Source organism: Cricetulus griseus, chromosome 3 (genome assembly GCF_003668045.3).
Source record: "Cricetulus griseus strain 17A/GY chromosome 3, alternate assembly CriGri-PICRH-1.0, whole genome shotgun sequence".
Classification (NCBI taxonomy): Eukaryota; Metazoa; Chordata; class Mammalia; order Rodentia; family Cricetidae; genus Cricetulus; species Cricetulus griseus.
The window spans coordinates 210,692,768-210,823,644 of NC_048596.1; the positions used below are offsets into that span (position 1 = coordinate 210,692,768).

General features: G+C 40.9%; 1 protein-coding gene and 1 long non-coding RNA gene across 36 annotated transcripts; one reads left to right on the forward strand and one right to left on the reverse strand.

Moving 5' to 3' along the window:
- Positions 1-22,454: 22,454 nt before the first annotated feature.
- LOC113839358 lies at positions 22,455-24,217 on the reverse strand. The gene is made up of 2 exons (XR_004769317.1): positions 23,855-24,217; positions 22,455-23,577 (listed from the first exon to the last, which is right to left on the reverse strand). It is a non-coding gene; the product is annotated as an uncharacterized LOC113839358 (long non-coding RNA).
- Positions 24,218-24,560: 343 nt separating this feature from the next.
- On the forward strand, positions 24,561-104,890 carry Crem (cAMP responsive element modulator). 35 transcript variants are annotated; one of them, XM_027405377.2, is made up of 11 exons: positions 24,563-24,695; positions 34,499-34,601; positions 34,979-35,079; positions 46,868-46,985; positions 72,772-72,918; positions 76,500-76,594; positions 76,738-76,880; positions 85,275-85,463; positions 96,757-96,792; positions 99,705-99,861; positions 103,763-104,302. In XM_027405377.2, exons 3-11 carry the CDS (start codon positions 35,036-35,038, stop codon positions 103,905-103,907), a joined length of 1,074 nt encoding a protein of 357 aa, XP_027261178.1. In that variant the 5' UTR covers positions 24,563-24,695; positions 34,499-34,601; positions 34,979-35,035; the 3' UTR covers positions 103,908-104,302. The 35 variants fall into 35 exon arrangements, with proteins under 35 accessions (XP_035298678.1, XP_027261179.1, XP_027261176.1 ...); XM_027405376.2 differs by lacking the exon at positions 34,499-34,601 and adding an exon at positions 34,424-34,451 and having other exon boundaries at positions 24,574-24,695; XM_027405378.2 differs by lacking the exon at positions 34,499-34,601 and having other exon boundaries at positions 24,562-24,695; positions 104,160-104,890.
- Positions 104,891-130,877: the final 25,987 nt, after the last annotated feature.

Here is a 130,877-nt window from a genome sequence, read left to right on the forward strand (position 1 = left end):
TCGTTCATTCCAAACTGCTTCCTTCTGGTTGGGGGCAATGTCCATATCATGGGGATCATGATAAAACATAGAAATCTGGTCAGGTCCTTGTTTTTGTAGTCTGCAAGGCTGCATCATCTCAGCCGTTTTAGTTGTAGGATCAGTTGGGCCACTGCTTCAGGGGGGCTTGGTTGAAAAAACCATATTAGTCTGCAAGGAATCCACAGCTTTTCATTTTCTGTGAAAACACAAGCAAGAAATCTTTCTTCAAGTATCCTGTCCTTAGACTGAAATTTTGAAGTCAACAAATTTTTAAAATGTATAAGTTGGACTAATTTAGCAGCATTGATAATCAAATGTATTGTAGCAGCTGTAGCTCTTTTCTCAGCAATCAAACAATTTAAAGACAACAACATAGCATATAGTATCCAGACTCTCTGTGTATTTTCCATCTTTATGTGGCTTTTTCATTACTCTATTTCTTTGACTTTTATGTTTTCCTTTTATGAGACAGGATTTCTCTGGGTAACGTTGGCTGCCCTTGAATTCACTCTGTAGACCAAGCTGGCCTTGAAGTCACAGAGATCTGCTTGCCTCTGTCTCCCAAGTGCTGGGATTAAAGGCTTGCACCACCACACCCAGCTACTCGATTTCCTGTTTCTTTTTCTTGCTGTTTCAATAACTGAGTGAGTTGGTCCTGAAAAATAATGAGGAACTTGAAATCCCCATTCTGACTATCATTTACCGATGGTAGCGCTACTTACTTTTGATTCCGCACTGTCAACCCCAATGCGCTCCTCCTTGTCTTGTGGCCACAATCTTTAGGAGCTGTCCTCCAGGATGCCTCTGCTTTCCCAGATCTCGGTAGGACCTCCAATTGTCACCGGCACCAGCGCCAGGGCCAGCACCAGTGACCAAAGAACCGGACCAGGTGAGAGTCTGCGGATTAAGAAGGCCACAACTCAAGCGGCTTTGGTGGCGCACGCCTTTAATCGAAGCACTTGGGAGGCAGAGGCAGGTGGATCTCTGTGAGTTCGAGGCCAGCCTGGTCTCCAGAGCTAGTGCCAGGGTGTAGCTAACACTATTTGGAGCCAGGATAGGCTCCAAAGCTACACAGAGAAACCCTGTCTCAAAAAACAACAACAACAACAAAAAAGAAGGACACAACTCGGGTCATTCGGTAGAAGCAAATGCCATCAGTTTATTGCAGCCAGCAGTTTATATACAAGAGGAGATGGGAAAACATCACCTGCTAGAAGAGCACACTCCACGCCCCATCATAAACAATGAAACCATAACCCCGGCACATGGCCAACGAAGCAAGAAGGGGATGGGGGCAAGGCAAAATGTTTCAATAACAAGAAAGGTTCAGCCAGGCGATGGTAACACACACCTTTAATCCCAGCACTCGGGAGGCAGAGGCAGGTGAATCTCTGTGAATTGGAGGCTAGCCTGGTCTCCAGAGCGAGTGCCAGGATAGGCTCCAAATCCACACAAAGAAACCCTGTCTCAAAAAAAAAAAAAAAAAAAAAAGGGTTCATAACAGGATGTTAGTGGGCGAGGCTTAGAAAAACAGGAGGTACCTGTGGTTATGCTGGAAAACAACTCACAGAGACCCCATGGGGATTGGGTCCCAACAGTGGACCTCTGTAAGCTCCAGACCAGCCAAGGCTGCAGAGTCAGACCTTCAAGGCAAGAAAATCAGGCATTCAAGGTCATCCTTGACTACTTAAGATGTTTTGAGTCAGTCTGAGATATTATGGGTTCTGTCTCATTTGAGAGAGAGAGAGAGAGAGAGAGAGAGAGAGAGAGAGAGAGAGAGAAGCTAACCCAGGAAACAGAGGTAGACAGATCTTCATGAATTCAAACCCAGCCAGAGCTAAACCCAGTCAGAGCTACACAGTGATTTAAAAAAATAAACAAAAAATAAGAATTTACAGGTATGAGCCTCAAAACAAGTCAGCTGTTAGGATTTATGATTGGCCAGGCATTGGTGGTGGCATGCCTTTAATCCCAGCGCTTGAGAGGCAGAAGCAGGTGGATCTCTGTGAGTTCGAGACCAGTGTGGTCTACAAGAGCTAGTTCCAGGACAGCTTCCAAAGCCACAGAGAAACCCTGTCTCGAAAGAAAACAAAACAACAACAACAAAAAGATTTATGATTGTAACCCCAGCATTTATGGGGTACAGAACAGAGGATACATGTAGCACGAATTCTAATTTACATTAATAATAAAAACCCAGAGACAGATATTGGGGTTAAAGCTGAAGATCAGGGAAGCAAAACAGCCAGCCATCATTTCTACCAATGCTCAGTCCGAATGGGCAATCCTGTCTTCAGACTGCATCTCCAAACTGTATCTATCTTCACCAAGCCTCAGACTACACTGAGCTCCTGTCTCCTCCTACCTTGTATTACTCTCTAGTGTTGGGATTAAAGTTGGCTGTATGGCTAACTAGTGTAGCCAGCTTTGTACTCTTGCAAGCGGAGGTTTTTGTCCCACCGGGTCCCACAGCCATTTAGTCCCAAATAAACATACAGAGGCTTATATTAATTGTAAACTGTTTGGCCTATAGTTCAGGCTTCTTACTGGCTAGCTCTCTCTCAATAATTAATCCATAACTACTAATCTGGGTATCTCTATGTAGTCTTAACTTACTGGAGAATGCCCTAGTGTTCTAACTTCTGGTAGCTACATGGTGTCTGTCTAACTCCACTTACTACCTTTCTCTATCCCTATTTGGACTTTTCACCCAGCTAAATCCTGCCTGTCCATTGGCTGATACAGCTTTAATCATCAACCAATAAGAGAAACATATTTCACAACATACAGAAGGACATCCCTCATCACTCCCTGATCTTCAAGCAAGCTTTATTTGTTAGATCATAAACAAAAATCACCACAGATACAAGTTTGCTTTCCTCTCCTCCCAAGTGCCGGGATTCAAGAAGTATACCACCACATGTTTTTCAGTTTTTAATTTTTTTTCTGTTTTGCATTTGTTTTGTTTTGTAGACAGGGTTTCTCTGTATTGCTTTGGAGGTTGTCCTGGCACTTGCTGGCCTTGAACTCACAGAGATCTGACTGTCTCTGCCTCCCTAGTGCTGGAATTAAAGGCGTGTGCCACCAGCACTTGTTTTGCATTCTTAAAGATATATTTTTGTTTTATGTGCATGAGTGTTTTGCCTGCATGTACGTTAGTGTACTGTGTACAAGCCAATGCTCACAGTCATCCATCTAGCCCTCTACTCTATTGCTGCTGTCCTTCAGTATCTCCTTTCTTCCATTAACTCTGAGCATTTCTGAGCTCCAGCCAGTGCATGGTTAGTTCCAAGACTAAGTTCTTTGTCTCACCCCACCTCCTTTTTCTGGAGATGGAGCCTAAGGTGTCTCTGATGGGAGGTATTAGAAAAGAATATTCTTGGCCAGGTGGTGGTGGCGCATGCCTTTAATACCAGCACATGGGAGGCAGAGGCAGGAGGGTCTCTGTGACTTCAAGACCAGCCTGGTCTACAAGAGCTAGTTCCAGGACAACCTCCAAAGGCACCAAGAAACCCTGCCTTGAACTCCCCCCACCAAAAAAAAAGAAATAAAAGAAAGAAAGAAAGAAAAGAAAAGAATATTCTAGGTATTGCACAAGGAAACCCTAGAACAAGGTGACAATAATCTGGCAAAGCTATTTCTCTTAGTGAAAATGGCTTGATGCAACCCAAACCAGACTAGCAAACAAACACACCAAGGCAGGGAGTTCACTGTTTTTATTCTGACATAGGTGGTAACTGTGTTTTATCCCATTAATGGGAACTTTATCTCACAATCTAATGTGATTGGCTAATTTATAATTGGAGAACAGGAAATGAAGGAAAGAGGTAAGAGGTCAACTGCTCAGGGTCCTCAATCTGGGAATGTAAAAAAAAAGCCTTTATGTAAACACACATTTCACCAAGTGGAAGAAATCAAAAAGGTTTTGCAAGGTTATCGAGATTTATGGACTATTGGCCCCTGGCAGGCTAGCCTCCTTTGATAGAAAACAAAACCCTGTTTTCTGAAAAAGGTAAGGCTCTTTCACGAGCTATATCCAAAATTTAATTTTTTCCATGATTTTTATTTTGTTGTATTAAATAAATACAACAAATAAAATTAAAATAAATCTTAATAGTCCAGAAGGTGTATATCTGAACCTGTCTTTCTAGAAACTTCTTTTGAGGGCAGGGGAACTCTGGATGTTATAACTCTGAAGTATGCTTGCCTTGCATGCACAAAGCCCCAAGTTCAATCCTCACAAACTAGTGTGATGGCCACAGTTGGCAACGGTAGTGCCAGTCAGCCATAATAGCTCTTGGAAGATGTAGGCAGGAATGTTAAAAGTTAAAGGCCCTCTTCAGCTATGTAGGGAGGTGGAGGCCAGCCGGGGCTACATGAGACCCTGTCTCTAAACACACAAATAGAAACTTTAAAATTCTATTGCAGTATGCAAAACACAGCACAAACATTCTCTCCTTATCATATTACCAAGTCACAATGAAAGGCATGCAACGAAATATATTTGTTCTATTAAAAAAAAAGTAACGGGGCAGGAGAAATGGCTCAGTGGTTAAGAGCACTTGACTGTTCTGCCAGAGGACCCGGTTCAATTCCCAGCACCCACATGGCAGCTCACAGCTGTCTGTAACGCCAGTTCCTGGGAATCTGATACCAATACACATAAAATAAAGTTAAATAAATTATTTTTTAAAAGTAACAATAATATCCATAACATTAGAAACAACACTTTCAAGGAAATGTAACTTCAAAAACCTGACAGGTGGCTTTTGGTGTGTGAATAAAATAGACTCAATAGGCCTAAAGACCCTAAATCAACAGTCCAAAAATATACTTTTCCAAGGCTTCCATTTTCTAGAACATTCCCACACCCTGTTGTGTGATAAGACTTGTCCTTGGGAGACACAACATAAATGTTTACTAACCCCAAATAAGGTACCCAAGACAGAACAAAGTAAGGATACCACTGAAGTCCAGCTTGGTGAACCAGTGAGTTTTGCTTAGTTTCTTATGTATGAGGGGTCACTTCCAGGAGCAGAAAGGACTCAAAGACAGCTGCATCAGCAAAGCCCACCCCAGCATGGATGGCAGTTCACAAAGCTGAGAAACCTGGAGCACACTGCACAGCTTGCATTCAATTCAGCAAGTTGCAGAGTGCCCTTTGCAACTGGTCTACACCTCTTCCAGACGCCTCGGAGGCTTTCCCAGGCAGCTGGTCTGGTCTCAGAGTCTTTGCAGTGTTTCTCTTTTGAGAGACTTTTGGTAGCTCTCTTCAGTCTGAGGGGGACTCTCACAGCTGCCTCTATCTCCAGCTCCAGGAGATTCAACAGCCTCTTTGGCGTCTGAGGGTACTCTGCACATACAACGAAAAGGAGGGCGAGGTGAGGCGAGGCCAGCCCTGGTGACACACAGCTTTAATCCCAGCAGTCAGGAAGCAGAAATAGGTATGTCTCTGTGAATTCCAGGATAGCCTGGTCAACAGAGTAATCTGTTGGCTTGACAGGGCTATATAATGAGACTCTGTCTCAAAAGAAAAAAAAAGCTGTCATAATGGCTCATACCTATAATTCCAGCACTCAGAAGCTTGAGACAGAAGGATTGGATGGGTTTGAGGCTAGCCTGGGCTACAGAGTGAGACTCTGTCTCAAAACAAGACAAACTAGAAGACCTTGCTCCTACTTCTATACTTTTACCATTACTAAAGCCATTGCTTCTTTTATTTTTAAATTCTGATTATTATAATTATAATCATTATAACTACTACTACTACTACTAGTAGTAGTAGGTGTGTGTGTGTGTGTGTGTGTGTGTGTGTGTGTGTGTGTGTGTGTATGTGTGTGTGTTAACAGTAGTAGAAGGGACAGCTTTGGAGAGTTGGTTCTCTCCTTCCACCTTGCTGTGTAAATATTTCCTCCAAGACAAACCTTGTAGCAATACATTACTATACAAATGACTCTTACATTCTAAGAAGTTGGAACTTCGACTGGACCTTACAGCCAAAGTTAACAATACATGGTGAGGCCACTTAAGACTGCCATCACACTGTGTACTCAGCCTGTTTATTTAACCTGCTTTTAAGAGAACAATGTAACAACCAACTTCGCTTACCTTGGATTGCTCATGTAATTAGCTTTTACAACCTAAGGTAATGAATAGCTGTAATCTTAAATTCCATATTCTTTCATGCCCCTGGACCCAGAGTAGTGTGTGTGTGTGTGTGTGTGTGTGTGTGTGTGTGTGTGTGTGTGTGTGTATGTATGTTATGATAATAAATGCTGGAAACAGCAACTATATGCTGAAATCATTCTTATAAAATGAACATTTGCCATAAATGTTGGTGATGACATACAGCTATTGCTTCACTGTTATCTGGGTCAGTTAGTGTCAATTGGAGTCTGTGACTTAATCCCTTGTAAAACTCTGTTAAAGATTTCTGTAAAGTATCCCATCCCAACACAGGGACAGAGTCACAAGACAGCATTCAGGCAGGCATATTCAGACTCAAAACAATAGACAGACAGGGAACAACAGGAAAAGACACAGGGAGACAGAAGTAGAGAATTTCAAATCCAGGCTTGTTCTTGGTTAAATTACAACAAGGGGAAATGCTTTCAAATTTGTTTTTCTTAATGAATGACTGGTGACCCTGAGTTTATCATTAAGTCATTCACAGTGATGCACTCACTAGAGAAAATCCTATTTCTGACACTTCCCTAAACCAATATAATACCTAGCTGGATTTTAAATACTTACCCCTATGTCCACAGATAAGTATAGCTCTCAGAAGGTTTTTTTTTTTTTTTTTTTTTTTTTTTTTTTTTTTTTTTTTGCAGTTGATGGAGACTATTACAGAGATCTGCAACTGGTCAAAATGCAGAGAACAGCAGCAGATTGTGGAGTTTCCCACTCTAACTAACATATCTACAATGAAACCTCTACAGCTAAGGCTTGGGAAATCATTGCAGAAGAAAAGATAAAAAAAAAGTGCATGAATTCAAGGACCAGGACATCATCTGGGAGCCAGTATCTTCTATATAAAACAGGGAAGCTGCACCCATGAAATCTCAGCAGTATGGCTGCCTCAACAAGACCTGCATAATGATCCCAGTTGACTATCATCATGGATGGAAGAAGTCTCACAAGGTCCCACCTCTAGATGAAGAGCTACAGGCCTTCAATAGCTGCTAAGGGAAGGAGAATCAGTCTTCTCCAAGCATGAGGCTACTGACAGGCTATATAATCCCAAATGTTCAGCCCTAAATACATACACATGTGAACAACACTAAATGGGCCCAGTAGGTTGCTCTGTGTGTGTCTGTGTATGAATATGCTTGTGCGTGTATGTGCACATGTAGCAATTATAAATAAAGAAAAATAAGTCGCCAGCATTGGTGGTGAACGCCTTTAATCCCAGCACTCGGGAGGCAGAGGCAGCTGGATCTCTGTGAGTTGGAGGCCAGCCTGGTCTCCAGAGCGAGTGCCAGAATAGGCTCCAAAGAAACCCTGTCTCAAAAAACCAAAAAAGAAAAAAAGAAAACTAAGTCATTAATTTAAGAGGGCAAAGAGGATACATACATAGGAAAAGTTGGAGGGGACAGAAGGGTAGAAATGATAGAGTACTTGTGTATTAAATTCTCAGATAAATTAATAAGACACAGGATATTCTACAAGGAGGTGAAACATTCCATCTTTCTGGGAAGCTTGTTAATCTCAAGAAGTAAAAAACCCAAAGGTCTCAGGAAGTCCCTGAAACTGACCAGATACATTAGACTCCTCCCTCCCTGTATTAGTCAAGGTTCTTTTAAGGGCCAGATTAGAATGTGTGTGTGTGTGTGTGTGTGTGTGTGTGTGTGTGTGTGTGTGTGTGATACACACACATATATACCATATTCATATGTATGTGGTATATATAGTTATATGTCTTATATATATAGTTTTATATATACCATATATATATATATATACACATACACACACACAGACACACACAGACACACACACACACACACACACACACACACACACACATATATATCCTAGCATTTCCATTGTGAGATAGTTACTGTTGGACTACCTAGATCACATCTGTAAGCCAATCTAACAAGATTTATAACTATATATATGCAAATATAAAACTATACATATGCATAGTGGTTTATAATTATATTTATATCATTCCTTTTATATACAGTGGTTTATAGTGGTTATAAGATAATATATATATATATATATATATATATATATATATTATATTAGAGAGGCTGGGAATCCAGTAGTTGTTCAGTCCAAAAGCCTAGATGTTTCTGTAGTCCCAATGTGGCACTGAAGGTCTAGAGAATTCCTGTACAGCTGCGGGTCTTCAGTCTTTGTGGGAAACACTAACAAGTTGGTTCTAATTATGGTTAAGGATGCCACAACAATGGGATAGATTGACATGCCAGTCAGAGTGAGGACAAAGAGATAAAAGCAAAAAGTTTCTTTCTCTCATCTCCCAAGTCCTTTTATCTGAGTTACCAGAAGATGTCAGCCAGATTTAGGGTGGATTTTCTGCTGCAAATAATCTGATCAAGAAGAGACCTCATGCCAGGGGGTGGTGGCGCACGCCTTTAATCCCAGCATTGGGTGGGAGTCATGGGGGTGGGGGCAGGGAGGCAGGCTGATCTCTGTGAGTTCGAGACCAGCCTAGTCTACAAGAGCTAGTTCCAGGACAGCCTCCAAAGCCACAGGGAAACCCTGTCTCGAAAAAACAAAAAACAAAAAACAAAAAACAAAAAAAAAGAGAGAGAGACCTCACAGGAATGCCTGGCAGCTTGTGTCTTAATTTCAGACGCAGTGAAGTTGACAACTAAGATTAACCATCATAGGCCCTTGACACATAATTACATCTCTTATGCCATGTTTTATTTTCAAATGGAAACAATAGACAGGTGGTGGTGCCTCACGCCTTTAATCCCAGCACTTGGGAGGCAGAGGCAGGTGGATCTCTTTGAGTTCAAATCCATCCTGGTCCACAGAGAGAGTTCTAGGACAGCCAGAGCTATACAGAGAGACCCTGTCTTGAAAAACAAACAACCAAACAACAAACAAACAAAGACCCAAAGGAAACAATAACCGGATCCCTCCTCAAGTATACATAAGCAGAAGAGCTTCTGGGAGACACTCTCGGACAGTCAAGGCACCTGAAAGTTGCCTAGAAGACTCATACAAGTCAAGCTTCTTGGACTGAGCCTCTTCCTGGAAGAGACTCTGACTAACTGAGCGCTTGCAGAGACACTTTCCAACCTGTTGAGTTGCCTGCAAATTGTGCATTGAGCTCCGTGTTTTTAGATTTCATGAGGAGTCCCTTGAATAGCAGTGTGAGTCATTTCTGCTCTTCTAAGTAATCCTTCGCCCATAATCTTGTAAGCAACTGCAAAAACCTAATTGGGTCACCAAGTTGGACTTTGGTTGTAACAGTACTATGTTTTGTCTTGTTTCCGTATCTGGAGTAACTAGAAATCTCTTACCATCTTCCCAAGAACAGTAGACATGGCTTGTCTGAGTTTCTGGTGTGTTTTCAGTCAAGGTACAGGACTGTCGTCATCTTGTGTGGACGAGGATCTCCATGCAGATTCATTTGCCTCATTGTTGGCAGGAGGCCTCCATTCCTCAGCAAATGTGGGCAGAAGACCTCAGCTCCATGTTGATTATGAGGACTTCCCTACTGGGCTTCTGGGGTGTCCCATGACTTGTTAGCTGTCACATAAGTATGCATCATTTAGAGAGTAACTATTTCTAATCAAGTAGAATATTTTTGATCAGGTAGAATTTTATATTTGCTCATCCACTGAACTTGCTTTTTTGGTTTTTCAGTACTTGGGGTTGAACCCAGGGCTTTGAGTTTGCTAGGCAGATGCTTCACTATTGAGCTACATTCTCAGACTACTAACGTGCCCAAGTAGGCCTTGAACTTGTGATATTTCTGTTTCAACCTCTGAGTGGCTGGAATTACAGGAGTGGGCCACCATGCCTCACCTCTATCTTTTATTCACTAATTTACTACACCATTACTATACATCTACAATATGTTATAGCACTACCCCATGCAATGTTCTAGCTCTAACAGGCCATGCTATGTGGATACTAGGCACAGCAGGGTTCTGTGTTCAATGAACTTACATTCCAGTAAAAAGAGACAGATGAAAATCAGGTAACTGGAAAATACCATCTAATCTAGTGATGAATATTGTAATGAAACGTAACCATAGTAACAGATGAAAGTGACTCTTTTGCAGCAGAGAGGGTCATTGGAAATGCTTCTCTGGGGACACGATGTGGAGACCACGTGACAAGAAACCAGACATAGTATGATCTTCATAACAGCATATTTATGCATGGGCACAGCAGGTGCCAAACACCTGGAAAAGAGATGAGGTTGGTGCAGACTGGGGAGTGGAATTAAATTGAGTATGACCACAGAATACTGGGCAAAAGCAAAAGGACATTGTAGAATAGAACTGGAAAGGAAGACAAAGACCTTTACTTTGTTTTTTCCTAGCCTATGTCTTGCTATGGTCTCCAGACAGTTTTTAAGCCCCAGTGAACATGTGTGATGGTTAATTTTAATTGCCAACCTGCCACAATCATGGATCACTAGAATGAAAGTTTTTGGAGCACAGTGGAAGACAGCAGTGACAATCATTCTGTAGGAGGATAGGCGGCTGACCCCATCTCAGAGGGCATCAGTACTGAAAGCAGAGGACAAGGTAAGAGCTGCCTTCTGTGATCCCAGAGTCCTTAGGGAAATACTTCTAGGGGTTGCCAGACTCTGCCAGAGTGTGGGTACAATGGGCACAATCTAACAAGCAAGGTAGGAGGAACCCAGGAAGAGGAGATTGCTAGCCCCAGTCTCAACCAAGTGACCCTGGTCACCAAGTGCCAGCAGAACACTGGCCAGCAAGATGTTGGATGTATTGGTGCCTGGGAGGACTTGTTCAGAAGCAGGGTTTCTAAGGATCTGGTCATATTGTTTCACAGGGGCTTGCTCATCAGCAAAACTCAGTCCCAGTATCCCTCAGATCCCTTTTGTGTTGAGTACACAGAATAGAAGGAGGATGGTAGATAGTGGATCAGTAAGATTCTGTAGGGTGCTGAGTCTAAGACAGTTGCTTCCTCGTGAAGCCCATTGACCACTGGCTTCACCAGGCTGTCTTAAGTGACGTCAGAATTAGAGACAGGCACTTACTCAAGGGTCCTAAATGGCTCAGGCACAGGGACCTAGTCCACCATGATTGCTTGGTTGAGGCACAGCTCTGAACTTTAGAAGATGCTGCTTGCCGGGTAGTGGTAGCTCATGCCTTTAGTCCCAGCACTCGGGAGGCAGAGGCAGGAGGATCTCTGTGACTTGGAGACCAGCCTGGTCTACAAGAGTTAGTTCCAGGACAGCCTCAAAAGCCACAGAGAAACACTGCCTTGAACACCCCCCAAAAAAAAACCAGGACAGCCTCAAAAGCCACAGAGAAACACTGCCTTGAACACCCCCCCCCCAAAAAAAGATGTTTCTCAGCAGTGTGTGCCCTGCCCCCCTCACAGGCACCTGGCCAGGAGAATGTAGGACTGGCTGTCAATGTCATAATAGGATGGGTCTGTCACCAAGTGGATAACTCTTTGGTGAGTTGTGTTCTCTTGACAGCAGAACAGAGAGACACCTTCTTGCTCTAACAAGGTGTCCACATTGACCATTTTTGCTGTGAAGATCTTGTTGCTGAACTGCGGATCTTCTGGATCCCCTCCCCTGGCACACCTGCCCACAACCATTGCTTTGATGATTCTATAGTTGCCTGGTGGGAAAATCTCCTTGGAATGTCCCTGAGGACACATGTGACTGAAGGTGAATGGAGGGTGATTTACTCTCCTTTACAGACCTTATTCTGCCTTTTTGTTTGTTTGTTGTTGTTTGTTTTGTTTTTCTAGCTTTGGAGCCTATCCTGGCACTCGCTCTGGAGACCAGGCTGGCCTCAAACTCACAGAGATCCACCTGCCTCTGCCTCCCGAGTGCTGGGATTAAAGGCGTGCTCCACCAACACCCGGCTCTGCCTTTCTTTTTTAACTGCAGCAATAATTCTAGAATTCAGATCCAGTTGATCCAAATCCATTTCCTCAGTAGGTTTCATTACCAAATTCTATAACTTCCCAGACAAAGCCACAGTCACAGATTGTCTCTCAGGACCTGAGTCCATAATAGAAACTGTCACTAGAATTCTCCACTGTAATTTCCCATGTATTTCCACTCGAGAGTCTTTCTTTTCTGAGACAGGGTTTCTCTGTGGCTTAGGAGGTTGTCCTGGAATTATCTCTGGTAGACTAGGCTGGTCTTGAACTCACAGAGATCTGCCTGCCTCTGCCTCTCGAGTGGTGGGATTAAAGGCAAGCACCATCACCGCCTGACAAAGTCTTTCATTTTTAATTGCATTAAAAACTGTAAATAGGTCAGATGTAGTGGTACACACCTTTAATCCTAGAACTCAGGAGGCAGAAGCAGGAAGATTTCTATGAGTTTGAGGCCAGCCTGTTCTACATAGTGAGTTCCAGGACAGCCAGAGCTACATAGTGAGACCTTGGCTCAAAAATATTGTATTATTATGCATTTTACAAAAGATTATTTCTATGTTGGCATGTGCATGCTTATGCGGATACTTGAGGAGGCCAGAAGAGGGTGCTAGGAGTTCTGAGCTGAGTTACAGGTGGTGGTGAAATGCATGAAGGGGGTTCGATGAACTGAACTTGGGTCCTTCTCAAGAGCAGCAAATGCTGTTTCTTAATTGCTGAGCAATCTTTCCAGCCCCAGTGTGTGTGTGTGTGTGTGTGTGTGTGTGTGTGTGTGTGTGTGTGTGTGTGTGTGTGTGTAAAAAGAAGAGATGTCCACTGTACACTAACTTGGAGGATAGAAGCTTTGTAAAAGAATTTGTTTTCTCCTTCCACATTTATGTGGGTTCTGGGGACCTAATTCTGTACAGCAAGAGCCCTTACCTACTGAGCCATCCCATAGCCCTATTACATATTTTAATTAATTTGTAAAACTCAGGCTTGGTGGCAGGAGCTCTCTCACTGGTCCAGGATTCATACTGTCTTCCCTCCCCACCCAACTCACATTTAATTTGTGAGATAGGTTCTCACTATACAGCCCTGGTTGATCTAAGCCTGGAACTCAGAGACCCGCCTGTTGTCCACCTCCCAAGTGCTGGTATTAAAGGCATGCACCTGATTCAAGGTTCCCTTTGAATACAAGGTCTTGTAGTGCAGGCTGGCCTAGATCTCACTGTGCATTTAGGACGATCTCACATTTGTGGAAATCATCCTGCCTCAGTCTCCTGAGTTCTGTGTCTGCAGGTATGAGCCACCATGCCAGGCTCCATGGCCAATCTTATTCTCAGCAGCTTGCATATGGAATTTCTGACTCCCAACTCGGCTTGGACTATCTCTTTAGGTTCCCAACAACTGCATGGTCTAATTCCTGAAGGTATTTCACTGCCAAGGACACCCTGACCTCCTCTGAGCTCCTTCTCATTTCAGCCCTAGGCCTAGAGGTCTGACTCAGCCTCCTGGCAGGTTGTCGTGTGAAACTGTCTACCTGTACTTACTGCTTTGGGTCACAGACACCCCACCCTGATCTGTTGTTCTGTGACATCTCTCTCCCTCTCCCTCCCCACTCTGAGACAGGGTTTTTATTTTTTTGTTTTTTTGTATAGCCTTGGCTGTCCTGGAACTTGCTAAGTAGATCGGGCTGGCCTCAAGCTCACAGAGATCTGCTTTCCTCTGACTCCTGAGTGCTTAGATTAAAGGTGTGTGCCGCCACATCCTGGCAATAGGTGTGACTCTCATATGCCATATCTGGGCTCCAGGTCTGATGGGCAGTCCAGTGAAGAATTGTGCCCAGACTGCTCCATCATGTGTAGCCTCAGCTAGCTGTCCCATTGCTCTCCTTGAGTTATTTCATTATTTTAATTTTTTCCCATTTATTTTATTTTATTTTATTTTGAGACAGGGTTTCTCTGTGTAGCCCTGGTTGTCCTGGAATACACTGTGTAGACCAGGCTTGCCTTGAATTCAGAGATCCACCTGCCTCTGCCTCCTGAGTGCTGGGATTAAAGACGTGTACCACCACTGCCAGGTGAGTTACTTCATTAAATGAGGTATTATCTTTCATATTCCACATCCAGTTCATAAATGCTGTTTCTGTTTGAATTTTCCAAAACTCTGCGTTTTTTCCCTGAAGCTTTTTGTTAACCTTATTTTATATTCATACTAACTCTAATCTATGAGTTTGACTTTCTTTGATTAGAGTAGTTCTATGTCTTGTTTTAACCATTATCTAACTTCTCAAATGTTGGTAAACTTTCTCCCATGCACATGCTTATTCCTTGGAACCGTCCTCTGACTTGGCCATACTATCTACAGAAGTGTTGGGCTGTGCTTTCCTGGTGCAGTACAGAGATGTGGAAAAAGTACAGTTTATTTTAAGTGCTTCTAGAATGGTGATCTGTATCAAGCATCTCCCTGTTCCCCCCCTCAGTCATCATTTGACCAATAGGATGTCCCAATACTATACTCCAGACCCTGCTACTGATGGATCCAGAGAGAAGCAAGGGGTCTAAGCCTGCCAGTCTGTACTCAACGTGGTCTGAATGTTTCCAAGAATATTTGCAGCATCCATATTTACTGCAGAATGCTCCAGAATAGCCTAAACATGAAACCAGCTCAGACACCCATTAGCAGATGAATGGATAAGAAAATGTGGTAAATGTATACACAGTGGAGTTTTATTTAGCTGTAAAGAAGGACAAAATGGTGTTATTTATAGTGTGCTTGCTAGTTTTATGTCAGCCTGACACAAGCTAAAGTCATCTGAAAGGAAACCTTAACTGAGAAAATGCTTCCATAAGAGTGAAAAGTCTAGGGCCTAGAGAGATGGCTCAGAGGTTAAGAGCACTGACTGCTCTTCCTGAGGACCCGAGTTCAATTCCCAGCACCCACATGGCAGCTCACATCTGTCCAGGGGATCTGATACCTTCACACCAACGCACATAAAATAAAGTTAAATAAATTATATATAAAAAAGTGAAAAGTCTAAAGGGCAGTTTCATAATTAGTGATTGATGTGGGAGGACTCAGCACATCATAGGTGGTGACAACCCAGAGCTGGTGGTTCTGGGTACCATAACTGGTCATTATAGCGATAGTAACCCTAACCAATACATGTGGGAAAATGAATGGAACTGGAGATCATTTTGTTAAATAAAACTAGCCAGACTCAAAATGACAAACAATGCATGTTTTTTCCTGTTGTTAGACTTTTCCTGAACAAAAGTCTAATCACCTTAGACAGGGCATGGGCATCAGATCAAATGAATGACTCTACCCCTATCTAGCTCAGTGAGCTAATGAGTTTATGGATTACTTAAAGGCAGCTGCATAACTCACCATACCAGCATGGTGATAATTCACTAAAATTTGTTTCCCCGGAGCTTCCTGTCCAACTCAAAGGCAAGTTGGGAAAAATTCTCTTTCCCAACAATTGTTTACTGTTTATATGACCCTGGGAAAAGGACTTGTGAGCCTTGTAACTTCCTGACAAAAGCTCCCCAAAATGAGATAATGCTGGGCCCTGAGCCTTGGAGAGAGTAACTCAAATATCTGATTCTTTTCTTCCATACATGGCTAAGCATTGAGCAGTACGCCAGAGCAACAGTCACTCATTTTTGACAGCTTGAGCAGTAGTGAGCCCCTGTATATCTACCACTCACTGCAAAATCCTTCGTTCCATGACTGAGGTTGATAGCAGCAATATTCAATGATATTAATACAAATAGTTAAAAGCAAGTTGACAGGCACATCACATTCATTTAGCAAAATAACAACAGTTGCTTTGCTACTGGTACCAATGAACTCCCAGCCTTTTTCTTGGCTTCAGTACCAGACAAGAATTCCCACCTGTAGGATCGGCTTTAAATACAATTGGAAAGCAGTGTGTGTACCCATAACAGTTGTACCAACATTGATTGCATCAATAGCTACATTTTGCCTAGTATGTATGTAGTGTCACATAAAAGGTCCTTAACAGAGCAGGACCGTTTCTCCTCCAGCAGCTTACATAGCACCTTCAGGCACTACAAAAGCAGGAAGTAAGGGAGGATCTTCAGCTTAGTCCCAGTCTGAATGTTCCCTGGCCTGTAGCCAGAGCACATATCTTCAATGACAGGGTCTTACCATCTAGTTAAGTCATGTAACCAACAGGAATGGCAGTAATTCAATGGTTTTTCAGCCTTAATGGTGTCCTGTCCAGTAACTTATGGAGAGAGTATTTGGATCTGGTATTTGGATTTTTCTTCAAACAACTTCATGGATCCTGGGTGTGCTTTTTTTCTTTTACTGTTCTTCTGTATAATTTTTTAAAATCTGTAACATACTCAAGGGCTACCACTATATAATATACTTTAAAAATTATGTTTATTGGGGCTGTAGAGATGGCTCAGTGTAAAGAGCACTGACCGCTCTTCCAGGGGACCTGGGTTCAATTCCCAGCACCCACATGGCAGCTCACAACTGTCTGTAACTCTAGTTACTGGGGATCCGACACATTCACACCAATGCACATAAAATAAAGTTAAATAAACTATTTTAAAAATTATGTTTATTTGTGTGTGTGTGTGTGTGTGTGTGTGTGTGTGTGTGTTAGTGTGCACGTATGCATATGCCACAGCACATGTATGGAGAGCGGAAGACCACTTGAAGAAGTACGTTCTCTCGTGTGAACCTGGGGATTGAACTCATGTCTTCAGGCTTTGCAGCAAGTATTTTTACCTGAGCCATCTACTCTTTCCTCCAGGTTTGTTTTGTTTTATTTCGTGAGAAAGCAACTAGTACATCCCAGGCAGGCCTCAAAATCATTATGTAGGTTTCACTGGCTTTGAACTCCTAATTCTCCTTCCTCCACCTCCCAGGTGCTGGAATTACTGGTGTATATCAAAGATGACTTGAGTTTCTGATCTCCCTGCCTTTACTCATTTAGTCAGTGTTCTATTGCTGTGATGAGACACTTATGACCAGGGCAACTCTTAGAAAACATTTAATTGGGGTTTACTTACAGTTTCAGAGCTTACTCCATTATCATCATGGTGGGGAGCATGTTAGCACACAGACAGGCAGACGTGGTGCTGGAGAAGTAGCCGAGAGTTCTACATCATGATCCACAGTCAGCAGGAAGAGAGGAAGACTGAACAAGACATGGGCATTTGAAACCTCAAAGCCCATCCTCACTGAAACACTTCCTCCAACAAGGACACATCTCTGAATCCTCCTAAACCTACCAAAGAGTTCCTTCCACTCCCTGGTGACTAAGAATTCAAATATATGAACCTATGGGGCCAGTCTTAATCAAACCACCACACCCACTGAACGCTGAAATTACAGTGGCACCATGGCCAATTTATATAGTGCTGGGGATTGAACTCAGGTTTTCCCATGTGCCAAGCAAGCATCCTACCAGCTGAGCTATATCCTCAGCCCTATGCCATAGAACAACATTGACCTATGATCAATGATGTCAAATTGGTGCTAGTTGGTCCTGAGCTAAGGGGATACCAAAAAAGAAGCACCAGCAGCAAGGTTCAATACAATGAAAAGATCCAACCCTTTGTATCAGTTGTCTCTTCAAAGGGGAAATAATTTGTATAGAAAACATTGGCCCATCTAATCCTCCATAATGTACAATCATTGTGGGGTGTTTTTGCCTCCACAGCACAGTCATACACATCGCCATTCCTGATAGTCTCCATCTGGGCCTCCACAAGGTCAGCTTGTGCTGCACTGCCCTATTTAGGCACTATGGAGGAGCAAGGCCACACTCCAGCTTGCTACACCTTCTGATACAGGCAGTTGTTCCAATGGGCTCTGGGCTTATACATGGCCTTTGCCTTTCTACTGTTCTCTGGTGGCTTAAAAGATTGTGGGCAGAATGAACAATGTCTATTCAGTATCCATACTTTATTTTTGTTAATTTATTTGTGTATGTGGGTGAGTGTGCCCATGAAGAGGTACATGTGTGGAGGTCAGAGGACAACTAGCAGGTGTTGATTCTGTCCTTCATCATGTGGGTCCCGGAATCAAACTCAGGTCATCAGATTTGACAGCAAGAGTTTTTACCTGCTGAGCCATCTTACTGAACTGCTCTATATCCCCTGCTTCTAGCCCTAAATGTTTTCTTGCAAGAGATAAATACGTAAGTATACTCTGCCTGGGGTGTTGGAGTGGGGAAGACAACTGCACACAAAAACAAGTTTAGTTGGGCAGTGGTGGAGCACAACTTTAATCCCAATACTCAAGAGGCAAGGCCAGGGATATCTGAATTCAATACCAGCCTGGTCTACAGAGAGTTCCAGGATATCCAAGGCTACACAGAGAAACAAACAAACACTTTCCCCAAACCAAGTTTAATCTTTTTATGTAAACTGTTTTATCATTTGTGTTTTTGATCAGGATTAAACAAAAAGCAAACCACCACCAAAAAAAAACCAAAAACCAAAAACAACAACAACAACAAAAAAAACCAAAAAACCCTTTTAGAAGCACATTTGGCTTTCTGTTATGTTTCTCCCTAGGAATTTCACCTCAACACAAGTCTTGTCATATTTGCATCCCAATGATCCAGACAGAATCCTGTGTCTGCTTTGCCCTGCTCACACTCCTCTTAATTGCTTAAGCATTGTATGAGCACAATTTACATGCTAGTAAAACCATTCAGATCTGCCAGAGACTTTTCTGTCTCCTGAAGACCATGCCCTAACGTGGAACATGAAACTCAGCAAGCTACTCAAGTCCCACACAAGTCCCTGGTCAAATCCATCTTTCTTTTTAAATTAAATTTCTGCCTATTTTTCATGTGTAGGCACGCTCATGACATGGCATGTATGTGGAAGTCAGAAGACAACGTAACAGAGTTGGTTCTCTCCTTCCACTATGTAAGTTTGAGAGATGGAACTCGTCATGAGGCCTGGCAGCAAGTGTCTTAACATACTGTGCAATCTTGCTGACCCCAACCTCTTTCTTTTTCTTTTCTTTTTTGGTTTTCAAGACAGGGTTTCTAATGTAACAGCCCTGGAACTCTCTTTGTAAACCAGGATGACCTAAAATTCACAAGATCCACTTACCTCTGCCTCCGAAGTGCTGGGATTAAAGGTGTGCCCCACCATGCCTGGCCCCAACTTCTTTCTTAAGTCTCCTGTGAACAGAGTCCACTGTGAATGGCCTCATACACTGGCTCTTGGAGCACTCATTTTCCTCAGTAATGCCTGTTCTATTGCCCTCCAGTGCCTCATATTCATGGTACCTCAGCCTGCAATAACCAAGTGTGCCTAATGACTCATAAGAAAGTCTATCAGTGACAATTTCTCTCATATTGCCTGAGATTATGTACTTTTTGTCTTAAGAAGGAATGAGTAGCTAATATATTACTCAGTTTCTCTGCTTTCACAGAACTCAAGCTGATCCCATTTACACCCACGTCCGATAGCATCACAAGGCAGGATGCAAGAGATGCTTCCTTAAAACCATCCCGGAATTCACACAGCTTTTGATGCAGAGTAACCCTAATTATCACACTTTCCTAAGTTATGTTCAGTGCTGAAGGTCTGACCTGAGGAGTACACTTTTACCTCACTTTATTCTTCCAGGGGTTCCAAGTTTTTGGACCCCAGGAAGGGCTCACAGATCAAATTTATACTCTTGATTCTTGCATCCTCCCTTCTGTAAAAACCGCATGCCAACATCTCCATCTCATTCTGTTTTTTAAATTTTTTTCCTGCCAAATCCGAACTTAGTGCAGAGGATAGCATTTGCATGTCCCACTTTTCATTGTAATTTTTTTCCTTACAGGGGAAAGTTGTCTCTGGGAAGACAGATAAACCTCAGCTGCTTATCTTACCACTCACAGCAAAAGCAACATGACTCACACCACAACCTCCTTACAGTTATGTCCTAGATGTACTATCAGGGATCACAGTATACTCCCTACTCTCTTAGATGACTTGGGGGCATAAATGTTCATTGAGGAGGCATGCCAAAGGATGCTCTATACTCAGACAGGTTGGCCTAGGGTGCATGCTTTGTCGGGGCCCATTGTTACTGACTCAGTTCCATCTTGACTTAAGGTCAGAGAGTTCAACCCTATTCTTAAACAGCAGGATGTTTGGTCTCAGGTGTGGCTGCTGGATGTCTTGACCCTCAAGACCAAATTACAGGATGTTTGATTTAGGATGTGGTGACCAGATGTTTCAAGTATTAAGGAGGTAAGTACGTTTATTTGCTCCTTGTATCATGGTAAAGAAGCCTTTTGCTCCCCCCTTTTGATTGGGGTATAGGGCTATGAGTAATAAACTTGGGGTGTCTGCAGTTCAATGAGTGCCCTTCTGACTCTATCTACTGTCTCTTCTCTCTTCTTTTTCAATCCTCATGTCTCCTTTCAGGTACGTTTGAACTTATCTGCTGGACTGGCAATGCGTTACCAACCACCATGGCTATAGGAAAGAGAAGACAAACCATCTCCTGTGACATGGAAAAAAGTAGTCATATTGTGATTGCCTCACGAATGCTCTACCCTCAAACAGATCAGCTTCTGTTGTATGTCTTATCATTTACTGTATGGGCCATGAAAGTGCATCTCCCCAGCTTATCTTTGCTTCTGTCAGTCTTGGTTTGGGTATCAATTATGTTGCATGACTTTTCCTGGAGATGAGCAAACATCTCTTCACCCCAGATAGGGCACTGATGGCAGACCAAAGAAATCATTTCACTCAGTTCTAGCTTGGTGAACCAATGAGTTTATTTGGGTTTTTACAAGACTACATGTGAGGGGTTACTTACAGGAGCATGGATGACTCAAAGGCAGTTGCATCATTGAGAATCCTACCCCAGCATCCTGAAATTGTTTACTATTTATATAACCTTGAGGAGGGGTTCCACGAGTCTCATAATTTGGTGAGCTTCATGAATCTTATAATATTTATGAGTATCTCAAGAGCCTCCATTCTCTCTCTTCTCTCAGGAAGAAATGTTTCAGCCACAAGAAGATAGCCATCCAACAATTTCATTTGAAACATATTATATATATGTGTGTGTGTGTGTGTGTGTGTGTGTGTGTGTGTGTGTGTGTGTTCTCTAGAGTAACAGAACCTCTCTCTCTATATATATATGTGTGTGTGTGTGTGTGTGTGTGTGTGTGTGTGAGTGATTTATCGTAATAGCTTACAGGCTATGGCCCAGCTAATCCAACAATGGCTATCTATAAATGGAACACCCAAACATCCAAGGATCCATGAGGTTGGATGTCTCAGCTGGTCTTTAGTATTCTACTGCCAGAGAAGGAATGAATGTGATAGCAAGGTTGAGAGCATGCCTCCCAGTGCTGGGATTAAAGGCGTGTGCCATCACCGCCCAGCAAATTTACAGTTTTTAATGCAATTAAAAAAGAAAGACACTGTCAGGCGTTGGTGGTGCATGCCTTTAATCCCAGCACTCATGAGGTAGAGGCAGGTGGATCTCTGTGAGTTTGAGACCAGCCTGGTCTACAAGAGCTAGTTCAAGGACCTGGAACTATGTGAGTTCAAGGCCAGCCTGGTCTACAAAGCTACACAGAGAAACCCTGTGGGGGGTGGTGGGGGTGGTAATTTAATTGACATCATTCTTCCAATTTTTTTTTTCAGAGAACCAAATCAAATTTCTATTCTAATCCTACCTAGTGCTGCACCTGCCAGCAGAAGTCAGCTTGAGTTCATTGTTGTGGAATGTTACTTTAGATGTGTACATTTGTTAACCCTGTATTTGTTTAACTAGACAAAGGTGCTACACTTGTTTATGTTGCATTTGTTTAATTATGCAAAGATGTGTTGCATTTGTTTTACCTTGCCTGCCTAAGGCAACTGATGGTTTAAAAAGCTGAATGGCCAAGAGCTAGGCAGTAGAGGGATAGGCGGGGCTGGCAGACAGAGAGAAGTAGGAGAAATCTAGGCTAGAGAAAATGAAAGAAAAGAGAAAATGAAGGAGAAAGAAAGGGAGACACCTGGGGCCAGTCAGCCAGGCAGCTAGCTGAATGTCAAGAAAAGCAGGAAAGAAGGACACACAGAAGGAAAGAAAGGTAAAAGTCCAGAGGCAAAACAAAGATGAGAAACAGATTAAGTTATAAGAGCTAGTGGGACAAGCATAAGGCCAAGCATTCATAACTAATAATAAGTCTCCATGTGATGATTTAGGAGCTGGTTGACAGCCCAAAAGAAAGCTTGCTACACTTAATCAGCTTTGTCCTCTTGATAGCAGCTACAAAGCAATTCTGTGTGAGAAACTCAAAACTCATCAGGCAGCTGAATTTGTTGTCAAGTAAAAACACACAGAAAGAGATCTGAACGTCAATTTTCATTATATATTTATGACTTAAAATTGAAGCTTGGTAATGTAGTGTAGGGGTTGAGTAAACAGCTAGCTAACAAGCACAAGGCCCACACCTTTTACCTCCAACCATGGCACTGCTAAAAAAAAAAAATAGATTAATGACTGCAAAACAACTTTAGTGCTCTGTTTTTGTCTGCAAACAAACTTTTTTTTTTTTTTTTTTTCAGGACAGGGTATCTCTTCTGTGGCTTTGGAGGCTGTCCTGGAACTAGCTCTTGTAGACCAGGCTGGTCTCGAACTCACAGAGATCCACCTGCCTCTGCCTCCCAAGTGCTGGGATGGACTAAAGGCATGCGCCACCAACGCCCGGCTGTCTGCAAACAATCTTACAAGTGTTTTGTAGGTTGTCTGTGAGCATATGATCCTCCTGCTTCAGTTCCTTGCTGGGATGGTAGAGGGGAGCCACACATCTAGCTTGACATGAGAGAATTTCCAAAGAGCAAAAGAAGTAAAACTAAAGTAAAAGAAGTGATGTTTTGCTGCCTTAAAGATAATTTCAATAAGGAGACATATCCAATTAGTGTAAAAATTGAGAGAATGAAGGCTATAAGAGTTGGAAAATGTAAGGCATTTCTGAGAGTCAACAAGTGGTTAAGGTTTAGCTACAGTGCTTTAGAGGAATTATCTTACAGTGTTTTAAACTGATCTGCACATCTTAAAAGAGATGTAACTGTGTCCACCTACAGTCCTAGGACTTAGAATGCTGGAGCAGGAGGATCAGTGGTTCAACATCAGCCTTGGCTACAGAGTGAATTTAAGGTCAGCCTGGGTACGTAAGACCTCGCTTCAGAAAAAAACAAAAACAGAGTAGATTTGTGTGTCCTTGCTTGGGAATTCTGACACACGGGTCAAGTGCCCCAGGTCTGGAAACTAGTCTTTGCAATAAATTCTTCATTAATTCTGATGTGCAGGCAGTGTTTTTGGTTGATACAGAGAAATGAAGAGGAGGTACTAGGGAGGTGGTACTTGATCTTCTCAAAGAGGACCCAGGTTGGGCTCCCACCACCAACATGGCAGCTCACAGCTGTACATAACTCCAGTTGCAGGAGATCGGATGCCTCTTCTGATCTCTGAGGGCTCCTGCAAGCACACGGAGTACATACATACATGTAGGCACACACACTTACATCTGAAAATAAATAAATATATGTATGGTCAAGGTAAAATCCACTGCCCTCAAGTTAAAGGGACTAAGCGATAGTTTGTTTATTTTTGAGTGCCTATGGCACTATGGTGCTAATTACAAGAGGAGTCTGCTTTATAGACCTTATGCAAAATCTCAGTTTCCAAACCGAAACTCTCCGTCATAACACGCTCTAAAAAAAAAAAAATCCTGCCTTTAACCAAAACTCCTTACTTTCTTCTGCCACACCTCTGCCTAAGGTCTGTAGCTACTTCCTTGAGACACCGTGCAAACAAGTTCTCCCGGGAGATGGCAGCTGGTGAGAAACGGGGACCGCGTCCGACTACACCCCAGGCCCAGCGGCATTTTCCAGAACCATGGACACCGCCAAGGGGGTGCTCTTGAGGCCGGGGTACCCGGGAGGCCTCTCATGCGCCTCTGGCAGGGACCGAACCACCGCACTTGGGACGGAGGTCAGGGATTGGAATAGTCCTAGAGGACATTTAGGAGGCAAAGGATGAAGCGTCGCTCGCCGTCGTGGAAGTAGTTGGAGATTAAGGCACTTTAGGGCGCACGCGCAGAGGATGCAGCTTCCGGTTTCCTGCCCCCCACCGCCTTGACCTCCTCCTGATCTTCCGCCCCTCCAGACAAGCTCTTCCAGTACGCCCCGCCCCCAAGTGCTAACCCCGCCCACCTCAGGCCCCGCCCCGCCCTTCCCCGCCTCGTTCTATTTAATTGTTGGATTGTCAGCTCTGCAATCCCGCTGTCGGCCAGCAGGGGGCAGAGTTCGAGCCTGCAACTTTTTTTTTCCCTCCTTGGCCCGCGTCCCTGAGGGAGGCGGTCGGCGTGGGGAGGGGAGGGCGGGGCTCGAGGCTCCAGTTCGCTCGGCTGCTAGCGCCGCTTTCTGTTCGCGTCGGCGGAGAGGCCGCGACAACCGCATCAGAGCTGACGTGGGCGCGACGTGGGGCCGCCGCCGCCGCCGGGTTGCCTGGGCGGCGGCCGTCGGGCTCTGCGTCCCCACCTCCTCCCGTCCGTAATCAGTGACGAGGTCCGCTACGTAAACCCTTCGCGGCCGGTAAGTGGCGCGCCAGCCTCGCATCACAGCCCGCGGCGGGCAGCGGCTGCTCGGGACGCGGCCTTCCGCCCGGCCTGCTCTGCCCTGCCCGCACGGCCGCCCGCTCGCGGCTCGCCACCGAGAGCCCGCCAAAGTCCCGAGCGTGCAGCGGGCCGTCCGCGCTCGCCCTCTTCCGCGCTTCACCTGGGTACCGGCGGGAAAGCCTTCCCTCAGAGAGCCGGGCGGCCGCTCGGGCTCCTCAGTCTGACGGGAAAAAGGCGCCCAGAGGGCGTCGGGCCTGCTCGCCACAGCCCTGGGGCCGCCGCAGCGCTTTCACCCCAGCTTGGCGTACGCGCTGTAGATAGGAAATAACGTACCCCGTGTCTTCAGAAAGCGAGGCGCAGGCACTCCACGATCGAGCCATCGGGGCCCCACACACTGCAGAGCCGGTGTGTGGAGGGGAGCAGCACAGCGAGTCTCAGTTGGGGGTCCCAGGGGTCTCTCGTGACTTGTTCAGGGGCGTCAACTACTGAGTTCCCAGACCCGCGGAGCAGGGAGACGAATCCAGCACAGTTCTTCCCCCTGTCGCCTGTTACATGTGTCTCCAACCGCCAGCTTTCCCTGGCAGGCGTTTACGGTGCCCGCACCCTACCCGGGGAAGCTGCTGTCTGCTCGCCATCGCCCCAAAGTCAAGCTAGAGCCCCCTTCTAGCTTGTGGCTTCCTGCTTTTCTGCGCTGTGTGACTCGGGGCCCATTCGACTGCCCTCATCCAGCACCACATTAATAATTGATGTTCGTGTTTTTGAAAGACCCCCACGGGGTGGGACCCCCCAGTCACCAGGCGGAGGAGAGGACTTGATGCAAACCGCAAGAGGCTTTGTTAGTAACCGGCTCCTCCCGGCACAACTCGTTATTCTCGCAGGAGCAGAGGAACTGGACTCCCGAGCTGGGGGCTAGGGGCTTCTTAAAGGAAAAAAAAACTGCAAACAGATGGGGTCTGGGGGTGAACGAGGGTAACAGTTCTGATTGGCTTGTTTCAGGTGACCGACTGCAATCTGTAAAGAAAACATCTTAGGCTGGGGTTCTTTAGTTGAAGGCCACAAATTACAGAGTTTCTATGGTTACTTAAGGTCATTCAAAGTACAGAGTTAGTAACTATACATTTTAAGGGAGATACATTTGACTGAGATAAGACAGGGCATGGGGTTGGTGGGGAGGTGTTACAGAGTCTGTCAATTATTCCCTGGGCTGGGGAATCTTTACAACCAGCAATTAGCAAAGGAATGTTAACAGGAGTGGTGGGCAGTCACCTCTGCTTCTCTGAGAGCAGGGGATCATAGCACTCCTGATTTAAGGAGTTAAATTTTCCTTTATAAATTTATATTAATTTGAATTTTTAGTCCTTCATTTAGTAACTCCGGCCACATCATCATTCTTCCAGTTTTTGACAACAAGCTTGTTTCCCTTCATCAGATACCAGTTCTCTGAATCTCTAAATTTCAGACTTCTCAAAGGAACACCGTGTTCAGACAATGTGTTTTGGACAATAAATGTGATTATTTATTCGAAACTTTTTTTTGAGAGAGACAGAGAGAGAGAGAGAGAGAGAGAGAGAGAGAGAGAGAGAGAGAGAGAGAGAGAATCTCAAGTAGCCCAGTTCCTTGAACTGGTTATGTAATGGCTGACTTTGAACTTCTGAACCTCCTACTGTCACCTCCTGAGTGCTGGGATTTTAGACATGCACCATAGTGTGTCATTTTAACCAAACGAAACTTTAGAAAGGAGGTTTAATCCTTCACAAGTGAACTGTAACTGCTATATTAAATACTGAAATGACATGAGCTATTTTGGTGAAGCTGTAAATAGATCAGTGTAACTAGTGTTTTCCCAAGTGACAGTGCTTCATGTGGAATCATATTGGGAAGTGTGAAATTGTAGTTACAGTGATGTTATATGTATGTTTGTAAGATATGAATAAATTTTAAATGTGTAAACAGAGGAACTTTTAGTCATTTTGCTTTTACACTGTGCCCAAAAGTTAATGAAATTTTCCTCTACTGAAAAAATTAACACTCCCAACACCATAGAGGATAGACTGTATTCTGGTTTCCCCCAGAGGTTAATAACTTCGTGTTTAGACAGTCTTGCTTAGAATATAGCATATTATCAAGAAGTATTGACATACATAGGAATCCTGACCAAATCTTTACTAATATAAACATTACTCATTTTCTTTCCCATCACATTATCATCCAAGTAAATATTGGGTCATAAAATTGAGCTAGGTTATTGCTGAAGGTAGGTAGTCTACTAAAATGCTCTCAAATGTCATGTCCTATTTATATAGACTTTAAGTAACTTTAAAAAAATTTAATTTTGAAGGTGTATATGAGAGAGAGAGAGAGAGAGAGAGAGAGAGAGAGAGAGAGAGAGAGAGAGAGAGAGAGAGAGAGAGAGAAAGAGAATGTGCTATATAAAATGTATGTTTGGATGCTCTCTGAGGCCAGAAAAGTATGTTATCCCTTAGAGCTGGAATTAACAGTGATTGTGAGCTGCCTGGTGGGGGTGCTGGGAACTGAACTCAGGTCCTCTGGAAGAACAAGAAGTGTTCTTAATAGCTAAGCCAGCTCTCCAGTTCCATTTAGTTAGACTTGTAAGATTGAAACTGAACAATGTGATCTCTTGCCATTGAGAGGCCTTAACTTTTAGAACAGTGTTAGAACCATTGGTTGATTGGCAAATAAACCTGACATATCTGAAATTTCAAAGCGTACTTTTACTTTATTGAACTGATAAATTTCATATATGAAAACAATTTTTGTTGTTTGTTTTGAGACAGATCTCACTCTGTGTCCCAGGATGTCCTTGAACTTGTCAAACTGCCTCAGCCTCCCCAAGTGCTGAGATTATGGGTGTGTGCCACCAGACCTGACTAAAAGACAACTTTGAGAAGAGATATGAACATTGGATGTGATTTCAATATTATCAGTGCAGGAGCTTAAACATAGACTTGTTAGAAAAAAATGTCTCACCTGCAACACAATGGGCATAAATGAACACTTTAGGTACTTACAATAATAATTTAGTGGTATAATACCGCCTAACTTTGGAAAATCCCTTGATAGTTTCAATCACCTGTACCACCCCCCACAAAGGAAAAGAAAAGCATGAAACTTTTGGTTTGTGTGGTTTTTTTTTTTTTTGCGAAAGGGTTTCTCTATGTAGTCCTTGCTTACTCTGTAGATCAGGTTGGCCTTGAACTCAGAGATCTGTTTACCTCTGCCTACTGAGTGCTGGGATTAAAGGTGTGTGGCCACCATTACCTGGCTACATGAAGTTTTTAAAATATGTTTTTCTACCATGATAACTGCATAGTAAGGAGTGCTATGTGTAAGACTGAACGCTTCCTTTGTTTTTGTTTTCTAATGCTGTAAAAGAACAAAGAAGAAAATCTCAGGTAATTTTAGTGGGATTTGCCTTTGTTTTGTTGAGACAGTGTCATAGCATGTAGATCCGGCTGTTCTTCACCTTGAGATCCTCTTGCAGCTCAGAATAGAATATTGTCTCAATTTATTTCTCTTTGATAATGCAGTTTTATTTTGCTTAGAAATGTTGTCTTTTATTGCCATAACAAAACACCATGACCAAGGCATGTTTATAAAAGAAAACATTTAATTAGGCTCATGATTCCAGAGGGTTAGAGAGCCCATGACCATCATGGTGGAAACCATGGCAGCAGGCAGCAGGCAGACAGACATGGTATTGCAGTGGTAGATGAAGACCTGGATTTGATCCACAAGCATTAGGCAGAGAGAAAGAGACACAGAGACACAGAGACACAGAGACACAGACACACACACACACACACACACACACACACACACACACACACAGACAGACAGACAGACAGGCTAACTGGGAATGATGTGGGCTTTTGAAACCTCAAAGCTCATCCCCTGTGATACACCTGGTCCAACAAAGCCACACCTCCTAATTTAGTAGTTTTCAACCTGTGGGTCGTGACCGTTTCACAGGGGTTGCATATCAGATATTTATGATTTACAACACTAGCAAACTTATATTTATGAAATAGTAACAAAAATAATTTTATGATTGAGGGTTACCACAGCATGAGGAACTGCATTAAAGTGTTGAGAACCACTGTTCTAATCCTTCTCAAATAGTTCCACCACTGACAGACAAAGCAGTCAAATATTAGAGCCTGTGAAAGCAATTCTCATTCAGACCACCACAAATGTTTTTAGAGAATCCTTTGTCTTCAACAGTGAGTAATAAATATCTAACCCTTGGCCTTGCATGTACTAGGCAAATACCCTACCACTAAGCTACCACTAAGTTTAGTTTGATAGGATGCAAGCCTCCAGCTTTGGAATTAGGACATCACATATGAAGAAAGACACATGCTGCTACTTACAGATGCTCTAGATACTTTATTTATTTGTATGATTTGTGTGTGTGTGCACATGCATGCTGTTCACATGAGTGTGCATGCTGTTCACATGAGTGTGCAGTGTACTGGTGTCTGTGTGTGCGCGCACGTGCACGATGCATAGGCCAGAGCGTTTTGCTGTATTGCCTTGAGACAGGATCTCTCCTTGAGCTGGAAGCTTTCCATCTGAGCCAGGCTAGGTAGCCAGAGAGTTCTTGGAATACCTATCTCTGCTCCCAAATGTTGGGGTTAATAGCATGCTCTTTAGATGGGTGCTAGGAGTTTGAACTCTGGTCCCTCCTCACGTCTTCATTCTTACAGAGCAAGCATTCTTACTCTCTGAGCTCTCTCTCTAGCCTAGGATGTTTTTATTTATTTATTTTGAGGCAAAGTCTCATGTTGCCCAGGCTAGAGTCAAACTTCCTGTATAGCTGAAGATAGCCTTGAACTATTATTAGTCCTCCTGCTTCTACCTCTCAAGTGCTGGGTATATTCTTGAAATCGCTAAAGAGATTACATTTGATTAGTCATATTTCTTCAGTTAGGTATCACTTAAAGAAATTAACACAAGATTTTTATTTTATGTATGGGTGTTGTGCTTGCATGTATGTCTGTGTACCACATGCACGCCTGTTACACACAGAGGCCAGAAGTTGTCTGATCCTCTGAAATAAAAAGTTACAGATGATTGTGAGCCACTATGTGAGTGCTGGGATTGGAACCCAGGTGCCTTGCAAGTGCATTGAGTGTGTTTAACCACTGAGTCATCTCTCCTGCCCCTTAGGTATTTTGTTCAGATATATAAACTAGAACCAAGCTAGGTTAGTAAAATAATTGTTTAAATTCTTCCCTCTGAATACTGGCTAATCTATTTTCCCATATTTGTGTTATTTTATGTTTACAAATTTTACTTTAAATGTATGGGTTTTTGCTTGCCTGTGCCTATCCTCCCCCACCCCAACCCCGTGTGTGTGTGTGTGTGTGTGTGTGTGTGTGTGTGTGTGTCCATGTGTGTGTGCGTGTGCGTGTGCGTGTGGTGTGCGTGTGGTGTGTGTGTGTGTGTGTGTGTGTGTGTGTGTGTGTCCGTGTGTCCGTGTGTCCGTGTGTCCGTGTGTCCGTGTGTGTCAATGTGCTACAGAGTGATGGAGAACGCCAGGTGTTCTTACCACTCTACATTGTCTCATAGCCACAGTTTTTTGGTTATGCTAATTATAGTTTTGAATTCTTTTTCTTTTTTTACTTCCAAGACTTTCTTGAAAAAACTGTTTCAGCAGTGCAAGATTTAAAGATTCTACTTTTGGTATTTAAAAAGGAATAAAACACTAAAACTGACTGTTTTATACAGTACTCTTCATTTTTATAATAATGCCCTCTTCTAGTGTTTTGCATTTATCTCAATAGTACACAGTCCCAAAAGAAGAATTTTAAATGTCATTATTAATTATGTGTACGTGTATTTTCATGTGAGTATATGAATATGAGTGCAGGTGCCAGAGGAGGCCAGAGATATCCAATCTCCTGTAGCTGAAGTTATGATGGTTGTGAGCCATTGCTGGATTTGGTCTCTCTGGAAGAATGCAAGTGCTCCTAACTGTTGAGCTATCTCTCCAGCCCCCCCCCAATATAGTTTGTTTGTTTTAAGGGAAAAGTCATTTTCAAAATATGTAGCTTAGTTTTCAGAGGTGTAGCTCTCTTTTTAAATGATTTTATCGTCTAATATATAGTTTAATAGTTCTAAAACTGCAGCAAATGTGTCTAGCATAATGAGGTCTGATGACAAACACAGTTCACTAGTTAAGCAAACAGTGTTGCCAAGCCTTTGGATGGCTAGAGAACAGTAGTAGGTTTTAGAGAAGGAATTGGAATATCAGCTAATTGGCATTTTGATAATGGGAACAAAGTTAGTTTCTTATATTGTAAAGTCATTTACAAACCTCTTGTTTTTCTTTTTTTGGAGGTAGAATTTTACTATGTAGCTCTAGGCTAGCCTTAAACTCAGTTTTCGTGCCTTAGCCTTCTGAGTGCTGGGTTATGGGTTATATTTTATTTTTTTCCTAGAAAGTTACATTGTAGGCCGGGCATTGGTGGCCCATGTCTTTAATCCCAGCACTCGGGAGGCAGAGGCAGGCAGATCTCTGTGACTTCGAGGCCAGCCTGGTCTCCAGAGCGAGTGCCAGGATAGGCTCCAAAGCTACACAGAGAAACCTTCAATACATTTTTTCTGTGATCCTAATGGATGTTAATGGGTAATGATAGAGCATTGTAATTAATTGAAGCTTTTATGCCAGGGAGTGAATACAAAGTAAAATATTGGTGATAGGTGAGATAATGCCAGGTGCAAGTCAAACAGTATATATGATATCAAATTTTCATGTTACGGCACTTGATTTCCCTACCAAGTATGTACAGAAATCCAGATCTAGGAAAAGTAATTTTTGAACTAAATTTAGAAACTTAATACAAACTTTTATTTGCAGACAACAGGCAGGCTTGCCACCCTTTCCCATACTCTTGTAATCCCAGCACTTATAAGGTTGAAGCAGGGGAATCAAGAGTTCAAGGTCAGCCGGGCGTTGGTGGCGCACCCCTTTAGTCCATCTCAGCACTCGGGAGGCAGAGGCAGGAGGATCTCTGTGAGTTCGAGACCAGCCTGGTCTACAAGAGCTAGTTCCAGGACAGCCTCCAAAGCCACAGAGAAACCCTGCCTCGAAAAAACAAAAAAAAAAAAAAAAAAAAAGAGTTCAAGGTCATCCCTGGCTATACAGGGAGTTCAAGACCAGCTTGAACTTAAAAGAGATAGCTGCATTAAAAGGATCGAAGGGAGCTACTGAGAGATGGCTCATCAGTTTTACCTCATTTTACAATATCAAATGTTTAGAAGTAAAAAATGGTTAAATTAGAAAAATTTATTATGCTGAGTATACCCCTATAATTTCAGTACTTGGTAAGCAGAAACAGGTAGATCTCTATGAGTGTCAAGCCAGTTTGGTCAACATTGTGAGTTCCAGGCCAGCCAGAGTTGCATAGTAAAAACTTGTCTAAAAAAATTAGTTTCGGGGCTGGAGAGATGGCTCAGTGGTTAAGCGCACTGGCTGTTCTTCCAGAGGTCGTGAGTTCAATTCCCAGCAACCACATGGTGGCTCACAACCACCTTAAATGAGATCTGGTGCCCTCTGCTGGCATGCAGGCACAAGACTGTATACATAATAAATAAATAAAATCTTAAAAAAAATTAGTTTCATTTATATGTCTCCGTGTGAGAAAATACATATGTGTGCAGCTGATGGTAGTGACCAGAGGAGAGCATTAGATAAATCCCTTGGAACTGGAGTAACAGACAATTGTGAGTCACCCAATGGGCAGGAACCAAACTCAGGTCTTTGGAAGAGTGTAAGTGCTCTTAATCATCATGCCATTTCTGGACCTCCCTCTCTTTGTTATTTTTTTTGTTGTTGTTGGTTTTTTTTTTTTTTTTTTTTTTTTAAGACAGGGTTTCTCTATGTTATAATCCTGGCTGTCCTTGAACTCTAACTCTCTTGGTAGACCAGCAGGCTGGCCTCAAACTCACAGAGATCCGCCTGCCTATGCCTGGGATTAAAGGCATAGGCTACCATGGCTCAGCTTTTTTTTTTTTTTTAAGATTTTATTTATTTATTATGTATACAACATTCTGCTTCCATGTATATCTGCACACCAGAAGAAGGTACCAGGGATGGTTGTGACCCACCATGTGGTTGCTGGGAATTGAACTCAGGACCCTTGGAAGAGCAGTCTATGCTTTTAACCTCTGAGCCATCTCTCCAGCCTCCTTATGTTTTATTTTTTATTTTCTATTTTTTATTTTTTATTTTTTTTTTGGTTTTTCAAGACAGGGTTTCTCTGTGTAGCTTTGGAGCCTATCCTGGCACTCGCTCTGGAAACCAGGCTGGCCTCGAACTCAGAGATCCGCCTGCCTCTGCCTCCCAAGTGCTGGGATTAAAGGCGTGCGCCACCAACACCCAGCTTTTTTTTTTTTTTTTAAACATTTAGTGTGTGTGTGTGTGTGTGTGTGTGTGTGTGTGTGTGTGTGTGTGTGTATACATGAATGTTTGTATCTGTGGATTCCTAAGACAGGGCATATGTGGAGGTCAGCAGTTGTCTTTCTGTGGGTTCCAGGGATTAAATTTAGGCCACCAGACTTGGCAGCAAGTAGTTTATTAGATAAGCCTTCTTACATGCTTTTAAAAATATTTTAATTACTTAGGTACCAGCCTCTTGTTTGTTTGTTTTCCAAGTCAGGGTTTCTCTATGTAGCCCTGGCTGTCCTGTAATTCTCTCTGTAGTAGTCTTGAACTCATCTGTTTGGGATTAAAGTAAAAGCTTGTGCCACCACTTCCTGGGTTTCTTTTTCTTTTTTCTTTTTTGGTTTCTCTGTGTAGCTTTGGAGCCTATCCTGGCACTCGCTCTGGAGACCAGGCTGGCCTCAAACTCACAAAGATCCGCCTACCTCTGCCTCCCGAGTGCTGGGATTAAACGCATATGCCACCAATGCCCGGCGTGCGCTTGCTTGCTTGCTTGCTTGCTTGCTTGCTTGCTTCCTTCCTTCCTTCCTTCCTTCCTTCCTTCCTTCCTTCCTTCCTTCCTTCCTTCCTTTTCTTTCCTTGGTTTTTTTCAAGACCCGGTTTCTCTGTGTAGCCCTGGCTGTCCATACCAGCCTTTTAAAGTGGACTGAAAGGAAGTTTTTTAGATGAATTGGTAGTTTGGAGTGTAAACTGGGCCTGCTGGTACACACCTTAAGTCCCAGCACTCAGAGATTGAGGCAGGAGGGTCTGTGTGAGTTAAAGGACACCCAGGGCTGACTAGTGAGACAAGGTCTCAAGAGAAAAAAAATTCTTTGACAAAACTCAATTTTGAATTTAAGGTAAAAACATGGCTGAAAATTTTGTTTCAATGGAGTGAAATTTAAGAAAATGATACTTTCAGTCTGAAGAGATGATTCCAGCAGTTAAGAACACATATTACTCTTCAGAGGACTCAAGTTCAAGTCCCAGCACCACATCCAGGGGATCTGAAACCTCTGGCCTCTGCAGGCATCTATACTCTCAAGTGGGGATGGACATACACTTAAAAATAATAAAAATAAATCTCTAAAAAATAGAATGTGATAAAATTATTACATTTATGAAGTTATCTTTGCTTTTGTAAATAGTGGATAGCTGAGTGCTATACTGAGTATGTTGGATTAGGTAGCACTGCTTTTACTCCAGAGGATCTAATCTGAGAAATAGCCATTTTAAGTCTTGTGATTCCTCCTTCCTAGGAAGAGAAGAACATTGAATAACAAATAGGTAAGTCGTGTGTTCCATTCCCCCCACCTTGTTGTTTGTTTTCTTAGATGGTATCACTATGTAATTGGGTGGTCTGGAACTATATTGACCTAGGTGACGTGGAACTCATAGAGTTCTGCCCACTTCTGCTTCTCAAATCTAAGATTAAAGGTATGTACCACTATATCTGGCATAAATTGTTAAGTTTGGAAAATAATTACAGAGTCCTTTTCAGCCTTTAATTCTGTTTTTTTAGTTCTAAAGAAGCTAGATTATATATTTACCAGGTATAGTGATGCACTTGAGAGGCAGCTAGATTTCTGTGAGTTTGATGCAAGTCATCCATGGCTACATAGCAAGTTCCAGGCCAGCCAGGGCTGTAAAAAGTAAAACCCTGTCTCAATAAATAAATAAAATAAATAAAAAGGAAGGAAAGAAACAAAGGAAAGAAAGAGAAAATATTTGTTCTAGCTCAGCTTTGGGTTATTTAATATTTTAAAAAGTAAAATGTTGTGACCTCCTAATTCAACATTGTGATTTTACTGCAGGATAAATAAAGAAGAAAACAGGGAAGGAGCAAAGCATTGATTATACATGTAATAATAATGAGCAAATGTGGCAGGAAAAAGTATATGAGGACAAATGTAAGGTAGGTGGATGTTTTCCTGTTCTTTGCCAGGTCTTGCCTAGAGCCCAAAGTTCCAGTCATAAGCAAATTAGTGGTGCCTCTGTACTTACAGGTGCATGTGTGCATCCATCTGTGTTGTGATTCCATGTACTCATATTGCTCAACCATCCAGCTAAGGCCTTCTGGTTGTACTGTGTAGCAGGGTAGGGATGAAGCTGAAATGGGTGTTCACATTTGGCTTTTGCTGAGTTCTGGTGACATCTTCAGCTCAAAAGTAGACTTGCCTATCTGGATGTGTGAGGCATCTATTTCCCTTGCTATTAAACTTTGAAAAGGAGAAGAAACTTTCCAGGGTATTTTCTTTTTTTTTTTCTTTTTTGTTTCTCTTTGTAGCTTTGGAGCCTATCCTGGCACTCACTCTGGAGACCAACACCCAGCTGTAGTTTTCTTTTAATGACCTCCAGAAAACACTATTTCATCAGTTGGATCTATCTCTAATGAGAAAATAATTTTTCTATACCTTTTCTGGTAATGTTACTTGAAAATAGGAACACACTTTGGCTTGGAGCTTAGTTGGTGAGAGTGCTTGCCTAGCATGCACAAAGCCCCTGCTTCTAGCCTTAGCAGCAAATAAAGTAGGCATGGTGGTACAGTCCCAGCATTCCAGCGCTATAGAGAGGAGAATGAAGACTTCAGGTCATCTTGGGCTATATAACAAGTTTGAGACCAGTTTGGTCTACTTGAAAGATTGAGATCTAATCTTTTTTGTTTTGTTTTATTTTTGTTTTTGTTTTCTTTTTGTTGTTTGTTTTTTGAGAAAGGGTTTCTCTGTGGCTTTGGAACCTGTCCTGGAACTAGCTCTTGTAGACCAGGCTTTTCTCCAACTCTCAGAGATTCGCCTGCCTCTGCCTCCTGAGTGTTGGGATTAAAGGCGTGTGCCACCACCACCCGGCTGAGATCTAATCTTAAAAGAAAAAAAAAGCATTAATGAGTTTCTTTTTTCTCCAGTTATATTTTTTTAGAACAGATGAAAAATATACCATGAGCAATTTAGTCCGTTCACCATCTAATTTGTTTTTATGAATGGGAAAGACCCCAAACTACAAATTTACTAGTCAACTTTAGTTTTGTAACTGTCTTATTTTTCAGTTTGAATTTTTGGACTGTGCTTCCTTTTCTCTTCTTTGATCCTAACTTTTAAGAATTGTTTCCTGGGTGCCCATGATAGCATTTATTTAAAATGTTTTCCCTTTTTCCCATTCTTCATCTTGCTCACATAACCTTTAATATTCTGTTCATGTGGCCCCATCCTCAGCAGATGTCTGCCTGTGTTCTCAAAGCATTTCATATGTATCATACTTCACATAATTAAGAAACTGCTTGTCCTTGGCCTCATGGGAGGACTGTGATTCCAGCACTGGGGAGCCTAGGATTCACAAGTTCAAGGCCTGCCTGGCCTACATAGTAAGATCCCATCTCAAAACTAGCACCCCACTCCCAACCCTGTCCACACACAGCAGATACTGTGATGGAAGACAATAAGAAGATAAAATATTGGAAATATTAAAGGAAGGATACTTTCCATAGTAGACTATAGGTTTTTATTTAGTATAATTACTCTTAAATTGTCATGATCAGATATTGAGTATGAAAATGTCCTTGTAGTATAAACTGCAGTAGACAAATGTGAGAGTGGAAGGCTTGGATTCAGATAATGGCTATTGAAAAGTTGAGTCAGGGGAAGAATAGAAGATAACAAGAAAGGAGATACCATAATAGAGGGAGACATTTTAGGTTTACAGAAAAATCAGGCACTAGGGAAACATCTGGAGATCTACAAAGATGACACCCACAGAAACAGCTGACCTGAACATCGGGGAACTCTTGCTCCCCAGACTGATAGCTGGGATACCAGCATGGGACTGATCCAGACCCCAGGAACATAGGTTTCAGTAAGGAAACCTCAGAAATCTATGGGACCTCCTGTAGTAGATCAGTACTTATCCCTGGCATAGGTATGGCCTTTGGGAGCCCATTCCACATAGAGGAATACTCTCTGAGCCAGGACACACGGGCGTGGGCCTAGGCCCTATCCCAAAGAATACGATAGACTCTGATGACACCCTATGGAAGGGCTCACCATCCAGAGGGAGAAGAAAGGATATGTGATAGGTAGGGTTTTAGTTGGGAGGGTGGTAGGGGAGGAGGGGAGGGAGAAGGGAACTGGGATTATCATGTAAAACAATCTTGTTTCTAATTCAAATAAAAAAATCTGCAAAAAAAAAAAAAAAAAGCAAAGAAAAAAAAAAAAAAAAAAAAGTAAATGAAAGACCTAGATGAAGGATTTGTAGAATCTGGTAACTTAATCTGGGAAAAACAGCTGATAACTACATTACTGTTTTAATTTAGCTTTATTTTTCTGTATTTTATGTTATTTTATTTTTCTCTTATTAGGGCAGTATTTTGAGATTGGCTCCCTTTCAGTCTATCCAGGTTTGCCTCAAACTCACTATGTAGTTGAGGCTGCTCTTGAACTTTTGATCCTACTGTGAATTAGAGGCAGTTGCTACTTTGCCTGGTATATTTGTTAATAACCAAAAACTGCTTTGGGAAGAAAGAATTTATTTTGGCTTGAGATTCCAGAGGGTTAGAGTCCATAATTGGGGTGTGGGGATGGGCATAGCAGCAGGAAGGTAGACGTGAAACCTGAGAGATCACATATTTATTCACATCCAGGAAGCAGAGAGCAAACTGAAAGTGGATAGAGGGTATGTATTCTCAAAGTTCCCCTCTCTCTCTCTGAGGGGCAAGGCTCTACTTCCTAGACATTTCATAACTTCTCCTAACAGTTCTGCCAACCAGGGATCAAGTGTTTAGATAGTTGAGTCCATGAGGGACACTACTATTCAGACTTCCACATCTGGCTTTTATATGTTTCTCTTAATAGAATAAGACTTCTTGTAATATGATTTACCTTGTAGGAAGATAGCATATAGAAACTATTAAAGTGAGTTCAGAAGTAAAAAGTAACAAAAATAAGTTATTCCTTGAAAAATGGTTTTTCTCCTCTTAATAACTGAGGGTCTGAAGATGTGGCTCAGTGGTAGAGCACTGCCTAGCATGCATGCAACTCTGGGCTCCCCATCCTAGAACTGCAAATCGGATGAACGAATGAGTAAATAAATTACTCAGAAGATGGGGAAGGTGTTTATTTCTTACTGATTCTACTTTTCTGGGAGACTTGTTTTCAGAAACTGCTTACTGTCAACAGAGCCAGGTACATAATTGTAATACACGGTGTCGACAATGGGGAAGGAAGAAATCTTTTTTTTTTTTTTGGGGGGGTGGGTTTCGAGACAGGGTTTCTCTGTGTAGGTTTGGAGCCTATCCTGGCACTTGCTCTGGAGACCAGGCTGGCCTCGAAGTCAGAGATCCTCCTGCCTCTGCCTCCCGAGTGCTGGGATTAAAGGCGTGTGCCACCAACGCCTGGCTAGGAGAAATCTTTTACATCGTATCACTGTATAAAACAGGTGTATTAGGTCCTGAGAGTTACTTATACTGAACTTTTCCTTTAATATTTCATCTAATGCTCATTCATAATAAACAGAACACTTACTAATCATGAAGACAATTATATGATTGTTTTAAGTCTTAAACTATATTTATTGAGTGTGTGTGTGTGTGTGTGTGTGTGTGTGTGTGTGTGTGTGTGTGTATGTGTGTAGGTCAGAGGACCATTTGCTTATGTCGGGTTTCTTAGTCTACCATGAGGTCCCAGGCTTGGCAGCAGTCACTAAACATCCAATTCCCATAAAATTCATTACGGTACTCCCTTTGCATCTTTTGTGTTTACTGAGCAGAAAATTAACGTCAGAGCTTTAAGACTATTATTACTGAACCTATTTTGTTTTTTCCCTTTTTCTTTTTATTCTTCTCTTATAATACATCCTTATTAAATCCTTCCCTCCCTCCACTCCACCTAGTTCCTCACCATTCTTCCAGATCCATTGCTCCTCCATTTCCCTTCAGAAAAGAGCAGGCCTTCCAAGAATCTGAACAAAAACATTGTTGCACATAAAATAAAAGACCCAGAAACAGATATTGAGCTTCAAGTTTTAAACTGAAGATCAGAAAAGCAAAGCAACTCTACTTCAACTCAGACCAAAGGGGTGATCCTCAAACTGTTCCCGACTTTACTGCTCCTCAGATTCACTCAGACTGCTATGTTCTCAATGTGGCTAGAGACTAATTCTCAGATTGAATGACTCTACCTTTTATATCTCTCAAACCTGGGATTAAAGACGTGAGCTCTGATTCACTCTATGGTAGCCCAGGGTGATCTTGGACTCAGAGATCCATCTGCCTTTCTTCTGAGTCCTGGGATTAAAGGTGTGTGACACTACTGTTTAGTTTATATAGCTGCTGGGATTAAAGTGTGTATCACCTGATCTCTATAGCTTGAGGCTGGCTTTGCTTTCTGAATTCTCAGGCAAGCTTTAATAAATCATAAATTACATATCACCACAGAACATGGCATAACAAGATGCAATAAAGACTAGGCACAAACCCTCATATCAAGGCTGGATGAGACAACCCAGAAGAAGGAAAAGGCTCCCAGGAACAGGCAAAAGAGTGATAAACACTCCCACTGTCAGGAGTCCCACAAAAACCCAGAGCTAAACAACCACAGCATGTATGCAGAGAGGCCTAGCACAGACCAGTGCAGGCTCTGTGATTACTGCTCCAGTCTTTCTGAGCCCCTATGAGCCCTGCTTGGTTGATTCTATGAACCATGTTCTCCAGGTGTCTTTGTCCCCTCTGGCTCTTACAGTCCTTTCTCCCTCTCTTCTGTGGAATTCCCCAGACTCTGCCCAATGTGTTTGACTGTGGGTCTCTGCATCTGTTCCCATCAGCTGACAGAGGAAACCTCTCTGATGATGATTGGGCTAGGCACTGATGTATGAGTATAGTAGAATATTATTAGGAATCATTTCATTGCCTTTTTTTTAAATGCCAGTAGAATTTGGTTTTACTCTATGTCTTTGAGCCATGAAGCTTCCAGTTCCTGGCTATCTAGACAGTGTCAGACATGGGTTCTCTCTCTCTCAGTGGCTGGTCTCAAGTTAGACCAGACATTAATTGGCCACTTCCACAAGCTTTGAGCCACCATTGCCCCAGCACATTTTATAGGCAGGGCAGGTTGAAGGTTGACAGTTTTGAGGCTGGGTTAGTGTTCCAGTACTACCTCTGGAAACCTTGCTTGGTTACAGAAGATGGCTGGTTCAGGGTCCATATCCTCCATTACTAGGAGTTCTCACTAGGGTCACCCTCATAGGTTCCAGGAAGTTTCCGCTGTAGTGGGTTTCCACATTGTTCTCAAATGTCCCCCAGTTCCAGTCATGTCTCCCCATACTATCTCCCTCCATCCTTCTCTCCTCCACTTGATCTGTCCTGTTCTCATCTTCACCTGCCCCCCAGTCCACCCAGAAAATCTTTTATTTCCCCTTCCCAGGGACGGGGTCCATACATTCCCCTAGAGCTTTCCTTGTTAGTCTTTTGGGGTTTGTGGATTGTAGCATGATTATCATTTTTTTTTCTTTTAACAGCTAATGTCTACTTAAAAGTGAGTACAGACCACATTTGTTTTTGTGAGTCTGGGTTATCTTACTCAGGATAATTTTTTTCTAGTTCCATCCATTTGCCTGAAAATTTCATATCATTTTTCTAACTGCTGAGTAGTACTCCATTGTGTAAATATACCACATTTTCTTTATCAGTTCTTCAGTTGAAGGACATCTAGGTTATTTCCATTTTCTGGCTATTATGAATAAAGCCAGTATGAAAATAGTTGAGCAGGTGTCCTTGTGTGTCTTTTGTCTTGAGATAGGTCAATTCCCAATTTTCTGAGGAACCACCATATTGAACTCTATAGAGGCTGTACAAGTTTGCACTCCCACCAGCAGTAGAGGAGTGTTCCCCTTGCTCCAGTCCTCTCCAGCATGAGTTGTCACTTGTGTTTTTGACCACAGCCATTCTGATAGGTATAAGATGGAATCTCAGAAAACAAAAACAAAACCCCAAAAAACAAAACAACAACAAAACAACAACAACAAAATGATAGCATGGATGACTGCCAGAAGTGAATATCAGAAACTGAGGTAAAAGCAGTAGCCAGTGTGTAGTAGCCTTTTGTTTGTGCCCCACATTGAGGGGTCATCTGTGAGAACCCATCTTGGGGGGCTTTTGTCGGATCTAGCTGACTTTCCCAGTTCATACCTGAGAGGGGGAGTGTGGATTGAGGAAACACCAGGTAAAGATACTAAGGAAAAGATAGAAATACAGAATAGAGTCAGAAGGGTAATCCAGTGAATACTGAGAGCCTCAAATTTATTCTTTTTTCTTTCTTTCCTTCTTTCTTTTGGTTTTTCGAGATAGGGTTTCTCTGTGGCTTTGGAGGCTGTCCTGAAACTAGCTCTTGTAGACCTACAAGCTGGTCTCGATCCGCCTTCCTCTGCCCCCTGAGTGCTGCGATTAAAGGCGTGCACCACCAATGCCCGGCCTTCAAGTTTATTCTTTAACATTCTAATATAGCCAAACCAAAAAGGGGGAAAAGGCAAGAGACTTCTTACCAAGATACAAGGAACAAATAGACTTATTTCTATAATTTTCCAAACATTCAGTAGACTAAATCTCTCATTATCTGACCTTGAGGGTTAAGATTAACCACATCTTAGACCAAGTCTCTTGTTATTTAGATTTAGAGATCCACGCCTAAGGTCAAACATCCTATAGTAGCCTTGCCTTATGATTTTAGCCTTGGAAGAGTAAGGATAGTTTTGAACTCTCTGACTTTAAGTCAAAATGAAGTGAAACCATTTTTATGGACCCTGACAATTCTCCCTTCTAAATTTAATTAATGCCAGTGCTTTTGCCACAAGACAAATATCATCTATATAATAGTGTTCAATTATTCTAATGAGTCCTTTTTCCCCAAAGGGGAAGTCTCTGAGGCAACACAGAAATCAGTTTTGACTGGCAAAAGTGAGTTCTATGTCCCAAGATACAGTGTGGATAAACTTGTAGTCCTTGGCCAGATTCATGATAATTAAAACTCACAGAGGTCTGGGAAGTTGGTGTAGCAGGTTTGTTGAGAAACTGGAAATCACCAACAGTAGTCTCTTTCCCTTCTCAGACTATAGAATGATGGCATCAGAGGGTCAGGAACACAGTTTCAGCAGATCTCACTCAAAGTTGTCTGGGGGCCTTTATTAGCTATGTATGATGTCATCAGGTATGGCATTCCTCTGCTTGATATACCTCATCAGATGTTTAGGCAGCCCACAAGTCTTGATTTCTTCCTTCAAGAGAAAACAAATATGGCCTTGTTGTGCCCAAATTCTGAATCCCCAAATCACCAAGAGGCCCATTTTGATGCAAAAGCATGGTGGGGTGGGGGGAAGACGCCGAGAAGCCATGGCATAGAGATCTTATAGGGAAGAATAAGGGGAGTGTCTAGGGTTACGCACAGGCTCAGGATTGGTGTGCCTCCAGGCTTGGAGGGCTTGCCCTGTGTTGATTGGTCAACTGGTTGTTATGGCCCATAGGCCCTCCCAGGGTGGTTGCTATGCTCTGCTCGTCATTGCTGTGCACTTGTCCGTAAAGCACACCCAGAGCCAAAAAGCACAGCACTTCCAGCTAACTTCTAATTGGTTCCTTGCTACGAGGCAGGCATCTGACCTCCTAGTGACCAAGGCAAGGTCAGGCAAGCACATGCTAGGCTGATATGGCTGCCAAAATGGGGAGCTAGTCTCTTCAGCCTCAACCCATATTAAAACAGGATTGGTCCTTTCCATAATCCAGTGTAAGGATCTTTCCATTTATTTGGCTTGAGAAAAAGTTGCTTGAGTCCCATCATGCCAGAATCTACAAGTGCCAGATTGCTCATGAACATCCACATTCAGAAAATTTTAAATGAAGAGTGCATGATTTAATGCAATATGTGGAGACTGGTATACAACTCCCCTTTACTTATTTTTTGAAGTTGTGTTTTCAAAGCTCCATGGGCAAGTCAATTGTATGCTCCATCTGAGTTAGCATTTGCCTAGCAGCTGTTTAGGTGAACTAGGATCACAACTGCCCTTAAGAATCTCATCGAGGAGGTCAAGATCCCCTGTAGACAGTTTTAAATAGGGTTGTAGCCATTGAATATCTCCCAATAGTCTTTGAAAGTCACTCAAAGATTGTAAGCTACCTTTCCTAATTTCCAATTTTCGAGGCTTAATTTCGTTAGAATATAACATATGTCCCAAATACTGAAAAGGTGGTTGTCTTTATAGCTTTTCAGGGGCAATTGTTAACCCTGCTTTGTCAAGATTTTGCTGCAGCTGTCCATATGTTGCAAGCAAAACTTTTTCATTTTTATGGGCAAGTAAAATATCTAAATAATGAATAATATAAACCTGCAGAAATTGTTCTCTAATATTTTGTAAAGCTTGAGCTACAAACTTCAGGCACAGTGTTGCACTATTAACCATGCCATGGGGCAAGAACTTCCACTGATATCTCCTAATGGGATCCTTGAAATTAACTGATAGAACACTAAATGTAAATCTATGACAATCTTGGGGAGCCAAAGGGATGGTATTGAAGGAACCGGCTTCCCTTTTGGCAGCCATAACAGCCGAACACGTGCTTGCCATAAACCTGCCTTGGTCACTTAGAGGTCAGATGCCTGTCTCGTGACAAGGAACCTTAGTCACTAAAAGGTCAGATGCCTGTCTTGTGACAAGGAACCAATCAGAAGTTAGCTGGTGGCGCTATGCTTTACGACCCTGGGTGTGCTTTACGGACAAGCGCACGACAATGACGTAGAGAGCATAGCAACCACCCTGGGAGGGCCTATGAGCCATAACAACCAGTTGACCAATCAACACAGGGCAAGCCCTCCAAGCCTGGAGGCACACCAATCGTGAGCCTGTGCGTACCCCTAGACACTCCCCTTACGCTGCCCTATAAGATCTTTTGGGAGACCCAAGGAGCCGTCTTTTTCTAGCCGTCTGCCATGGCGGGTGGGTGAAAGACCCGAGCTAACATGGGGTTAGTTCGTTAAATTACAATAAAGCCTCGTGCAGTTTGCAGCAAGCTCTCGAATCTGCCTGGTGATTGGGGTGACCGCGAACCTGGCCTGAGACCCCGGATACTTGAGTTTTCGGGGGTCTAACAGTATAAAAACAATCCTTTAAATCTAAAATAATCTTCTGGATACCTTTTGGTGAAAGACTTAAAAATTAGCAAAGAAATATAGCCCAGATAAGGAAACTCTCCAAACTGAATGTAGGGCAGCCTAATCCAGAAACTAAGGCCACTACTATGACTTAGTGCCTGGAATTTACCAGCTTACAAGGCCATAAGATAACTGGGTACCAAGAATTCCCAGATGGCCACCCTCCCCGAGGGGCTCATGGAGGAAACAGATTGCCCCACTGGCCAATGTGTCAATAATTAACAATTAAGGGTCCCCATGAAACAAAGAGATAGCTACCATTTGCTCAGGCAAGATAAGCATATCCTGAGGTCTGCAGGTTTTACAACTGGTGGGTCAGGAGGCCATCTGATTCCCAGTCCTCTCCTCAAGACAAAGGGCCTCCTAGGAACCCATGACTTTGGTCACTACTCAATGAACAAAGAGTCAAGCCCCTACCCAAGCTTGTGGTTTTGCCTTTAAAAACGCCTGGGGCTGCTCTCTAGCCTGCATGCTGAGAGAGCCGTTTGTACAAACGTCCACCTTTCATTAAAGCCTCTTGCTGTTTGCATCAAGTTTCCACCTCCTTATGTTGATTGGGGTGGTCCTGGGAAAAGATTCTGGAGGCCTGAGTTTCCTGGGGTCTTACATTGGTATGTGTCAGGACCCATGAATAGGAGTCCATTTCTTTTCTTTACTTTTTGTTCCTTTTCTTTCTTTCTCTCTCTTCCCCCCACCCCCCACACCGAGACAGGGTTTCTCTGTATTGCTTTGGAGGTTGTCCTGGAACTCACTCTGTAGACCAGGCTGACCTCAAACTCACAGAGATCTGCCTGCCTCTGCCTCCCCAGTGCTGGGATTAAAGGGGTGAGCCACCAACACCCATCGAGTCTATTTCATTTTGACTAAAGGTCAGAGAGTTCAAAAATGTCCTTATGTCCTTAAGACATTAGTTTGGCTGCTACAGGATGTTTTGGCCTTGGTAGTGAATGTCTCTATATAAATAACAATACACTTGAGTCCAGGTGTGTTTACTCTCAACTCTAAAGGCTACCAAATACCTGGAGGATTAAGGGAAATAAGTCTCTTTCCTGCTTATACATGATAATAGAAGTCTTCTGCCATTTTGTTCCCATTGTTGGTTGAATATATAAGATGGTGTAACAATAAACTAAGTGGGCTTTCAGTATGGATTGAATGGCCCTCCCAATAGTTATTCTGTGTTTCTGTCTCTGTCCCTTAACTCCTTTAGGTAGCCTTTCTTTCATCCACTTTCCCCCTCTCAGATATGGACTGTGGGCTGGCTCCGACTACAGCCCCCCAAAGACAGCTTCCCATAGGTATGGTTGCAGGAATAGGCAATCCTGGCTGTAAAGCTCTCCTTAGTTGCATGGTCTCATTAACTTTTTTCAAATCTTGTATTAATCTCCACTTTCCAGATATTTTTTTTTTCTTTTTCTGAGACAGAGTTTCTCTGTGGCTTTGGAGACTGTCCTGAAAATAGCTCTTGTAGACCAGACTGGTCTCAAACTCACAGAGATCTGCCTCTGCCTCTGCCTCCTGAGTGCTGGCATTAATGCACCACCACTGCCCGACTAGATTTTTTTTTTTTTAATCATGAAAATAGGAGAATTGCAGGGGGAATTAGAAGGCATAATATGACCTCTGTCCAGGTGTTCCTGCACTAACTGTTGAGAAGCTTGTATTTTTTCTTCTTATAGAGTCCATTGATCTATCCAAACAGGTTCATCATTTTTCCAAATAATAGGGTCTGCATGGAGTGCAGGCTTTTCAGTGACCTCTCTTAAAAATATCCTAATCCTGCTCTGGGAGGTCTCATGCTTGTGTTTTGATCATAGCAATTCTGATTGGTATAAGTGTTGTGCCAGGTTCTGGGAGCCCAGAGACTAACCGGAGGAGTCGACACTCTGATGCAAAAGCAAAAGGTTTCTTTTTATTTCAAGCTGGCCAGCTAGGATCTCACTGCATGGTGGAAAATGAGATGCCAACCAACCAAAAAGAGAAGCTTTTAAAGGGGCAGACCATTAGGTTGAAGGCCACAAATTACAGAGTTTCCATGGTTACTTAAGGTCATACAAAGTACAGAGTTAGTCAGTAACTATACATTTTAAGGGAGATACATTTGACTGAGATAAGACAGGACATGGGCTTGTAGGGTTATAGGGTCACAGGGTCTATCAGTTATCCCTTGGGCTGGGGGATCTTTATGACCAGCAGTTAGCAAAGGAATGTTAACAGGAGTGGTGGACAGTTACCTCCCCTTCTCTGAGAGCAGGGGATCAGGCGCCAGCCATGGCACTCCTGATTTAAGGAGTTAAATTTTCTGTTTCCATTAGACCTCCCTTTTTCAGGGCCTAAGTTTTTAAACTTTTATTAATTTTAATTTTTGGTCTCTCATAAGATGGAATCTCAAACAAACAAGCAAACAAAAAAAACAAAAAACCAAACAACAAAAAAGTGAATATTAGGAAGCTAGGTAAAAGCAGTAGTCAGTGTTTCTAGATCCTTCAGTTATTGCCTTAATGTGTTCTTCTTTTTGTTTTTTAGGCATATGACCATGGAAACAGTTGAATCACAGCAGGATCGAAGTGTAACACATTCTGTAGCAGAACATAGCTCTGCTCATATGCAGACTGGTCAAATTTCTGTTCCTACTCTAGCTCAGGTAGGCCATAGGCAGGCACTGATGAAAGTTAAGTAGAAATGAGAATTTTGTGAAGATTTTTTTCACTTAAACACTCCATATTTATTTGATATTTTATATTTATTTATTTATTTATTTATTTATTTATGTTTTTTCGAGACAGGGTTTCTCTGTGGCTTTGGAGACTGTCCTGGAACTAGCTCTTGTAGACCAGGCTGGTCTCGAACTCACAGAGATCCGCCTGCCTCTGCCTCCGAGTGCATTTGCGCCACCAACGCCCAGCCTATTTGATTTTTATAAGAATATATTTTTGTATTGTAACATGTGCTTGGTAGTACCCTGACCCATACTGCTCCCAGCAATATGGAAAGGAAAGAGAAAGACTCCTTTGTAGCATATAAACTCCAAGTTATTACTTGATTGTTTTGCTAATCCGAAATGTATACAGTTCTAATATCATAGTTATAAAGCTGGTGGAAAATTTCTATTTGTCCATTATGTATTTAGTTTGATGTTTATTTTCCTATCAGTTAGGTTTTTGAATTTTTTATTAGTTCTTTGAGAATTTTGTACACCATAATTTGCTCATATTCATCCCTCTTCCAACTCCTCCAGTTGCATGCCCCTTCCATCACTTCCCAACATTGTATCCTCTTTTTATAATTAATTTCTTTTTCTTTTTGAAACAGGATCTCACTGTGTAGTCCAGGCTGGCCTGGAACCCACCATGTAGACCTGGCTGACCTTGAACCCACAGACATCCACTTGTATCTGCCTCCCAAGTGCTGAGATAAAAGTCTCATCCTCTGTACCTTGACCAGTTGTGGGTCTCTACGTTAGTTTCCATCTATTGCAAATAGAAGCTTCTCTGATCAGGGTTGAGAGATGCATTAATCTATGACTATAATGATAAGTCATTAGAAGTCAGCTTAATACCATGTTCATTTGACAACATAATGGTAGTAGGTTCATCCCTATGTACTATGACCTGTCTAGCCATGGGCTCTTGGCCTGACAAAGGTGCTAGGTATGGTTTTCATCTTATCCAGCAGGCCTTAAATCTAACCAGAAAGTGGTTGGTTGATTCCATAATGTTCATGCCACTATTAACACCAGTAGACATGTCTTATTATAGCTTGCATGGTTCACAAATGGGTAAGATTGATGATTATTTTCTCCTCTAGTAGAGTGAACAGCACCTTGCTGCATTATGGAAGCTAGCCAGTAGGGATAAAGCTTTCAGGTCACTACTAGGCTATTTATTATCTGCATGTTCTATGACTCTGGTATGTGGTATTTTTAGCAATAGAGTCTTACTGTCAAGATTCAGAGGGTAGCCAATAACATTAGCAATAGTACCCTGTAATATGTGGGGGTCTATTGTACCGTACTGGCCAACAACTTCAAAGAGATGAGTTGTGTTGAAGCTGTAGCTGAGCGTTTTATATCCTGATCTGTAGGCAGCAGACAGAGAGCAAGTTTGGCCTGGTATGAGCTTCTGAAACCTAAAGGTCCACTCCTAGTGATACACCTCTTCCAATAAGGCCACACCTCCTAATCTTTCCTGTTTACTGCTCTCTAGTTGGCAGAGTGAACCTGGGAGGGCGGGGCCTAAAAATGAGGCAGATTAAAGTCTCATGCAATAGCCAACTTTATTCAGAGCATCAGATAATTTATATTCTGACAGTTAAGAAGAGTCACCTGAGTAAAGTATACAATCACAAGGACAAGCTGCATGTGGCAAAAACATGTTGTTTCATAAGGCATATGAACCAATAATAGACCGTTGTAATGAATAATCTGAAGTGAACTCACTCCTACTTATTACACCTTGGAGGGTCACAAAGCACATTCCTAGAACAACCCATGTTATGGAGGTCTCAGATATCTCCCCCCACAGGTTTCTTGAAGGACTGTGTTTTGATATCTTCCCCTTTTTTAATAGCAGGTGGTTTTGATTTGAGATGTAGTAGATTTTAATTGTCATTTGATGTATGAATATCCTATAAGCAATTAAATTATAATGTTTGAACTGTGAAAGCATGTGTACAATACTGTGCCACCGAAAACAGATCCAAACTATGCCCAGTTACATTATTATATTGATCAGAAAATCTAAAGAATAGCTTGAAAAGAGACCCATATAACGGTATTTCTGGTATCTGGTAAGACATAAGAACATATGCCTTCTAATAGGAATACAAATTTTATAATGTCCTATGCAGATAGTGATTAATTTTTAATAAATTTTTATTTAAATTAAAAACAATTTATTTTACATACTGATTCCAGTTCCCTCTCCTTCCTGTCTTCCTATGTCCTGCCCAACCTCTTATCCACACTCCAGGGAGGTTGAGACCTTCCATGGGGAATCATCAAAGTCTGTCACATAATTTGGGGCAAGACCTAGGTCCTCCCCTATGTATCTACGCTGAGAGGTATCCTTCCATAGGGAATAGATTCCCAAAGTCCATTTGTGCACTAGGGATATATACTGGTTCTACTGTCAGAGGCCCCATAGACTGCCCAGGCCTCCCAACTGACAACCACGTTCAAGGGGCCTGGTTTGGTCCTATGCTGTTCCCCAGCTGTCAGATTGGGATCTGCGAGCTCCCACTTGCTCAGGTCAGATGTTTCTGTGGGTTTCCCCAGCATGGTCTTGGCCCCTTTGCTCATCACTCCTCCCTCTCTACAACTGGATTCTAGTTCAGCTCAGTGTTTGCTTTCGAATCTCCATTCTAAGAGGAAAAGAATAGTTGTGTTCTGACATTGGCACTACTTACTCAGATCTGACCTTTGTAAAATAGAATGACTAAACATAAACTACCTTGGTGCACAGGGCCTTGATATTAACAGACTTGATTTCTGATGATATTGTCCATATTTCCCTTTGCCCTTCAGTTGGAGGTTTGCTTTCTTTTTAGTGATTTCTGCTGTCTCTCTGACTTGATTGCCTGGGGCCAGAGGAGCTGCAGAGTGCAATAATCATTCAGTGGATCCATCTGCAATGACAATGCACACACCCCTTCCCAATTTTCTTCTAGAGAAGTAAAAATAGTGCAAGTTAATGCATCAGCTTGCTTATTTCCATTCTGCAGTAAAACCATGAGTCTATTGCTGGAAATAATCCTACAACATAAGCAGAATCTGAAACTATATTTAAGGATTTATGAATTAACCATAATAGATAAATCAGATAAGCCAGTTTTACCTGTTGGATCATGAAAAGGAAATATTAATAGATTGCTGAATATCTGGGCCATAAATTCCTCCTATACCATTAGATGAGCCATCAATAAAATAAGTATCTGCCTATGGAATGGGAGATGGTTGAACAATTTTTGTGATCACAAATTCAGTTCATACAAGAAAACCCCATAGTTTGCCAGCTGGATATTGATTTTTTTATCCTTCCACAGTAATCTGCAAATGAAATTTGAAAATGCATAGAGTTCTTCAACCCTCTTGAAAACTGATTGTTAGTTAAGGGTAAGATAATATAGCAAGGATCAAATCCATATAATTGTCGACATCAGTTCCTCCCCTGATTTACTAGTTGAGCAAGAAGAGTAAGGTAAGAGATTTGTATTTTAAGGCTCTTCTGGTGTAAATAAATCCATTCCAAATGTTTATACTCTTGTGCTGTAATGCCTGTAGGAGACAATTTAATGGGGAAAATAACTAAGTTTAAAGGCAGTAAAGGATCCACATGATATACAAATGCTTCTTTTAGTCTGAATTCAAATAGCTGTAGTACTTTTCTTGCCTCTCAAGTTAATATGCAAGTACTGTCCAATGTTGCCTCTCCTTCTAGAGTTTTATATAGATAGGCTAGTGCATAATTAGGTAAACATTTTGATTTTGCTGACATTGCACTGAAAATACCAAGCGCAACTCCTGAGGCAGGAGAAGAATTGGTAAACAAATTCCATTTTCCTGCTGTGCCCTAGCTTGCCTATGTTGTAAGGTTAGCTTTTTCATAGGCTCTCCTAAGCCTTATTAAAAAGTGGAGTAAATTCAAGATTAGATAGATTATCACATTCCTCACCCCATGCTTCAGGGTCATATTCAGGCAATGGAGAATACATACCTGAAGGAGGCTCTAGAAAGGGAGCTGAGGGAACCATCACCTTCCCTGGCATAGTTGTTGGTAGCACTATTTTTACTTTCGAGCCTGAATGGGGAAAATCTCTTTTTGCTTCTTTTATCAATTTTAATGTTTGATCCTTCAGTTTATATTCATTCAAGGAATTAGCCATCTCTTCCTCATGATTAATATCCTCCTTATCTTCCTTAAGTGTTTTGATAACAGTCCAGATTAATGTCCAGAGTGACCCAAAATTGAACAGATTTTTCCCCCTTGCTATTGTTACCTCTTTGATATGCTTTCAGACTCTGTCCCATAATTCTTCATCTGAAGTTCCTTCTGGAAATCAGGGATTTTAATCATAAACAACTTGCAAGTTCTCAAATAGTTGTGATTTTGATACTTGTGCTCCTCTGTTTTGTTTTGTTTTGTTTTGTTTTTTCTCATTCGAGAAAGAGTTTCTCTGTAGTTTTGGAGGCTGTCTTGGAATTTGCTCTGTAGAATAGGCTGGTCTTGGACTCAAAGAGATCCATCCACCTGCTTCTGCCTCCTGAGTCCTGGGATTAAAGGTATGCCACCACCGTTTGGCTGCTCCTCATTTCTTTAAGAAATGATGTACAATCTTGATGTAAGGCAAAGCTTTCCCTGGTTTCTGCACTGTTATGCTCGCTCACCTCCTTTTCTGAGGGTCCTCACTCTTTTAGCTGACTTCAGGTACCTGATTCATGGCGCCACTTGTTTACTGCTCTGCTTGGCAGAGTGAACCTGGGAGGGCGGGGCCTAAAAATGAGGCAGATTAAAGTCTCATGCAATAGCCAACTTTATTCAGAGCATCAGATAATTTATATTCTGACAGTTAAGAAGAGTCACCTGAGTAAAGTAAACAATCACAAGGACAAGCTGCATGTGGCAAAAACATGTTGTTTCATAAGGCATATGAACCAATAATAGACTGTTGTAATGAATAATCTGAAGTGAACTCACTCCTACTTATTACACCTTGGAGGGTCACAAAAGCACATTCCAAGAACAACCCATGTTATGGAGGAACAGAGATTACAATACTTTTGATTTGTTTCCTTGGAGTTTTGTCACAAGGTCTCAGAAATCCCCTCCCACAGCTTTATTCATAGACCATGTTCTGATACCTTTCTAAACAGTCCACCAACTGGGAATCAAACCTTCAAGTATATGAGTCTATGGAGGCCTTCCTTCCTTTCTTTCTTTCTTTCTTTCTTTCTTTCTTTCTTTCTTTCTTTCTTCTTATTATATTATTATATTACATATTATATTATTATTATATTGTATATTATTATTTTGGTTTTTTGAGACAGGGTTTCTCTGTGTAACTTTGGAGCCTATCCTGGCACTCACTCTGTAGACCAGGCTGCCCTCGAACTCACAGAGATCCGCCTGCCTCTGCCTTCCGAGTGCTGGGATTAAAGACGTGGGCCACCAACGCCTGGCTTGGCGGCCATTCTTATTCAACCTACCACAGGGGTTTTTATTTGGTAGTATATGATGTCTAGTAAGGCATTGTTACCTCTACTAGAAATCTCATTCTGTATCCCAAGCTGACCTACAACTAAGAATGTAGTTAATGCAGGCTGGCTTCATACTCAATGTAACGCTTCTGCCTTAATCCCCCAAGTATTAGGATTCCAAGCATGGGCTACCACATCTGACTTTAGTTAGGTCTGAAACTTTGAAATGGTTTTATTCAGCTGGGCGATGGTGGTGCACACCTTTAATCCCAGCACTCGGGAGGCAGAGGCAGGTGGATCTCTGTGAGTTTGAGACCAGCCTGGTCTACAGAGCAAGTTCCAGGACAGCCTCCAAAGCCACAGAGAAACCCTGTCTCAAAAACTCAAAACCAACAAAACAAAACAAAAAAAACCAAAAGAAATGGTTTCATTCAGAGAGTGCTAATAACAGTTAATGCCATTGATCAGCTTTGAGATACCTATATAAGTAGATAATAAAACAAATGCATTTATGAATTTATTGGTTTATCAAATACTTAAATACTTAAGAAAATTAACAAAATAAATGTTTAAAAGAATGCCTACTGAATGTTGGGGGTAGTTCTAGGCACAAAAAGTTGTAGCTTCTGGCTTTAAATAAAGCTTTGGAGTGGTATATTGGTCACTTTTCTGTTGCTGTGTTAAAACACCATGACCAAGGCAACTTAAGGAAGAAAGAGTTTGTTTTGGGCTTATGATTCCAGAGGGATAGGTATCCATGATGGCAAAGTGGAGGAATGGTAGCAAGCTGCAGGAGTGGTGACTGGAGCAAGATGTTGAGAGTTCACACTTTGAACAAAGTACAAAGCAGAGAGAATGAACAGGGCATGGCAGAAGTCTTTAACGTCCCAGAGCCTGCCTTTAGATATGTACTTCCTACAACAAGGCCACCTCATAAACCTACCCAAATAGTGCCTTCTGAGGGTTCAAATATATGAGCCTATGGGGAACATTTTTTTTTTTTTTTAAGATTTATTTATTATGTGTACGGTGTTCTGCCTGTATGTATAACTGCAGGCCAGAAGAGGGCACCAGATATCATTACAGATGTTTGTGAGCCACCAGGTGGGTGCTGGGAATTGACTCAGGACCTTTGGAAGAGCAGGCAGTGCCCTTAACCGCTGAGCCATATCTCCAAACCATCTTGAGCAATGAGGTTTATAGGTATCTCAGTAATTCCAGTACACATGATATGGTGTTAAATGTTGTACATAATGCAAAAAGAATAAAGGCATATAGCAGAGGGCGTAGTTAGCTGACTAGGTGCTGTTTATGTGATTTTTCATTTGAGGTAGATACAAGGGCTAGTATTTTTTTGAGGTGGGTGTGGAAAGAGGGAAGTGAATTCTGGGTGGAGAATGAATGTGTGCAGAAGCACAAAGTCAGCCTTTGGGAAACTATAGGTAAGCAACATTTTTGGGGAGTCTGCTGTCTAGTCTGGGAAGTAGAACTAGTAAAAGTAAGCAGAAGGTTGTACATGGTTGAGACGTTAAAAGTATCCTGTACTTTAAATAGGCTTGAAATATTTTTAGATGCTCACTGTGTTTAGAATACTAGTATCTCCATGGAGATGGGGTTGAAAGTCAGTGAGCTGATATGCAGGCCATTATTAGGATTCTGGTGGAGCCATGGTGATGTGGGTTACAAGAACTACTACAATTTTTAGAATTAAAAAGTGTGTGTGGGTCTGTGTGTGCACACATGCATATAGACATGTGTCTGCAAGTCCCAATGGAGGCCAGAAGAAATTATTGGGTCCCCTGGAACTGGAGTTACAGACAATTGTGAGCTGCCCAGTGTGGGTACTGGGAACCAAACTTGTGTCCTCTGCAAGAGCAGCAAACACTCTGAATTTCTGAGCTATCTCCAGTTCCCCAAAATCTTAAATAAAATATTTGTGTGTGTGTGTGTGTGTGTGTGTGTGGTGTGTGTGTGTGTGTGTGTGTGTGTGTGTGTGTGTGTGTGTGTGTGTGTGTGTTGGCAGTTATGGGACTAGAAAGTTGACTTAGCAGATAATGGTACTTGTTACCAAGCCTGTTGACCTGAGTTTGATTCCTATGAACCACATAGTGGAAGGAGAAAATCAATTTCCAAAAATTGTCCTTTTAATCTCCTTCCATATGGCACTGTAATACCCCCACAAACACATACAAATAAGTGATAATAGTAAATAAACAGTAATTTAGTAAGCAAATGAAAAAAAGAATAACATAAAACTGTCTGTATCTTAACATCCAGATATATAATTATTTTGACATTTTGAGCATATTCTTTGTTATTTTGTTTGTGAGAATAGAATGCAAAGCATGTTTTTTTCCACTTGGGGTGTTTCTGTTTTGTTTTGTTTCAAAACTACAATTCCTGATCTCAAATTCTACCATTTCTTGCTGAAGTCACAGTTGAAATCAAACCTTCCTTTTGCCTCTGCTCTCTTCCCTTTAGGTACTGACTCAATAACTTCTGCTTATGTCATTTCCTCAGAGACATCTGGCCCAGCACCGTCAGCACACCAGGTCCCTTCATTTTAAGTTGTTAATAAATGTGCAGTTCTAAGGAATTTTAAGGTTGGGCGAACTCCATCTGTGTAAGCCTCAGTCACCAATTGCTAAATAAGTCACCACTAAGCTGCCCCAAAGCACTTGTGAATTATTGCAGTTTGGGGATTTAATCCAGTGGGCAGAAACTAGTATTTTATATCATTGTTAATTTCATCACACACTCACACAATATTTATATGCATATATGCATATGTATTATGGTGATACATACATACATACATACATACATACATACATACATACATACATACATACATACATGGGCATGTGCACATGTCCACTTGAGCACCACGGCACCCATGTGGAGGTTAGATGACAACTGAAGAAGTTAGCTTTTTCCTTTCAGGAATCAAAGTCCAGTTGTTTGACTTGGCAACAGGCACCTTTACCTGCTGAGCCATCTCAGTGGCCCAGAAACTAGGTTTTTAGTAGGTTTAGAGAATAAGTAGAAAGGAGAGGGAAACTGAAATTACAGATTCCTTAAAATGGAGTAATGAGAAGGTTAAGGAGGATAGAGGCTTAGGAAATGTCTGAATCAAGGAACTGGAGATTCCTTGATGGTTTATAATGATTGTTTTGAAATAACAAATATCAAATACTGGGTATTTTAAAAATCTAGATAGCAATGTTACGGATTTTTCTGTCTTATTTTCTGTATGAAGTATTTGATCACAACCAAAACAACAAGAACAACAAACAAAAAAAACCTGGGCAGTGGTGGTGCACACCTTTAATCCCAGAACTCTGGAGAGGGAGGCAGGCAGATCTCTATGAGTTTGAGGCCAGCCTGGTCTACAGACCGAGTTCCAGGACAGGCTTCAAGGCAATACAGAGAAACCCTGTCTTGAAAAACAAAACAAAACAAAAAAAAAGAAAAGAAAAGAAAAAAAAGTATTTGATCACAAGTAAACCACGGAGCCCTTTCTGCCATCTTTCTGTGCTGCAATAGCCGTGTGTGTAAATGTCCTGGCTGTTCTCAGCAGCAGCTTCCTTGCTAGGGTTTGCTCCAAAGCAAGTGATTGGTTTCTAAATGTGATCATGAAGCATGGCTACATTGGCAAATTTGGTATCACCAGTGATTAGAGCTGCATCATTATGAATCTCCCAGGCAGGTTAAACAATGTAGTGATTAGCTCCAGACTTGATGTGCCACTCTAAGAGTTGAAAAAAATGGCAGAATAAACCACCCCCATCTGATCAGCTTGTTTTTATTGTGCGATAACCTCAGCTGGCAATTTGAACCATGAAAAAGCAAGACAAAAATACATATGTGGGGAAATTATGGAATTGATTTTTAGGGGCATAAAACATCCATACTATGGTGGTTGGAAAAAAAAATGCCCCCCAAAGGGAGTGGCACTATTAGGAGGTGTGGCCTTGTTGGAATAGATATGGTCTTGTTGGAGGAAGTGTATCACTGTGGGGCCAGTTTTGAGGTCTCTTAAGCTTCAATCAGTGTTGCAGTCATTCAACTTCTTGTTGCCAGCACCACATCTGCCTTCATGCTGCCATGCTCCCTGTCATGATGATAATGGACTGAACCCCTGAAACTGTAAGTGAGCCACCCCAATTAAATGTTTTCTTTATAAGAGTTGCCTTGGTTATGGTGTCTTTTCACAGCAATAAAAACCCTAAATAAAACACATACAAATAAAATGTCTCAGTGGATTCTGAAAAAACAAAACCATGGAGTCTGATGTGGTAGCACACACCAATCCCAGCTCATGGTAGCACTTGGGAGGCTGAGACAGGAGGATCAAAACTTCCAGACTAGCCTAGGCTATGTAGCAAGCCCTCATCTCAAAAGATAAAATAAACTATAACTTTTATCTTTCATATCTAGAAATGTGAAGAAATGAAAAAGTAATGTGAGGTAATTCCTGAGTTGTTCTGGTTAATTAATAAGCATCCTCTGTGCTTTGCATGAATCTTGATAGTTTGAAGAATTATACTATCCTTAGCTAAAATCTTATGAGCAGGATTAATCATTTAGATTTCTTTTTTTTTGTTTTGTTTTGTTTTTCGAGACAGGGTTTCTCTGTGGCTTTGGAGGCTGTCCTGGAACTAGCTCTTGTAGACCAAGCTGGTCTCGAACTCACAGAGATCCACCTGCCTCTGCCTCCCGAGAGCTGGGATTAAAGGCGTGCACCACCAATGCCCAGCATCATTTAGAGTCTTGTAGTATCTAAAGCTATTCATGCCTGAATATTTACTATTATAACACAGATATATATGTCAAGCTGAAAGGTAGTTAAATACTGTTATGTGTCCAAAGTGGCTGATTATTTTCAGTGGATCCTGATAGCACAATTAAATTAAATTTGAGGATTATAATTTAGAGTTAAATTCAGCTTTGTATGAATATTATTTATTTTCTAGTTTATATCGCCAAATATTAAACCATGTGGGATTAAAAGTTGTGACCAAAATACTTAGTTGGTTTGGTCTTTTGTGTGTGAAGTCATTTGATGTTGGTAGCTGTGGCAGCCCTGACCTTTCCAGAGCTTCTGCTAATCAGGTACCCTGAAGATCATATTTCAAAATATGGAAACTGTTGACCTTGGTCTTTTCCTTAAGGCTCTGTACTGATGAGTGGAGGGAAAGAGCCCACCAGGCAAAGGGTGCAGTTTTATATTTCTCTACAACTTTCCTCTTACGTGTGGCACCATTTTCATCTCTGTTTAAAGGTCAAATTACAGGATAACTATGTGTAGTGCTATATGCCTTAACTCCTAGTACTTGGGAGTTGGAGATAAGAGGATTAGTACTTCTAAGACCAGACTCTGTTATATAGTGACTTCAAAGTCAGTCTGAACTACATGAGAGTCTGTCCTCAAGAAACAAGAACCAGGCTAGCGAGACAACATAATAGCATAGTAGGAAGAGGCAATTATGGTCAAGCCTGACAATGTGAGTTCATCCATCTAAACCCACAAGGTAGAAAAAGAGAGCAGACTCCCACAGGTTGTCTTCTGAGTCCATATGTGTGCTGTGACATATTCATGCCCTCCCCAAGTTATTTTGTTATTTATTTATTGAAGCTATTAATCACCTTAAGTATATGTTCTGATATATAACATTAAGATTCCACCCAACCCTGAAAAAAAACACACCTGGATTTTTGCATGGGTATTAGAGGTCCATACTCAGGTTCTCATTCTTGCACAACAAGTATTCTTGCCCACTAAGCCATCTCTCCAGCCCAATTTTAGCCATTTTTAGTAAACAGTTAAGTAATGTTTAGTCAGTATTGTAAAACTGAACTTTTCCATCTTGGCAACTGAAACTGTAAACACTTCTCCTTTTCTTTTCCTCTTGGTTCCTATAACCATTCTACTCTTTCTGTTTCCATGAAATTTAGCTACCTCCTAGGAATAGAATTGTCTAGAATTTATTTTTTTTGTGACTGGCTTATTTTGTTTTCATGATTTTCTCTAGCTTCATTCATGTAACTTAAGTTTTCTTCTTTTAAAGGCTGTATAAAATATTGTATTGTCTTTGTTATTAATTTTTTTTTTTTTTTTTTTTTTTTGGGTTTTCGAGACAGGGTTTCTGTGTAGCTTTGGAGCCTACCCTGGCACTCGCTCCGGAGACCAGGCTGGCCTCGAACTCACAGACATACGCCCGGCTTACTTTTTTTTTTTTTTTTTTGAGACAAGCTTTCTCAGTGTACCCTGGCTGTCCTGGAACTTTGTAGAGCAGGCTGGCTTTATACTCACAGAGATCCACCTGCCTCTGCCTTCCAAGTGCTAGGATCAAAGGTGTGCACCACCACTGACTGGCCTTAAGTATTCAATTTATAATGTTCTGTTTTTCTGTTTTCAACCTCTAAATATTTGAGATATTCTTTAGACTCCATTTTCTCACAGAATGCATAGAAATGAAGATAGTTTTCAACAGCTTTCTTAGATCACTGATGGGAATATTCATTGTAGTCCTTGATGTTAATCTAGATAACTCTGAGATTTGATCTCTCAGGCAGCAGAGTGGACAGAGCCAGTGGTCTGCTATATTGTGAATTCACATCTCTTTAATCCTTTATTAGCTGTCCTGAATGCAGGCCCATGTCTGTGATGTTCTTTGCTCTATTGTGACATCACAAACCCCACCGTGAGGGAACCTAGCTACACACTGGAGCTGGTCTACCAGGTGCTGATCGCATGCTGTGCTACAACACTGTGAGGTTTCCCCAGTATAAGTGTCATTATTAGAACTTTTTTTTTTAAAGTTCCAAAGCCAAGTGAGGCTACCAATCGCATCACCTACCCTGTTTCTTCAGATTAACTACTGTCTGTAGTGGGTTCTCAGTGGATGTGGTGGCATCAGCATAACCTATGCTTCAGGCATCCTATAGAAGAAGATTATTCTTCAGGGGATCTGGATAAAAAGGTAAATTCTTATCTGCTGTGAGTTCATTCTAAATATTTTTAAAGCCTCAGGAAAAGAGCCTCAAACTATAAAGTATTATACATGCTATGCTACCTTTATGTTTTTAGAGAAGATGCCTATTTGATTTTTGGAATAAGATATGTACACTCTCAGCTGTATCTGTGACTTTTGCCTTCTCTTCATTTAGGCTTTGTATACTGACGTCGCCTCCCCTTTGACACTAGATCACTTCTTTCCATGCTCCTCTGCTGCATCACTTTCTAATCCCATGCCTTAGTTTTTCTTTTAGGAATTGAGCACTATCCAAAATCCTTGTTTCCCCAGTTGTCTTCCTTTCTGACTTGGGAGATCAGGATCTTGGATGCTTTCTGCTCAGGCCCCACTGACTGAGCACTGGCATGTGAAACCCTGACCAAATATCCAGAGGATAGTGAATACAAGAGGGAGTTAATTAAAAATATTTTGCATTCCTGTGAAACTTTTGGTTATAAAAAGTGTTTTAAAACAGCCAGAGAGATGGTCCAGCAGTTAAAAGTACTTGATGTTATCACCTCACCTCAAGCACTCATCTTTATTTTCTCTTTACTACTTTTCCTGTTGCATTTAGGAAGATTTCTCAAGTCGTAGCATGCTTGCATATCTGTCAACTTCTACTTAGACATTATAAAATTAAATTATGGTTCAGTTTCCAGCATTCATATGGTGACAAAAAACCACCTGTAACTCCAGTTCCAAAGAGATCTAGTTCCTTCTTCCAACCTGCATGTATGTGATGCACATACATAGATGCAGGCAAAAATTCATACATAAAATGAACTAGTCTAAAAATTTTGGTTTTGATGGTACACAGTGGTACATGTCTAAAATCCCAGTACTCAGGAGGCTGAAATAGAAGAATTACAAGTTTGAGGCCCTCCTCAACTACATAGTAACATCCTATCTCACAAACACAAAAGGAACAAACACAAAAAATAATAATAGCCTTAGAATTTTCATGTATATGAGAGACTTCGATGTTTCTATCTGCATATTTTAATTCAAGTGCACTTTATTGTCTTCTTATAAGTAGGTTTTTTTTCTTTTCTTTTCTTTTTTTTTTTTGGATTGGTTTATTTTTGAGACATGGTCTCCTTATGTAGCCCAGACTGGCTTTAAACCTGCAGTCCTCCTGCATCTGCCTCCTTAATGCTGGGATTACAGGGGTATGCTGCTATGCCTAGTTTACTAATTCTTCGGTGTTTTCAAAGCATTTAAAGAATTCTTTGCAGCTGTAAATAAAGTAATTACATATGTCTATGTATTCCTCTCTTGATATTATTCAAGTATGCATTTTATTCATGAGTTCTAATCCAAAATTCCAACCCTTAATTCTTTTTTAAACATCCATCTTTAAATGGATTTAATCTTAGCCTGCTTAAAACTGAATTTATCTTGTCATCTGAAGTGAAATGCCACTTTTTACTTACCCATTTTGAGCTTTAGGAGTAGATAAATGTTCTTGAATCATTACCTCTGTTCTTTCTATGTCTTGTACATATACCTTATTTTGAAGATAGCCAAATATTCAGTGGCAGGCCATATAGTCGCTATAATAACAGTCCTAAAAAATTGAGGTGGGGAAGAAGCCATGTGAGTTTTGTTGCTGATGATCTTCCCTAGTTAATGGTACCAGAGTGTGAGTTCCATCTTGTAGAGCAGGCTTTAAATCCAGCCAGAAAGTGAGTGCTTGCTCCCATGATATTCTTGCCACACTATTGCACTACGTGAACATACCTTGCAAGGACAATAGTTTGTGTAGCACACAGGGTTCACAGCTGGGTGAGATTGTTCATTACTTTTCTCTCCTGGAAGCATGTACCATGAAACGAGCCAGTAAGGGGCGAAGCTTCTAGGTTGGTACCAGCTTGATCTTTTCTTGTTCTATATGACTCAAGTATGTTTTATCTTTAGCAGTAGGGTCTTACTGTCAAGTTCTGGAGGGTAACCAAGAGCAATAGCAACAGCTTGTAATGTTTTGAGGGGGCACTCTATGGGATTACATTGACCAGCAGCTCCAAAGGTGGTAACCCATATTTAGCGCTGAACTTTTTATTTATAGCCTGTGGTGTCTAGGAGGGGCATTGTCCCCATTATCAGGTAACATCATTTAAACTCCTTTTATATATATCTATAAATATTTTAGGAAACTTCTCTAGTAGCAGTTTCTATATGGCCTTTTCAAAGGTCTTTAGTGTTAGTTATCCACTTGCTCCCAGACTTCTCTATCCTGCCTTCCTATTCCTTGTCCCAGTTAACATTTTTTGTCCCCTTTTTAAAAAAAATTTGATTGGATGAGTTTATTTTTTCTCCATTTTTTAATTTGAATTAGAAACAAGATTGTTTTACATGTCAATCCCAGTTCCCTCTCCCTCCCCTTCTCCCTTGTCCACCTCCCCAGCCCCCAAACTAACACTCTACCTATCCCGTACCCTTTCTGCTTCCCAGGGAGGGTGAGGCCTTGCATAGGGGGTGTTCAGAGTCTGTTATATCCTTTGGGATAGGGCCTAGGCCCATCCTCTTGTGTCTTGGCTCAGGGAGTATCCCTCTATGTGGAATGGTCTCCCAAAGTCCATTCCTATGCTAGGGATAAGTACTGATCTACTACAAGAGGCCCCATAGATCTCCAAAACCATGCTGGTTTCCCAGCTATCAGTCTGGGGACTGTTTTCGGTTCTTATTATTTTCCTTTCCCTGCTCATACCACATGCCTGTATTCTGTCCCTCTTCACTTTAAGCTAACCCCCTGTAACACCTTACTAGTTTTTTTTCTTTTCTTTTTACCTTTCTGGGTATTTTAGTTTAAATAGAATTATCTAAAAATTCAAAGGTAGCATCCATGAATGAGAGAGAACATGTGGCATTTGTCTTTCTGGGTTCATGTTATCTCACTCAAAGTGATTATTTTTAATTCCATTCATTTACCTGTGAATTTCATAGTTTCATTTTTCTTTGCAGTTGAATGTACCACATTTTCATTATCTATTCATCATTTGATAGACATCTAGTCTGTTTCTCCTTTCTGACTTTTGTGACTATAGTAACAGTAAATACTGATGAGCAGGTATCTCTGTAGAAGAATATAGAGTCATTTGGAAATGTGCCTAAGAGCTAAACCTGGATCATATGGTACACTTATTTCTAGCTTTCTCAGGGACCTCACACTGATTTGCATAGTAGAAACACCAGTTTGTACTCCCACCAGCAGTGAACATGTTTCACCTCCATGTACACAGCAGCATTTGTTGTCCTTAAAAAACAAAATATAGTCATTTTAACTGGGGTAAGGTGAAATATCACAGTGGTTTTAGTTTGCATGTCTCTGATGACTAAAAATGTTGAATGTTTAGAAATATATTTATCAGCTCTTTGTAGTTCTTGAGATTTTCTCTGTTTCATATTTCATTTTAAGTTGGGTTTACTTGTTTATTATTTGCATTCTTTGTATAATCTAGACACTAACTCTCTGTCAGATATCTAGGTGGTAAAGATTTTTCTCTGCTTTGTCCCTGGAATGATGACATTTTTGCTATACAGAAGCTTTTGTTTCATAACATTCCATTTGTCACTTGGTTAATGGTTGTATTAATGGCGTCCTGTTCAGAAAGTCTTTTTCCTGTGGCTATAAGTTGAAGCATATTCCCTACTTTCTCTTCAGGTTCAGTGTCTTACATTCATGTCCTTGATTAATTTGGACTTGAACTTTGTGCAGGGTGAGAGATAAGATAAGGATCTGCTTTTATTCTTTTGTATGCTTCGCTGGCACCATTTATTGAAGATACTGTCTTTTCTTCAACATGTATTTTGGCCTCTTTTTTGAAATTGAGGTGACTGTGGGAATATAGGCTTATCTTTGGTTCTTCAGTTTTATTATATTGACTAATGTGTTTGTTTTAAGACAATACTATGCTGTTTTTATTACTATAGTTCTCAAGTGTTCCTTGAAATCGTGGGTGGTGATATTTCAGCAGTATTTTTATTGCTCAGGATTATATTAGCTAGTCTGGGTCTTTTATATTTTCATGTGAAATTTGCGATTAAGTTTTCAACTTCTGTGAAGAATTTTATTGAAATTTTGATAGGGTCAAATTTTAATCTATAGATTGCCTTAAGTAGGATGGTTATTTTTACAACATCGATCCAGTAGTCTCTCCTTCTAGTATCTTCTTTAGTTTCTTTTCTTTTCTTTTCTTTTTTTTTGTGCACCAGTTTCTTTCTTCAGTATTGAATTTTCATCTTGCAGATCTTTCTTTTCTTTGGCTAGATATATTTCAGGATTTGTTTTTTGAGGCTGATGTAAATGGGAGTTTCCCAGGTTTCCTTCTCAATATGTTTGTCATTTGGTATGTAGGAAGGCTACTGATTTTTGTATATTAATTTTGCATTCTATCAGCTGTTGGAGTTTTCTGGTGGATTTTTGAGGGTCTTTAATGTATAGAATTATATGATCTGAGGTAAAGATATTTATTTTCTTGTTTTCTATTTGTTTTCCCTCTATCTCCCTCTTTTCTCTTATTGCTCTAGTTAGGCTTCATGAGCTATTGTCAAAGAGGAATGGAGAAAGTATATCTCCTTGTCTTATTCCTAATTTTAGTGGTAATACTGAGAAGTTTATTTATTTATTTATTTATTTATTTATTTAATTTGTTCATTTACCATTTTCATGATGTGAGCTCATTGTTCCTTGATTGAGATATGTCTCCTCTATGCCTAGATTCCTCGGCACTCTTATCATGAAGGAATGTTGGATTTTATCAAAGCCCTTTTCTGCATCTAATGAGATGATCTTTGAATTGCTTTATGTGGGAGATTTACATCGATTATTATGTATGTTGATATCTCTATCTCTGGGTGAAGATGACTTGATTGTAGTGGACTTGAATGTAATTTTTTTTTTTTTTTGAGGCAGGGTTTCTCTGCATACACTTGACTGTCCTGGAATTTGCTCTGCAGACCTGGCTGTCCTTGTACTCATAGATATCTGTCTGCCTCTGCCTCCCCAGTGCTGGCATTAAAGGCATGTGCCACCACTGCCTGGTTTTGGATAATACTTTTAAGTATTCTTGAAATTGGTTTGCAAGTATTTTATTGAGAAATTTTGCATTTATCTTCAACAGAAATATTGGCCTATCGTCCTGTAATTTTGTTGTTGTTACCTATCTGGTTTTGTTATCAGGGCAATACTGGCTTTATTGAAACAATGTGTAGAGCTGAGCAGTAGTGGTACACACCTTTAATACCAGCACTCCGAAGGAAGAGGGCCAGCCTGGTCTACAGAGAGAGTTCCAGGACAGCCATAGCTGTTACAGGTGAAATCTTGTCTCTAAAAAGCAAAAGCAAAGCAAAACAAAATAGAAGAAAAAGGAAAAACCCAATGTGTTGAAAGGAAATGCTTTTTTCCTTTATAGAAAAGTTGGAAGAATATTGTTATTAGTTCTTTGAAGGTTTGGCAAATTCTGCATCAAATCCACTTGGCTCTAGACTTTTTCTAGTTGGGAAATTTAAAAAGATTCTATGTGTATGTGTGTTTTGCTTTCATGTATGTATCCGATCCCCTGAAATTGGAGTTATAGGCAGTTGTGAGCTGATATTTGGGTAAGCATAGCTTTTTCTCTAGCCTCTAGTTAGGGAGATTTTGCATTACTAATTCCATCTTGTTTGCTATTGGTCTGTTTGAAGTATTTATTTCATCATAGTTTAACTCTGGGTTATATGCATATAGAAATTCATTCATTTCTTTTAGATTTTTCAGTTTTGTGGAGCATAAACTTTAAAGTATGTCTATGATTCTCTGATTTTCCCTAGTGTCTGTTACACCTTCTCCCTTTCTTTCTTTCTTTCTTTCTTTTCTTTCTTTCTTTCTTTCTTTCTTTCTTTCTTTCTTTCTTTCTTTTACGGCTTTTTAAAAAAATTTTTTATTAGTTCAAATTAGGAACAAGCTTGCTTCGCATGTCAATCCCTTCTCCCTCTCCCTTCCCTCCCCCCTCCTTCCTACTTACCCCCCCACCTCCACCCATCCACCCTCCACTCCCCAGGTAGGGTAGGGCCCTTGATGGAGGGCTCACCAAAGTCCACCACATCATCCTGGGCCGGGCCTAGGCCCTCCCCGATGTGTCCAGGCTGAGAGTGCATTCCTTCATGTGGGATGGGCTCTCAAAGTCCCTTCTTATACCAGGGAAAAATACTAATCCACTACCGGAGGCCTCCTAATTGGCATCCATGTTCAGGGGTCTGGATGAGTCCTGTACTGGCCTCCCAGACAGCAGTCTGGGGTCCATGTGCTCCCCCTTGTACAGGCAGCTGTTTCTGTGGGTTTCACCAGCCTGGTCCCAACCCCTTTGATCTTCATTCCTCCCTCTCTGCAACTAAGTTCCAGAGTTTAGTTCAGTGTATATCTGTGGGCGTCTGCCTCTGCTTCCATCAGCCACTGGATGAGGGCTCTAGGATAGCATAAAAAGTAGTCGTCAGTCTACTATAGGGGAAGGGCATTTAGGTTATCCTCTCCACCATTTCCTGGATTGTCAGTTCGTGTCATCCTTATAGGTCTCTGGAAATCTCCCTAGTGCCAGATCTCTCCTCGGACTCCCTCTAATATGGTATCTCTCATCCTGCTCTCCTCTATTCTTCCCCCACTTATCTTCTCCCTTTTCATCTTGAATTTTATTGATTCAATTTTTTCCTGTCTTTTTTGTTTGTTAATTTCACTAGAACAGTGGTTCTGAGTCTTCCTAATGCTGTGACTGTTTTATACAGTTCCTTATATTGTGGTGGCCCCAACTGTACAGTTATTTTCGTTGCTATTTCATAACTGTAATTTTGCTACTGTTATGAATCATAATGTAAATATCTGGGTTTTCTGATGGTCTTAGGTGACTGAAAGAGTCCTTTGACACCACCCCAAAGAGGTCAAGACCCACAGGTTGAGAACTACTGCACTAGTGGTTTGTCAATCTTGCTAATTTTTCTAAGAACCAACTCTGACTCTGTATTTTTTTATTTCCTTAATTTTACCCTTATTTTTATCCTCTCTTGACCACTATTTTTTGGGTGGTATTTGTTCTTATTCTTTCTTTTTCTTTTCCTTTCTTTCTCTTTCTTTTTTCTTTCTTCCTTTCTTTCTCCCAAGACAGGGCTCTGTGTAGCTTTGGAGCCTATCCTGGCACTTGCTCTGTAGACCAGGCTGGCCTTGAACTCACAGAGATCCGACTGCCTCTTACTCCCAAGTGCTGGGATTAAAGGTGTTCTCCACCAACGCCCTGCTTGTTCTTATTTTTTCAAGTGTATTATTAAGTTGTTAGTTTGAGATCTTTCAAATTTTTTCAAGACTTGTTTTCTATGTGTATGAATGTTTATATGTATTTGTGTATTGTACCAAATCCATGCATGATATACCCTTGGAGGTCATAAGAGGGAATCTGATCCTCTGGAACTGGAGTTACAGTTATAAATCATCATGTAGGTGCTCGGGACTGAACTTGGTTCAGTTACTCTGCAAGATCAGTAAGTACTCTTTGCATCTTTGCAGCCCTCTCAAATTTTTGTGGTAAGCTGTTCTGCAATAAACCTTCCTCTTAGGGACTGTCTTCATGTGTCCCATAGATTTTGGTGTATGTTATGTTTTCATTTTCAGTCAATTCTAGGAATTTTAAAATTTCTGTTTTAGTTTTTTTTTTGCTTAACCCAATCACCATTCAGTAGTGTGTTGTTTAGTTTCCACAGGTTTGTGTACTTTCTGGAGTTTCTCTTGCTGTTGATAACCAGCTTTGCTCCATTGTAGTCAGGCAGAAGACAGGATGTTATCACACTTTTCCTATTATAATTTTTGGCTTCCAGCACCCACATGGTGACTCACAACCATTGATGTCCTCTTCTGACCTCCATGAGTAGCAAGCACACACATGTGGTGCTTATGCATATATTGTTAAGATTTGTTTTGTGGGGCTAGAGAGATGACTCAGCCGCTAAAGGCTCACAACCAAAGATTTGCCTTCAGTTTGGCTTTGTCCTTTTAGTCTCATAATCTACAGGTTAGGTCTTTTACCCAGTGTCCTACTTTCTCTCTGTTTTCCCATGGTCCATGGTCCATTTCATTGGTAAGGCTTTCCACTGAGATTTATATTTGCCTTTTTGAGTTTTGCATTTCAGCATCATTTCAGTTTGGATTTTCTTCAGCAATTCTGTTTCTGTTGAGTTCTGTTTTCACATCTTGGATTGACTTCCTTACTTCCTTATTTCATTCATCTCATTGTTTTTGCCCCTTTGGAGTATATTCATGTCTTCTATGAGTTATTTGAACATGATTATAATAATTCTGAATTCTTTGGAAAATTTTCCAGGTTACTTTCATTAGGTTCCATCATTATGGGATATAGTTATGGGGGAACCATGTCATCTTGGTTTTTGTTTCTACACTGGAACTTGTGCATCTGGAGTAGTTTGTTGGTTGATTTTCTTTCCCGCCCTCCCTCCCTCCCTCTCTCCCTCCTCCTTCTCCCTACATTCTCCTCCCCTCCCCTCTCTTCCTTCCTTTCTTTTGTTGTCTTCCTCCAGTGGAAGTATTTACAGTGTTCAGGAAAGTACTTAGTTGTAGGTCTGAGAGGCCTGCTTTCTTCTGTAAGGCTGGTTCAGGGAGAATCTGAGCAGCATAGGTGGGCCTAAACAGGGAAAGCTGGGTTTCCTGCATGCTATAGGGGGATGTGCAGGCAAAATTCCTAGGTGGACCTATCACAGGAGGCAATGACCAGCACCTGGAGTATGATTTCAGGATGGTGTAGATGGGCATAAGCATGGGAAGTGGGATGCAGGAGGCTATGGGTCCAGGCTCCTGGTGCAAGGGATTTCTGGCCGTGTTGTTAGGTGAGCTTTGAATGAGTAATGATGAAGTTTAAGTCCATTAACTCTGTCAATACAGTTACAGGCTTAATGCTTATCATTTACCAGCTTCCTCAAAGCTAATGAGCATATAGAATGGCAATTTTGCAGATTTAAGTGCTTTCTTTTTTAAAAGGATACATCTAAAGTCTAACATCAAGCATATATTATTGTGTTCTATGAGTTTAATGATGGTCTCTTAATAAGATTTTGGATGCCCAGAGTTTGGGCATAAGAGAATTATCATTGCAGAATTCTCTTAGCTCACCTCTAGGATTTTAGTACAGCCTGTGTTGGAGGGAACTTACAACTTGTTTCTTCATTAGTTTTGTTTTGTTTTGTTTTTCTGAGACAGCATCTCACTATGTAGCTCTCGGCTGGACTGGAACTCACTATGTAGACCAGGCTGGGCTCAAGCTCACAGTGGTCTGCCTGTCTCCTCAGGGCTGGGATAAAAGGCATGTACCACTGTGCCTGGCCCAGGTATTCTTTAAAAGTCATATTTTTATATTATAATTTTGTATGTGCATGAGTGTGAATATAGAAGTCAGAGAACAACTTGTGGCAGTCAGTTATCTTCTTCCATGATGTAGTTCCAGGATCAAACACAGGTCATTAGTTTTGACAGCAAGAGGCTTTACTCACTGAGTCTTGTTGGCCTGCTGGCCTGTACCAGGTAGTCTTGACACTAAACTATTTCTGACAGAACTGTTGTTTAATATGGAGTCCAGAGAAATATACTTGAAAGATAAAGTAACTAAAAGTGTGATCTCTCTCTCTCTTTCTCCCTCTCTCTCTCTCCTTCTCTCCCTCTCTACACACACACACACATACACACACACACACACACAGAGAGAGAGAGAGAGAGAGAGAGAGAGAGAGAGAGAGAGAGAGAGAGAGTTCTCATCTTTTGAAGTTGGAGTGTTTCTCTACAGCAAGTAAATGCACAGATTGCAGATACTCATGCACAGTGAATCTTTTGAGGATATTTTAATTTTCTTGAGTTTTTCTGATGTAGTTTAATTATCATCAAATGTCTCACCTTTTTTTTGATTGAATAAAGGAAAAACAGCAAATCATTGAGATGCACTGGGTCTCTGGCAGAGCTTGTCAGAGAACTCTGATCCTATGGAGTAAAGTTTTCCCATCTGAGCAGCCGTCATAGTCTTAAAATTTTCCCACCATAAGCTTGGCATTGTGCTATGCCTGTAGTCCAGTTACTGAGGAGGTCAATTGGTAAAACCTAGAGTCTGAGTCCCCTATCTAGGAAAAAAAATGAAAAGCAAGTGTTGGGTAAGGACTGCTGCAGAGGGTGCAGCAGCATCTTATGGGTACATGCTAGCTAAGTCTTCTCTTTAGGTTAAAGTGGTTTGCTGACCTGAGTTAGTGGGAGCTCACAGACTATGGACTGACAGCTGGGGAACCTTCATGGGACCAAACTAGATCCTCTGAACTTGTCCCTTACCTTCACATGCACAGTGGGTGACAATGTGGCTTGTAGCGGAGGGGGGCTGGCAGTGGGACCAGGACCTTTCCTAGGTGCATGAACTGTTTTTTGGAGCCCATTCCCTAAGTAGGGATACTGTGTTAGGCCTTGGTTGGGGAGGGGGCGTGGGAGGCTTGGTCCTCTCTAAACTTGGTATGCCAGACTTTGTTAACTCCCCAAGGAAGGACTTACTCCCTCTGAAGAGAGGATGGGGGTGGTGGTGGAGGGAGGAGCAGGAGAAGGAAGGGGAAGGAGAGGGAACTGGGGTTGGTATGTAAAATATAAATAAAAAACAACAAGTTGAAAGCATGATTTATATTTTGCTAGTCTTTGATCTACAAACTGTCAGTGTTACTGAGTTGAGTTCAGGCCAGCCATGGATACTAACTGAAAAAACTCACATACACACAAAACTCCCAAAGTAAAAGTACTATCACTATTTTTAGTAAATAGTTTTGTTTTTAAAAAATGTAAGTTTTTCATAAAACAATAACTTGCAATAGATTTACTGTAACTAAGATGTTCATTGATAATTTCTATTTTACTTTCTAGTGTGGTACAAATCAGTAGGCAGAACCCTCTGGAGCTGTCTTATATGGGCTTGCAAGAGCCAGATATGTACATCTTTTTCAACTTCGTGTCTGTGGTCTCCATTTGTAGCCTGAAACAAGTCATGATGCATAATACACATGTATATATCACAGAATTAAGGAAAACTGTATGTCAGGATTCCTATTTCCTAGGATCTAGTTATTAAATATTTACTAGCACTCCATTAGGTAGAAATCCAGTAGATTTAAATAATGTGAATTCTGTAGCTCTGGTGAGATGGCTCAGATGCTGAGATCACTTAATACCAAACTTGATGACCTGAGTTTGATCCTAGGGAACTACACAGTACAAGGAGAAAACCAACTTGTCCCCTACCTTCACATGCACAGTGGTGTGCACATACATGAAGTGGCATACACACAGTGCATATACACATATACAAACTCACTCTAAATGTAATAAAACAGTTAAAAAACAACAAGAAACTCTGAGGTAGTTAGCACGTTTTAAGTATAAAGATGTCCTGAGACAAAAAAGTTTGAGATTTAGTTGTGAGAAGGGTTCCTTTTGGCAGTTAGTCAACACAGAGGTAAATGCCTCTTTTTTTTTTTTTTATAATTTTACAGTGTTGCCTTTTGGCTGAGATTTGTAGAATAAATCCTTTTTATCTTTAGTTGTTCAACCTATGATTGTGTCTAAGATGTTCTTTTCTCCTACAACCCAAAGCAGATGATATTGAGATAGGCAGGCTGAAATTGCTTGGTAGGTTGTCTGTATCAGTTGCCTCTGCCCTCATTTGTCACTTGGTAATCAAGGCGTAGATCAAGGTCTGGCTTTAGTTCTGGCCCCAGAGAAAGCCTTCACTTTTTGTTCAGGGTTACACTGATCTTTCTGCTGTATTCCTGTGACATTTGTGGCTGATGAGTGGAGTTAGCTCTTTACCTGTTGGATCTGTTGATTCTTAGCATTGGTTTGTTTGTTTTTTTCCTAATTCTACTTTATACCTTAGTCCATGTAGTCAGTGCTCAGCATATGGTTTCTCTTTTATGTATTAAATTGTAACCTTTAGATTACTAGAGAACCTATTTGCTTTCTTAGAAAATGGTGATTATAAGTAAATCGTAATTAATTTTTATAAACCTAGTTGGTTTTTTCCAGACAAGGGTCTTGCTGTGTTCCCCAACCTGGCCACAAACTCATGATCCCCTGCTTCAACCTCCTGAGTGCTGAGATTTCAAACATATGCCATCATGCTCACCTTGCAAACACAGTTTAAAATAGTTTTTAAAGTAATAGACACTAGTAAAGTAGCTTGGGACTCATTGGTGTTTTTAAAAAGTGAGGTCACACATAGAGGCTTCCATGAAAATTAACACCTTGAGGTTCTCCTACTCAAGGTAGAAACTCCCAGTGTATTTCATTTTCAAGATCCTTGAGTGGTTTGAATAAGCAATAATGCACAGTGAATCTAAGTGAAATTAAGAAAAATTTCTAAAATTATAGTGGTTGAAAAGACACATTGATTACTAGAGACCTTAGTAGGTTTCAAGTCCAGTCCAAAGCATGTTTGTTGAAAGTGCTCAATAGGTGGCCAATGCCTATATTTATTACTTTTCTCTCAGTTCAAAATTGATGGATGGCTCTGAACCTCTCTCTTTTGATACTCCATGTTGGGAGGAGGAGAAATGACAGGAGGCTACACCAGCCCTGAGACAGGAGGCTTTTCTGGAGCAGGGATACTAAAGGTTTGAAAGGTCCTGCAGTATCTTTGCCTTATGGTGACTGTGTGTGTGAGTGTGTGTTTATAGACTATGAAATTACTTTTTCTTAAACTAATATTGAGACAGGGCATGAGTTTGCACCTAAAATAGTAAATGAATTACCATATACAAAACATTTCATTTATCAAAAAAGTAATCCGTTTAAATTTCCTCCAGTTTCTCTTAAGGAGTTAAAGAGGAAGAGTTTGTACTTCAGCCTGAAAAGGGCATCCCTATTAGTAGCCATGAGTTGCATCGAGGTAGTTTAACTGCTTTAGAACTTTGTGCTTGGAACATTCTTAGCTGCCAAAGCATGGGCACCAAAAGTGAGGCGCATGGGTTCTTTAGTATCTGTCACATCAGAGAATGACAGTTCCAGGAAGGTGACTACCTCCTAATGGTAAGTACCCCACTTGTTTGTCATTTCTTAGACTCAAGAAAAAGAAAAGAAAAGTAGGCTGGTTGTGTTAGCAAGTGGTACTCTTAAAAATAACCAGAAGCAATCCAAGCCCAGCTTTAATCCTCAATGATGGTCATTTTTTCAGGTTTCTGTAGCTGGATCAGGCACTGGAAGAGGCTCCCCAGCTGTGACTCTAGTACAGTTACCTTCAGGCCAAACTGTACAGGTCCAGGGAGTAATTCAGACACCACATCCATCGGTTATTCAGTCACCACAAATACAAACTGTTCAGGTTAGCTTCCTTCCTTGACGATTTGTCTTTGACTTTCTTGAGCTTTAAAATTTCTTCTTTTGTTTAATTCATTTATCATCATTTAATTCATTTATCATCATTTTATTTTATTTTATTCTTTTGGAGACAAGGTTTCAGTATGTAACTAAGGATAGCTTTGAACTCCTTATCCTCCTCCTCAGCCTCTCAAATTATGGGACTATAGGCATGTGCCACCACACTTGGCTCTTTTGTGTAATTTTATGTTCAAGATGTCTTCTTGGATACTTGGAAGAATCTCTTTTTATGTATGGTACATTCTTTTCTGCTGTGTATATAGATTGACTTATGGGTTTTGGTGTTGTCCTTAATTTACATGATAATTGCTATTTATTTAGCAAAGCTCTCTAGTGGTATTTTGAGGGTTCTCAGAAGACATTGTAGTAAATGTAGTACTATGAAGACTTCAGTCCTGGCTACTTACTCACTCTGTAAGCCAAGTTGGGCTGAAACTTGAAGCAGACCTCTTGCCTCAGCCTCCTGAGTGCATCATTGTATTTGGCTTTAGTGAATGCAAACCTTAGACATCAGGATATTACTATTTATTTACTTTGGTGCTGGGACTTAAATTCTAGATCTTCATGTATGCTAAGCACATGTTCTAGCACCTACTATACCCCAGACCCAAAGTAAGGATTCTTGTCACTGGGTACTTTATTTTCATGTCATATACATCCTAAGACTGAACGGGGACTTTTGTAGACATGATTGTGATACAATGTATATTGTTCTAATTATTATTATTACCAGAATGGTCACAGGTCCTAAATTCTTGAAAGTAGTTTTTTCATTAACAGATATAAATTATTGTGTGCTCACTTTATAGCATACTTTTCTTGTCTACTAAACTGATTTCTGTTTCTTTTTTAGGCCAACTTGTTATTATTCTTTAAATGTAGAAATTATTGGAACCTAACTGGTGACAAACAGCCTCAAATCTATGAGAAAAATGGGCATGAATATACTTAATCTTGCTTTTGCTTGCATGCCTGAGTGTAGTTTATCACAGAACACCTTGAGGACAATAATGATACAATAAATTCACATACCTTCTAAGCTTGTTTGTCTTTTCAGAATAGGTCTCTTTTCTTTGTTCTCAGGGTGTAAAAATAATTCCTATTATTGTCTTTAGTTTTCTGTGATGACCCTTGATTCCAAGAATTTGTGATTTCTGATCCTAATTATAAAGTAAGAATGTTTTGTTTTGCTATTTCTTACATTATGGCTTTTATTGGAAGTATAAATTTTACCCGGCTGATGTTGAAAGGCAGTATTGTCTTATATTCCAAATACTTCATTATTGAGGTTGTTTTTTGTTAAGTGAATGATTTGATTGTCTTTGTAGAGATAAATTCTTATCTTAGAACTTCTGTGTTTTAAGTGACAAGTCTTTCTACCTAAACTTTAAGTGTTTTAATGTTTTTACTAGTGTATATTAATTATATGTAGCAGTGGTTTCATTCATTATGATAATTCATAATGTATTTTGTTAATATTCATCTCAACTTTTTATTTCTTTTTTTCTGCTTTTTTGAGACAGGGTTTCTCTGTGTAGCCCTGACTGTCCTAGAATTGGTCTGTAGATCAGGCTGGCCTCAAACTCACAGACATCTGTCTGCCTCTGCCTCTTAAATGTTGGGAGTAAAGGTGTGTGCCACCACTCATCTCAACTTTTCTAAACTGGATAAGATAATGGCCTTACTGCACATGAGGGAATTGCTGTAGTTTAGGACAGTTGTGTGAAATGTATTGCCAGTGTAAGATACATGATACATGACCGGATAGGGCAGCATTTTCTCCCAGTAGGTTATGTTCATTGTGTGTATGTTTTTGTAATAGTGCCTTCATTCAGTATGACATTTCATAATGTATTTTGTTCATAATCATCTCAACTTTTCTATTTCTTTTTTTCCTGGTTTTTTGAGACAGGGTTTTCCTGTTTAGTCCTGACTGTCCTAGAACTTGGTCTGTAGACCAGGCTGACCTTGAACTCAGACATCTGCCTGCTTCTGCCTTCCTGGTGTATCCATGACCAGAAGTGCCATTTGTCTATATGCTTTGTAGACTATACATTCCTTTTTATTAAAATAAGAAATGGATTTTTAATATACTTTTACTTGGCAAACAAGTTTTATCAATTTATTCTGAACAACATTTTGTTTTGAACTGTGTATACTTTGTGGCATGACTAAATTGGCTAGTTAAAACATACATTACCTTATTTTTTTCATGCTGGAAATACTTTAAATCTGCTAATTCTACACAAGCTTGTAATTTTCAGAGAAAAGTATACTGATACTCTTCTTTCTCCTCCATCTTCTTGGCATTTTTCTAGAGAAGAGTTTTGAAGCTCAAGCTGGTTTCAGACTCACAGTGTCTCTAAAGATGACCTTGAATTTCATATGCTCCTGTTTCTACCTTCAAATACTGGGTTTATGGGCAAGCACTACCACACCAGGTTTTATGTGGTGCTGGGGATCAAGCATACAGCTTCATGCATAATGGAAGCACTCTACTCTGGGCCACATCCCCAGCCCCATGCTATTCTTAACTTACCATCTTTATAGCAGGAACTACATGTTCTTGATATTTTTACTTTTTCCCACATCAGATTTTCATATAATTCTAATATGAAGTTTCATAAATTCACCTCCCCTAAACCTTAGGGTTAAATGACTATTTATTTAAATTGGCAGAAGACATGTTTAGAGATTCAATATTTTAGTTTTCTTATTTTCTTTAATTGTCATATCATTGTATTGTTGCCGGGCTTGAAAATGAAATCATGCTGAAAACTGATGCTTTTTATTTTTACATGTCTGTCTGTCTGTCTGTCTATCTATCTATCTATCTCATCCACCCACCCACCAACCAACCAACCTACCTATATATTATGTGGGTGTGTCTTTGGGTGCATTCCGTAGTGTCTATGTCAGAGGGCAACTAGTGGGAATTTGTTCTCTCTGTCTACTATATGAGTCTTGAGGCTAAACTCAGGTTTTCAGGTCTCTTAGAGGCAAGTGTTTTTATTCACTGAGCCATATTACTGGCCTGTTAAATATAAATTTATTTTGACTTTGGAATCTTTAAACTCTAATATATTCCTTGTAATATAATTCATTCCCTGAGTAAACCAACTTTCCTGACTTGTTTACATAAGTATTCGTTCTTTTTTGGGCCTACCTGATGCCTGACCTTTATACTCATCTTAAGCCAGTGATAGTGTGAAGAGAGCACTAAATTGTGTGGTTTTCTGCCTCTGTTATGGTCTCATTCATTGATATCTGGACTTACAAGGACACATTCAGGTTTGGGGTTTTAGGTCTGAAGTGTTTCATACTTTCCCTTTCCTGTGAAACCTTACTTGGTATTCCAGATATCCTTTCCATTGAATTTATGTAGTATTTATCATCTATACCATTCTTTTCTTCCCTTTCTGCACACTAAGCTGAATTCTACCAACAGACTTTTAATCACCATTTTTTGAATGAGGATGAAGATCATATATTTTATGATGCGTTTCAGAAAATCTTGTATTATAGGTAGCAACAATTGCAGAGACAGATGATTCTGCAGAATCAGAAGTAATCGATTCTCATAAACGTAGAGAAATTCTTTCACGAAGACCCTCATATAGGTGAGTTAACTAACTTTCCTACTGGAATATTTCTACCGAAAAGGGTACAATAATTATAGAGCAAAGCAATTATTATTTATAAGTTTCCTGTTATCTGTTTCTTTCTGTATCTTAATTGCTTATATTGTTAAATTATATTTTAGAAAAATACTGAATGAACTTTCCTCTGATGTGCCTGGTATTCCCAAGATTGAAGAAGAAAAATCAGAGGAAGAAGGAACACCGCCTAACATTGCTACCATGGCAGTACCAACTAGCATATATCAGACTAGCACGGGGCAATACAGTATGTATGCTATGATTCCATAGACACAGTGCTAGATTTAAGTCTTCCCTAGTTACAGTGAAGGAGCATTGGCTTGGGCATCTGAATGCTTCATTAACAACTGTGCATTGTTAACAACTGGGTGTCATAGAATAAGAAGTACATGTTAAAGCAGTAAGATACTTACTTGTACTGGCAGCTGAAAAGTAAGTCTTTATTGCTGAATATAAAGGGAAATGGTTAAAAGTTAAAGGGAGGGCTTCCTATTTACATGTTTATATTCATCTCAAGTAAAAGTTTTAAAGTTCCTATTTTTGTTGTCTACATGGTATAAATGTCTGTATTTCATTATTGCTGGCTTTTGTTGCTTACAACTTATTACACTTTATTTAAAAGAGTTAAATATGTTTTTAAAGTCATGTTTTAAATGTAATTTTGTTTTCATTACTCTGTTAATTTGTGCTGCAGTTTTTCTAAAAGAACAAAAATTATTTAACTTTCAAACTGTAGCAATTGGATAGATCATTTATTTGAATTTTACATTCTGGAAGCTCTAATAAACAGATACATTGGCATTTAGTCTTGTGCATTTTAATGGATTGTTACTTCTGTGCTTTTTGTTCTAACTAAAGCACTAATTATTTTCCCATTTTCCTAAGTCAAGGGCATTTGAAAAACACAAATATTGAACCATGAGACCTAGAAAGCAAAATAAAAGGGAAAAAAGGAAGGCAGGGTAACTGCCTTGTGTACTTGGGGATGTGTGATGTTAAATACTGGATCTAAATAAAGTGTGAAGACTTCACATCTTCAGTTTTTCCTTTTAAAAAGTACGAATACACCCAAAGCCTCAAGGCTTGGCTATTAAAGCATGCTATTATCTTCTTTTGTGTATGGAAAGTTCTTACAAAGTTATTAGGGTTTGTTGTTGTTTGTTTCTTAGAATTTCTCCTGTGTTGATAGATGTTTGCATTATTAAATCCCTTTGGTAATTTTTGGGTAGATACCATCATGATACCTGTCTGAGATGGGTGTAGTTTGTCCACATCCTCTACAGGATCTGAATGCACATGTTCAAAATGTTCAAAAATGAGTGTTAAGAAAATTCCTGTGACCATTTGTTTTCATCTTTATGTTTCTTTGGTCCACTGGGGCTGTGTGGTGAATGTTTTAGGACTGTAAACCAGATCTTGCCAGCTTATGTGCCTCTGTAGTATAATTCTAGGTTCCAGGAGGGCAGAGCTCTTCAGCCTTTGGTCCCTAGACAGGTTAAGTAGGCCTGGGAGGCTAGAGCCTCCTGACTGAGCCCCAGCCTTGAGGACTTTGCTCATTTACCCAGTAGGCTGACCATGCTATTGTTTTTGTTTGTGCTATGACAGGGAAAGTTTGAAAGAATGTTTAAGACTTCTTAAAGTTTTGGGGATGAGCTAAGAGGCTGTAAACTTGGCATTTCTCTGGCATAGCCTTATACTACATAGGACTTGTTATGGCAGCAATGATCTGTCTACACAGAATAGGGAAGTTGATGCTGTGGGTTAATTTCTACATTATTACTACAAAATGTGACATAGTGAAATGAAAGCAAAGAGAATGTTGAAGCTGGAGAAGTTGTGGTGAAGGACTCTGTTGTCTGCATTTGTTCACTCAAGGATCAGGTCAAGAGGCATCTCAGGTTTTAGTCTTTGAGGTGGGAATAATTTCAATGGCCAAACTGTGGGGTTTGTGTGAAGACAAAAGAAAATAACAGGCCAAACTGGGGAGAAAAAGACATGCAAACATTGGGAGGAGACAAAGAAGTGTAAATTAGCTGAGTCTCCATGCTCATTAAATCCTCTCCTTTCAGGGAGCTTCTATGCCATGACTCCTGTGCTCCTGGCATCATCTTCCACACTTGGCATATAAGCTCACTGTTTGTAAGGTGCAGGGTTGGGGGATGAATCAGGAGTTCCAAGTAAAACTAGACAACTGCATGTGTAGAGAAGTTCAGCATTTATTTGTCTGTTCCACAAAAAATTTCTATACTTCAGAGAATATTTATATTATACATATATATACAAGATCCATTGTAATTAATCATATTTCTTACTAGGTAAAACTTAGCATGTCTTGATGCTTTTATGTTATTTATGTAAATATTTAAGAATAGAAACACTTGTTAACATTCTTTGACTTTTAGAATAATTTGACTAGAATTTCTGGGTATTTTTCTATGCATTGTTTTGAGTCACCCTTATAATCTTAATTGTGACATGAGTATTGAAATTTAAAAAATAAAATATATTTACTTTCCCCCACATATCAATAGTTATATTAAAATTATTCTGTGTATGAATGTATATGTGTGTACATACATGTACGCAGGTGCACTTGTTCACACATGCATGTATAAAAGCTAGAGGCCAGCTAGGGTGTCTTCTCTTATGGCTTCTTCACCTTATGTTTTGAGTCAAGGTCTCATCTGGAGCTCACTATTTTGGCAAGACTTTCTGGCTAGTGAGCCCATGGTATTCACTCATCTCTACTAACTGTTGAGGTTACAGATGCATAACACTATGCCCAGTTTTCACGTGGGTAGTGGGAACTGAGGTCCTCATGTTTGCACAAGTGCTTTTCCCACTGAGTCTTCTCAGCGGGAAATACATTTTTTAAAAGATTTATTTATTTAATTATGTATACATTTTGCTTCCATATGTATCTGCACACCAGAAGAGGGCACCAGATCTCATAACAGATGGTTGTGAGCCACCATGTGGTTGCTGGGAATTGAACTCAGGACCTCTGGAAGAGCAGTCGGTGCTCTTAACTGCTGAGCCATCTGTCCAGCCCCCGTAAATACATATTTTTAATAGTTGAAAGATATTTGTTGGAAGTTGATCTTACTGTTTTAGTTTCCTAGGAATTCATCTGGGACCTTGTACATGTTAGACAAGTGTTCTATCACTGAGCTACATCCTTAGCTCTGCTTACTGTTATAACAAAAATTAAATATTTTCATTGGGAACAGGAAAAATAGGTTTAAAAATTAGAACTTAAACACTTAAATTTTAAGCAAGCAAGGCTGTATTGTACAGCACTAGATAAATAGCTATGCCTGCAGAGAGACTGCTGGGAATACAGGACCTTGCAGCAGGTTTGTTGTCTAGCAGATAAAGCCAGGGGTATGGTTCACCAGGAGAAGAACATTTACCTGGTATGTGTGAGTCCTTGGCTTCAATCTCCAGCACCACGCTCAATTGATTTGGTCAAGAAAAACCTGTTATACCTCAGGGAAGTATACTGAGATAAGCTACCATATGATGGCATTTGAGATAGTGTTAGCAAAGAAGGTTATTGGCTGCATAAAACATAAAAAATATAAAGTGAATTCATAAAAGCAAAAGTGAAAAGAAAATTAAATGTCTTAAATAAATTTAAATGAAGTGTAAAAAATATTTATTTTAGGTTTACGGGTGGTTTTAGTGTGAATATCTGTCTGTTCAGCATGTGTATCCCTGGTGCCTGTAAAGGCCAGAAGAGAGCATTAGGTCCTCTGGGACTGGAGTTACAGACAGTTATGAGCTGTCATGTGGGTGCTAAGAGTCAAACTTGGGTCTTCTGCAAGAGCAGATAAGTGCTCTTAACTACTGAGCTATCTCTCCAGCCCCAAATGATTGAAGGTTTTTAATTTAATAAATTTTATTCTCTGAGGGAAAATTAAACCCATACTCTGCTACACCCAACCTCTTCCTTTACCAGTAAAAGGCTGTCACCAAGACTCACATTATTCTTTCTAGATGTCTCATTTTTTTCTCTCTCTCCCACCATATTTTACTAAGAACCTTATTGGAATGAGTCTCCATGACTCATCTTTTCTGGATCTGAAAGGTAAGTGGGTCAAACCAAAATCCACCTAAAAGACAAGTATGATATTGTGGGTTGCTTAAAGAATCCAAAATTAAAATGTTTTATTTGTTTATATTAGTTATAGTAATGGGTTTCATGATGACATTTTCATACATGTCCATGTATATCATAAGAACCTTAGCGTGCGCGTGTGAAGGGACACTTTTCTCATAAAGGCAATTGGTTTACACATTAAGAAACTGTATTTGTATATTCTTAGTGGTGACATTACTTACATCCGCCCCCCCAAATAACTTTCAAAATTATTTATGTAATTAATGCCATGTATGTTTTTTTGACCTTTGTGTTGCTATTCTCATGGTAACTGTGATTTAATCTTTTTCTGTTACTCTGACTTTTAAGACACAGGATTTAGTCTTTCTTTCTCATTTCCTTTCCTTCTGGCCCCATATTCCAGTTCCAGTGCTGGGCATCAAACCAAGGCTTTGTGTTTCATGCATTCTACTCTGCCACTGGCCCACTCCTGCTTTCCTGTTAAATATTACAGTAGTAACCAGGTATGGTGATGCACGCCTTTAATCCCAGCCCTTGGAGGCAGAGACAGGTGGATCTCTGTGAGTTCGAGGCCAGCCTGGTCTACAGAGTGAGTTCCGGGAGAACCAGGGCTCTGTAATGAGACCCTGTCTCAAAAAGCCAGTTTTGTTTTGGTAGTGGAGCTAGGCATGGTGGCATAGCATGCTTTGAATCCCAGTACTCAAGAGACAGGGGTGTAGGTGGATTTCTGAGTTTGAGGCCACCCTGATCTACATAGCTTCAGGACAGCCAGGGCAACACAGCAAAACCCTATATCAGAGAAAACAAAAACAAAAACCCAAACAAAACAAACAAAAATTTATGTAGTGAGATTTTAGTTTTGAATCTTCCAATTACAGCTTGAAATTAGGCTAGTTTTGAATTATATCTATTTAAATATTTGCATGCTTATGCGTTTGAATTACTTCTATGCATGGGTTTGGAATAGAATATACATAAATCAAGTGAAGAGAGCTCAGATCTTATTTTAAGTTGAGTACATTCTGCTCATTTGCTCAGAAACTTCTCCAATTTTCCACAATTTTTTTCTTTTGATACAGTGTCTCACTATGTAACTCTGGTTGGAACTAATATGTAGACCATGCTGGTCCCAAATTCACAGAGGTCTGCCTAACTCTCTGCTTCTTAATTGCTGGTATTAAAGGGGTGCACCACCATGCCTGGCCAGGCTTCCACTTTATAAATCCATCTTTTCTGTCTTTATCAATTATGTAGGACTTAAAATTTGCCTTTTGGGCTTGGGGCTGTATAGCTCAGTTGGTAGAGGGCTTGCCATTTCCAGTACAGCCTGAAACTAAGAGTAGCTGTCTATACCACATATCCGAGCACTTGGAAGGTGGAGGCAAGAGAATCAGAAATCCAAGGTCATCGTCACCTGCACACTAAGCTCAAGGCCAGGCAGAGACATGAGACCTTGTCTCAAAAAAATAAGGATCTTTTTTTTTTTTTACTTCATTTTATTAAAAGTTTTGAATTTTTATCCCATAAATATCTTCCTCCTTTAATAATATTAATAGCTTTCAGTAAGTAATGTCAGTAAGTAATGGAAGTAACAGATTTTTGGCATAGTTTTGTATCCCAGAAATATTTGAGATTTATTATCTTGGACTAGCAGATAAGTTTTGTCATCTGGTACCATCCATGGTGTGTGGTGAATTGTGATCTGGGGAAACAAGACTGTGGTTAATATTTACTTAAAACTAAATCTCTAACTCTGTGAGAATGCATATTAAAGATATTTGTATAACCATCTAGATGTAGATATATACTTAGTAAATAAATGAGTTGTATTTCATCTGGATAAACATGTTTTGTTTTGTCTGGTGATACAAGTCTTCAGCAAAAGCTAGCCTCAAACTCTGTATTCTTCTGCCTCATCCTCTGGAGTGCTGAGAGTATAGGCAGGGTAATCCAAACTGTTTTTTAATTAAGGTCATTGTTTTCAGTGTTCAACCAGTAGATGTTGGATGGCTTTGTAGTTATGTTATAAAAAGTTTAGCAAAAAAATGTTTTTGTGGGTAGCAATTAGAACAATAGAAGCCTAACGTATTCTTCCTCTACTGCTATAAACTGAGAACATAGTATCAGGCTTGAGTCAACTAAAAATGAAAATTTATGATTTAGATGATTATAGCTTCAATTTTTATTAAATTTAATAAAACTTTAAAATTTTCTTCTATGTAATGTTATTAAGGATACAATAATAAGCAGTCTAAATTTAAAAGACACGTTTTCATTAGTTTGAGTCCCAGTCAATATTCATGGACCAGTATGGACTCTGCTTTGTCAACAAACATGTATTGACAGAGATAGAAGCCTTATTTCTTTGTTGTATGAGTCACTTCAGGAAAGCATTGAAAAGGCTAGATCTCGGTTGGAGAGATGATGCCTCTGGAAGTACTTGCTTTTTCAAAGAACTGGACTCTGCTTCTAGCACCCATCACTCAGCTCACACCTGCCTGTAACTGTAGATTCAACCCATCTGACACTCATCTGGCATCTGAGAGTACAGGCACGTACACACACACACACACACACACACACACACACACACACACACACACGAATAATAAAATAAAAACAATGTAAAAGCCTAGGTCCCCAGATTAAAATGACTGGGAGGTACAAAGATACTTTATTTTCAATTGTTGTGAAAACTCTAGACCACCCCCCACTCCAATAGTGGCTCAAAAATCAATAGGCAGGGGAAATGGATGACAGAAATAGCTCTTCACAGCTGAGTACAGTAGTGTATGCCTATAATTCCAGCATGTAAAAGATAGAGACAATAGGAACAAGAGTTCAAGGCCATCTTCTAGTTGTAGGACAACCTGTACTGCATGAGACCCTGCCTCAAAAACTCAACTCAACAAATACATTTCTTTTCACTTTTATATTTGTTGGAAGCTTTCTGTAACAGCTTTCTATTTCAGCACAGGGTCTCACTGTAGTTTAGACTAGCCTGGAATTCATGACAGTGTTGCTGTGCCTCCCAGAATGCTAGGATTGCAGGCAAATGCCAACATGCAAGGTTGATAAGTTTTGTTTGTTGTTTAAATACATAAAATTTATTTAAATTCATTCAAACATATATTTTTTCTACTTTTTAATCTTGATTAATGTTTATTAGAAGCAAATTATTCAATTTTTGGATATTTTAGCTCCTTAGAAGTTCTTACTTAAATCTATTACTACAGATAGCCCATTTCCAGGATTTCTGAAACATTAAACTTTATTCTCCAGCAATAGATATACTCTTTCAAGTAGGAAGAGCGTCTATCATTTCATAATGCTAAAATCAGAAGCACTGTCAGTATCAAATATGAAAGGCTAATGAAAGAGATTTATCAGTAGAGAAGTTTCCCATGTCTGGCATGGTAGCTTGTACAGAGCCAACTATGCTGTGGGGTGTGTAGGATGTAGTATTTTCAATTTTATTTATAAAATTCTGTGTGTATTTCAACTTAATTATGTTTTGGTTTCACCAGAAAATAAAATGAACAGACCTTTAATATTGTAATATGTTCATATTATAAAAACAAAGTTTTAGTTGGAAATTTAGGAGAAAATTGTTTTAAAAATACTAAAATCAACGTAATTTGGAACTTATCTCAGAATTAGATAATTACTCCAAAAGCCTGATATTGTATTATTGAAAAATTAAGGAAAGAGAAAATTCAATTTCTGTGATTGGAGTTTGAAACCTTCATTTAACTTACTTGAGTTACAAGTCCCCCCCCCACTCCCTCCTTTTATCCCTCCCTCCCTGTCTTCCTTCCTTTCTTTCCTTCTTCCTTCATTTTGTGAATACTTAGGATTGTATCCTGTGCCCAGTGCATGATTTGAGCATGCACTCTACCACTGGGCTGCAGACACTCTCAGCTCTTAAAACTGCCTTTCATTTGATATAAGAAATGTAGTTAGCTGATTTAAAGTACAGGTGTAATGTAATTGCAGTGCCAATGGAAATGTTACTGACCATTTCCTAATTCTCAGAAGAATGTTGTTTTTAACCAAATATATTTGAAAGAATTGGTAATACTTTGAAACTGGACTTTGTTTCTTCATGAGCTACTCTTCCAGAGGCCCCAGGTTAGATTCCCAGCACCTGCATGGCACATCACAATGGTATAACTCTAGTTCCAGGGGACCCCCATGCCCCCTCTGGCTTTACAAGTACCAGGGGTGCATGTGGTACACAGACATACATACACCTAAATAAAGTAATAAAGTGGAATGGATACCTAGCAGGGAAACTTTGTGGACTCTGGGAATGCTAATGAAAAAATTCTGAATACAAAATACACTCAACAGCAAAACCAAAATAAAATAATTTGTGTTGATAATCTTTTATAAAGTTCACCCCACTTAGAAAAGTAACAGTGGAAGTAATGGTAGTATATAGAATATATTTATTCTCCCAATATGGGAGTGAAATAACTCAGAATTCTCTAATATTTCTTCTCTTTTTCTATTAAGTTGCTATAGCCCAAGGTGGAGCAATCCAGATTTCTAATCCAGGATCTGATGGTGTTCAGGGACTCCAAGCATTAACAATGACAAATTCAGGAGCTCCTCCGCCAGGTGCTACAATTGTACAGTATGCAGCACAATCAGCCGATGGCACACAACAGTTCTTTGTCCCAGGCAGCCAGGTTGTTGTTCAAGGTATATTTTATTAATCTAATACATTTAGAATACCTGTGGATTGCTCTGTCTCACCATGTAGTGTCTTATTTGCAGTGTTGTGAAATATGCAGGGGTAGATGTTTTTTAGGAGGGGTAGGAGACATACAAGTTCAAAGAAATGCTTATACTTTAAAGAAGTTAAAGTATGGTTTTCACTGACTGAAGAAAGTGTAATTTCAGAACAGTGTGATAAAACAAGGGGAGATGAAAATATGAATGCATTTTAAAATTAAGTAAATAGCTTTAATTTTGTGCCGCATGCTGTACCCAGTGTATTTTTTTTACCCAGTGTATTCAAAATTTTTTTTTATTATTACTGTGCCTCTGTGTGTGTGTGTCTGTGTGTAGATCAGAGGACAGCTTTGTGAAATCAGTTACTTTGTCTCACAATTGATGTGTGTTCTGGAGATCAGACTCAAAATACCAGATTCCTGTGCCAAAATCCTTTATTGACTGAGCCATCTCACTGGCCTCCAATATGTTTTTATTTTTGGGGGGAAGGGGTTTTCGAGACAGGGTTTCTCTGTTGTAGCTTTGGAGGCTGTCCTAGAGCTAGCTGGTCTCGAACTCACAGAGATCAGCCTGCCTCTGCCTCCTGAGTGCTGGGACTAAAGGCATGCGCCACCACCTCCTGGCTTTATGTGGATATTTAAGTTAAATATATAATTTATATTTAAGTTTATGTGTTAAATTTGTTCTTTTTTTTCCCAAGTCTAATTTTTATTCAACTCATTGAAAAACAAGAGTTGATTTTCAAGTCTTTTAGACTCTTCTTAGTATTTAAGGTCCCCACTTGAGGTCTTATGAATGAAGTCTGTAGTGAAATAAAACAGGATGTTAGCCATAAGCTTTTAGGGTTGTGTATGAGTTGGGTTATAACTGGATTACACATTATTTTAACTTCATTCAACTGTGCTTATCACAACTATAAAGCCTGTATTTAATACAACTTAAAAATCATGTTTTAATTATAATCTTTTGGTGGGTCTATTTGTCTAAAATGCATCACACTCACTTTAAGGAAAGTAATATAGTTCTTTTATTTTGAGTGTCTTAGAAATATGGTCCAGCTGACCTAGAACTTGAAGAAGTTCTCCTGCCTCAGCTTCCTGAGTGCTGAGTTGCAGGCATGTGGCACTATGCCTGATTGATGAATCCCTTTACTCTCAGTATTTGGGGAATGAATGTGGAGTCTGAAAAAGGCTGGAGAGATGGCTCAGTGGTTAAGAGTGCTTGCTGTATAATCATGAGGACTGGAGTTTAGATCCCAGCTTTCACAAAACAAGTCAGGGTTAACACATATGCCTGTAACCACAGCTCCAAAGATGGTAGAGACAGGATTTCTTGGACTTTCTGGCTTCCAGCCTGCCTGAGAAAACAGGAATGCCAGGTTCAGAGAGAGACCCTGCCTCAAAGAAATCAGCAGTCAGAGAAGGACACCTGGCTGTCTTCTGGCCACACACATGCATATGCACATATATTCAACATAGACACACAAAAACAAACATCTATTTTTTAAAACAAGAAGAGACTGAAGCTGGGTGTTACTGTGCATGCCAATAATCCCAGTACCTGAGAGGCTAAGGCAAGAGGGTTACTCTGAGTTGTTTTTTGTTTTGTTTAGTTTTTCGCAACAGGGTTTCTCTGTACAAAGCCCTAGCTGTCCTGGAACTTACTCTGTAGACCAAGTTGGCCTCAAATCCACAGATATCTGCCTGCCTTTGTCTCCCAAGTGCTGGGATTAAAAGGTGTGTGCCACCACCCCATCTACTCTATGAGTTTTAAGTCACATGAGCCTTGGTTCTATAGTGACACCCTGTTCCCCCAAAACCAAACAACAAAACCATTCATTACATTTTTCCTATGCTCTTGAATTTTGTTTGTCTAAATGATTAAAAAATAGTTCTTTCTTATTATGTCACCTGTTTTACATGGAAAAATATGCAAAATTGATACTTTTAAAAATATTTTTAGCCTGACATTGGTGGTGAATGCCTTTAATCCCAGCACTCGGGAGAGGCAGACAGATCTCTGTGAGTTCGAAGCCAGCCTCGTCTACAGAGTGAGTTTCAGGACAGGCTCCAAAGCAATACAGAGAAACCCTGTCTCCAAAAACAAACAAAGAAAAAAAATTGGCCTTTTTCATGTTTTATATAATAGACATCTAGGTTTTATACTTTGAGGATTAAAAATCATTTTCTTCCATAAGTTTCAAACCTATTTTATTTTGCTTTTGTATGAGGTATACATGTACACATGTCCGTGTTTGGGTGGGTTTCTGCCTCCCAACTGCTGGGATTGTAGGCATGTACTCAGCCTGGCTTTTTACGTGAGTGCTAGGGACCAAATTCAGGCTCTCAAAGTTGTGTGACAAACATTGTACTGACTAAGCAATTTTCCAGCCTCTCCTTTTGTTTTCTGTTTCTATGTTTTTTTTAGCTAGAATCCCAGAAATTACTCTTCACTCTTCTTACCCCTTTCTATCTAAAGCCCCTTTAGAGATTCTTCCCAATAGTTAAGTCAAAAGGTTTTTGTTTCTTCTACCCCATATTGTCATCATAGTCTTCAAGCAGCTGTCCCTGTGGTCTGGATTGCCTCAACAGACAGCCTTCTTGAAGCTGGTAGCTGTAGCAGAACTTTTCAATACTCCTGATCATGCTGGAGCAGAGACCCTGTTCCTGGCTCAGTATAGGGTAACACTACCTCATTGTTCATTTAGACCCTTGTCATAACCTTCTAATGATTCTGGAAGCCATTCATACTTTTTGTAAGCGAGTTGTCATCTCCACCATGTCTGCTTTTGTAGTATACTCTTCTGTTTCTGTAGGTTAAAATGGTATGCCCTCAAATTCCACCTAAATATTCCTTTAATCTGTTCAAATTGAGATAAAATCCTACAGACTGAAATGCTTTCATAATTCACATTTATATTTTTATGGTTCTAAAGACAGGAAAGTCTGAGAATCAGTGTCTGTGGAGTATCTGCTTCCTGACTGACACATAGCCGTCATCTCTCTGTCTCCTTACCATGGTAGAAGAGGCATTGTTAACATGTGTTAAGGGCATTGAAGCCATTTATGAAAGCTTGTTGTATAACTTTTCTTGAGATGTAAGCAAGTGTCTGTTAACTCAAGCAGGGACAGCAATGATTCTACCCAAGTCTGATGTGGTGAATCAGTGGGTTAACTGGGGTTGCTTACAGGAGCAGCTGCCTCATAGACAAGATCGTGCTGGCATAGGTGATCGCCTAGTGCTCCCATTCTGCAAGCCATGCTGTGGTGGGAGTCTCCTCTGTTAGCAACCATTTCTACTTTATATAACCTGAGAAGGGAATGCATACATTTTACAGTTTCTGGAGCTGCTGGGATACTCTTGTTTGCTTGTGAGTCTTCTGGGCCTCATCTTCCTCCTAGAGGAAGGGATGTTTTAATTTAAAAAAATTATCACAAAGAAGAGCTCTGCTCTCAAAACCTAATTACTCCCAGTACTCTTGCATTGGGGTTAGAATTTTAACATAGGAACGAAGGGTTGTGCTAGCCGGAGTCAGACTCCATTGTGTAACTTTCTTCCTCTTATGTAGGCCTTGATCCTTCACATGCCCTGCCCTCATTCCCTCTCTTGACATGCACTCCTATTTCTTTCATTTCCTCTGACAGGCCTTTTTCCTCTCCACAGTCTTCATATCTACTTGTCCTGACAGGCACCCTTTCCTATACTTCTATACATTATTCAGGGTTCATCTTAGATAACACCTCTTCCAGGAAGACTTCTCTGACTTTCCTAATCTGGCCTAGGCAACCCTTCAGTTCCCACTGCATCTTCTTACATAATGGAGCACATGTACTGTCACTCTGTGCCCTGCCGAAATGTTAAGTTCTGTTTGCATTACAGTCTTTAGTATCTAGCAAGATATCTGTCGTGTGATAAATGTATACATTTTCCAAATAGAAATGGTGTGGCAGCTCATGCCTGTAATCCAAGCACTTGGAATTATCCATTTGAAGGCTACAAAAGGAGGGCCTGGTTAAAAAGAAAAGAAAGGTCTCTAACTCTGAAAATGTTGTTATATACTCTGATTAACAGTTTAACTAGTGTAGGGGCTATATAAAACTTTTATTAATAGTAATAAACAACTTAGAAATGACCCATTCCTCCCTCTTTAAAAATGACATTATTTATTTATTCTGTGGGTGTTGGCATGCCACATACATGTTGGAGGACAACTTGCAGGAGTTAGTTCTCTCCTCCTACCATGTAGGTCCAGTAATTAAACTCCATTGTCAGGCTTGGTAGCATATGTCTTTACCTACTAAATCATCTTATGGGCTCGTCTCCCAATTTTTACAGTAATATTTATTGACTCAATGTGCAAGTTTAAAGAAATATTGAGGTAAAAATAAACTTGAACCCTGAAATTTGAAATAATTATTAATATTATTCTAAACCCCAGAGCCGTAGGTATACCTAGATGAGAAAAAATCCCTGGTGGAGCCTTGTTGACACTGACATTTGTGCTGATGCCCCAAGTCATCATCTTTAATCATCAGTACAATACTATCATTTCAAGGGCTCTTGAAAAACCATTAGAAAAATTAAGGATCTGTGGTCACCTCATCCATGTCTAAACATAAAATCCTTAGCTTTATTCAGCATGCTTAATTGGACAAAGTAAAAACATAGCATTTAAAAGAAATTATTGCATCAGATGTGGTAGTATACACCTTTAATCCCAGCACATAGTAGCAGAGGCAGATGGATCTCTTGAGTTCCAGGCTAGCCTGGCTAGTTCCAGTGAGACCTTGCTGCAAAGAAAAGAAATCATTGACCATTTTTGACAAACACACATCATTAAGTCAGGTTGACTTTAATCATACAGGAGATGGATTTCCCCATATGTTTATTATATTTTATTTACTTTTTAAGTTTTTTTAAAGATTTATTTTTATTTGCATTGCTGTTTTGCCTGCATGTATGTCTGTATGAAGGTGACAGATCCCCTGGAACTAGAGTTAACAGTTGTGAGATGCCATGTGGAATTGAACCTGGGTCCTTTGTAAGAGCAATCAGTGCTCTTAACCACTGAGCAATCTCTTCAGTCCCAGGAGAATGGATTTTTATAACCTACTGGGAAAAAGCAAAAAAGAAGGTCTTGTGAAACATGTGGTATTTTTTGTTTTGTTTGTTTTCAGTAAAGATGAAAAAGTATTCCAGGATGTAGGGCCTGATATACCTTAGAATATGTGTCAGCTTTGTGTCTGACCTTGGTTATTGTTAAAGTTCCAATAATGACCCAGCTTTTTATGTGCTGAAGGCTCATCAAGTGATCCAAATAAAAGCTGACACTAAAAATTATGAGTAGTAATTTTAGTTACAAATTTTAAATATCACAGAACTTCAAGGTATTATACTGAAACACAAATTTCTATGTATATGGGTCAAAAAGATCAAATATCAGCAAGTTCACATCAATCTGGCAGTTAAGGAAGATGCTGCATACCACTTGCTGCATTGACACATTGAGTTTCTAGACTGTCAGCATTTACCCATTTCAGATGAACAAGTTCTGGGTTACTCTGGATTTTATGGTGTGGCAGCAGATGGTTTAGAAAATAAAAGTGTAACTGAGTGAAGGTAGCTAGAGATTTCTAGTTTGGTAAGTTTAGAAGTGTCTGTGAAACACATTTTTCTGTATTGATTCACAATTTTTTTTGTTTAGTCCCTGAAATACGAATCTCCAAATACTTTCTTTTTTGAGTTCTGAGAAACAGATGGGGCTCATTTCTTCCTGTATCAACAGCTCTATGAGCTACAACCCAGTGACTTTTCATTTTTATTTTTTCCAGAGCCTATCTGAAAAGATTTTTATGTAAAAAAATGAGAAACAAGAACATTAGGATGGTTTATTACAGGAAGAGTTTTTACAGGGCTTTGGTTTCAGTGAGCTGCTGTGTGACAAAGCAAATTGATGGCAGTGATAGGCTGGTGATGTCATTGTGATGTCAGTACTCCTACTTATCTTACACATGCTTGCTAGTTTGGAACACTTTATTTTGAACTGTGCTACCGCCAACAAGACCACTCTGTATGCAAAAGCCCAACATGGCTGTAACTGGAGATGAAACTGGTAAGAACTTAAAGGGGGGGTTAAATTAATTCTTCAGGTTCTCCCCCTTCTTTTAATATAGCGTTTAGGAGTCTTTAGGAAGTTCAAAGTGTTTTAGGAAGTGTGATTTCTTAGTTGCTTATGCATATGAAGTTTCTTTCCGTGCCCGTCTGCACATTCAGCCTGCTTTGTTAAGCCATCATAGTGCGATTGTTCCTTTATACTGCGGTTGTTTCTTTGCTCGGGGCTTTACTGCTCGGTTGACTAAGGCAGTAATTTTCGTCCCTCTCGCCCTGCTTTTCTCTTCCCCTTCCTCCACTCGTGTATTACTCTAGCCGTTCTGCCTCACTGAAATAAGCTAATATTTTATCTGCAACCTGTTGCAAATTCAATCTGGCTACCACTTAAAATATCCGATATCCATGTTTAAACAGTCGCGATATTAGGTACTAGCTAGCTCCACACGGGATAGGGGAAAACTGTGCTATGAATGGATTATTTTCCAGCCTGCTATTTCTTTCCTTCTGCCTTTAAAAAATGGTCCGCTCTTCAGCTAATTGAGTTCAAAGGGCTGACGTCATTACATTTCCTGGAATCGTGTTTCAGCGGGGAAGTGGAAAAGTTAAACTCCAAGTGAGCTGCACATTGACGTCAGCTCCGAGTCATGTTGTGATTTAGTCAGTTCCTTTCTGCTTTGTCAAGCGCTGCGGACAAGTTTGTTAACTAGTTCACCACCGCCTCTGGCTGCGGGAACGTCCTCAGACCGAATAGCATTTCTCGTAAGTCTGACTTTAGCATTTCTCTTGTGGTAAGTATCTGCTTGCAGACGGGGAACACATTAGGACACTTGTAATGCTTGCTTGAGCACAGCTCAGGGGCTTTCTGGCAAGTTAAGTGGTAAAGTCGTGCCTCCCGCGAGGCTGTCCCTGCACCTGCCTAGTGACAAGTGGGCTATATTTAGGCCTAGATTTTGGTGCTTGCTAGATCTATAGGAACTTGGGATTCAGAGTGCCCTCTAGTGTCCAGTGGGGGACGTGCTTGCCTTTCATTGTTTCCACAGCCTCTTCTATTTAAGCTTTGTAATCCGTTCATTAGATTTTGCTTTCCTTAGTTAAAGATAAGTGATTTTGAAAGACTGAGTTACCAGTGACCTTTGTATGGTTGCAACATTGTTTATTCAGTTGGGTTTATTTGTAACCTAGTTTTGAATTTGCAGTTGAATCGAGAATGAAGAGGATTACATGGCCTCCCTTCAATTTAGCTCGTTAGAGTCAGTGGGTCTCAGTCCTCATCCTGGATTGAAAAGGACTATTTCCTCGACCAAGAACAGCTTGCATTGAATTGTCTCTAAGATGATCTTTAAGGAGCTGTTGTTTTGTGAGACAGTACTTCTGGTGAAGTCTATAGTTGTGCTGTAAGTTGCAGAAGCTCTGTAGTGATTGAGGAGCCTAAAATAACCAGACACTATGCAACATGAATCTTAAAACCAAGACTTTTTTTGTGCATGAGTTTATTTTAGAAAAATTATTGATTTCTTTCTTTTTTAGTTCCTCCTCCTCCTCCTCCTCTTCCTTCTCCTCCTCCTCCTCCTCCTCCTCCTCCTCCTCCTTCTTCTTCTTCTTTTGGTTTTTTGAGATAGGGTTTCTCTGTGTAGCTTTGGAGCCTATCCTGGCAGTTGCTCTGGAGACCAGGCTGGCCTCGAACTCACAGAGATCTGCCTGCCTCTGCCTCCCAAGTGCTGGGATTAAAGGCGTGTGCCACCAACGCCTGGCAATTTCTTTCTTTTAATCAAACTTTAAATTTCTATTCACCACTTGTCAGAGCAGGAAAGGAAATAGTAATGCAAAAAAAGTAATTAAAATACTGAGTATATTTAAAGGTGAATAATTAAGGAATGCATTTATATTAAAACTTAAGCCATTGCCTGGTGATTATATGTTCACATATATTTATGTTGATAGGATGAACATAGCATCTTTGAAGCATTTTCTTCCTCTAGTTTGTTTTACCAGTACTAAACCACAGTTTCAAATTATAAACACTTCCAAATACTGAAACTTAAAAATGTTGAACAATATACAACATTTTTCACAAGGCCTGACTGTAGTTTGGAAATGATTATTTTTATGAATCTGTCACTTCTCATAGTAATAGTGACATTTGAAAAAGTGCCATATTAAAGCAATAAATGAAATTTATATCCTATGTTATTAATGAGTGAAAACTACACACGATTTAAGAGCATTTTCAGCAGTGTAGCAGAGAAGCTACACCAGACCTTTGGATTCTTGGCTCTGCACTCAAGCTGAGGACATTGTTTTAGATGAGTGACTTGGAAATCTTTGACCACAATCAGCATTTTATATCATGACACAGTGGCATGTGTGTCTTACTCTGAATTTATGAAAAGCAAGTTTCACACACAAAAGTAATACAAAAACACAAATTTCTTTTTTTTTTTTTGCTTTAAATGTTAGCTTGATCCATGAAATTGATTTTATGACTCATGGTCTATAGTGTATACCTGCAATCCAGACCTAAATCAGGCCTCTAATGTTAATGACTAACATTAATGACCTTTGTAGCATCTCTAATATGATCATGGAATCCAACATAGGAATGATATTGTTGCTGGGTGGTATCAGCACATGGCTTTAATCCCAGCACTCAGGAGGCAGAGGCAGGCGCATCTCTGTGAGTTTGGGGCCATCCTGGACTATATAGAGAGTTCCAGCCAGGGCTGCAAAGAGAAACCCTATCTCAAAAAAAAAAAACCCAACAAAACAAAAACACAAAACAAAAGAATGATATTGTTGGTTCTGTTGGGTATAATCTAAATTTGTATTGTCTTTTTTTTTATTGATAATTAGGAGCCTAATTTCCTGTCTTAGACCCTGGATTATAATGTAATATTCAAGAGGGGTTTCAGAATTATTAAACAGACTTTTCAACTATTCACATTTGGGAAATAGTGTGTTAATATTTGATGCAGGAGAAAAGGGAATACATACCACTTTTGTGATTTCTGTTAGGAAAATTTGACATAAGGCAATGGTTTTGATTAAGGTTTAACTTTTCAAGTTGGTATTAAAGCAAATTATACTTGTATTGGAATTAGATAGAAAAATAACCTGCCTTGTGTTCAATAAGTCCTTAAAACTCATAGGACAGTTATTATGCTGTCTCCACTTGGCAAATGCATTTTAATGCAATGTTTGGGATAGTTATTTTACTTTTCCCTGTCGTATTTACCTATCTGAACATATTGCTTAATAAAGTAACTGTCAAAACTTTTACATTTATGTAAATATGTGTAAACTATGTACACTATTTATTACAAGTAAGCACAAATACAAGTTAAAGAAAGAGCTAGCAAAGTACTTAGATTATAAAGTAGACACAGGAAGAAGGAAATACAGGTTGAAGCACTGGAGGCCCACATGGAGGAAGCCTTACCAAACATTGGAAAAAGAGAGGCACTTCACATTTATGCTCACTGACTACACAGGGCATGTACTACTGCACAGATAGCAGTGATATGAGTGAATGCAGATCAGAGTGGATAGGCACTCTTCTGAGTTACAAAGCTAGTCAGCAGTGAAGCAGCTCCAGTCTTCACAATCCCTTGGTTCTGCTCATACTGTGCTATGCCGCCCTCAAATTCACCTGTCACTGATAGATAAATGCTAATGTAGCAAGGGTCATATTAGCATGTTAGACACAGCTTTTAAAATGTCTAAAATAAAGCTAGCACCACTTTAAGTAATCAAAATGTTTTTTCCTAGACTATTTTTTTCTGATAAGGCAATAGGACATTTATTTGTCTTTCTGTAGGACCTTGAATTTCAGTATTCATAATTTCCCATCTTTTTCATAGATTTCATGGCTTTTAAGACTTTCATTGACTAAACAACCTAAGTAGTCCCTTTATATGTAACTTGGGTTGAATATGGCGATTTTTCACATTGTATATAAATACAGCAAAGTGTCATATTGTACACATTGTATATACATACATAATATACATATAAATTTGTAAATTGTTGACTATACCTCAAATAAAAGCTGGAGATATTTACTTAAAATTTTATTGTTAGTTTGTGTAGGTGTGCAGTTCAATGGCATGCATGTAGGTGTCAGAGGACAGAACTGAAGAGTTGGTTCTTGTCTTCTATCTTGGGATCCAGGGGATCAAACTCAGGTTGTCAGGTTTGCATGACAAGTACTTTTACACCCTGAACTGTTTTGCTGTCCTTAAACTGAAAACATATAATGACTTAATTTTGTATGGTCTGTGTGTTATAAGACTTTAAAAATGGTTGAAAATGCTCATTGCTTGCTTAGTCACTTTTATGTAGGATTTTGTTTTCCCAGAGAGAAAGGAGCAATGGGAAGGGAAATTTTCTGACAGAGTGGGACACAAGGCTTTGGAGAGGCCTGATGTGGGAACTAGGAGCATTGGTGTGCTGCTAAAGAAAATTGGGGCGGGGCTGAGGAAGATGCCAGTAACTTTTTGGAGTTTTGAAAAAGCCACTTTCCCTCAGTTACAAGTATAATTGTTAGGTTACCTCTATTGTTTCCCAAGGTGTCCTTAAGATTAGTGATACACAGTGAAATGACATAGAGGTAGGAACTTTGGTACCAATGGTTGCTTATGTCCATGATCCCAATACTCTGGAGGCTGAAACAGAAAGATTATGATTATGTCTCCAAACACCAAAGAAAGCCAACAAAGCCCTTGTATTCAGTCAATGTGCACCCCGATAAATAAATGATTGAATGAAATGACAGGCCTTTGGGGGTGTTGACAAATAGTTTCTCTTTGGAAGCTATCACGATAGGTGTTTGGGGGTATTTGTTACTTATGTCTTTCTTTCTGTCTCTGACTTGTTTTTCCCTAAGGACTAGGAGTCATATAATTTGATTCATCAGACTTGTTAGAAGGGTAACTTCTAATGGGAAGAATTATTGGTGGTGTTATAAGTCTTTTAGGTAAATATAGTATAAGTGTAATTTAGAACACTGTCTTTCAGACACAAAGGGAGGGGATTGGAAGGGAACTAGTGGATCAAGTGTCTGCTGTGTGCCAGACACTGTGCTACACACTTTGACATACATTATGGGGTTTCTTGTGAGTATGAAATGAGATAATGTATCCCCATTTTACAGATGAGGAGACTGACCTTGCCCCAAGTCACATGGCTGGTAAGTGGCAGAGCTGGACTAGAACTCAGACCCCAAATCCAGTGCTTTTTCTTCTGTACCGTGTTAGAGCTTGACAAGCAAGGTATGAAGTTCATGATCAGAATTGACAGCTCCAGGAATTGTTTTTCATGCCAGGAGTTAGATGGTTGGAAATACATTATGAGAACCCCTGCCTCTAAGCTGCTATGTTAGGTATACCTAAAGTGTACCAAGGAAGAACAATGCCTTTTGTCAAGAAATGCCAGATTGAATGAGCATGTGGCATCTCATGGGACTTTCTATATCTTTGTGTTAAAGACACAGCTACAATGAAATGTCCATATCTACAGCAAGACAGCTTACTAAATACTCCAGAAGACAGCATGTCTGTGAAATATCCTAGGAGTTTAAACTTGACTCAGTAGGGAACACATAAATCCATTAAGCACCCTGTGTATAAAGTCCTGTGCTAGATTCCAGAGCATGAAGTGAAAAGATACTGTTCTTGACTTGTTTGGAAGTTCTTGCCTGCCTGAGAATTAACTTGGGGTATACTATTATAGCACAAGAATATTTGCTTTATTATTTATCTTCAGTCATGATTTTTAAGCCCTATATATGACATATGGATTCTCAAAAAATAAAAATGAAACTCTAAAGTCAGGTGTGGTGGCACCTGCTTGTTACCCTCAGCACTTAGGCTGAGGCAAGAAAATTGAAAGTTTAATGCCAGTCTGTGTTATATAGAAGGATCTTGCCTTAAAATCCCTTACAAAAATAGTTTGGACACTGTTCCTACTTAGATGGGAATAGGAGTTGGGCTTTATAAATAGCACATAAACAAAATTATATCACTGGAGAATGTAGGATGGTTCTTTGAAATTACCACTGAATTTATAGTGTTTGACACTGATGCTAAGATAAACATATTCTCATAATCTGTTTCAAAGAAATCTATTTAGATTCCCTTAAAATAAAAGTCTTTCTCCCCCATCATTTTGATATACATCAATAAGATTACATTTGCATATATAAAATTTACCCATTAACCAGTGGAAGCATATCAAAAGGGTCTTTGGATTGAGATAGGAATCTATTTTAACTCCTAATTTACACTAATTCCTACTTCTTGCTTGAACTAGTGAGTTATAATCCTGAACTTGTGTTAAAACAAATAGAATGAATACACATTTGGAGCACAGTGAAGCCAAGCTTCCCTTATCGCTCGGAACTAATCATCCCCTGCAGTGGCAAAGCAACTAAGCAGGTTTGAAGAATAAACAGGTTTGAAGAATGCCCCATTTGCAATTGCCCTTGTCCCTCATGCTACCAAGTCTGACTCTCCAAGGGCAGCTGTGGCTTCTGCAGACAGACAAAAGGGTTTGTTTTTTGGTGTGTGTGTGTGTGTGTGCTCGAGTGCGTGCGTGTGTGTTTTAATAGTGTCTCTATCCATTGCATCTGTGAAGTGTCTCTGCCCACTTTCCCTTAAAAACTGAAGAATGCCCTTAGTGGCTTTTATACATCCTATTTTCACATATTACAGAAAATAGCCAAGGTATACATTGAGAGTACAGTGAAACTATTTCTTCCTCCATTTCACTCCTTTCTCTCCTTTTCTTTTAGAAAAGAAGTATCTTTATTTTAGGGTATGGTAATGATAGAAAACCCCTCACCCACTCTGCACATTTCTGGTATTTTTTTTTTTTACACTTGTTTATAAGCAGTTTCAAAGCAGGTGTGCATTCAGGCTGCCAGCAAGACGCAAGTTCAGGGGCGTGTAAACTTCACCTTCGTCACTGGTTATTGTGCTGACTTTAGGAGGCCAGAACAGCCTCTAGCTGGGGCATTGTTTCAGCATTTATTGACTTCTAACCTCCTTCCTTGAATGTGGGTAAAGAAAGGTGGGGAGGGCTGTGGCCTCCTGTTGCAGCTCTTATCTCCTCTCACAAGATGATCAACAGAATAAGAAGATGCTAACATGATAGTTTTTCTGTTGTTTTCTTCTTAAACATTTAAAACTTGCACATCTGATGAGATTTCCATGTGTACAGTGTTTGCAATTGTCATGAAAATAAATTTTGGGCTTTCCTCAGGAAGCCAGTTTAAGAACCTGACTGTTTTTCTTCCATTTTTCCTGTTTAACTGAATCCCTCACCTTAGTCTTTTCTTTTTTCCTTTTCTTATTTTTGTAATTGAAGGGCTTTGAATATGTTTCTGGTGTAGGCACAGGGAAGTCCCAGGTGGAACATTCAGAGGATGGTCATGTCCTGCTTTGAGTCTTTGTGATGACATACCGGAACTGCCTTCTACTGGCTTGCTAGAGCCAGATGTTAACTCTGAGGGCCTGTGTGAGCTGGTTGTGAAATAGCTGTTATTAACATAGTTATCAGTGTACATATATATTCACACACTTAAATAGATTCCATTAAAAGCAGTGACAGTCCCCAAATGCTCATCATTTGTAATCTTTAGGTTTTGTCCATTTGTGAACATCTCTTCCCAACTTGCCACTGAGTGAAGTCACATTGGTATCTTTGAACTTGCCACTGTGAAAGTGTTTCTGCTGTATAACTCATTAAACTCTGCAGAGCAAGGCTCTCCACTCCTGCCCCCAAAAAACAATTCATTAATTACCAATACACCACTGATGCAGCTAAATGAACTATAGTTGGAAAGCTTATCTGCTTTAGCCTGAGCTAAAAAGTGCTAAGTTTCTAAAATGTGAGGAACAAGCTAAAACATTTGTAGCTTTGTTCCAATTTGATAAACTTCTTGATATTTAAGACCCCTATAATACTAAGAACAATTATTTTTACATCTACAAAACAATCTCTGTTGACATGTACAAACTATACTATTTCTAGGTTAATTTTATGTAAAATATTAGCTAGTGAATTGGTGATATAAGCTTGTAATACCTTGTTTTATTACAGCTGCCACAGGTGACATGCCAACTTACCAGATCAGGGCTCCTACTACTGCTTTGCCACAAGGTGTGGTGATGGCTGCCTCACCAGGAAGTCTGCACAGTCCCCAGCAACTAGCAGAAGAAGCAACTCGCAAGCGGGAGCTGAGGCTGATGAAAAACAGGTAAAGTACTGGGTGAGAGCCAGTCCTTTAGTAGAGCCACTGTAGGAAGCATCATTTGCTGCCCCGTGCTCTTAAGGTATTAACTTGCTCTTGCTAAGCTGTTTCTCGGTCCAGTGTTGTGTGGCTTCTTGTTTGTGCTCATGCTCTGCCCGTGATGCTAGTTTGTCTTCCAGTGAGTTCCTAGTCATTTCATAAGCAGGAAGTACATTCCTTTATATTGTAAGGGATGTCAAAAGATAGGTTACTTTTTTAAAAACAATATTAGTAGATTCTTGGTTTTAAGTAAAGCTTGTTTTATATATTTTGCTGAAAAGTGTTGTGACAAGTAATTAAAAAAATTTAATTTAAATTTTAGCACCCCTCCTCCAAATCAATATTGTGGATAAATCCTAGAACTTAGGGCATGCTAGGTAAACATCGACATACATCTCTGACCCTTATTTTTTAACTTCTTTATTAGCAGAATACATATAAGCGTTAGAGCAATTTTTAAATTTTATCATTTATCTATTTTCTAGTGATTTTTACTCCATTATGATGAAGTACATGGTCTTTTGACAAATTGTAGTCAAGTATAAATGCAAAATAACAAAAATGACTTATGCTCTTGCCATATAAATAACTGTTGGTGTTATAGTAGGTGCTCTTGCAGTCTTCTCTTTCTCTCATCTTCTCCCTCTATCCTCCTGCCTCAGTTTCCTGAGTCAGTCTCTTGAGTACCACTACTTCTCTCATATATTGTTGCTCCATGGCTCTGTGTCATTGTTTAGACATTAGCATATCATATTAAAAACAAACTTAACCCAGCTCTCGGGAGGCAGATGCAGGTGGATCTCTGTGAGTTCGAGGCCAGCCTGGTTTACTGAGCAAGTGACAGGACAGCCTCCAAAGCTACAGAGAAACCCTGTCTCGAAAAACCAAAAGAAAAAAAAAAACAAACTTAAACAATATTTTATTTATATGACTTGTATATTATTTTTTTTTTAGTTTTTATGGAGAACGATACAACTTAGTTTGATTTCAAAATGAACAGAGTTGCCTAAGAGTTTTCCAGTGTATTTTGTCACTGTTCCTCAGTGTTAAATTATATCCTTATTGCAAGAAAATAAAGCAGTTAGGCAGGATCAGCTGCTTTGCTTGTCTGTGGCAGAAGCAGACCGTGGTTATTGACTCATCCATTGTTACCAACCTCGGTTAATCTACAGATGTGGCAGCCGAGTCCCTGAAACTCAGTTCTGAGCTCATCACTATCCTGTAAACTGGGACCCAGCTTAGGTGGTTGAGTTCACTGCATTGGTGGTCCTTTAAATAACAGGGAGCTAGAGAGATGAGTCAGCAGTTAAAAGCATCTAGTGTTCTCGCAGAGGACCTGAGTAATGTTTCCAGCAACCATATCAGGTGGCACATAGTACCTTGTAACTCCAGCCCCTTTTAGCTGGCTTCTGCAGGCACCCATGTAGGCATGCACACAGACATTTGTACACACACACACAAGCACACACACACACACACACACAAACACATACACACACACCCAAAGGACTGGAGAGATGACTTAGCCATTAAGAGCATTTGCTGTTCTTGCAGAAGACCTGGGTTTGATTCCCAGCACTTGGGAGGCAGAAGCAAGTGGATATCTATGAGTTTGAAGCCAGCCTGGGCTCTTTATCTTTTTCCTGTAGTTTGCCTTGTCGTTTCCTCTCCATGCTGAGGATGGACTCAGTCAAATACAAGCCTGCAAGCTGAGCTAGCTATTAATAGAAGAAACAGGTGTTTTCCACAGCTGAGAATACTTAGGAATGTACCAACCACTTGTGTGATCACTAAAACTTTGTGCCTGGGACATTTTGACTCTAGTCACATCGCACACACAGTGTAAGATGTGAAATGTGGATATTTACAGTAAGTAGCTCAGTAAGTAAGAGTTTAAAAGCTAACCGCCCCACAATACTGCTACCGTGCATTTAAACTTTTATATAATGTTTGTATAGAATGACTATCTTCCTTCTAGATTTAGAATTTAACATAATTATTTAATGATGGAAATAGATATTTACAAATAACTTAAATTTCTTGGTGGAAGAGAATTGAGTTCTACTCCCCAACTGGCAGATTTGTGTGCTTGGACAGACATGCCGTCACTTTCCCCTATTCCATTGGATTACTGTAGCCACTGCTCTGTCAAGCTCCATTTACTTTTACATGTTTTAGTTTTTCATTACCCAGTTGTCCAGTCTTGGCGAATTCACAGGGTGAGTAAGAACATCATTCTGGGTTAGAAGAAAGGGCTTGTTCTTTTCCTGCAGTCTGTCAGTATTTCAACATTCCTTTTCTGGGACTTGCTTTGCATAGAGAAAACAAAAATCCAGGCCATAATTCTTCTAAAAATACAACAGTTGGCCAGGTTTGTCACATATGTCACAGTTGGGGGTTAGCATTTCTGCCTGGCATTGCAGCAACTGGTATTTAGACATGCAACATTACCTTTGTGAAATTCAGATAATGACTGGCAGTTTCTGAGAACTGAGCACTCCCAAATAAAGCTTTATCAGAGGGCCCCTCCTATAGAAAAAGTTGATGCCATCCAACCCACTCTGAAAAAAAAAAAGGGGAGAAAATGAGAACAATATTAGTTATTGTTTCCTGTAATCATGAATGAAAGTAACTAACTTGTTTTTGTTAGTTTTAGGTTGGTTGCTTGTTGGTCTGTCTTTTCCCCTTGGGTTGCTTAAAGTTCTGTAAAATGTTTTTAATGCGCACTAATTGCAAGTGATTAGAGAATAGCATAGGACTACTCTTTTCTCAGCTAGTAGCTTCTGTTTTCACAATTTATTTATTTATTTATTTATTTATTTATTTATTATGATAGGCTCTTATATACTCTAGACTAGCCTTGTGCTCATAAAGTAGCTGAGGCTGGCCCTGACCTTTTTATTTTTTAAATTACTTCTTTATGTGTGTGGATATTTGGCCTGAATGTATACCTGTGCCCCACTAGTATGCCTGGTGGTCATTGTAACCAGAAGAGGGTGTTGAATGCCCTGGAACTGGAGTTGCAGACAGTAGTGAGCCATCATGTGGGTGCTTGGGATTGAACCTTCCAGGTCCTGGAAGAACATCCTGTGACCTTACCCACTGATCTCTCCAGCCCCTGGCTTTGAGCTTCTGACTCTCCTGTCTCCACCCCTAAGTGCCAGGTATGCAGACATGCACCACCCTGCCAACTTCCTTTTTCATAATCTTAATTGTGGTATTCTGACACTTGTGAATTTTAATTGTCTGCATTGTTAAATTTTGTGTCATGTTACTCCATTCTTTAATTTTCATAAGCAGTGTCATAAGCATGTATGTGTTTTATTTATTGTTATAATTTATCTATGCCATGCTTTCTATTCAGAAAACTGTTTCTGGCAGTCATGATTGATCATATTTTATTGAGATTTAGTCTTGAAGCATACAACTGTTCAATATTGACACTTGAGATTTCATAGGATTCTTATAATCATTTTCATCAAATGAAATTTTCTCATTGTGATGAGTGTGTCTATCTTTTGACAGCCAAAACTTAACTGAGAGGATTGAAAGGATCTATAAGTGTCTTAGTAGAGATTCTGCTGGGTGTGTGGTCCTCTTGCTGTTGTTTGTTCAACCCAGAGGGTTGTTCTTATCATGGCATGAATGCCCCAAGAGAACACTATCTGGGTAAAACTGCCAGTGCTTTTCAGTTGTTCTGTCGTTCTACACAAGGCACGTGTTTTGTTCAGTTGTTGTGTGGCTTTGTATAACTGTCCTCAGATCAATTGGCTGTTGATTGGGGAGAAGGGGGGCAGATGTTCATGGAGCCACTCTGGATTGTGCTGGGAGGTTGTTCCTGTAGTCATTTGCCTTGTGTTGGTTCCAGGGAAGCTGCCCGGGAGTGTCGCAGGAAGAAGAAAGAATATGTCAAATGTCTTGAAAATCGTGTGGCTGTGCTTGAAAACCAAAACAAGACCCTCATTGAGGAACTCAAGGCCCTCAAAGATCTTTATTGCCATAAAGCAGAGTAACTGTGTTTGACTTGGACCTTGTTTACTGTGAACTCTAATCGAGGCAGGCGATGCAGCATCCTCCTAATGGCCATGTGGACTTGTAGATGGGTCACTTAACCCTTGCTTAAGAATCCAGTTTGGCTTAGGGTGTGAATTGGGAATACTGTTCCATGGGTTGCAATGCAGCTCTACTCATGTTACCAAGCTTGCTCTATTGTCAATAGCATGCAACATATGTTTTGTTTGCCCTTCTGCTTCTACTTTTTCCAGGGAAGCTGCTAAAGAATGTCGACGTCGAAAGAAAGAATATGTAAAGTGTCTGGAGAGTCGAGTTGCAGTGCTGGAAGTTCAGAACAAGAAGCTTATAGAGGAACTTGAAACCTTGAAAGACATTTGCTCTCCCAAAACAGATTAGTAGAAATATTTAACTATGAACTGATTACAGCATGTACAGTTGCTTTTGAATGCAATACAATATATAGCCGGCAAGAATTATGGCCTTTTCCTTTGTATCATTCATCTGACTTTCTAATATCTAACATTCCTAAAATGCTTCATTGTATTTAAGTAGCTCTTACCTCTAAGGTCATTTTTTTTAGAAGAGACAAACTGTAAAAAAAAATGTATGTAACAAATTCTTAAAATGAAATATTTGTAAGACTTGTTTCAGTGCAACATATTTGCAGTTCCCAGTCTCTCTGTCACGAATAGTGTCCTATGCAATAAAAATGTTGCAGGTTTTAAGAATCATTTCAGGAAGGATGATCAAAGGCAGTGCATCCAGCAGTACAATAAAAAATCAAACCACAGACATACCTCAGGAAAGAATGAAAGGATGTGTATCTTGATGACATGGCTATGTGAGAAGAATAGCCTAGAAATGAACTTGTGCATTTATAGATTTTATAATCGTCACTTTGTAAAGAAAATATTGTATTGCTGTCCTTGAATGCCATAGTTGGAGACAGTTTTCAATAGAACCATGTTGGTTGCTCTTTGTAGTATCTGGTGTTTATTTAAATATCTGAACCTTCACTACAGCTTTCTACTATGTGTATAGTACCAGTAATCCTACAGAAGTTTGCTCTGCTTCTTTCTTACTTAATGAAAGAGACAACATATTTTAGTATCTGGAATGAGTTCCAGGAGTATGAACTTATTGCTACACTGGGTCATAAGCCTTGCAAATACTGGGCCGTTTCATCAGAAGGACAACTGCAGGGCTCTAGGGGCAGAGTTCAGTGTAGAGCAGTTGCCTATCATGTGCAAGACTCCATGTTCAGTCAATAGTACTGTGACAAAACTGAATGACTATTTGAAAGGGAAGGCCTGGAGCTCTGCACATGGGTGGAAGGCTGAGATCAGAGGTCAGCCTTTGTGTTGCGCTGGGCTTCCTGCAGATGGTCTGGAAAGTTCCTGCTGTTAACCCTTCATTGTGAATTATTGCTGGCAACATCAGGTATGTTAACATTTAAAATAACCCAAGATTTCATTTTTTTAATTTTACAATGACTTGAAGTCTACCTTGGATCAACTTTGTTTTGTGTTTTTGGAATGCAGCTGTGTGTGTTTATCATGTTGGTCCAGGCTGGCCTTGAACTCGCAATCTTCTTGCCTCAGCCTTCTGACTGCATGGATTACAGATATGGGCCAGAATGTTCAGTTTGATCAGGTATTTTTTTTATAAAAGATTTATTTCTTTTTAATTATGTGTGTGTATGGACAACTGGAATGCAGTTGTCCAAGGAAACCCCTGGAGCTAGAGTTACAGATGGTTGTGAGCCCCCTAACCAAGGTGCTGGGAACTGAACCCAGGTCCTCTGCAAGAGCAGCACATGTTCTAAACAACTGAGCCATCTCTCCAGCCCCATGATAAAATATTCTTATGTCAGAATATTCAGATGAAATTCATTATGGTTGACATACCTATGTTATTACTAGTGTCTACAGCTTGTCTGTTTTTATAATAAAGACTCACAAGCCCAAAGCCCTAACATACACTCTGTCATCTCTCATTCACTAGCAATTATTAGCTGTGTACTATGGGTTAGAGTCCACTGTTGTTGGTTTCTGATTTGTTAAGAATCTGCCCCACCTCCCCTGGTTTTGATAGTAGATCTGGTAATAAATGTAGGGAAGCATAAAATAGGGGGTGGTAGCATTCAGTTGCTGCTTCCATAGTGTCTTTCCTGTCTGTAACTTCCAAACTGTAGATGTCCTAGTTTGGTTTTGTAGTCATGATAAAATATCCTGACAAAAAACAATTTAGGGGGAAAAGGGTTCATTTTAGTTTACAATTCCAGGTTGTATAATCCATGAAAACAGGGAAATCAAGGCAACAGGAATTTGAAGTAGCTATGCACATCCACAAACAAGAGCAGAGAGAGAGAATGTGTGCATGCTTACCAATATCCTCACACAGTCTAAGACTCAAACCCATGAATGGTGCTGTCCACAGTGTATCCATTAACACAATCAAGGCAGTCTCCCACAGACACACCCACAGGCCAACCTGATCTGGATAAGATTTCATTGTGATTCTCTCACCAGGTGATTCTAGACTGTGTCAAGCTGACAAACTAACTAGCGCTGGGACTAGAGAGATGGTGTGGCAGTTAAGAGTACTTGCTACCTTTTCAGAGGACGTGTGCTTGGTTCCCAGCACCTACACAGTGCTCAAAACTATTGAATAGTACCAGCTACAGGGAATCTGACGCCATCTTCTAACCCCTGTGGGTATCAGGCATTGTATATGTTACACATACATGCGTGCAGGCAAAACATTCATACACATAAAAATAAATAAATCTTTTAAAAAACATCCTAACCATCATAGTAGGAACTACCCATTTGGGCTTTATTTTAAATTACCTTTCCTGTGGTGCCTCAGCACTAAATCTCTTTTACCTCTGTCATTTCTTCTAAAGTAAGTTGAGGAGACAATACACAAAGAATATTGGAAAGGAAAACCCCAAGTTTCAGGTGAAGTAAAAGTGCATCACACTTCCTCATCCAGGGACTGTTAGTGCAGTCGTCTGCTCAGAGTGGTAAACATGGAAAGAAAGATGCAGGAATTGGAAGACAAGATGTGGAAGTATGAGGCAGCCAGTGCCATGGTTAGAGTTAGGAAGCAGTCTAGAATTAAATAGGAGGCTTCATGTAGGAGGCTGATTTTGACCTGGGAGTGCTGGGAATAGAGATTCCAGATAGAGTGCAGAACTTTCATTTCACCTCAAGCTGGGTTTCTGGATCCAGGCAGGTAAAGTTGTATTCCACAAGATTTCGTTTCATTTATAAAATAGGAGATGAATGTTTGTGCATGAAAATGTCACATTATTTCAGAGGATAGGAACTAGTCACCCACTCAAGGCTAGTGCCCTGTATGGTAAGGGTACATGCTTACCTCACAAAAGAAGCCTACATTCAGGAGATCCCACAACTTGCTTAATTCAGTCACTTAACAGTGGGATTTTGGCTAGAATCTTCTTATCCAGAGTACATACCGATCCCCCCACCTCCCCCACATCCCCACCTCCCCACTCCCTATCCCCGTGCTGGTTCCTGATTATAATGTTGATGCTACACTTCCAGGCAGCAAGACTGGGAAAGGTAGGCACTTTCAGAATCCCCATTTTTGGCTTGTTTGTTTGCTTTTTGAGACAAGATTGTGTCTGTAAGAGTCGTTAATAGGTAACTGGTAATGACTTCCATGGATTGAAGAATGCTTAAGACCATAAAATTAAGGACAGCTTGTGAGAGGGCTGGGATTTGGGCCAAACTCTCAGAGATGCATAGGAACTTGTACTCTTGTACATCTAATTGGTTCCCTAAACCAAGCCTTTGCTACCAACTGATAGAACCAACGGATACTGCCTATTGTTTCTCATTCAACATAGTGAGCAATAATTGGGAAGGTTTCCATGAACATTGTATTTCCTGTATTTACTTCAGTGTCATGTAGAATCCAGAGCTGTCACTGCATCTGTGTCTTTTTTTTTTTTTTAATCTTAAAGGTTTTAGAATCTGGATTGTGGGCTGTACATAAATTACTTATCCTGAATCATGAGATTACACCATCTGATTGTGTCATCAAATTTGGTACTTCATGATGCTAGGTCTCATATAATGGGAGGACACAGAAAATGTGTTTATGGTACTGTTTAAATGCATATGACTACTATGCCTGCCCCAAATTGAGAATACCAATATCATTATACTTGATGTAGATGAATAGCTGCTGTTTTATTGCCTAATGCCTTCTTCATCAGCCATATGTAACCAACTTTCTTCATGTACTCTTTATGTTCAGTGCTCACAGGCTTCTATGTCTAAAAGACTCTTGAAATCAACACATTATTTTTTTCATACACACCAAAATCAGCATCACTGCCTTCCAAGCTCCCACAAGGAATAGTCCATGAATCTCTTCTTACAGAACTTAATGGCTTTTCTAGTCCAACATAGCAAAAGCTTCCACCTTTCTCTGACAGTTCTTAAGTGTACAGGCTACGCGGTCAGGTTTGTCACAGCAGCAAGCCCACATTTTTGCTATTGGTTTCTGTCCTGGTTTCATTTCTGTGACTGTGATAAAAATAACCTGACCAAAAAACAAAACAAAACAAAAAACAAAACAAAACAAGAAAACAAAGCAAAACACTGGAAAGAAAGAGTTTGTCTTCACTCACAATTCAGTTATGGTCCATTAAAGCAGGGAAGTCCAGAGGGCTGAAACTTCAGATGGACACATCACATCCAGTCAACAGCAGAGAAAAATGAGCTCATGTGGGTCTATGCTCAATTCCTTTTCTTTACTCTGATACAGGGACCGAACCAGGAGATCATGCTTCCCACCTTCATGCTGGGTCTTCCTCTATCAGTGAATGCAATAAAGACCCCCCCAGCCCCGCCCCCAGATATGTCTACAGACCAATTGGACCTAGATAATTCCTTAGTGGTACTCTCTTGATAATAAAAACTTACACAAAATTCTAAAGGACACACATGAGATGGTGTGTATGGGTGTGTATTTGTTATATAAGGGATATACTTTTTATTAGATTTTAAAAATTTTATACAATGCATTTAGTTTACATTTACACCTTCCCCGCTTCCTCTCAGTTCCACCTCCTCTTTTCTACCAACCAACTTTGTATCCTTAAAAAAAACTGCAATCAACTGCAATTTGTGTTACCCATATACTAATTGTAAAAGAATTTTTAACCTTTATTTTTATTTTTTGTATGAGGGTGTTTTGCCTGCACATGAGTATGTCTGTGCCCACTTGTGTGCGTGCAGTGACTTTGGAGGCCAGAAGAGGGCATCAGATTCCCTAGAACTGGAGTTGCATGCTGCTGTGTGGGTACTAGGAATCCAACCCTCTTAACCACTGAGCAGTATTTCCAGTTTCCCCATGTACTCTTGAGTGTTTGACCTTCCATTGGAACATTGTTGACTTACTAGGCATCACACCGTAGCCCAGTGGCTACTGATAACAATAGCTAGGGGTGAGACTCTGTGTCACCTCCCCTCTCCACTCTGGGGATTTTTCCTGGATTGAATGTGTGCAGGATATGTGCATGTAGTCACAAGCACAATGAGTTTATATGTGCAACTTGCCTTCTGTGTCTAGAAAACACAATGCCTTTGTAAGTTATCTACCACTACCTTCTGGCTTTTAAAGTCTCTCTGCCCTCTCTTCACCTTGGGAGAAGGGGATGTGATACACTCCTCCCCTGTAGGGCTGAGTACTCCAAAGTGTCTCATTCTCTGTACCTCGAGCAGTTGTGGGTGTCTGGGTAAATTCCATCTATTGCAAAAAGAAGCTTCTCTGGCGAGGACTGAGAGATGCACTAACTTGTGAGTGCAATGATAAGTCACTAGGATGGTTTAACACTATGACCGTTAGATGAGTAATAGTAGTAGGTTCTCCTCTGTGACCCGTGAGCCTTCTTGCCCCAAGTTCTCGGTCACAGTAACACTCCCAGGTGTTAAGTTCTGTGTTCTGTCCCATGACATTCCTGTGACTATTGCACCAGGGGGCCTGCCTTTGCCAGACAATAAATAGAAAGTCCAATGGCAGTCATGGATTGCTTCTTTTGGAGTTGAGGGCCAGTGAGGTCTCATAGATCCCTCAACTTTATTGGCAATTGCCACCCAGTTCTCTTGGTTACACTCCAGGACTTGATGGTGAGACCCTGTTGCTGCAGATTTGACACACTATTAGTCATGGATTATGCAGAGACGGAGAGACTGAGCTGAGCAAGGTCATCTATGAGCAGGGCACCTGCCCACAGCCTATACCTCAACTCCTCAGTGTCATGACCATCCCTGATGGTTACAGTGTTGACTGTAAGAATAAAAAAAAGGGTATTCACAAAGAGGAGATGCTGTTGGCTGTGAGTGTGACAAGAGCACCTCTGTGATACGGGTGGGTGAGAGAGTGAGGCTGATCTGGATGGAGATAGGAGGCTAAGCTAGCGTGAAGAAACACTTGAAGCTAATTGGGAGTTCTAATGTTCTTGTCCTGGTCCTCACTATCCACTCCAACCAAGGCGAGAAGTCCCCATGGAGGGAGCTGTGTATGGAGCCAGGATCTAACACCCTTCCTATTCTCCACTGCTATCCCTGGGTATTCACAGGCCTAGCCCCTCTGGTCTATTTCTCTTGGTTCTAAAATGGCTGGTTGTGATAGAACCCCCAAGAAATAAAACTTCCAATGGATAACAAGAAATAAGCAATGAGCAACATTTCTTTTTCACCGCAGACTCTCCCAGGTGTATGATGTGACCTCATGAAGGCAGAAAGAGTCAAGCAGTTTTCTCTGGTCTTGTTTAGTGAGCTATTCTCACAGTAATGCTGAGGCTAGGTGAAATAGCATGAGGGAGGGGATACTGGACAAGACTCATCAAGGAAATTCTGTAACTATGGGCTTTTCCCCAAGGCACACAGGTGCACAGCAACTTGGAAGTGGAATGAGCTATTGGATGTAGGTTCCTTATAAGTTGCATCCATGCCTTATATTTTTAGAAAAGAAATGGCTTTAAAGGCAGTACTTTTTAGTGAAGCTGGAGTCGTTGTTTTAGCTATTTTTTTTCCTGGAAAATTAGGCATAAAGGTCAACTTGTTTATGAATCTGCCACTCATGACCGGGGATGGCTCTTCAGTCCTTTAAACATTTTATACACGTAGTTTGTACCTGTGTTTGTGTGGGTGCCATGCCCTAGGGCACACATGTGGATGTCACAGGACACTTCTGTGATTTCTGAGAATGAAATTCAGGCTGTCAGGCCTGATGTTGCACTGGACATTGGATGGCCCTACCTGCGGAGTCCTGGCTTTTGAGTTTTTGTCTATTATCAGAAGTTGGTGTCTGGGAGGGGGGCAGGGTCTGAGGAGCACATCCTGTCATTAAAAGTTAGTGATGAGTCTTAGAAAGCATCACTCTCTGAGAGAGTGCAATTGTAGATTTTTGATAGCTGAACTACTCTGTTGCCTAGAAGTTACTAAATTCTGCATTTTATAACAAATCAAGAAAAACAATATACTAGCAGATGAAAGTTCTGGTGACCTTTGATGATTCAATAAGTGACAGTAATGACCATTAGGCAACACGCCCTTGAACATCTCAAATGTGGTAAGTTTGACTAAAACACATGAAAATAACAGGATAAGGCTAGCAGTTCCAAGGCTTACACTATTAATTGATGTTAATTTGCTATAAAGACACTGAAAGGATACTCCTACCTTAATCCTTCCACCCCACCCCCAGCAGCTGGGCACAGGCACGGGCCACTGTGACTGGTTATCTTATTTTCTAGAGAAATGTTTTTTGTTTTTTTTTATAAAGTTTGTTGATTCCTATTTTCCTACCAGAAAGGGAATGCAACTGGATTTTTAAGTTGTACTTTTAAAACATGCATTAATTTTTTTACATTTGCGTATGTGTGCACATACATTTGAATATGTGTAGACGCGCATATCCCACCCACTCGTGTGGAGGTCAGAGAACACATTGCCAGAGCTGATTCTGTCCTTTCACTACAGGGGACCCAGGGATTAGAACTCAGCTTGTTAGGCTGGGCACCAGAAACCTTTATGTACTGAGTCATTTTGCTAGCCCCAAAATACTTGTATTCAAAAATACCCTTGACAAGGTTGGGATTTGACAAGGTTTGTATTCATATAAATAATATGAAGTTTAGACTTTTAGCTGTAAAATATATCATACAAATCAAAATATTAAGGGGGATGGAAAAATGGTTCACTGGTTAAGAGCACTTTCTGTTCTCCCAGAGAACAAATTTCAGGTTCCAGCACTCACCAGCATGCATTTGCTCACAACTCCTGTAACACCAGCTCCAGGGGAGTCAGGGTCTCTGCTGCCCTCTGCAGACACCTACACACATGTTCTACACTCACTAACACACACACATAAATAAAAGCGAGGCATGGTAATGCATGCCTTTTAATGCCTGCACTCAGGAGGCAGAGGCAGGTGGATTTCTGTGCGTTTGAGGCCCTGTCTACACAGCATCTACATAGAAATTTCCACGCAACCCTGGCCTACATAGAGTTCCCAGGTTGTATGGTGAGACACTGTATCAACCCGCCTCTCAAAATAATTAAAATTAGATCAAAGTCTTAGGTAACTGGAAATGGGTATGAATATTACTGAAGTGATGGAAATGTCCAAAATCTGGATTTTGGTAATTGCACAACTCAGTAAATTTGCTAAACTTCAAATGGGTAAATGTTTTGGTTGACGTATAAATGTTTTGGTTTTCAACATAAAATTAAATACACATGCCAAATGAATTATAGCGTTTAATATGTCCCCACAACATCAGCAAAGACAGCCCCAGAGAGTTTGTTCACATGCCTGTTGACATTAAATGTCTGCTGTAGCTGCTTTTTTATTGCAGAAATTCCTTTATACTAAGTCTCCAGTGCTTGGTCTCATTAAACACCAGAAGCAGATGCTGGCAATGAAGTACAAGGAACCTTCAGATATGGCATAAGCAAGTCTATAATGACTAACCTAAAAAGTCATTTTTTTTCAGTTTTTATGTGATTTAAAGATCTCACACTGCAAAATCCCCAACAAGGAAAATAAAATTTCATTTTTACCAAAATTGGGCCATGTACATTGTCCATGCTAGAGATCTGCCTGCTTCTACTTCCAAGTGCCGGGATTAAAGGCATGTACACCAGCCTGGCTGTACTTAAATTATTGTTTATATATCTAGTCAGAGATGTGCATAAGTTATTTATGTCTGGTACTTGCCATCTAAAATAAGCTTCAAACTGGTCCGATAAGGCAGTCACCAGGACAGACTCTGTGTCACCACTGAGCTTTTAACTTTATCAGCAGATGGCAGCATTACCATGTGGTTGCACTGGCTGAGGAGATGGCTCTGCTGGAAAAGGCACCTGCTGCCCAGCACAATGACCTGAGTCTGAGCAGGGTCCATACAGTAGGAGGAGAGAACCATCTCCTACAAGTTGTGCTCTGATCTCCATCTGTGTACTGTGGCATGTCTACACACAAACAGACACACAAGACACACACACACACACACACACACACACACACACACACACGGACACAAGCACAGTACACACATACTCAGACACACAGGCACACACATACACATAAAGATACACACACACACACACACACAGAGATACACATACACACATACATATACCCACAGGCACACATGTATACATATAGACACACACACAGACACAAAGAGATACACAACACACATATATACAGCTATGCATAGACACACACAGAGGTACACATTCAGATATACACAAACACACACACTAAAAAAAACTAAACAAATACAAATAAAATATACATTCAACACAATTTTCTGTGGATACTCTGTATTTCCTTGTCATCTGGTGTGTGTAGCACAGAACTTCCTCTATCTGATGTCTCCCTGGTGTCCAGGATGGCGTAGAAAAATAAAGGATCCCCTCAAGCTTGTCAGTGCTTCCAGACCCTTGTAGGCATTTCCTAATATGCCTGAAACTGCTTAGAGATCACATCAAATGCAGTGAATTTTTGTATCTCTGTGTTAATGCCTTTTCTCATTGCTGTACATGATAAGAAACCGGAGGGAAGGGCGTGCTTCACCTCACAGTTTAAAATGGGCATAAGATGCCTTATGGCTGGGAAGGCACAGGAACTGGAAGCAGGAACAGACAGGAAGTGGAGCTGGGCTGCAAAACCTCAAGGCCTATTCCCAGGGACTCACTTTGTTCAGTGGGTTCTGCCTTAAAGGTTCCACAACCTTCTATAACAATGCCAACAACCCAAGACCAAGTGTTCAAGCAGCAAACCTCTGGAGGAATCCCTGTTTCATACACTAACCACAACAGCTTGATTTTCAAAGCAAAGGAAACTGGCTCATTTTGTTGTCCTGGTTTCTGTGTCTAAATTTAAAATGGCACCTTGTCTATATCATTGCAGTGGTTCTCAACCTGTGGGTTGTGACCCCAAAGAGCACTGAACACAGACACTTAGATTATGATTCATAACAGTAGCAGAATTGCAGTTATGAAGTAGCAATGAAAATAATTTTATGGTTGGGGGGTCACCACAGCATGAGGAACACATTAAAGGATCACAGCATTAGGAAGGTTGAGAACCACTGCTCTAGAGATGTGTGAAGTTCTGTGGGCTTCAGGTCTCTCAATGGGATACCCACATAGCTAAATAATCTATAGTACAGCCAAGGTATTAAACAGTGTCACAGTATTGAAAGTACATAAGAGCGAGTTAGTGACCAGGACGGCTTCCCCATACATTTATGCAGAAAAATGAAAACTGTGGAATAGTACAGAAGTACTATCTCAAGAAGAGTTACAAAAGGAAACACAAACATTTATTTGTGAGCATAAATTCATGGAAAGTGGTCTGGGCTTCATTACTGCTTGGAGCTCGGAGATCACACACTATGATTTAACCAGACTCTGATTTGGTCGCTCCATGGGCAACCTCCTAGAAACAAAGATGATTCGGGGACTGGGGAGATGGTTCAGTGGATAAAGAACTAGTCAACCCAAGTATAAAGGCTCTAGTTTAGATCCCCAGAGCCGGTGCAAATGGCTGGGCATGCGTGGTGACCGCCTGTAACTCCAGCACTCAGGAGGCAGAGACGAGATACTCTGGACAAACTGACTAAACTATGTGATCAGGGAGCTTCAGGTTCAGTGATATACTTTGCCTCAATAAATACAAATGGAGAATGATGGAGGAAGACACCTGGCGTCATTCACCCCCCCACACACCTGTACATGGGTACCCAAACATACATATGCATACAGGCACATACACCATGAATACACAAGAAAAGATGATCTAGTCAGGGGAGTGGCACACAGAAGAAGGGGCAGGCTTCATATAGGTGGGGGAGTCTTCCAGAGGCACAGTTCCTGGGACACTTAACCCTGGTGAGGGTGAGCAGAGACGCTAAGCATAAATTCTGGGTTGAGAAGGGCACTGGCTGGTCCACGGCATGCACCAAACCATCTTTGTCGGGAATTTTTCCTGACGTAGACCTAGAAGGCTGTGGGGAACCAAACTAACACGGAAGGCAAGCCGCTGTGTGAGCAAGGCTGCAGAGGCTGGTGTGAGGCCAGCCAGGAAAGGAAATGTGCCTCTGAAATGCTATTGGGGGGATGCTGGTTTTTCGCACAGAAAGACGAAAAAGCTATTCCAAACACATCACATGTTCTCAGCACTCAACGTGGCTGAGGCAAGAGGATCACAGCTCAGTGCCAGCCTGGGCTACACAGTGGGATCCAGTCCCAAGATCAATGACTGTTGTGCTAAGACTGGAATGTAAGAAGCAAAACCATCAGAAGAGCATATAAAAGAATGTCTTCATTAGGGCACATTTACCTAAAGAAATGATAGGGGCTGAAGCTCAGTGACCAAGTGCTTCCCAGCATGCATGAGGCCCTGGGTTCCATCCCCAGCATCACAAAATGTGAACAAAAAGTTAAGTTTGGCTACACTAAAATTAAATCTTTCTGCTTGTAAAAATCTATTAACACCAACAAGGGCACTAGGTTTTGCAACCTAAGATAAGATGAGTAGCCTCCATGAAAAAAAAGCATCCGGGCCGGCAGTGGTGGCACACGCCTTTAATCCCAGCACTCGGGAGGCAGGGGCAGGCAGATCTCTGTGAGTTCGAGGCCAGCCTGGGCTACAAGAGCTAGTTCCAGGACAGCCACAGAGAAACCCTGTCTCGGAAAAACCAAAAAAAAAAAAAAAGAGCGAGAGGAGAGAGAGAGAGAGAGAGAGAGAGAGAGAGAGAGAGAGAGAGAGAGAGGAGAGAGAGAGAGAGAGAGAGACATTGCAATAGGAAACAATATTACTCCTAATCACAGGACAAGCTGCTTTGTCCTCAGCTACAAAGTCAAGATCATGAATTACACCACAACTGGCTTGCTCACAAGATGGGTAGCTGGAGAAGTCTGGCCACAAACAGGCTGCTAAAGAAGCCAGGATAGGCACCAAAGCTACACAGAGAAACCCTGTCTCGAAAAACCAAAAAAAAAAAAAAAAAAAAAAAAAAAAAAAAAAAAAAAAAAGACGACACAGGAGATTCTGCCTATAGCCATGATGGATACTTTGTGAAACTGATTATAAACAGCTGCTCAAGTTGGGGATCTGTGGGAGGGAAGCTGGTGGGATGGGCTCTGCCATTGTGTGAGCAGTGTCTGGAATGGTTCTTGCCTCTGTGCATGGAAGCCAACAGAGCCAGGCTTCCTGTCTGGGGGACAGAATTGAGTCTGTTGAGAAGACAGCTGGAACCCACAGCACAGAACACCAAGAGGAGAGAGCTGTGCTGAGGCTGGGGCCTGCAGAGGCTCCTCAGCTCCCTTTCCTGAGCCTGACAAGCGGGTGGGAACCTTAGGGAATGAATGGGAGGAATGTTTCCCAGGTCCCCCAGAGTCGGGAAGAATTTGGATTTCTGACTGCCAACCTGGAAACCATGTGGGATCCACAGGGTACTGGGAAAGTACCCATTGCCTCGGCTGGAAGCAGATCCTCTTGCATTTGAAGACCACAGTGGGCTCCTTGCATTGTGACAGGTCCTGAATTATAGGACTCCATTAAGCCAGGGCTGGATTCCTGATCCACAGAACTACGGAGTTACAAATGCCATTTGGCACCAGTGAGTCTGGAGTTAACTTGTTATGCAGTACAATATAACTCATCCAATTTGCTTTACTAAATCTAGAAATTTACACAACCAAATATCCAGTCTGCCAGCAGCAAAGTCAGGTACTATATCCCCTAATTCTGGTGATGAGTACTAGGACCCACTGTTAAAGGTGTGGCTGAAGTACCACTGTACATAGTACTGTAAATGGATGAGCAGCCATCATTCAGGACACACCTGTATGTCAGGTGTGAAAATCTACCCAGAGCTATGCATACAATGAAGAATACCCGGGCCTGGTGACTAAGAGTCATTGACTCCATTGTTCCCAAGTCTCACTAAGGGAAAGAGTGTTTTCCACAATCCTGGGATCTGCAGGTCTACTGGGCATGCTCTAGGAGCTACGTCTTCCAGGTTATGTAGGCTCTTTGTGTCAGGAAGTAGAGCCATCTTGATGGTAGTACAAACGGCACAGTCCCTTGCAGGGTGAAACACTTCTTGGAGGTAGTGTGCTAACCCTGGCCTGAAGAGGATAGCATATGTACTGGATGAGGGTGTTGAAGAATCCAGAGCAGGTGGTGGGGTAGGGGGATGGTGAGGCAGGCTGCAGCTCCAAAACCCAGCTGCTGCAGGCGAGGCTGAGTTGTCTGTCTCATGAACCCCCTTTTTCTAGACTGCCCCAGGTCTGAATTGAGCAGCTGAAAGGGTGGACCTTCTATGGGAAGCATTGTGGCACCTTTATCTTCCCTCACCAAGACAATGCCATTCCTAGCCTCCAAAGTGCAGGCCACAGATAATTTTAGTTCAGCATCTTCTGGGATTTCCTGAGCCACAGGAGCTGCCTCAGCAATGTCCCCGGAGGATGCAGCCCAGAGCTGACTTAGGACAACACCAAAGGGCCAGTGTCACACCTGAGCTCTTGTGGAGTCAGGTAGCACTGTCATGTGGCCGGCAGAGCAGTTCATTCTGTGCCTCTGCCTGATTTTGGTTTCTTCTGTTCCCATCCTCAGGTCCTCTCACTATAAGAGCATCCTTTCCAAACCCGTGGGTTAAGCAGTTTGCAGGCTCTGTCCCCAGGGAGTCTCAAGTAGTAGTAACTTTGCACCAGTCAATGTCAAGACATAGACAAGTTAGCAATTATGTAGAAAATTTCCAAATAGACTCAAAGGGGGAAGAGAAAATCTGAACAGTGGCAGTCTTTTATGAAAATTAATTATAGAATAATAACACTATGATCATCCTGATTTTTAGACAAGTGTTACTGAATTTCAAGGTAGGAATGTGGGTGTGGTGGTGGTTATGTTTAATAGTACTCTGGAGGCAAGGCAGGAGGATCACAGTTTTAATAACTGTCTGTCTATTTATCTATCTATCTACCTACCTACCTACCTATCAACTATCTTGTCTCAAGAAAATCTAAGGCACAGATTTCTAGAAAAAAGTTACAGAGAATAAAAGCTTTTCTGATCTTGTAAGATTAAGAGTGCATTTATTTTAAAATTGTGCAGTCCAATTTGATAAAAATGATAGGAAAGTCTACTTGAAACTAGCTTATTATAGACATTACCAAGTAGGGTTTATTGTACCTTCATAGATCATAGGAACACTTTAAAAGAGAACTCTCTCTCTGTCTCTCTCTCTTTCTCTCTCTGTGTGTGTGTCTGTCTGTCTGTCTCTCTCTCTCTGTGTCTTTCTCTCTCTCTCTCTCTCTGTGTGTGTGTGTGTGTCTGTCTGTCTGTCCCTGTCTCTCTCTTTCTCTCTCTCTCTCTCTCTCTCTCTCTCTCTCTCTCTCTCTCTGTGTGTGTGTGTGTCTGTCTGTCTGTCTGTCTCCCTCTCTGTGTCTCTTTCTATTGGGGTCGCATGTGCCATTGTATACGCATAGAGGTCAGAGGACAGCTTTGTGCCTGGCATGGTGGCACTTGGAAGGCACCGGCAGGCAGGTCTCTATGCGTTTAAGGCCATCCCATCCTGGTCTACTTAATGGGTTCCGGTCCAACCAGGGTTACATAGTGAGAACCTGGAGGGGGGATTGTCTTTGTGGTAAGAACCTTTACCTACTGAACCATCTTGTTGGCCCTAGGATGAAAATTTAAAGTTTAATACCACTTAGTGTTGTAGGATAATGAAAAATGAGTTTTCTATGTCATCCAGCTTCCTGTCTCAGCCTCCAGAGTGCTGGGATTAAATGCCATCATACAATGGCAGGGATATAAATTGATAATATTACTTTATAGAGTAATTTATTTGCATCTACTAGTCTTCAAGAGATATATTGTCATCCATCAATTAATGATGAGATACATATCTAAGAGAATTCTTAATATGTGTCTAAGCAGGCCGGTACAGGGAACATCTATCTCAACACCCCATTCTATATACAGGGACATTTTATATGGCTTTACATTATCTGCTTCTTTTTAAAAGATTTCTTTAAAATTATATATCTCTGGTTAGGTCTGGTGGCACATGCCTTTAAACCCAGCACTTGGGAGGCAGAGGCAGAGGCAGAGGCAGATGGATCTCTGTGAGTTTGAAGCCAACCTGACCTATGAAGCAAATTCCAGGACAGCCAGGGCTACACAGAGGGACTCTGTCTCAAAAAAAACAAAAACAAAACAAAACAACAGCATCAAAAACAAAACAAAAATGATGTGTCTCTGTGTGGGTATATTCACATGCCCAAGGAGACCATATGGTGGCACACACCTTTAGTCTCAGCACTCAGAAGGCAGAGACAGGTGGATCTCTGTGAGTTCTCTCACAGTCTGGTCTACCTAGTGAGTTATGATCCACCCAGGGATGCATATGAGACCATGTCTTAAAACAAAGACAAAAACTATACAAACAACAACAACAACAAAAGAGTTTAAGCCCCCTGCCTCTGGAGTTCCAGGTGGTTGTAACCCTCCCAACATGGCAGCTGGGAAGCAAACTCAGGTCCTCTGCAAGGACAGCAAGCACTCCTTTTTTTTTTTTTTTTTTTTTCGAGACAGGGTTTCTCTGTGTAGCTTTGGAGCCTATCCTGGCACTCGCTCTGGAGACCAGGCTGGCCTCAAACTCACAAAGATCTGCCTGCCTCTGCCTCCCAAGTGCTGGGATTAAAGGCGTGCACCACCAATGCTAGGCAGCAAGCACTCTTAACTGCTGAGTCATCTCTCCAGCTGCTTTAAAACCACTCACTATTTTGTTTGTGCCGCCATTAACTTTAAACAGACAAGGTCTCATATGGATTCTCCCATCATTTAATTCCTGAGGTGAATCTAGAACAGAGTGCCAGGCATGGTGGTGCTCTCCCATAACCCAGGAGATGGAGGCAGGAGGATTGCAAGGTCAAGGTTTTCCAGGGCTGCATAGTGAGGTTTTGCTTGAAAAACAAAAAGGAAAAAGGTTAAAAAGAGAAGTTGTCAACTTCCCCAAAAGGAAAGGGTCCTTGGTAGTCATATTTAGATTGAAACTTTGCTCTTTTTCATCTGTGAAATGGGTTCTCCAGAAGCCTTAGAAACCTGTGGTCTACAGGGGGGCAATTAACAAGCAATCCCTGAACCCCTGTGTGGTTAGAAGAGGACAGAGCCTATGCAGACCCCTGGGAAATACAAGCTAGGAGCTGAGAAAGCTGTTTATCAGCTGGGGAAGGAGCCACACAGCAGTGGGGGCAGTGCACTTTCAGGCATGAGATGCTTAGTTCCAGTCTTGCTAGGGTGGGGGGAGAGGGGGTGAGGGGTAGGGTGGGGATGGAGCCTCAGAAGCAGAGAAGAGAAAGTTACTAAAGGAATAGATAGGTGACACCAGGCCCGGGGACAACAGGTCTATAATGCCACCAGCTTCTTGGATGCTTAGAATGCCAAGGCACGAGACTCACAGATTCAAACCCACACAGGCTACCGAGCTAGATCAAGGTACTTTGTGAAACTGTAAGAAACAGAGAAAAAGGAGCGAGAGTGAGAATACGTGAAGTCGGATCTTGAGAACATGGAGAAGGCTCAGATCTGCCCAGCTCCAGGTCCTGCTGGAAATGTACTCAGAAAAACTGTGCAGGCTAGTCTTGTCAGGGGCCACATATGGGGATGTCTAAACGCATACTAACAGGAAGGAGGAAAGCCCGTCCTGCATGAGTGAAGCCAGGGAGCCTAGTGCACAAGCCCAGGCTACCGAGGCTGAAAGGCTATGGAAGCTAGGCTTAGAAGGCTCTATAGGCAAGTTGGCTACCCAGCCAGAAACGAGGCCAGAGAAACCTGCCGTTCCTCTGCAATGAGCAAGAGGAGAGCGCCTCACTGTGCTGTGAGGCAATCGGTACTTGTGCTGCTTCAGGACCATGATCCCCTCTGAGAATCCTCACTTTAACATCTTATCTGCTTCCTATTAGAGGCCATGACAAAATGGTAAAAGTTAACTTCAAAGCAGTTTTGAATTTCCCCTTTGTCTGGGATGCTATGAATTTTTGTTACAGATTAAGAAATCATCTATCTTTTATAAAAAGAATCTATCATCTGAAATGTAAATTATTACACAAATTATCACATTATTTATTATTAAATATCACTATACTAATAATAAGTATTAAAAAAACTCTCCAAAAAGTCCAAGGTAAATGCCTCCATTTTCTTTTCATATGCTTTCCTTTGGGTTGGGACCCACTGAGGGGCATTCTGGATTTAAATGATCATCACATTTACCACTTTGTAGGGAATGAGCAGAGATGTAAATTTAAATAAAAATCCAAGTGTGCTCCAGATATCCTGCACCAGGCCCCGGCTGACAACCCCTGACAACCCCCAGCAGCCAAGCAGGGCTTGGTACATGGATGAGCGTGCAGCCGCAGCAGACAAAGCACACGGCATTACTGAATAGGCAGGCCCTGCCCGTGTCACCGCCATCACATCTCTAGTTCCCACTCTCCCCGCCACACATACACCGCTCTATTCCTCCTTCTTTCCCATCTCACCATTGCATATTTGTTCCTGGAAGTAGTATCACAAACTATAGTACGCCCCATAGTTTATGAGTTCTTATATTGTCTTCTTCCAGTGGGAGCAGGTGGTGTCTCTTCCTTTCCTGGTGTGTATGGGTCCAAGGTTCTCTTCCCGTGGGTGCAAGAGGGTCCAGTACTCTGATGGGTCTCAGGGTGGGTGCAGGCAGGTCTGAGGCACTCCCTCTCCAGGTGGATGGGAGGAGAGGGACAAGCACAGAGATGTCAGCAGACTCTGGGTTGCTTGGTCCTCAGGGGCTGAGTCGATCTGCCTGCAGAGCCCGGGACGGGAGTTCCCAGAGTGGATAGGCAGAACTTGGGCCCAAGGCAGGGGCCGAAGCAGCTCACCTCTGTCCTGAGTGGGGAGGGGAGTAGCCCAGCTATCTCCGCAGACTCAGAGTTGCTTGGTCCTCAGGGGCTGAGTCAATCTCTGTCCCACAGTTTACATACATTTTTTTTTTTTAACCCAAACATCCCCTGCCAATGGTGCTGGCCACCCTGACTGTACAACAGCAGGATATCCGAGACAAGTCGTGATCGTGGTTCCATATTTATAGTGCTTCAACAACCAGAAACCTTGAACCAGACCAATGACTAATTGCAATGAGCATTCCCATGTAAAAGCTGTTTGGACAAAAAATACACTGCCATTTTGCAACGCCACTTCCATGAACAAATACATGATGGAGAGTTGGGAAAGAGGGAGGAACAGATCAGTGAGTGTGCGTGGAGAGAGTGGGAGCTAGAGACGGGATGGCAGTGACAGACAGGTGTGCGGGAGGGCAGCAGCGGACAGGTGAGCATGCCGGGGATGAGTGTGACTGGTAGGATGATGTACAGCAGCCCAGAGCTCATGCAGGCTCTACCCTGAACAAGCTGCCCGGCTGTATGGACCTCCCTGGCTCTGAGCAACGACAGGGTGTACCACATGGAGGGTGGTTCACTGTCTGGATTAGACTCAAGGTCGTGTTGAGGTCCAGGTTCTGCGCTGCCATTGAGGTTCATATTGATGTCTGTGGTTCTGCCGTGGCCGGGGGCTGGCTGTGTGGATATCCATGATCTGTGCTGTCACCTAAAACCATGTTGACGTCTGTGGTCTGTACTGCTGCCAGAGACTATGCTGAGGTCTGTGGTCTGTCTGTGTTGATGCCAGAGGTCATGTGGATGTCTGTAGTCCGCGCTGTTGTTGCCAGAAAACATGTGAAAGTTGATCCGTGCTATAAAGGACGAGGAACTTCTTTTGCAGTGAGTGGTATTGATGACTGCAGACCCAGTTGAGAATGAGAGACAGAAAGCTTCTGCGACAACCTCTCCCCACCCTACCCCCAAAAGTAACAGTCTAGACAGGAAGCCATTGACGAGAACTCCTAAAAGTTGTGGTAGGGAGGCTGAAGTGTAGCTCCCCAAGGTTGACGGTTTCTGGTGGGAGTGGGGGAGGGGAAGGACTCAGTTTTACTTAAGGGGATGGTCACTGGAATTTGACCATGCTCCAGTGAGCGTACGGACAACACAAATTGGACTTGGGTATTTTTTTTTTTTCTATTTTTCTTTTTCTTGAGGGAGGTCACAAGAGTGAGGGGTTGGAGCTGGGAGGACTGGGAAGTGAATGCGGTCAGTGTATATTACGTGAAACTTCCAAATAATAAAAATATTATGTTGGAAAAAGTTCCAGTGTGTTCTCAATGTGCTGTTATAATGGGTTCGTGGCCCCCTCTTTATAGTTACTATAATTTTTGTGTGCGAGGGGAACCCTTAACAGGGCATCTGGCTAAAGAATGGTTTTGTTAAAGTAACATGTTGGCTTTATGCACATTCCTGGGTACAAAGTGATGACATCATTAGCTTTTCAAATGAACCTCTAAAGATCAAGCAGTTACTGAAGGGAGAACTGGGATCGACATGGATGATGGAACATTATTCAAGTTAATCCAATATCTGTTGTATGAAATCATCTTACGTGAAGAAGGAGTGGGGATATTCTACAAGAGGAAAACAAGAAAAGGGAAAGTCAGCAGAAAGTCAGCAGACTTACTCTCAAAAACAGGCTGCAGATGGGTTTGACCTGCAAGGCCCCAGAGTGCCAACCCCTGCTCCAGAGCTAAGAGTGCATTTTACATTTTAAAGTGACTGAAAAGAGCCAGGTATAGTGGAGTATAGTTGTAACCCCAGGACTTGAGGGGATCACAAGCTAAAAGCCAGCCTGGGTTACATGATGAGGGGTGGGGTCTCTCTAATACTTAAGGAGACGGGGGAGAGAAACAAAGAAAGGGTAGGAAGAAAAGAGTGGGAGAGAGAGGGTAGAATGTAGAAAGGAATCGGGAAAGGGAAAAGGCACAGTAATATACAATGATCTGAGAATTCTGCAAAGTCTGATTTTCGTTGTTCATTTTTGTATTGTCCATGTTAGGACATAACTGCTCATGTACTTGGGACAGAAAACTCTATGGCCCACAGAGACTAAATGTTTAAGTTATAGACACTTCACAGAGCAGCTTAGCAGTCTCCATCGTGGAACAGTTGTTCTCAATTTTGGAACTGTTTGGAGAGTTTTAGAAATGTGACTTCAGTTGGTCTGTGGAGATTCTGATCACATCAGGACATACGATACTTCCACCCTCCTTCCCATAATCCGAAGCAGCAGCCAACACTGGGAATGCCTATGTGATACTAGGCATGGTCTCTCGAAGCTCAGGCTGGCCTAAACTTGGTATGGTAGCTGAGGATGACCTTAAACTTAAGCTCTTCAATATCTAGTTTTATGTAGTGCCAGGAACTGGACCCAGAGTTTTACACGTTAGGTAAACACGCTGCCAACATGCTACAAACTCACCCCGCTTGGTCTGATTCTTTTGGGGTAACAGGGCTTGGAACCTGGGCTCTAACTGTGAGACAGTTTTGTTGCCCTTTCCGTGGCCGTGTGTCCAGGAGAACCGATGCTGAGCGCTAATTCCTTACCTGACAAGCAGGTTGAAGATGGGGAGAGGAGGATTCAGTTATGGAGGGACCGTTGCCTCTTGTAAACGGACTAGCGCATGTTAGATCATTTTACCGGGTTATGTGAAGACACAACCCTCGGCATCCCTGGATCCCCAACCTCAGTGCCATCCGAGGGACTCCTTTTGTTAATTTTCGGGAATCTTTGGCTTGCGCAGCCGATGGCAGACTATGGTGATAGTAACAATGGTTTAGAGTCGGATTTTGATCTTTAGGGTCTTCATTTCCTGAACAAGATCTAAGCACCATAAAATATATATAAAGATGGGTGTCAGATTAGTGTGTGGAGACATTTTTAAGTCCCTATTTTTTTTTTTTTTTTAAATCTGAGGTTTAAAATTTCCCGGGAGTCCTACGTTTTTATTTGGTAAATCTAGCTCTAGGTACAAAAGCCCGTAATTAAAATAAAAATCAAATATAATGTTTGCTAAAACAGCTTTTTACCAAAAACCATCTACAGTCATTTTCCTGTAAGACTTAGAGTCTAAGCTTTTCTGTGTGAAACGACGGTTTCGTGTTTTTAAAATGGAATGCTACTAAAATTTGAAAACTGACCGCTAGAGGGAGCTAGCCCGTTACGAAAGAAACTGAACTAACATTCTGTTATCTGTCCTTAGCCATGCGTGAAAACTTTAATGAAATTGGAATCTTTTCCCTCAAAGGCAGGGCTTTTGTTTCCTTGAAAAAAAAAAAAAACACATAACAAGCATGTCCAATATCTGGCAAGTGACAAACACATCCTTTCAGCAAAAGAACCATTTGTGCCGATCCTTTTCCATTTGCCTGTGGAAGCAGATGAAGGCCCGGGTCGGCAAGAAGGTGAAGCCTCAGGAAGTACCGGGATAATGAACTTGAAGACCGATTACATGGGGCACTGGACTTATTATAATTATTTTTTTGTTTCTAAACACATTTTTTATTTGAATTACAAACAAGATTGAATTACATGACGATCCCAGGACACTGGACTTATAATTACAAACAAGAACGTGATCTGAGCAGCGATTTACTGAATCTTCGAGGAAAACAGTATGGAGATTCTCCAAACTGAGTCTCCTTGACTTATTGGGTGCCATCCCCTCCTCTCCATCCATGAGCCATGGACAGATCTTTCTACAAAGGAAAAATTACGACCTCCTGGGATGCCCTCCTCCCAATCCTGGGAGTCCCTCTCATTCTGGCTTAGTGTAAATCTCTATGTTACTTGAGACATTTTCAAAAGGTCATTGTCTGTCATTCTGCCTGTCATCTATCTCTTCATTTATCTCACTGGTTCTCAATCTTCCTAATGCTGTGACCCTTTAATGTAGTTTCCCATGTTGTGGTGACCCCCAACTCTGAAATTATTTTCATTGCTACTTCATGGCTGTAATTTTGCTACTGTTATGAACCAGAGTGCAAATACCCTGCATGCAGGATATCTGATATGCAATCCCTGTGAAAGGGTCATTTGACCCCTCAATAGGTCATGACCCACAGGCTGAGAAGTGGTGATTTATCAGTTTTGGAGACAGGTCTTGTTTGGAGACAGGCCTAGGCTGTCCTAAAGCTCCCTAGGTAGATCAGGCTGCTCTTGAAATGGCTGGGATCTGCCTGAGTCTGCCATCTAAGTATTGGGGTTATAGATGTGTGACACCATACCTGGTAGCTTTGTTTTAAAGTTTTGTTATTAAAGTAAAATGTGGTGGCGCATTACCTGTAATCCCAGCACTTGGGATGTGGAGGCAGGAGGGTTAGGAAGAAGTTCAAGACTATCTTCAGTTCAATAGGAGTTTGAGGCCAGCTGTGTCAAGAACAAAATGGTCAGCCAGGGAATATAGTGCTGGAAGCATAGGGGTGCACCATGGTACTTGATGATCCTCTGTATTACAGTAAGTGTTCCCTATTTGTCAGTAGAGCCCTTCTTAAATGCTTAGAGAGGGTGATGATTTGGCGTATTAGGAAGTTTGTGGATAGCATATCTTTCTTTTGGTAAGTCCTGTCTTTGCCAAGCACACACTCCTTTTTGCTCAGTAGAGTCCTATAGGATCAATCCCCATTACCTCTTTGGTTGGAGGCATTAGGCTCTCTGAGTATTTAAGTGAGTTTGGCAAGATTGCAGTTTATCTCCCTTTAGTGCTAATTGTCTTGAAAGGTAGAGGCTATACACATGTGAATTTAATGTACTTGATGTACAGTGAAGAGAGTCACCTACATCTTTTGAGAGTATTGATAACCAAAAAAAAAAAAAAAAAAAAGAAAGACCACATCTACCAGTTCAGGTGTGAGAATTTGTGAGAATAATCATGGATTTAAATATGGTTCTGGGACATTGTTAGCATCCAGCCACACCTTGGCCCTGCCCCTTGGGGACCTGGCAGAGTCACCCCCTGGCTCTGTACATAGGTGCAAGGGTCCCTTTAAGAGACAAGTTCTCTCCACTCCTCGCTCTATCCTTTCTCTGAGGAGGCAGGCAGATCTCTCTCTCTCTCTCTCTCTCTCTCTCTCTCTCTCTCTCTCTCTCTCTCTCCCCTCTTTCCTTTCCCTTCCTTGCTCCCTTCCCTTCTCCCAGTAGACTTTTTGTAATGGTAAATCTTTCTGCCAGCCGCCGAGTTCTGCCCAACAAGTGGGTGGCCAAAATAACATACAGACTTATATTAGGTACAATGCTGCTGGCCAATGACTAGGATTTCTTATTTTCTAGCTCAGTCTTAATTATCAACCATAACTACTAATCTTTATATTTTTTACAAGACTTATCTTATGGAGGATGCCAGTGGAATGCATCCTGTCTTCCTGGGATCACATGGTAGCTCCACAGAGAGGAGGAAGAGAACGACTTCCTGCTTGTCCTTGCTTATATTCTGAGTCTGCCTGCTATGTCACTTCCTGCCTGGAGCACAAGATTTTACTACATTTCTCAGAATCCTCCTTGATTCCTAGTTCTGCCTAACTTGCTGCCTCATTGGCTGAACAGTGCTTTATTCAACAACCAATAAGATAAACATACACAGAAGGACATTCCCCATCAACTTTTCACATAAGTTTTGCTGGATGGTGTAGTTGTCTCTTACCTACCATGGGACCCACCAAGGTCTCACCTTGTGCTGCATATCATAATAGACATGCCAGCTCTGATCTAGTGTTGGTTGGTTCAAGTGGAGACAAAATCTTTCGCTATGGGGGTACACATGGATATTGAAGCACACTGCTTCCAAGGTTTATTGGCATGAGTGTTAGAAGTGATTGGAAGCTGCTGTATGATGATTTTAATTGCCCTTAGGTTTCTGGATGCTGTTCTTTACCATTTTCCATTTTAACATGAAGAATTTGGGAATTATAGGAAAAAGTGAAAATTCATTTAGAAATAATTTATCGAGATATAAATCCAAGTGTTTTGGTTGTTGTAGTTGTTTTATTTTCTCTAAATGTTTTATTTTTTAAAAACTGTTACCCTTTTAGGAGAAGGGGATGTGTGTATTTTGAGTGTCTAATAAATCTACCATTAAGATAGCAGTGCTGATGAAAGGGGAGGGAGAGTCTAGGAGGGGCCCTTGAAACACTGCAGCTTGGAAATGAGATGGTATACAACATCTGCAGTGGGAGGAGGAGGAAGAGGAGGAGGGACAGGAAGAAGAGGAAGGAAAAGAGGAAGTGGGGGGTGGTCCACTATACTGCTGTTAGTAACTTCCTACCTACCCTCTGTAAGCAAGCCCAATTAATTCACCAGTGTCCTTGGGTGAATTGGTGGCATCATACTTTGATTTGTGGTTGAGATCTTAGAGAAATGGAGAAATGTTTATGCCTTCCCCAGAGAAAGAATTCTGCAGATTCAATACAATCTCAATAAAAATTATAGAGCCATTCTTCACAGACATAGAAAAATACTTTAGGCCAGGCTGTGGTGGCGCACACCTTTAATCCCAGCACTTGGGAGGCAGAGGCAGGCAGATCTCTATGAGTTCAAGGCCAATCTGGTCTACAAAGCGAGTTCCAGGACAGGCTCCAAAGCAATACAGAGAAACCCTGTCTCAAAAAACCAAACCAAAACACACACACACACACACACACACACACACACACACACACAAAGAAAGAAAAATACTTTAGAATTTATATGGCAACACAAAAGTCCAAGAATAACCAAAGCAATCCTGAACAAAAAGGCTGCTTTGGGAGATGTTATCATACTTGTTTCAAGTTTTACTATAGTGTCATAGTAATAAAAGTGCACAGCGCTGGCAAAGGAAGGGCTCATAGATCAACAGAATGGAAGAAAGAACCAGGTACACATTCAACAAGTACAGCTACCTGAGTTTTGAGAAAGGTGCCAGAAATACATATTGGTGAAAGATGGTAGCTTCAGTGAGTGGTCCTGAGAGTATCACCACTTGGAGGGAGACTAGATCTCTGTCTCTCATCCTGCAGAAATGGATCGAGGACCTCAGCAATATGATCTGCTACTATCAAAGTGTTGGTGGGAATCTGCTTCACCATACAGATATAGGCAAGAGTGTTCTGAGTGCTTTCTGGTCATATAGGAAATAAAACCAACAATGATAAGTCCTCTTCTTCATTAAAACTTTTGGAAGTGTTTTGGGGAAAATGAAATAGAGGGTAGTCTATTTCAACCAAATAGCTGGTTCAGAATATCTAAGTCTTACAAAGGTGAATGCTACCGAGAATACATACATGCTGTTTTTGCTCAAACAGACACTAGCAATACAAAACAGGCCTTCATATTAGCTGAAGAGGTTTGTCTGTCATACAGATTTTCTCAGACTTTTTTCTTTAAAAAAAAAAAAAGAATAAAGATTTGTATTAAGAATTATAGGCTGTATTCAATAGCCCCCGGGCACACCACAGTTTATCGACACTCAATCAGACCCAACATCAATTCGTTTTTCACAACTGTTGAGTTAAGGCTAAAGTTGTAAATGTGGGAAGTGGACTTTCTACTCTGAATGTCAGAGTGAGAGTGCTCATAGCTAGCTTCCGGTCCTAGTTGGTGGTTCTGTTGCTGTTATAAAACACTGACAATAGCAATTCGGAGGAGGAAAGGGATCATTTTGGTTTACACTGGAAGCCCAAGCACGAGCTGAAGACAGGAAGCTGACAGTAGGAAGTCAGGCAGAGACCGGTGGAAGAAGACCACTGTTTACTGACTCCTTTCTGGTCTGGTCTCACGTTCAGACAAATTTCAAATGGACATAATTAACTAAAGAACAAAAGGAGTTCTAGGACCCACGAGGGGTAAAGGAGTAAAAAATTAAAATGTTGAAAATGTTACATCAGGTTCCTAACTGAAGGAGACACATCTGACAGCAAGGAATAGGGAAGGCAAAACTGGGTCAAAGGGCAGAAAACAGGGCAGGGAACATGGGGCATGATGGCTTTGCGTCTCATCAGGCACCGCCACGATGAAACGTTCTGCGTGTCCTCTGGTGCACACGTTTCCACCGAGAAAGTTGCCAAGAAGTCACTCTTGCCACTGCTTCTGGAGTTACCAAAGTCATTTTCCCTGCCTGGTGGCGCTAACTCCCCACCCCCACCTCCCCCTTGCAGACAGCAGTTCGGTGGCATTTGCCTCAGAAGGAAAGTCAGGCAAAGGGTAATGTGACTGACAGGTTTTAGGATATGCTCGTGGAGACTCAACCAGTGCAGTCTCAAGGGTCCCCGAGCAAATGCTGCTTGGCCGTTCAAAACCTCTGCTGTTTGAAGGCAACGATGGGCTGAGATAGTAGGCGGATGTAGATCAGGCGTTGCGCATGCGCAGTAGGCATGCTTCGAATGCCTGACCTGTCACAGTTGTTTGACTTACGCTGTCCCAATGGTAGGATTGTCTGTGTTTAGAAGCGTTGC

Excerpts from the sequence above, each read along its gene's own strand:
- Crem (XM_027405378.2), top strand. The coding sequence starts at position 35,036 with ATGAGCAAATGTGGCAGGAAAAAGTATATGAGGACAAATGTAAG. Across the intron at positions 72,919-76,499 it reads CACAAATACAAACTGTTCAG|GTAGCAACAATTGCAGAGAC; the intron begins GTTAGCTTCCTT and ends CTTGTATTATAG. Across the intron at positions 76,595-76,737 it reads TCACGAAGACCCTCATATAG|AAAAATACTGAATGAACTTT; the intron begins GTGAGTTAACTA and ends ATTATATTTTAG.